This window comes from Saccoglossus kowalevskii, chromosome 22 (assembly GCF_978046115.1).
Source record: "Saccoglossus kowalevskii chromosome 22, keSacKowa6.1, whole genome shotgun sequence".
NCBI classification, from domain to species: Eukaryota; Metazoa; Hemichordata; class Enteropneusta; family Harrimaniidae; genus Saccoglossus; species Saccoglossus kowalevskii.
In genome coordinates, this window is record NC_140662.1 from 11,623,660 (window position 1) to 11,767,838 (window position 144,179).

At 35.3% G+C, this 144,179-nt stretch overlaps 5 protein-coding genes across 8 annotated transcripts; 3 read left to right on the plus strand and 2 right to left on the minus strand.

Annotated features, from left to right (window-relative positions):
* Window positions 1-7,182: 7,182 nt before the first annotated feature.
* Window positions 7,183-32,944, minus strand: LOC100374640 (transcription initiation factor TFIID subunit 5-like). Its single transcript, XM_085496080.1, has 18 exons — window positions 32,728-32,944; window positions 30,835-30,941; window positions 29,562-29,640; window positions 26,233-26,311; window positions 19,186-19,309; window positions 18,809-18,927; window positions 18,361-18,438; window positions 17,731-17,831; window positions 16,479-16,570; window positions 14,304-14,423; window positions 13,397-13,573; window positions 12,660-12,766; window positions 12,086-12,167; window positions 11,199-11,310; window positions 10,430-10,543; window positions 9,480-9,657; window positions 8,427-8,520; window positions 7,183-7,846 (listed from the first exon to the last, which is right to left on the minus strand). Exons 1-18 carry the CDS (start codon window positions 32,905-32,907, stop codon window positions 7,732-7,734), a joined length of 2,058 nt encoding a protein of 685 aa, XP_085352206.1. The 5' UTR covers window positions 32,908-32,944; the 3' UTR covers window positions 7,183-7,731.
* Window positions 32,945-37,664: 4,720 nt separating this feature from the next.
* Window positions 37,665-55,852, plus strand: LOC100374333 (protein phosphatase 2C-like domain-containing protein 1). 2 transcript variants are annotated; one of them, XM_085495515.1, is made up of 4 exons: window positions 37,665-37,911; window positions 38,746-38,888; window positions 46,681-47,883; window positions 51,180-55,852. In XM_085495515.1, the coding sequence occupies exons 3-4, from the start codon at window positions 46,701-46,703 to the stop codon at window positions 52,385-52,387; spliced, it is 2,391 nt and encodes a 796-aa protein (XP_085351641.1). In that variant the 5' UTR covers window positions 37,665-37,911; window positions 38,746-38,888; window positions 46,681-46,700; the 3' UTR covers window positions 52,388-55,852. The 2 variants fall into 2 exon arrangements, with proteins under 2 accessions (XP_085351641.1, XP_002738696.4); XM_002738650.4 differs by lacking the exon at window positions 38,746-38,888.
* A 6,279-nt stretch (window positions 55,853-62,131) lies between these two features.
* LOC100374940 (ras-related protein Rab-5B-like) lies at window positions 62,132-69,294 on the plus strand. 2 transcript variants are annotated; one of them, XM_078012584.2, is made up of 6 exons: window positions 62,132-62,227; window positions 63,288-63,473; window positions 64,304-64,455; window positions 65,305-65,427; window positions 66,129-66,222; window positions 66,775-69,294. In XM_078012584.2, the coding sequence occupies exons 2-6, from the start codon at window positions 63,317-63,319 to the stop codon at window positions 66,900-66,902; spliced, it is 654 nt and encodes a 217-aa protein (XP_077868710.1). In that variant the 5' UTR covers window positions 62,132-62,227; window positions 63,288-63,316; the 3' UTR covers window positions 66,903-69,294. The 2 variants fall into 2 exon arrangements, with proteins under 2 accessions (XP_077868710.1, XP_085352141.1); XM_085496015.1 differs by lacking the exon at window positions 62,132-62,227 and adding an exon at window positions 62,512-62,978.
* Window positions 69,295-72,493: 3,199 nt separating this feature from the next.
* LOC102808072 (peroxisomal membrane protein 11C-like) lies at window positions 72,494-76,697 on the minus strand. Its single transcript, XM_006821350.3, has 4 exons — window positions 76,352-76,697; window positions 74,620-74,801; window positions 74,130-74,204; window positions 72,494-73,729 (listed from the first exon to the last, which is right to left on the minus strand). The coding sequence occupies exons 1-4, from the start codon at window positions 76,580-76,582 to the stop codon at window positions 73,471-73,473; spliced, it is 747 nt and encodes a 248-aa protein (XP_006821413.1). The 5' UTR covers window positions 76,583-76,697; the 3' UTR covers window positions 72,494-73,470.
* A 7,510-nt stretch (window positions 76,698-84,207) lies between these two features.
* On the plus strand, window positions 84,208-95,846 carry LOC102808838 (ras-related protein Rab5-like). Of its 2 annotated transcripts, none has more exons than XM_085496016.1 (6): window positions 84,208-84,266; window positions 84,672-84,970; window positions 85,712-85,863; window positions 91,923-92,051; window positions 92,695-92,788; window positions 95,127-95,846. In XM_085496016.1, exons 2-6 carry the CDS (start codon window positions 84,850-84,852, stop codon window positions 95,138-95,140), a joined length of 510 nt encoding a protein of 169 aa, XP_085352142.1. In that variant the 5' UTR covers window positions 84,208-84,266; window positions 84,672-84,849; the 3' UTR covers window positions 95,141-95,846. The 2 variants fall into 2 exon arrangements, with proteins under 2 accessions (XP_085352142.1, XP_006821417.1); XM_006821354.3 differs by lacking the exon at window positions 95,127-95,846 and adding an exon at window positions 93,602-94,270.
* The last annotated feature ends 48,333 nt before the right edge of the window (window positions 95,847-144,179 follow it).

The following is a 144,179-nucleotide window of genomic DNA, read 5'->3' on the forward strand; positions in this document are numbered from 1 at the left end:
AGGTCAATAGAAGTTGTATTTTTCTATTAAATAGAATGTGATAGTAGTTGTATTAGTACATTCTACTAGATTTTACATTTCGGTTGAATGTTAAATATTCCTCCTGTTATTTCGAATAAATATTTCAAATTGATTGTCGACAATGACGCACATTAAAAAAATCACCTATTCTTATTTGCTGTTATCCAAATTTTTGAATTAGAAAATTTGTTTGCAACATTAAATATGGCTGATCCAGATTTCTGTCTCCCGATTTGATACATCTGGGTAAATAGGATAATTCTTCTACGAAGATGCTGGCTCAAAAACGTTATATTTTCAATATTCTCCGGCTGAGGATATAATTTTGCGATACAACATGTCTACATAAAAGGCTGCCTTAGAAAGACTGAAATCAATCTTTCGTAACTGTACGAGATTCTAGTCACATTAAACAGACAAGCACAAATACCAACTGCACATGAGATAATAATGTAAAATAATAAAAGTGAAACATGTACAAATATCACTTGTTGCATTCGCCCACATGCTTACGTATACAACAACATCTGGTATTTGAATCTCAATTTATTTATTACTAAATTAAGATTATCCTTTTACTTGTTCCTCACGGGTAATATTAACTGTGAAGACTTGATGTTCGAATTGTCATATGTTAACCGACTTCTGTACATATCACAATGGTTATTTTTTTGTTCACAATTCCCTGACCATATATTGACACATTTTGTTGATTTAATTAATTATTTAATTTATTTGATTTTAGCTAACAATTGCGGCAATTATTTCCTTGGTAGTCTGTAACATTAATTAACATTCGAATATTATAATGAGCTAATAAATAAAAATATGTGCAGTACGTCACCACCAATAATGATACGTCATCGGATGTTTGAATTTCCTGGTGTGTTTTACACTATAGTCGCTTGGGAGGTATAGTAATGCTATAGTAATATTATATTATGCAATGTTTTCCCGTGAGCGGGGCTGTTTTAAGTTAATAATGAATTTAGTGCAATTCAACTATACAAAAACAGTAATGTCGATTTCATTAGACCCCTTTTTATAAAAACGTAACAAAAACTGTAGAGCGTTATTTACTAAAATCCTCGAATTCACACCGTTGTTAATACGTCACATAAACGGTTATCGTACGTCTACTGTTTTTACCGGAATGTCTATGTTTTACTAGTGTTGCTAATATGTTAATTGTTTACGTTTTAGCTCATCGGAAATATTCAATTTGAAATGACATGTATTTTAGCGTAATTATAACAATTATAGCGTAATTATAATAATTATAGCGTAATTATAACAATTATAGCGTAATTATAATAATTATAGCGTAATTATAACAATTATAGCGTTATATAACAATTATAGCGTTATTATAACAATTATAGCGTAATTATAACAATTATAGCGTAACTATAACAATTATAGCGTAATTATAATAATTATAGCGTAATTATAACAATTATAGCGTTATTATAACAATTATAGCGTAATTATAATAATTATAGCGTAATTATAACAATTATAGCGTAATTATAATAATTATAGCGTAATTATAACAATTATAGCGTTATATAACAATTATAGCGTTATTATAACAATTATAGCGTAATTATAACAATTATAGCGTAACTATAACAATTATAGCGTAATTATAATAATTATAGCGTAATTATAACAATTATAGCGTTATTATAACAATTATAGCATAATTATAATAATTATAGCGTAATTATAACAATTATAGCATAATTATAATAATTATAGCGTAATTATAACAATTATAGCGTAATTATAACAATTATAGCGTAATTATAACAATTATAGCGTAATTATAACAATTATAGCGTTATTATAACAATTATAGCGTAATTATAACAATTATAGCGTTATTATAACAATTATAGCGTAATTATAACAATTATAGCGTAATTATAACAATTATAGTGTAATTATAACAATTATAGCGTTATTATAACAATTATAGCATAATTATAATAATTATAGCGTAATTATAACAATTATAGCATAATTATAATAATTATAGCGTAATTATAACAATTATAGCGTAATTATAACAATTATAGCGTAATTATAACAATTATAGCGTAATTATAACAATTATAGCGTTATTATAACAATTATAGCGTAATTATAACAATTATAGCGTTATTATAACAATTATAGCGTAATTATAACAATTATAGCGTAATTATAACAATTATAGTGTAATTATAACAATTATAGCGTAATTATAACAATTATAGCGTAATTATAACAATTATAGCGTAATTATAACAATTATAGCGTAATTATAACAATTATAGCGTAATTATAATAACTATAGCATAATTATAACAATTATAGCGTAATTATAACAATTATAGCGTAATTATAACAATTATAGCGTTATTATAACAATTATAGCGTAATTATAACAATTATAGCGTAATTATAACAATTATAGTGTAATTATAACAATTATAGCGTAATTATAACAATTATAGCGTAATTATAACAATTATAGCGTAATTATAATAACTATAGCGTAATTATAACAATTATAGCGTAATTATAACAATTATAGCGTAATTATAACAATTATAGCGTAATTATAACATAAAAACAATATACCATTACAAGGACAGGTCCATACTGCATAGGTTGTAATTAATATGCATCAGTTACATGTACAATAACAAACACATTGCGTCACGATTCAAGACGATTTATTGTTTATCAATTAAACGTCATTCACATAAAACATCTTAAATTAAAGGTATATTGTGCTGTTACAACATTAACGGATTTCACACGAAGTCATAATGTAGTTTCACTTTGATTATATGGCAATATTAATATGGTGATACACCGTAATGTTTGTATAAATACTGGAAAGTTGACATATTCTGAACACGTATAGATTTATTTCAGATTATTGTGTTTTGTTTTAACTTCTTAAATACTTTATTTCTATAAATACGTATGTCATTCGATGCATATTTCATATCAAATAAATTCTAATAATGGCATATTATAAGCTAAAGGTCAATCGTAAGTCTATAATGAGCCTCTTAAACCTGTAAATGTGTCAGCGTCAGGATAAGTATATTGTACAGTGTATGAATTGATGCTTGCAATATTCATCAATCAAATAAACGCAATCGCTCGAGTCTCTTTATCTGTCGAGTGTCAAGACTGTACTAATATATAATAGGTCATTGGCTACTAAAAATAAGCGAGTAGTGCGTATAATTGCAGTGATATCTCTCAGATTGACACTTGAGAATATGGGGCTACATACGTGCGTAGTAACTTTACTAGTTTCATCATGATCATCATAATAATAACTTCAATTGCGTTGTAATTTAAATTTACATATTAACTGTTATGGGGTATTGAACACAAACACAATGTCGGTCGGTTTCTGGATCAATCCGTCTTACATATAGATTTGAAACGTAAATCAAAATCACGGACAAAATCCGATTTGTATGTCTGTTTTGTGCTTATTCACGATATGTATGTTTTTTAATCAGTAGTTTAACAATTCGAATTATACATAAGCTTAAGGTAGCGAGACTATTATTTGTGTTGAAAATTACGATTTTCACATTTATTTATTAATTGATGAAATGCACTATAAACTTTCATGTGATAAAGTCAACATAACATAGAATGTCATGTAAGTTAGTTAAAATGTAGATTTTCTGAAGGGAAGCAAGGCAGCCTCAGTAGTGTTTTCCAAAATCAACAACACAGGTTTAATCTGTGTGCCTATAAGTTTCAAAGATAAACTCAAGACAAAGCAATGTTAGGATGTGTTATCAGTAGCTATCTGACACACAATGAGTGTTTCCAAACATTTGAGTGGTTTGTCTCCGCCCCTGTTTGTTTCACAGATTAGTCATTTGCATATGAATGTGTCAGACATAAGGTCATACAGCCACTGAAAAAAATCATTGATTTTGGTGTTTTCATATGCCGAATTTATCCAATTATAGCTATCCCATTCCTTTATTTTTTTTTTTGGTTTCCAATAGCCTTACACATTTGGATGTCCCTACACATGTTAAAACATACCTTGATGGGGAAACAAATTGATTGTGCCGATAAACAAGTTTGAAAATCTTTGCTGTTACTTCATGGACGTTTTCTAGGAGTTTATGTTTTTCAAAATACAAGGTCTTTAACAAAAAATAACGTATACTTATTGTCGTCGGATTAACACCAAATTTTCACAGCTTTAAGGTGACAGTGAGAGGAACTTGAATGTGTCCAGACAAACTATTTCATCGATTATTTACCAACGAGTTGTGGTTTGAGTTGGGGGCAATGCGACTAAAACAGTAATTGAAATTCAGCACACTATTTTTTAAAACGCGTTGCTTGAATAAAACTGACCAGACACATTCAATTTACCAGACTATTGAACAACTAGGAAAAGTGAAAAAAATACTTCTTATCGCCAACATAAATGCGTAATTATTTTTTTTACAGAAAAAGTAATTTTTCACCTTTGATTGAGTAATGCGTCGTAGAATGCAGATACCAGCATGCAAAATACACTTGTGAAAAGCTTGAAATCTGGCGATTCTAAAAATATATACTTTCCCGGGTCTATTTGTAGTCATTTAGTCACAATGAGAAGATGAAAACAAGTATGCAAACAATAGTCCCGCTACCTTAAGCTTCTTTTTTTAAATTCTCATAACTCAGCATTGCTTATTCACTAATTAATCACCAAAACGTTTTATTTGAAATCCAATCAAATAAGTATCTCATGTTATCGCTTTATTGCGGTGGCATCTACTTCCGTAGAATACTAAATCATTTTTACATCAATTTGTGTTACATTATATGTTTGCAATTTAAGTTTGAGTGAATAAATTTGAATGTGTGTAATTACAGGGAACGATATTATTTTGTCATAGTCTATGCCAATCAGTGTCATCAAAGGTAGATTTCAACAAACAGTGAATTGAAAGCAATTGGACATGCATGGCCGCCAAGATCTCGTTGAGATGAATATAGCCACGATAGTGTATTAGCTCTCAAATGTCGCATTGCTTGAACGAAAAAAAAATGACAGAGAGAACAAAAACAGCAGAAACTGCCATGTTGTTTAAAATGTATTTAAGTAATATGTACGAAACATACTATGCTTAATATTGTAATATGATACTACATGATGATATTGATATCAAATGATGATCAGATGTAGGATACAATGTCTTCAATAAATAAAATGTTGAATGCCCCCATCTGAAATAGTGATCCAGATATATTCATACATATTTAATGAGGTCACATGATATTATATATGGTCCCTAAATATGTTGGTCAGATCTAGTGTGCAGTCTTGAATAAAGCACTGACTGAATTGATCTATCTACATCTTCAAAACAAGTAGACCATCAGAGACGGTACATTTCCGGCATCCATTTTACTGGTTGTTCCGGATATTATATTTATGCATTTTTAATGAGTTCACATGAACATATATGGACATTGAATATGTTAATCAGATAATGTGTGCAATGTCTAACACTGTGTTACTGTAAAAGGGTTAATTATTCACTGGGTTTAAATTTTGCTTAATTCGCTGACTGGAAAATGCGCTAAATTAAAACCCAGTGAATATGTAACATTTAGCATAGAACACATTATCGGATAGTTATACTACCCTTCCTCGTAGATTTGGAGCCGCTATTTCCCGTTTATCTACGAGGAGGGGTAGTATAACGAAGTTATACTGCGAATTTGACGAGTTTTGCACGGCTTATTTTAAATCCTGTGGTCATGGCGGATGTTTACAGCGCTATTGTGTAAATCGCAATTCTAAACCAGGTGTAGTCAACCGCAATTATCAGCCGTGCTCATTGGCTATAACAGACGTGTTGAAAAGCTCTAGCCAATCGCCAATCTTCCCAAGTGTCCGTGAATTTTGTAAAAGGAAATATGAAACCTGAAATACGTTTTTAAAATGTATCGTATAATCGTCATTGCGTATTTAAATAATTAAATGAAAATTCCACTTTGTTTTCATTCAGTGGCCACCTGTTATGTTAATCAGCTTTCCACTCCTGTTGTGCTCATGAATATTTAAATTAACCCATTCATTATTCGCAGTCCCGGCTTGTTAATTCATTGATAAAACAGTACCGTTAACAGGAATGCATAATTAATTAGGTTGAAACTGTCCGCTAACGAAAGTAAGAAACATAGAACAATGGGGACCAGACAAAAAGTAGTATATCTAAATGATAAAACCGTGAATTTAAATCCCACTGAATATGCCTGAAATGGTTAATTAGCGAAATTTAAACTCAGTGAAAATCATTTTACAATATTGTCTCTCTGCAATACGACTTTATGTGGACATACGAAAGGATGCTAGTAACCACTATATCCCCCACCAGTACCATGCGCCAGGAGATAATAATTATTTCCATCTTTAATTTTAACCAATTTCCTTGAATTGGGTGTGGATGAGTATGTCTAAGCAAACCTGCTGAATGACAAGCCAGGCTACATGACTCGTGAAGGGCATATTTACAGACTTCTCAATAACTCCACTAACAGTTAGCATACAAACTACACAACTCTCCAGCTCATCATTGTAATTTAATAAGATTGATCTGAAAATTTTGCAAGATTATGACTGGTAAAATCAGTAGGTACATTTGAAACACCTGCAATATGTCAAACATCTATCATGTAATGTAGACAAAACGATGGTAACTCGAGAGCTATCCGAAAAATCACTTCATCTCAATTTCTCATAAGCCTGTACACAGAAGAGACTAAGTCAAAAGCAGTGATTTGTGTTTACATTGTATGATGTGAAAGACAAAACCTTACATCTACCCTTAAGCTTAAGGCTTCCATGGCAACCACACATTTCAATGTTTCTTCAATTTAGCATTACAGATAGATGCATTCAAGCGCATCTCATACTGTGCTTTAATTTTCCAATTTGACTTAATATTTATAATATCGGGACAAATTATGGTATCCCTGTCTGATATATGCACATTTTTAATGATATTTTGTGTAAATCTTACAAGTACAATTAAATATGGAAACCTATTTGTTATTATTAAGCTATGGAAATTATATAATATCCTATTTGTTTCATACATTTAAATCAAACAGAAATACACATTTGTAGGATAAAAATACTTTGTTTATTGCTTTGTATCGCAATCAAACATATATACATCAAAGGACCAGACAATTGCTTGTGTCTAGCATTTAGGTCAGTCATGTCAGTCAGTCAAAGTTATGGGAATACAAAACCGAAAACTTCAAAAATAGCTGAAGTTTAAATTTGGTGTTAAGATAGAATGCATCGTCCTATCAAAAAGTGGAGTTGAGGCATATATACAAGGCAGAATTTGATATGTCAAAAAAAAAGAACATTCAACAAAAAAGCTGCTCTCTGATTGGTCTGACTGACAGGGTTGGGTAGCCAATCAGGCACAATTTTTTTAAGTAGTTTTACGTCGAAACTAAAAAAATGACAAATTTGCTGGAAGTTTGATTCCAGCGAATACTGCACATAATACGTAACTATATAAGTTACATATAGAGAAGCCAGTGGTCTGTATGAGAAATATAAATATGCAAAGCTCATTCCTATATACATGAACATGGAATATCAGCAAGAGCAGTAACACTATCCCATCTGCTTACAGACATTACTTGTTACTATCAAATGACAAAAGGTCCAGTTGCCAGTAATAGATTCCTGCGTGTGAAATGCAGGTGGTGAATTGGTGTACTCTTACTAGGATAGGAGCCAAATAAATAGTTTGTGTTCTCAGATCTGAAATATAACAAGAATAGATTCATCAATAAACGCCTGATGTTCATCCACCAATGTGATTGAAGCCCTCTAACGAAATAGCTCTTTTATCATGTACATGTACTACAAATGTTCTCACAGACCTTGATACATGCAATGAGACAATTTCCTGATTAAAACAGCACCAGGATTTGTGGCAACACCATTAACAAACATGACAATTATATCGAAATTCACACAATCTTGCTAATTAAATAATGCATACTTCACCAAGTGTTTATTGCATATTGTGCACAATAATATAGTCATATAATACTGAGGCAGTCGAATCGTAACAATTTATTGTTTGTTTTTTTTAAAAATAAGCTATCATAGAAGATAAGCAATAATGTTTGCGATTGTTATGAGTGGATTATAAAATCCCAAGTGTGGAAGTTATAATTCCCAATGCAAATGTACAATGTCAACATGTTGAAAAAGTATAAATATGATAAATGAGCAAATTATGACAGATTACATGAAAGCTATACATGGAAGAACAAATGAGATATCATAATACAAGTCGTTCTAGCTATATAATGAAGAAAAAAATAAAACTTACAGTGTTATATGTGTAGTATTTGTGATTTCATCTGTATCAACTTCTCCAAATACCTTATTGACATCCCATAATTTCACACAGTTATCAATACCACCTATAGAGGGGGTAACATAATGGTTAATAATTTGCTAGACACAACAACTATAGTTGAAAGTAAAAAATAATATGTTAGATGATCTATTTTTAAAAAGAATAATGGCCATTTTGACACAAATTAGAAATACATGTATCGAGTCCTCTCTAAATTCAACACTATCAGTATTTGTATGTTTTAAATATGTGTTTTAGTAGTTTGTGTAACCATTTTATTTCCATCTGTATATATGATATTCAATAAGTACTATTTCAAGTTTACACGAATCTCTATTGAAAACTGTGCCTGTATGTGCACAGCTTTTTCTATGTACTAGTCTCAAAATTGTTATCATCCATCTAAAAATAGTATGTTATACAGGCTGTAAGTTGTACTCATTATGCTAAGGCAGATAACATTTAGGTACATATATACATAGACTGGCGCAGTCGGGGCGATTAATTTGTTTTTGTAGTTTAAATAAAATAAAAAATTTCGCAAAATGGAGGCACGAAATCACCCCAATTGGTTTATTCTGCAGGAAATTCATTGCTATTAAATATTCATGAATGCACATATTATAATGAGGTGGGCACGGAAATACGTGCATAATGAGGTCAACATGGTAAAGGTTACACTGTCGACGTCTTCTCGGTCAGAAGTCAGTTGAAGAGACATTGTGATTGGTTTAGATGATTGACAATTAGAACACTCATTAACATAATTACCCGCTGAAAAATTGACAGGTTCCTGCAGTGTCGATAGATGGCCATGCAGAATAAACCAGTCGGGGTGATTTCGCACTAACTCCTCCATTTCGCGAATTTTTTTATTTTATTTAAACTACAAAAACAAATTAATTGCCCCGACTGCGCCAGTCTAATATATACAGTAATCTAGCACAATTCAACACAAATTTTAAACTTACAATTCTAATAAACATCCACAGATTGGTCACTAGAAGATAAAATATAGCTTACCTGAAGCAAGTGTACTGCCATCTCTGCTGAAACAGAGAGAGTATATCGTGTCTGTGTGTCCTACTAAGCGACCAATTAGACTCCCATGCCCGATATCCCATAATAGTACTGTCTTATCAACACCAGCTGTTGCAAGATGTTTACCATCTGGTGAGAAAGCTATACTGTGGATGGGAGCCTGCAAATACATTTATTATTATGCGACGAAATGAAATAGCAAACAAATTCCCTCATATCCCAGACATATCTCGCATACATGGGAAGTCAATGCTAAGTACGGTAAAAACTTTAGAGTTACTTTGTCACTCTCTCATTCATGGTGCTTCCTACTCAAGTAGGTAACATTTTGTTGTATTTGTAGTCAGAGGTTCTTAAACAAGATTGTTAAATACTGTGGAATACTTTATTTTCGCTGGAATTAATTTTCGCTGAAAAGGCTTTTTGGGCGTTTTGTATGGAATTTATTTTCACTGATTTTTGATGAGTTTAATGTGAAATATAGGAAAAAAAGTATATTTGCTGGATTTTATTTTCACAGAAACATCCCTTCAGCGAAAATGGTGAAAATAAATTCCAAGCGAAAATAAAGTATTCCACAGTATTACAAATGCAGAGACACACTAAACCAAAACAAACATCAATGGGAAACAAAACCTATGAAAAATGACTCACTGGGATTGTATTATTGAACAAAAGAAGAATATAATATTTGCTCTATTGGCAGCACATCCACTTTAATATACTTAAATGACAGAAATCTGTTTAAAATCAAAATAAATAATATTTCAATGCTTCAATACACAATAAATTCGATTTTTATTGGAGGTGTACTTCTAACAGAGCAAATACACTATAGTGAGTACAAGGTGAGATTGTGACAATGGTATCTTGAAATTATTTACACAAAAATGCATAATATATTGTATTATTATTGGAAGGAATGTACCCACCTTATGGCCAGTAAGTATCCTTACACAGTTACCACTACTTACATCCCATAGTCTACATGTCCTATCACTAGAACCTGTAGCTATATAGTTGGAATTAGGATGGAATTTCACACACTGTAATAAAAAAAAATATCATAATCATTAAACTATGTATGATACAGTAAAACTGTGAATGCATTAATTACTCGCTGGTTTTTAATTTCGATATTTTTGTTCATAATTGAAATTTACTAAATTAAATACATATAAACTTGTAGAATAATAATAAAATTATTTTCTTGGCAAGTTTGTGAGCCTATAACCTAGTGAAATTGCTCAAAACATCATGAAATTAAGTGTCAGTGAAAATAAATGGGTTTTATAGTAGTGTGTATCCATGTACTTATAGGTACATGTCGGGAATGAACATTTTGCAAAATTCACAACCATATTATAATTATAGTACTAGTATATTTTTGTTGTTAAAGGGCAGTAGTCATCGCACCACACAAGCGCGAGATATATGGATCTCATATAAACAAAGATGGCGACTTCGACTGTTGTGCGGACCAACAAGTACAAACTGAGATGCTACCAAGCGTTAATTAGGTATTTTTAGGTGATTAGTGCAAGTCGCACCTGGTCAAACCTCATACTCGTAATTTCCATTAGAAGAGCGCATTGGATTGTGGGAAAATCAATGTTTATCAACACAAATGTCGCACATGCGCAGCGCGACGACCACTGCCCTTTAAGTTATATCAACTTTCAAAGTATGTTAAGCACTTACATCAACATCAGAGAGATGTCCTGAAAATACGCGCAATGGCTGGTGATTTTCGGTTGCCCATAACCGGGCTGTCCTGTCATGACCCACAGATACGAAATAATAACCATATGGACTGAAATTAAATAGAAATTTTGTTTTTTAAATGGGCTGTTGCTAACCCTTCGCAAGTCACCAATATTTATATAAACAGTAACTTGTGAGCTCGCTAGTTTTTTCACAAGTTTAATACACATAATTGCATGAGATATCTTACAAATGTATGTATGGATACACATATTTTATAATATATTTTGAAATTGCTTCAATGTGTGTGAACAGTTTCTACAGAAATTTTTAAATTTTCAAAGCTATTTTGTTGATGGCTACACTCAATACAGAATCAGGTACATGTAAAAAAAAATAAAACTGATACAGAAAATCTATAAACTTCAGCTGACCGAAAGTTAATCAATATTGATCAACCCAGAACTTCACGTTAGTCATCTAGCCTGAGGGTACTCAAAGTCAGGACTAGTAAAAATATTTGTTATTGTTGTCTGTCTAACTAGTACTATTATTCAATATGTACTTTAATGAACATCACCATAAAGACACAGGTTTGCGCAAAAAGTGAGCATTCCTTATTTAATAGCCGCATCAAGCTTCAGGCAAGGTAAATTGTGATATTCAAATCATTTCTTTATGAAGCCTTTGTTATTTTGTTCACCACTACATATACAAACTACCATATGGCCATTCTACCCACTTCCACACAAACAACAGCTAAGCAAACTGACAACCTCAGACTTCTCCGGCCATTATGATCAGAACCAAATTTGAGACACTAGCATGATTTGCCAGGACCGTTGATTTCATATAATTCCATTCCACATAGCAGCATGACTCACCTAAACTGTACATCCCACACAGGGTAGTTGTGCCCTCTATAACAAACTAAATTGACAAACATCTGTAAACTCCAAAGACGCACTGTAAAGAAACACAAAACTTACTGTAAATTTCTAGTAGTTAATTTCTTTTTTACATTGCTTTTTATAGTTGCATTCCTACTCTGTATTATATGCAGAACAACTTTAGGTAATTATTGCGACCACAAAGAGAAATCGTAAAATTGTTAGGCCTGAAACACTGAAGCACTGAGTTTACATGCAAAATGATGGTTGTGGTGCCTAATCACCAAAATCAAATTTACTTATTGTAATCATGCAAGGCAAATATTCTGTTGAATAAAATTTCCCATGAACTGTATAAAATCCAAAGGTTTTTCTCAGAATATATTTAGTGGAAATGCAACTTTAAAAACTGCATTTATCAATTTTCCAATTGTTGTCAATACAAATTCAGATAAAAGTAGTTTTGTTTATATTGGGTTTGGAAAAGTTTCCAGTTTAAACAGGATTTGGCTCTTTTATACTGTGGAAACAAGATAAATAGTTTGTCAGTTGACTTTACTTTATCTACCTGTGCAATCTTCAGAAGCAGAAAGTAACATTGTTCTATCTGGACTAAAACTAGTAGCATAAACAGGACCACTATGACCTAACAATACACGGTTATCAGTTGCAGTCCTGGAAAAAATACAATGAGAAGTTACGAGTTAATAAACAATAGAGTGCATACCACATATTTATTGTATACTGAATCATTGTATTATGACTCATTTTGACTTTAGACATGCCTCTATCAATTGAATAGAAGACATTTCGCTGTTGTGATTTTCTGTGACAAGGGGTTTTCAGTGGCATGTCTGTGGTTGTTTGGTCGGAGTTAGAAAACAAAAATAGGCAAAGAAAAACAGAGATGCGAACATCTAGCCTACAGCGTTATGAACATCAAGTGAAATTCACGGTCATTTGTGTGATTGAAAATGCTATAAAACAGTGTTTTCAATAGACAGAAAAGTCAGAAACACAGAATAGTGAAATTAGTTGTCAGGTGACCAAATAGACAAACATCGATATGGAAAATGTAGTGCCGTACAATAATATCCACCTATATCTGAGCTTTTAAATAGGTTTTTATCGTAGCATCCTTTGTAACTGTTATAGAATTCAAATTCACAGGTCAATTTCCTCTGTTGCTACCTTAAAATCATCTCTATTGTAACTTTACCTTCTGATTCAGGATATATCAGAGAATACAAAAATTACCTGACATTAAAATTATACAAAATACTAAATTAATCAGATTTTACACACCTTTCGTCCATAATTCTTTCCAAGACATCATCCGCTTCTTTGTCAATATTCATCAGTTCATGTATGGGTTTCACAGCTCTTAATTTCTTGGGAGTTAATGTCCACACTCGTATCAGTGAATCGGCAAAACCTGCTGCCATCATGCTGGAATCTTCAGATATCTCTGCCGAAGTTAAACTGTGAGATAAAGAGTTGAAAGTTATTCGTTTAGAACAAAATGAGGGGGGATTAGCACATTGGAATTACTGTAGAATACTTTATTTTCGCTTGGAATTTATTTTCGCTATGATTCTGTGAAAATAAAATCCAGCGAATATACTTTTTTTCCTATATTTCACATTCAACTCATCAAAAATTAGTGAAAATAAATTCTATAAAGAACGCCCAAAAAGCCTTTTCAGCGAAAATTAATTCCAGTGAAAATAAAGTTTTCCACAGTATGCAGAGCAGTACATTTTTAAGGCATGGTATACCAAATAAAAGTACCACACATCAATATTGTTAATTGTAAAATGAAGATTTAATCAAACTATGATACAAATCAGATCTGAGGTCACTTTACAAGTCAGATCATAAAATTTAAACTATGGTGAATATACCTGCAGCATCAAATCTACTAACATTTAAACCAGTGAATATTTTTTCCTTAACTTTTTCACCACCAGTTCCCGCTTCTTAACACAATTTGTATTCACAAAATAGTCGTTTATAATCTGCACTTTCTTTCAGAAGATTGGGTCGAAAATGATCAAAACGTTTTGAGTAAAAACTAAAAATTGACTCAAATTATGTCTGTTGGCTCCAAAACTAGGGTTCATTTCCAGAAATATTGAAGAATATAAGAAAAAAGTGCAGAAAAATGTTGGTCTGGTGGTGAAAAGATCAGGGCAAGGTTTATTGCACTTACTTCTGGTAAGCATTGAGGAATGTATAGAAGCAAATAGATGGTAGATTATCTGCCGATACTTTAATTCGTTTGAGTGTTTCTCTCATCGCAATCACTCTCTCCATCTTGTCTATGTCACGCCTCATGGAACAAAGACAAAACATCATTAGCAATCTTAATCAATTATAACACTTTTAATAAAAAAATACATTTCAGTTCAGCAGGAATATGCACTTTTAGGTATATGACTATACATGTACGTTTTCAGTTTTTACTATTGTTTTAGGGATGTAGTAGACTTAACAGGGATGTTATATTTAGGCTTGATATTTTCATATAAGAATTGTCCTGAACTATAGTAAACTATATGTTTCACACTTCCTGAAATTCTGGGTAATTTTTGATCTAATTCAATGATAGTCACGTGACTGCCAAGTAAACAAACAAAAAATATTATTTAAACCAGTCGCCTGAGATATTTGAAATTATTGCTGTTAGCAATGCATATTTCAATAAAAGAACAGAAGATATCATTAGAAAATGAACAATATGTATAGTATCAAAGCAATGGGACTTGCTGTTTTCAACAAGAATTCAAGAATATCAATTTTCACCAAAAATGACAAAAATAATCATCAAAATTAGATAATTGAAGATATCACCACAAAATTAACAAATCTGAAAGAGGTCCACATGTAGTACCCATATATGTAATATCAAAGCAATTGGACTTGTGGTTTTTAACAAGAAGTTGAAAATATCGCTTTTTACCAAAAATGACAAAAATATTCACCAAAATTAGAAAATTAAAGATATCATTACAAAATGAAGAAATTTGAGAGAGGTCCACATTTAGTACCTATATATGTAATATCAAAACAATTGGAGTTGCGCTTTTTAACAAGAAGTTGAAAATATCACTTTTCACCAAAAATGACAAAAATATTCACCAAAATTAGAGAATTGAAGATATCATTATGAAATGAACAAATCTGAGAGAGGTCTACCCAAGGTACATATACATTAAGTATCAAAGCATTCAGGCTTGTAGTTTTCAAGAAGAAGTCGAAAAAGTAAAACATTGACACGGACGACGAACAATCACTCATATGATAAGCGCCGCTCGACAAAGTCGACAGCGGAGCTAAATAAATGAGTACTGCGCGAAACTGAAACTAGTTAGATGAGTAACAAATGTCGTAATGTTAACCATAGGGTGTCCCATCCCATGACAAGATTTTTGCAAGTGCAAGTTAATTTCATGATACTAGCTTTAAGTGTTGGACCACAGTCACTGAATTATACCTAATTTACTTCGAGTTTAAAACGTGATTTTTCACCAACGACCATTGTTACGATAAAACGCTCTCACGTTTGTTTGACACTTCGGTAGAACAGCCCATGCAAAATTCAAGCGAATGCAATACCCAGGGAACACAGCGTACTCGATAATGTAGTTCACTAATTAGTTCGTTTTCATTTGGCAGAAACGGCAAGTAACCTTTCCATTGAACAAACTGTCCAATATTTTCAGTTTGGGACGTCGTTTGAGAACAATTTTACACTTGGGCAAAGGGTATACTTCTTTTTTATAGATTGTGTGTTGTGTTGTGTTGTTTATAGATTGTGTTACAAAGAGATCACGCGTATCGTCGATATTCAATGTAAAACAGGCTCCAAAGCACTGACGAGACTCGTTCACCTAGATAATGTTGTAACAGTTACAAAAGATAAATTATGTAATCCTTTGCGCATGCAAAGGTTGTTTATTGACTGGACATAAGTGAGAGATTATGGTTTAACTCCCTTAGCAACTGGGAACCACCTGACTGAGTTCATTGTGGCAGCTACTGCAATTTTTAATGTAGGCAAACTGTGATCAGTTTGAATCATATCGGCCATCCCCCTTAGAAAAAATATATATTTATATACATAAAATAAAATAAATTGTGCGTTGTAGATGCAGGCGTGCTAGCTGGAGACGAGAGATAGGAACAGCTCGGTCCGACAGAGCATGTGCTCCACCTGGATATTAAAATTTAGTTGTGATAAATAATTTGTCGTTTGGGACAATGTGTGAAAGAAAAGTATAATATAAATATCTGGGTGAGGACATGGCTTCCTGTTATGTACTGTCATGTTAAATCAGTTGTGTAACTGTGTTTCTACTTGAAATACACTGGTTACTATACTCACAAACTTGGTAGAGGTATTCTGCTCAGTGCTGGCGCATTAGGATCTGGTTTATTCTTTTTGCCCATGTGAGAATCTCTCTTCACTTTCTTTTTCTGCAAACAAATGATGGATGATATCGTAAAAAGATAAAGCCAACTAAAGTTACACTTTGACTGTACAGTGTGTGTCAATATAACTTTACAATAATTAACTATTTCAATACGACTTTAAAACAAGACCCTCAAAGGCCATACACCCTGGTATTTTTTGGGGTATTGTGATTTCCAATATTACAGCTCAGTTTCTGTTTGCATTTATCTTGAAAAAATATTGAAAAACTTTCACTGGCAAGTGAAAGTGCCAGGATGTGTGACCTTTAAGGGTCATAAAAATTCCAGGATGTGTGACCTTTAAGAGTCATACAAAGTGCCAGGATGTGTGACCTTCAAGGGTATTACAAAGTGCCAAGATGTGTGATCTTTAAGGGTCATACAAAGTACCAGGATGTGTGACTTTAAGGGTCATACAAGTGCCAGGATGTGTGACTTTAAGGGTCATACAAAGTACCAGGATGTGTGACTTTAAGGGTCATACAAAGTGCCAGGATGTGTAACTTTAAGGGTCATACAAGTGCCAGGATGTGTGACCTTTAAGGGTCAGACAAAGTACCAGGATGTGTGACTTTAAGGGTCATACAAAGTGCCAGGATGTGTGACCTTTAAGGGTCATACAAAGTGCCAGGATATGTGACTTTAAGGGTCATACAAAGTGCCAGGATGTGTGACTTTAAGGGTCATACAAAGTGCCAGGATGTGTGACTTTAAGGGTCATACAAAGTACCAGGATGTGTGACTTTAAGGGTCATACAAAGTGCCAGGATGTGTGACTTTAAGGGTCATATAAAGTGCCAGGATGTGTGACTTTAAGGGTCATACAAAGTGCCAGGATGTGTGACTTTAAGGGTCATACAAAGTGCCAAGATGTGTGACAGGGTGTTAGCCAGCCACCAGTCCACCCACCAAACAGACTGGCAACTTTGATTGTGGACTGGCAACTTTTTCCCATTTTTCTTTGATAATCTACCATCTACAATTTCATGAAGTTGAATTGTTTTGGACTGGCAGTTTCAAATTCCTGGCTAAGACTTCAAGGGTCATAACAAGTGCCAGGATGTGTGCCCTTTTAGGGTCATACAAAGTGCCAGGATGTGTGCCCTTTTCGAGTCATACAAAGTGCCAGGATGTGTGATCTAAGGACTTTTATTTTCTTATACCTTTGGTTTATCCTCTCCTTCAGCCCCTTCCTCTTCCTCCTCCAGAGGTAAATTGATTTCTGGTTCTTTCAATAATCCATAAAATACTTTAGTTTTATTGGCTGAAAATAAGGAAACATTTTAATACAAGTAGCCAAGATGTAAGACTAATGTACAATGTATAAACCTTTGGACTAATTGTCAAATTATTTCATGTTATTCACATTGTCGCTGAATACAAACATGTATACATCTGACAACAGATATGATCTGGATATGGATATGATCTCAATGAGTACTTTTTAAATTATTCCAGAGATTAACCAAAACAGAAACTAAAAAGTAGAGTTTTTTCATTTAGTGGGATAATGGTTACGTGTACAAAATGGGAAGAAAAACAATTGCGAGATATTGGTCATGTTTGGTTCAGCCATTACCTGGGGACAGTGATTCATGACCAAAAACAGAAAAACAGTTATTATTGCAACAGGGCTCTGCATTCAAAGAACGAATGATGTTCAGAATGGTCAGACACTTGCTTCACAATTACTAGAATTTAACCAATCATGGATGAAATCATGTAATAAGACTCAGTACTAATTTCAGTACTGGTGGTCAGAAGACTCATATTACTTCTTTTTCAGTGTTTACCTTCTCGCCGAGCTGCTCCTGTCATTGCACCGGCAGTAGCGTCTATCTGTTGTTTGTTTCTTGGTAAGCCATCAAACACTAAACAGATGCAGTAAAATACAAAATTAGACAATTATACTTCAAACATTACATGTAGCATGAGAACAGAAAATAATATAATGCACATTCATGTTGCCCTGGGAGACCTGATCACATGACAGGTGCCCTAATTCACCCGGTATGGCACATGCGACCATCAGGTAAATAGGAACCCAATCAGATGATTTCGTATGTGCATGCAACCTGCTCAATAAAATCAAGTTTCTTTGTGTTGGATCTTGATCGGGTTGCCTGGTTAGCATAAACATGTTCGGCTATATACATAAATACATACAATATGTTTAACCATAGCATGATGCTAGTAATATCCCATTATATTTAAACCTATAAGCAAGAATTTCCCTGTTACCGTCAATATACAGATGTTCCTGGAGAAGATCCAACAGCACACTTTGTTGTTTATCATTTAAATATCTTTTCAACAGCTGATATGAATCTCTCGACATCTTGATTGTAAATTTGCTAGATCTGTGGAGATACAAGTATTATGAATAAACTCACAACTTCTATTTTAACAACATAGCATATGATAAAGGAATAATTGTCATTAGGATACAGGTGAAAGTACCTGTATGAAGCAAATGTAATTTTCCAGATTAAATAAGGCAAAATAAACTTTCAGTGGAACACAGACAATAATCAATACAATACTGTTTTACTTTATAAAAGGTCATCCTACAAATTTTTATGAAAATAATCACAGATATATTATGCTGAATTTCCGACCTGAAATTGATCATAAGTTCATTGCTTTTCATGTGTTCTTTCTTTGTGACAGTTGATAACTTCACAAGGTCTTCTTGGTGGTACTCTTCTTGAATACCAAAGTGCTTGGCAAAAAATGAAACCGCTGCATGAGATGAGAAACAGTGTTGAGGTGACTAGCATGAATTCACAAAGATTCACTTCTGTCAGCTGGAGTATTTCTGAACATGAATAAATTTACCATACTCGACCGCGTTAGCGCCCAGGGGCCTCAACTCAGAAAATCACGATTTTGTAGGGGTGGGCGCTTACCCGAGCACCCCCCTCGAAAAAGAGTGCAAATGAAAATTTTGATTCATCAAGTGACAGATTAGGTCTTTAAGGGAAAATCAAATTACTAAATTAGTTGCGTCGTCATTGATTTTCACAATGAAGAAACAGAAATGATCACAAAAAATACGCACATTTTATTACAATATTAATTACGTACCACCTTAATTTACGGAATTAAAAACATTTGAGTCTGTTGGAACACAGTCGAAGTCAAAATTGTCATATTATTTCCACTGACGAAGTTGTTGGATCGTACGCAAACTCTCGATGAAAATCACTTTCCGCCATGATGCAATTGCAGATTTGACCTACAGCAGCGTCCTTTGACCTAATGGGTCAAGTTGGTTATTAACTAATCAGAATGCTGTGTTGTACTGACGCAATTCTTCGGAAATTCCTGAAGACTTTCCGGTAACGCAATGCGGAAGTGAATTATCGATGTCGAAGTACGATCTGTTGGAATTGATTTCAGCGAATAAACGACATGGTTTTTCCCAAAAAATAGTAACTAGCCATTTTTGAGAGGTAAACTGAATATGGCATGAAATATTTATCGCATTTTACTTGTATGAACAGGTCATTGTCGAAGCGTAGTTTATGCACGGTTACCGTGTTCTACGCATTCACAACATGTTCACAGCGGTCAATATCCACGCTGTATCATATAAAAACGATTACCAAGATTCGTTACGCAAGACCAAGTTTTAAATTAGTTGCATTTTGAAGGGGTGGGCGCTTTGCCGAATGTGACCCCAAATATAAAAAAATGTGCAAAAGTGGGAGGTGGGCACTTGGACGGGCATGGGCGCTAACGCGGTTGAGTACGATATATTACCAATAATTCTCAAAAGACCATAGACACAAATGAAAGCAGAGATCATGTTGAGAGCGAGAGCACCAAAATAGTTATTTTTTTGAATAGTGGATATGATGACGAGAGAGAATAAAACAATATTTCAGAAGTAAAACAAGTCTTAGCTCCCTTGCTTTCAATGAGACATCAATGGCTATTTGCAAATAAGGCCTGTTCAGACCATCAAATATTTCACATAATAGTCCCAAGACCCCAATACAGCTATAGGAATGATTTCAGAGTGCATATTCACACCATCAAATATTTCACATAATAGTCCCAAGACCCCAATACAGCTATAGGAATGATGTCAGAGTGCATATACAGACCATCAAATATTTCACATAATAGTCCCAAGACCCCAATACAGCTATAGCAATGATTTCAGAGTGTATATTCAGACCATCAAATATTTCACATAATAGTCCCAAGACCCCAATACAGCTATAGGAATGATCTCAGAGTGCATATACAGACCATCAAATATTTCACATAATAGTCCCAAGACCCCAATACAGCTATAGGAATGATGTCAGAGTGCATATACAGACCATCAAATATTTCACATAATAGTCCCAAGACCCCAATACAGCTATAGCAATGATTTCAGAGTGTATATTCAGACCATCAAATATTTCACATAATAGTCCCAAGACCCCAATACAGCTATAGGAATGATTTCAGAGTGCATATTCAGACCATCAAATATTTCACATAATAGTCCCCAGACCCCAATACAGCTATAGCAATGATTTCAGAGTGCATATTCAGACCATCAAATATTTCACATAATAGTCCCAAGACCCCAATACAGCTATAGGAATGATTTCAGAGTGCATATACAGACCATCAAATATTTCACATAATAGTCCCAAGACCCCAATACAGCTATAGCAATGATTTCAGAGTGCATATTCAGACCATCAAATATTTCACATAATAGTCCCAAGACCCCAATACAGCTATAGGAATGATTTCAGAGTGCATATACAGACCATCAAATATTTCACATAATAGTCCCAAGACCCCAATACAGCTATAGGAATGATTTCAGAGTGCATATTCAGACCATCAAATATTTCACATAATAGTCCCAAGACCCCAATACAGCTATAGGAATGATTTCAGAGTGCATATTCAGACCATCAAATATTTCACATAATAGTCCCAAGACCCCAATACAGCTATAAGAATAACCCTAGAGTACATATTCAGACAATCAAATATTTCACATAATAGTCCCAAGACCCCAATACAGCTATAGCAATGATTTCAGAGTACATATTCAGACCATCAAATATTTCACATAATAGTCCCAAGACCCCAATACAGCTATAGGAATGATTTCAGAGTGCATATTCAGACCATCAAATATTTCACATAATAGTCCCAAGACCCCAATACAGCTATAAGAATAACCCTAGAGTACATATTCAGACAATCAAATATTTCACATAATAGTCCCAAGACCCCAATACAGCTATAGCAATGATTTCAGAGTGCATATTCAGACCATCAAATATTTCACATAATAGTCCCAAGACCCCAATACAGCTATAAGAATAACCCTAGAGTACATATTCAGACAATCAAATATTTCACATAATAGTCCCAAGACCCCAATACAGCTATAGCAATGATTTCAGAGTGTATATTCAGACCATCAAATATTTCACATAATAGTCCCAAGACCCCAATACAGCTATAAGAATGATTTCAGAGTGCATATTCAGACCATCAAATATTTCACATAATAGTCCCAAGACCCCAATACAGCTATAGGAATGATTTCAGAGTGCATATTCAGACCATCAAATATTTCACATAATAGTCCCAAGACCCCAATACAGCTATAAGAATAACCCTAGAGTACATATTCAGACCATCAAATATTTCACATAATAGTCCCAAGACCCCAATACAGCTATAGCAATGATCTCAGAGTGCATATACAGACCATCAAATATTTCACATAATAGTCCCAAGACCCCAATACAGCTATAGGAATAATGTCAGAGTGCATATTCAGACAATCAAATATTTCACATAATAGTCCCAAGACCCCAATACAGCTATAGCAATGATCTCAGAGTGCATATACAGACCATCAAATATTTCACATAATAGTCCCAAGACCCCAATACAGCTATAAGAATAACCCTAGAGTACATATTCAGACCATCAAATATTTCACATAATAGTCCCAAGACCCCAATACAGCTATAAGAATAACCCTAGAGTACATATTCACACCATCAAATATTTCACATAATAGTCCCAAGACCCCAATACAGCTATAGCAATGATTTCAGAGTGCATATTCAGACCATCAAATATTTCACATAATAGTCCCAAGACCCCAATACAGCTATAGCAATGATTTCAGAGTGCATATTCAGACCATCAAATATTTCACATAATAGTCCCAAGACCCCAATACAGCAATAGGAATAATGTCAGAGTGCATATTCAGACAATCAAATATTTCACATAATAGTCCCAAGACCCCAATACAGCTAAAGCAATGATCTCAGAGTGCATATACAGACCATCAAATATTTCACATAATAGTCCCAAGACCCCAATACAGCTATAAGAATAACCCTAGAGTACATATTCAGACCATCAAATATTTCACATAATAGTCCCAAGACCCCAATACAGCTATAAGAATAACCCTAGAGTACATATTCAGACCATCAAATATTTCACATAATAGTCCCAAGACCCCAATACAGCTATAGCAATGATCTCAGAGTGCATATACAGACCATCAAATATTTCACATAATAGTCCCAAGACCCCAATACAGCTATAGGAATAATGTCAGAGTGCATATACAGACCATCAAATATTTCACATAATAGTCCCAAGACCCCAATACAGCTATAGCAATGATCTCAGAGTGCATATACAGACCATCAAATATTTCACATAATAGTCCCAAGACCCCAATACAGCTATAGCAATGATCTCAGAGTGCATATACAGACCATCAAATATTTCACATAATAGTCCCAAGACCCCAATACAGCTATAGGAATGATTTCAGAGTGCATATACAGACCATCAAATATTTCACATAATAGTCCCAAGACCCCAATACAGCTATAGGAATAATGTCAGAGTGCATATTCAGACAATCAAATATTTCACATAATAGTCCCAAGACCCCAATACAGCTATAGGAATAATGTCAGAGTACATATTCAGACCATCAAATATTTCACGTAATAGTCCCAAGACCCCAATACAGCTATAGGAATGATTTCAGAGTGCATATTCAGACCATCAAATATTTCACATAATAGTCCCAAGACCCCAATACAGCTATAGCAATGATTTCAGAGTGTATATTCAGACCATCAAATATTTCACATAATAGTCCCAAGACCCCAATACAGCTATAGCAATGATTTCAGAGTGCATATACAGACCATCAAATATTTCACATAATAGTCCCAAGACCCCAATACAGCTATAGGAATGATTTCAGAGTGTATATTCAGACCATCAAATATTTCACATAATAGTCCCAAGACCCCAATACAGCTATAGGAATAATGTCAGAGTGCATATTCAGACCATCAAATATTTCACATAATAGTCCCAAGACCCCAATACAGCTATAGGAATGATTTCAGAGTGCATATTCAGACCATCAAATATTTCACATAATAGTCCCAAGACCCCAATACAGCTATAGCAATGATTTCAGAGTGTATATTCAGACCATCAAATATTTCACATAATAGTCCCAAGACCCCAATACAGCTATAGCAATGATTTCAGAGTGCATATACAGACCATCAAATATTTCACATAATAGTCCCAAGACCCCAATACAGCTATAGGAATGATTTCAGAGTGTATATTCAGACCATCAAATATTTCACATAATAGTCCCAAGACCCCAATACAGCTATAGGAATAATGTCAGAGTGCATATTCAGACCATCAAATATTTCACATAATAGTCCCAAGACCCCAATACAGCTATAGGAATGATCTCAGAGTGCATATACAGACCATCAAATATTTCACATAATAGTTCCAAGACCCCAATACAGCTAGCTATAAGAATAACCCTAGAGTACATATTCAGACCATCAAATATTTCACATAATAGTCCCAAGACCCCAATACAGCTATAGGAATAATGTCAGAGTGCATATACAGACCATCAAATATTTCACATAATAGTCCCAAGACCCCAATACAGCTATAGGAATGATTTCAGAGTGTATATTCAGACCATCAAATATTTCACATAATAGTCCCAAGACCCCAATACAGCTATAGCAATGATTTCAGAGTGTATATACAGACCATCAAATATTTCACATAATAGTCCCAAGACCCCAATACAGCTATAGCAATGATTTCAGAGTGCATATACAGACCATCAAATATTTCACATAATAGTCCCAAGACCCCAATACAGCTATAGGAATGATTTCAGAGTGTATATTCAGACCATCAAATATTTCACATAATAGTCCCAAGACCCCAATACAGCTATAGCAATGATTTCAGAGTGCATATATAGACCATCAAATATTTCACATAATAGTCCCAAGACCCCAATACAGCTATAGGAATAATTGCAGAGTGCATATACAGACCATCAAATATTTCACATAATAGTTCCAAGACCCCAATACAGCTATAGGAATGATGTCAGAGTGCATATTCAGACAATCAAATATTTCACATAATAGTCCCAAGACCCCAATACAGCTATAGGAATAATGTCAGAGTGCATATACAGACCATCAAATATTTCACATAATAGTCCCAAGACCCCAATACAGCTATAGGAATGATTTCAGAGTGTATATTCAGACCATCAAATATTTCACATAATAGTCCCAAGACCCCAATACAGCTATAGCAATGATTTCAGAGTGTATATTCAGACCATCAAATATTTCACATAATAGTCCCAAGACCCCAATACAGCTATAGCAATGATTTCAGAGTGCATATACAGACCATCAAATATTTCACATAATAGTCCCAAGACCCCAATACAGCTATAGGAATGATTTCAGAGTGTATATACAGACCATCAAATATTTCACATAATAGTCCCAAGACCCACATACAGCTATATGAATGATTTCAGAGTACAACTTTGTTTAAAGGCCGACATGTACTACCCATGGGCTGGGCGGAGCTTAGTATTCTAATTAGACTGATTATTTAACGACAGTAACTGTCAATCGTTCATTAAATGTTTACGTGTATAGTTACTGATTTGAAAACAACTTCTAAAACTTAGCTCCCTCAAAAATAAAAAAAAATAGACAAAACAAATGTCGATTAAAAAATGTATATCGTTTAAAAGTACAGTTGTACGTTGAATGACACAGTGATATAAAAGTACGACCCAGGGGTATGGCTTCCTCTCATATTTTTGCATTTGGTGGCGCACTTTCGGCGAGAGTCGGAAATCCGGAAACAGTTGACCGTTTCAGGATAGGTGGGCGTGGCTACAGCACGAGAAATATCTCAAATTTACTTGGATACGAGTAATCATTTTCAGCAAAAAAGTCAATAATTGCCCATTTCAGTGGGGCACAGATCTAAAATGGGAAGCGTGTGGGTGGGCATTGCATAGGCACTTTAATGGTCTAGCTGTCGAATTCACTACTATTTTTATTTATGACTTCCCTGAACATTCATGGCACCACTGATGTTTGAAAATTAGAAAATATAATGCAATGAATCACTGTTTCTTGTGTTTTTGTGGAGCTTTTAGTCACCGTTGTTGATGTGGGTGAGGGCGACTTCATTTGAATAATAAACTCCACCCGCCCCTGTTTATATAGCATGTCGGTCTTTAAATAGAATATCAGTAGCAACAATACATGACATACCTTCTTCCTCATGTCCATTATACACCAATTCAAGATACATATGTACAAAAACAGGATACAAGATCTGAGCTAACTCACTCTATAAAATGAAAGAAGAACAAACACATTTGAAGTAAGATTATTATAATAAATACATACACTATGATATTACAATTGTAAAAAGAAAAGTGACATAAATGTGTGACCAATATTACAACCAACATGTAAGACAAATCAAAGAAAGCTTAGAAAGAACTCCCGTGTGAAGACACGTTAAAAATTAATTCAAAATTACTTGTACATGAGATATTGATAGAAAAGCTGAAAACTAACTATGTAAATCGGGTAACTAATATGAACAGAACAGAACAACAAAATTATGAATTATTATGCTAATTAGAAAATTAATATTAACAAATTTTAACCCAAAATTAATCAGGCCTGTCTATTGTCCTAGAGCATTTATGTACCAAATTTTATTCAAATGTGATGATCAGTAATTGAGATATCAGTGTTAATTAATTATGTTAATTAGGTGATTAATAACCATAAATATTTACCAAAAACTAATTGGGTCTCTGCATAGTTCTCTTTAAAAGTTTCATTAAAATCCAATTTGTGGTTCTTTATATATCAGTGGAACATTATGCAAATTAAGTAATTAATATCCAATTAAAACTAATCAGGTCTCTGCATAGTCCTAGAAGATCTATGTAGCAAGTCTCATTGAAATTTGATGATTAGTACTTGAAATATCAGGCAAAAAGCTGAAAATTAACTAATTATGCTAATAAGGTAATTAATATGCACAAATATTTACCCAAAAAATAATCAGAGGTCTGCACAGTCCTTAAGTAACTATGTACCAAGTGTCATTGAAATGTGATGATTACTACATGAAATATCAAAAGCTGAAAATTAATTAATTATGCAAATTAGGTAATTAATATGTACTGATATTACCCTAAAAACTATCAGGTCTGTGCAGTGTCCTATGACATCTATATACCAAGTGTCATTGAAATGTGATGATTACTACTTGAAATATCAAAAGCTGAAAATTAATTAATTATGCAAATTAGGTAATTAATATGTACTCATATTACCCTACAAACTATCAGGTCTGTGCAGTATACTATGACATCTATGTACCAAGTTTCATTGAAATGTGATGATTACTACTTGAGATATCAGTGGAAAAGCCGAAAATTGATTAATCATTATGCAAATTAATAATATTGCACAGATTTTTACCCAAAACTAATCAAATCTGCGCATTAATTTGGAGCATCTATGTGCCAAGTTTCATCAAAATCCAATGAGTGGTTCTTTAGATATCATTGGAACAGTCATGAAACAGCTAAAAATCAGCTAATTATCATGCAAATTAGGTAATTAATATGCATGGATTTTTACCAAAACCTAATCAAATCTGCGCATTGGCCCAGAGCATCTATGCACCAAGTTTCATCAAAAATCAATGTATGGTTCTTGAGATATCAGTGGAACAGACACACACACACGCACACGCACACAAACACAGACAGACAGACAGACAGACAGACAGACAGACAGACAGACAGACAGACAGACAGACACACTAACTGCAAAGACTCCCTTTTTGTGCTTCGCACACGGGAGTCAAAAATCAGGTTCATTGTTTAAAATAGCAACACATGTGACATAAAATACATTCATCATACATGTGTATTTGGCAAATTATTCTGCTGTCAGCCAAATCTACTTTCAACAAAGACAACCACCACATGCCAAGTAAATATCAGACATCAATGGTAAGAATTGTTACAAAAACACAAATGCATTGACCATTCCTTATATATTAGATACACAATACTGTCATCAGTTGTTCAACTACGACAACGATCTACAAATTAGCATTTGGCTGGATTTCAATTTTTTTTACAGTTAATTTTCTCACCCCAGTAAACACCACAATCTGTAATGATAACTGAATAAACACCAGTGGAAGTCATACTCTAAAAGAACCAGCACATCACATTGCCAGGCTCCTTTCTGACTGACTCAGAATTAAAAACCAATTCAAAATGCCACAGTTGCAATTATACATGTAAAGACACTAGTTCTCTGTGTGTGCATGATTTTTACACATTTTTTCTTCCTGGGTAGTAACTTTAACCTTTTCACCACCAGTTCCCTCTTTTTATCACAAATTCAACAAAATACCAGTAGTCTTGTTTATAGTCTGCAATTTACTTCAGAAGAATAGGGAAAAAAATGGCCAAATTTATTGAGTAAAAACTGAAAATTGACTCAAATCTTTTCTCATGTTTCCAAAATTGAGGTACATTTCCAGAAATATTCAAGAATATAAAAATAATAGGGCGAGAAAGTCTGGTTGTGAAAAGGTTAAGAAACCGCTCATTCCCCATTAGAGTATTCGCAAATATATGCAATATCTGTTGTCAATTTCACTCGTAAATGTTGTATTTTGAACTGAAAATCATTCATAACTGTCTTTTTGTCGTCTAATGCGATAAATAATTTACATACATGTACTGTAGAATACTTTACTTTCACTTGAAATAAATTTTCGCTATATTCGCTGAAGGAATGATTCAGTGAAAATATAATCCAACGAATATACCTTTTTTCCTATATTTTATATTAAACTTGTCAAAAATCAGTGAAAATAAATTCCATGCAAAACATCCAAAATGTCTTTTCAGCAAAAATTAATTGCAGCTAAAATAAAGTATTTTACAGTACATACCTGACCTTTTTTGAAGTACTAAACAATGGCAGAAATATTTGTTTTTTTAAAAAATAGCTGACAATTAGATGTGAAGAAGAAAGTACAGTTTATTTGGATGGAAACAAAGACTACAATGATTATATAAACTAGTATATTCCAGCATATATAGATTTAATGTAAACCATAGAAATTAAGCCAGAAGGAAAATGAGTGCCAGAAAAAGCAAAAAATCAACCAGCGGGAATGGTGATACAGCTCAGTCAAGATTTACCCTCCTTTCCTATATTCAGAATAAGGTAAAATCCCCCCCCCCCTTATATCATGAAATCTACCTCATTTTGGAGTGGTGGAATAAATTACCCCCTTTTATTTCAAATCCTGACAACAGCATACCGTAACTAACATTGGTGAGAGTATAAGTACATGTACAGGCATTAGAACTTAAATGTAATTCCACCTCACTCAATAGGCAAATATAAAGAAACAATTCAGTGTCAATACTGAGTACAACTTGAACATAATGCCAGGGCTGAAAGATGGTTATTAGTAAGTTTGGAGTTTTAACTCACGGTTACAAAATACACTGACAGCTACTGGTAGATAATGAATTACATACCTTGTACATATCTAAAGCTGATTCTATAAAAGCCAACACATTACTGTAGTTATCATCATACTGTGAGGGATCACCTTCACTGTAAAGCAAAGAGCAATGGATCAGTGATTTTTTTATGTCAGTATTTGGCAGCAAAAAGTCACTGAGCAAGCTGGAGAAGTGGCTGAGTAAATTGGTGAAGTCAATGAGCAAGTTTGAAAAGTCACTGAGAAAGTGGTTGAAGTCACAAGCGAGTTTGAGAAGTCGCTGAAAAAGTTGGAGAAGTCACTCAGAGAAAATGGGGGAAGTCACTGAGCAAGTTGGAATAGTGACCGAGCAATTTTTGAAGTCACTGAGAAAGTTTGAGAAGTCACTGAGAAAGTTTGAGAAGTCACTGAGCAAGTTTGAGAAATCACTGAGAAAAAGTTTGAAAAGTCACTGAGCAAGAGGGTGAAGTCACTGAGAAAGAGGGTGAAGTCACTGAGAGCAAGTTGGAAAATTGACTGAGCAATTTCGGGAGTCACTGAGCAAGTTTGAGAGGTCACTGAGAAAATGGGTGAAGTCACTGAGCAAGTTTGAGAGGTCACTGAGAAAGTGGGTGAAGTCACTGAGCAAGTTTGAGAGGTCACTGAGAAAGTGGGGGAAGTCACTGAGCAAGTTTGAGAGGTCACTGAGAAAATGGGGGAAGTGACTGAGCAAGTTTGAGAGTCACTGAGAAAATGGGGGAAGTGACTGAGCAAGTTTGAGAGTCACTGGTTGAAGAAGTTGAAGTCACTGAGCAATTTGGGGAAGTCACTGGGAAAGTTGGGGAAGTCACTGGGAAAGTTGGGGAAGTCACTGGGAAAGTTGGGGAAGTCACTGAGAAAGTTGGGGAAGTCACTGGGAAAGTTGGGGAAGTCACTGGGAAAGTTGGGGAAGTCACTGGGAAAGTTGGGGAAGTCACTGAGAAAGTTGGGGAAGTCACTGGGAAAGTTGGGGAAGTCACTGGGAAAGTTGGGGAAGTCACTGGGAAAGTTGGGGAAGTCACTGGGAAAGTTGGGGAAGTTACTGAGAAAGTTGGGGAAGTCACTGGGAAAGTTGGGGAAGTCACTGGGAAAGTTGGGGAAGTCACTGGGAAAGTTGGGGAAGTCACTGAGAAAGTTGGGGAAGTCACTGGGAAAGTTGGGGAAGTCACTGGGAAAGTTGGGGAAGTCACTGGGAAAGTTGGGGAAGTCACTGGGAAAGTTGGGGAAGTCACTGAAAGATGAGAGGAAATAAAAAACAGGTAACTTCTCAAGATAATATGAAGCATTACCTTGTATATGCTGACAACACTGATGACACATCTTGGTCTGTGGCAGTTGTTGGCTCTTCATCTGATACACTAAAATTGGTTTCTTTTTTCAGTATGTCTACAGTGTCCTTTGGATAGATATTAACATTTTGTTAAGTTATTGTGGTCACAATAAAAACAGTTTAGAAGAAGAGAAACCACAAAAGACGTTTGTGCCCATATAAAAATGTGTATATCCATGTTTTGGGGAAGGTAATGAAATCCACCAACAAAATATTTTTGTAATAAGGATCAAGCCAAAAAAACAGGTTCTTCTTTTGCAATTTTGTGTACCTGTAAAATATACCACATATGCTAGACATGTAAGGCATAATAAAAAATTATTGTTTCTGGTCTGCTTGTTAGAAACATGTTTGTTGTTTTGGAAGGGGTAATGTTCAAATGTTGAACATATATCTAATATCATGTTGATAATATGTTATTAAAAATGTTAATATAAATTACAAAATTGTTATTTTCAGTGAAATAAATATCCTGGTGTGTGTTTAATTAATTAGTAGTACCTAAGTGCAAGATATTTTTTTTTTTTTTTCAAATTTTAAATTTTTGACAGATTATTTCTTGAATGCGCAAAATTTAAAATGGAGGGTCTATGAATCAAAATATGGGAATTATGACAAAGTGACATGGCTGTGTGATCCTTTTTCTACCAGGTTGGTATAAATGGCAATTTAATGCATTATCATGGTGTTAAGCCCAGTTAATTACAAGTTCATACAGATTCTAACCAACCCCCTATCGGTAAATTGCATTTAAAAGTAAATGAATGTCTATCGGCTTTGGACTCGCTATTAAATCCACATGACTTTCTCACTCCACACTAAGTATTCAATTCCCCCAGATTACAGAATTTCAAAATCGAGACCTATCAACGATTGGCACAAAAAAACACTTGAGTACTGATGAACATGTGCACATTACTTGCAGCACAACACTACAGTGTACAAAATGTATGTGTGATGTAGCCTGGTTATCTTCCTATTACTGTAAAATACTTTATTTTAGCTGGAATTAATTTTCACTGAAAAGACTTTTTGGGTGTTTTGTATGGAATTTATTAGAACTAATTTTTGACAAGTTAAATGTAAAATATAGAAAAACAGGTACATTCACTGAATTTTATTTTCACTTATTACTTCAGCGAAAATAAAGTATTTTACAGTATTTCGGAGGTTTTCGGCCCACTCCATACTGGTCTGGATTTTGCTCATTACCCATGTAGTAAATTTATTCTGAAATCACAAAAAAAGTAGAAGTTGCACTTTTATCTCTGTCGCAACTATCAGTAAATACTGCATGTACCGAGAACATAACTGTCACATCCTTTGTTTGGGTATTGCAATATCTGAAATAGCAATGTGCTATATTTTATCACATCCTCCCACTAACCCTACAAGCATAATTGATGAAATATTTCCAGACTGGTATGTACATGTAGCAAGTAGAACAGTGTCATATTACTCTATACTGAAACTCACGTAAATGTTATAATTTATAAAAGTAGTACAACGATATGTAGATTTTGAGGGGATACAAAATATTATTCAAACATGGTACTCCCACTAGATTATACACTGTAACGAATCCATAGAAAACGATACCCCCGCGTTAAATCAATGGGCCGTCCCTGACTTGGATCTGAGCATAGAGCCCATCATGGTTTAGCTGTAAAGGGAGACAATACAATGTTGATTTTAAATTATATTATCTCCATGTGGGCTCCAATGAACGAGTTCTGTACTATGTACCCTGTACTAACTTCACACTTACAAGCACACCCACAAACCACAAGTGATCAGCGTTTCCAATCAATCGCCACTGCGCCAAGTTTGAAATCCCACTACTGCTACTTACTTTCAGGTTGTTCTTCTTAAGAAACTGTAAAACCGCCATAAGCGTCTGTTTGTCCATTTTCTTGACGTCTTTGCCCGTTTCCACAGTAACATGTGGGGGTGTTCTTTCTTCATGTGGACGCTGGACATGTTGTTGAACAGGATGTTGATCTTTCGATTGGTCTGCTAGGCTCTCCGCCATTTTGATTGTGTATTTATTGGAATCGGTTATGTTCGGCAACTTTCGTGCGTGAAATCGCAATATGTTTCAATTCACCGTTATTATCATACGTTTTTCGTCTTTTTCATTTAAAAAAACATGTCAATCGATAACAACGAAAAAAGTTTCAAGAGAAAATAATTCACACTGATGATCACAAAGTGTGTACTATTTCATTCATCCACTCGTGTTCGAGGCCGAGGTCATAGGTGAGCTTACATCCGGGAGTTCGATCCTTTCGTGTCGTCCATTTCGACTATGTAAGTTGTGTTTTCAATCTGCTCCTGAATTGAATCGAATCCAGTGCTTTGGGACACCATCCACTTATTCCACTAACATAAACGTCTTCTTTATTTCTTTTAGATCCTTACGATAAACATGAGGGCGAAGGTGAGTTTATATTTTTTTGAGAAAAATACTTTTCAAATTAGGGTGGTGCATGTTCGATATCGGAGTAGGGTTTGCCAAACACGTACACGAGGTGGACGAAACACTCATTGGTGTACATGCTTTTTTGCTACGTACCATTTCGTGTGGTAATAAGTAAACGCATTTTACAATTGTCGTTTGAAACTGTAGAATTTTATAATGGGGGGGGGGATATTGTTCCGTGGATAATATCCCGTACGCATGTGACCTTTCTGTCGCGCAGAAATCGTAAACACACCATGGCGACTTGTTAACAACTCGTTCACCGTAGCTGTAAACAAAATAAGAACGTGGACTTCATTTGGGTATATTTTTTAGGCATTTGGACATTTTGGACACAGTTATTAGACTTGTCATGAAATTTGCATACTGGCAATCTGTTAACAAGTTATCTGCAGAGAGAACCTCTGTAATAAGACATGTGTACTTTCTTATTCCTAGTAGTCTTTTTATCAGTTTTGGCACTGTAAATGCATTTCACAGTTCTCTGAAATTAAACACTGCAATGGTTTTACCTAAAATGTTCAGTGAATTTATATACCAATTATCATGAAGTGTGATTTGGATACTAAAATCTGGTCAGCCTCTTTGGTTTTATACCTAGCCATGGTTTAGAAAAAAGGTCGTGCATATACAGGTTTTCCTTAACTAATGTAGTTTTTTTTATCCTGATTGGGTGTGCGATGTTATTCTGGTCATTTGATTGTAGGCACATGGCAATAGAAATGCTCAAGTTATTCTTCTCCACGACGAGGAAAGCCTCTCTATTATATGTATACTTTGTACGCCGGGCCAGATTTCCAATGTGTTAGGCCTCGCATATATCTATCATGTGCATGGTCTATGTTCTATTTAAATATCAGTTGTAACCGTAATTTGTATTTTTTTTCTGTTTCTATTTCCAGTGGAGGAAGAAACGTATGCGAAGGTGAGTAATATTAAATGTTTGAAATTTATTATGGTCGAACAAGATAGTTTCATTTTGTTCTATGTAATATATACTACAGTGATGTGGAAATCGGCTCAAGATGAAGTGGTATTCCAGATTTGTTCTGACCACATACATTCTACTTTTTCCTTTTTCAATCCTGATGTTTAGTGTGGTAGGTGGCTGTTGGGGATGTCCTTCCTGCTATGTTCATTCTTTTAGGGTTATCATTTTTGTAGTAGTCTATTGCGGAATGTCTGTACAACCAGAATGCCACTGCTTACATCCATCATCATGACGCCATGAAAGCACTTGTGTTAGTTGCTTGGGGATGCAAGCTTTTTGAAAAACGAATTGAATAAGGCTTTCTTTTTCCTATTTTTAGACTGAAGCGCAAAAGGAGGAAGATGAGGGCAAGGTCGAAGTAGACTGTCGTCATCACTTTATCTTCTCATCAGTTGACAATCATCTTGGAACGTGCTGCTACAACACCAACCTGGAATCTACATAAACCTGACACTTGGAAGATCATGCAACTGCAAAGACGAATAAACCTGTAGATTGTTTCTTGAAGAAATGCCCATGGTGGTCTTGCCAATATTCAGCGCATGTTAATCGTGTAATAACTAATTGAAATTACAAGCTCAATTCCTTTTCACTTGTCATCATGACTAGTAAGTGGTATGCTTTGGGATTGTATTCAACATGTCTGCCTGATGTGAAAGACTATGTATTCAGTGCTGTGAACTTGTCCAGCAAACCAGACTGTAATTCCAGTGCACTGTTTTGAAGATTAAAATGTCTATTGACGATTAGATAAACACTTTCTTTAATTTTGTGTCATTTTTATCTTTGTTGAAGACAGTGTAAAAGATTATTAAACATATAAGCGAGAAATTGTCTCTTTGATGTGATTGGCTGGATGTGCGATTCATTTGCTATGTGGGTGAGGTAATCGTTTAAGTGTACTGCCCCACAAATAATCTGTAGCCCCTGAAATGCTGGCCTCGAGATGCCCTTCAAAATGTATCAATTTGAGTCGGTGATGCTTGCTTATTGGGGTCAAGCAAAAGGTTAGCAAAACCTTTTGCATTGAGTTTACTGGCCTGGCTTATTGGGCAAAAGTTGTTTAGGACAGGGAAAAGAAATTCTGTTTCTAGTTTCATGGTAATTTTTTTTTTGAATACTGAGCTAAAATGGGGGAAATTTGAGATAAGTGAGAGTACAAGTGCATTTTGGAATGCTTTAGAAAAGAAAAAAAATGTTGAAGGCGCATAGTTCAAAATGATGTGCACGTGAGAACGAGAAACATATTTTTTTTTTTTTTCCCTAGCTTTAGAGCCTTCTTGCCCATAACTCTAATTCTAACCCTGCCCCTCTGGTACCCTCCATTTCAATTGTATATGTAATGTACCTGATGTCACTTAAAAGTTATTAGGAGCATATTGAATTTACATTAGGAGTGTGAGGGGTGTCATTCCTATCATTGCAGTACTGATGCAGATTGTCATTCTAAATGTCCCTAAAGGATTCTACAAATATTTAATATTTTATTTTGTTGCCAATACCAGTATTTTCATAAAATTTGCATAATTGTGCTGGATGGTTGTGTTGAACTTGTAATTATTCATTATTGCCAGATTAGTAATCTCCGTAAAGCTAATTCCAGGTATTCCACGAGTCTTGGTGGGGGTACATTCTAGATTCACCTGGAATATGCTGCAAAAGCCTTTTAACATTTAGGCTATGGGTGAATGCAGTACGAGGCAGATGTTTGGAAGTATGGCAGGTGGATGAGAGCCGGAGTTGAATTGTAATCGCCTTGACTGTTGCCTGGAATCTAGCCTTTCTAAGTAATTGTGATGCAATTATGTAGTTTGGCTGTCTTCATCATTTCAGTGTATGAGGTAGTATGCATGTGCAGACTGACCTGTAGGTAAGACACTCAACACTTCAAAACCATTCACTGGTCTATTTGTTTCATACAATTCATTTATCATAGACTCTAGATATAGCCTGGAAGGCAATGACTGGCATGGAGTTCCTGATTGCTCAATGGTAGCATGTGGTTTCCATCACTTGCTGAGTTCAATCCCAGCCTTACATGGTAATAATTAACATGTTAAAATTGGGTGCCAACAATTTTTATCAATCCCCACATTCCAAAGCAGTTCTGTTGATTGCCTAATTAAAATGTTTTCTCATTGAGAACCACCACAACGCTGTTATCCAAAGATCCCTGATATTGAAATGTATGTACATTAATAAGCCAAGTTTTAAATGTCCCCAGGAAACTATGATTTAAAGTTTTCTGGCTTTTTTTTCATTGATTCTCTTTTATTTGCTCTGTTTGTTAAAGGCTGTGATTGCATGTAACGCATGCATAAGATATGGGTTTTACGTGAACACAGATAGTGACTGACTGTTGTGTAAACCAATGAGGATAAACCATAGACCCTAAAAATTGTTAGGGTCTATGGACAAACTGAGACGTTTTATGTTTTTGAAGAGCGCCACCAATCATGTGAAGTGTTTAAACTTTTGTTGTTAAACGGGTACATTCTACAGCTTTGTGTGTCCATGGATGACGTCTTGGTACTTATATGCATGTCAATTTCACAATTGGCCAACAAGTGTAGAATTCAGGAGACTCTGATCGTTGAAGGTAGACGATAATGATTTGCAATAACTGTTATTTCAAGAAATTCAATAATTGTAGGTAGGAACAAAATATGAATTATGAACGTTTTTCATCTAACGTAATACACGCAATTGCAATAAATTTAAAATTGGGCGCACCACAGTCTTTCGTTGTGTCTTCGTCAACTGCATATCCAAATCATCTGATTTTAAAAAGATTTAAGATATCAAAATAAGTAATAGTATGTATGAGAAATCTAATTGATTTACTAGTATGTCCGTAATTATTGACGTAATGAAACTATTCTATTATTAATCTACATATTGACATCGTGCGTGTGATTCTTTTTTATTATAAAGGGAACTCCAAGGTCTATTGGTTTAAATACCCGAAGCCCAGTCTGGTGGCGCATATTTCTTAACACCTATATCGCACACAGTTAAACAAGTCGCCATAAGTGATCTATTGAACTTTTGAACGGAGGTGTGCCGGGTAGCTGTTCCCTTTTCCGTCACCACCCTGTTATCCGTGAAGTAGTTTAAAAATAAATATAGATTGTTTATATTATGTAGACGGTTCTTTACTTTTCTTTGCTATTCTCTAAAATCATAAATGTGTACACTACATTTTTCCGTGGTCGTGTATGTTCAGTAATGCCGCGGGGACAGTATGCTATGGAAGTAATATGGAGGGGTGTTTTGTGTAAATGTAACAGCTTATTATGTTTCGTATTGAACGGCCCAGCAGGAGAACTGAATCGCCTCTGGAGCTTGGTTTACGTACGTGTTTTAAGCGTGGTGTCACAATTTCAGCCCCAATCTTGTCGCTGTCTTCAAACTAATAGTTTCACCGAGCCGCTGGAATAAAGTGTGTGAAAATCGAGAACAAGGCCCTGTCATGATATTACCGATAGGAGAGCCAAATTCCAGCTTACCGACGTGTTGAGTGGTTGGCAACGGTGTACACACTGTAGCAGAATCGATCGCTGGTAAGTTTTGAATGACGTTTGTTGATTCTAAGACTCGACAAAGCTTAGCGATCCTAGCTAAAAAATGATTAACAGTATGTGTGAATTAGATTACCAAAACCTTAGTACGGCACGGATTTACACATAATTGCCGATATTGTATGTTTGTGATGCGTTGTCGCCACTCGACACAGTCGACCGCCCAACTTGCACCGGTGTCTAAACACCAGTGTAGTTGATTCATGGCCGCCAAGTTTATTAGGTTTGTGACTTACTGTGAAACAGTTGTTTATTTTTTTACTGGTTCACATGCGAACGTCAGTAGTACAGCTTACAACCTCCACGGTAAACCGATCTTAGCTTATATTTACAAAATCGTTGTCTCTTAGAGGATAACAACCTGTTGACGTCTTCCGAGTCGAGGACCAGCCCCGTCGCGATTCTTTCAGTCTGTTTTGGCAGTTTGTTTTGTTAAATACCTGTGTTTACTTGATTATTGATACTTTGGTCGCTTCTTGTGTTGCCTTGATTTGAAATATTACTCTCACGCTTTGTAAGCTTCAATATATCATGTTGATGGCCTGTTGGCAAAATAAAACAGCCGTGAGAATCGACTCTCGAAACTTTAGTTTTGCGCAGTGTACACGACAACGTGTCGAGTTTCGAATTAAAACAATTAAACAATATTGTATTTCCAAAAACGTATTTTTTATATTATTTTTTTTTATTTCAATTTATTTTATTCATTTGTCCCAAAATTTCAGAATTTGTATATTGTGCGGACACACCATAATAAACAAAACATATACAATGTATATTAATGACTAATATTGTATTTTATATTTGACAATCCAGAAAGAATTGAAAGTACATTGTAACTGCGAAAACAGTCAGTCTGTCAATCCTTTGCACCTTCCACTTTGCCAGAAAACCAAGTTTGAAAGGAATTAAACTCAAAATCGAAAAGTCAAAATACTTTCTTCATCATGTATTTACAGGTATGTTTCATTTCACCATTGAAGTCTATCATTGCCAATGTCAACTACAGTATCATACAAAAGGAGACCTATTCAATATTACTGTTTGTTATTTTTTTATGAATTGTGTTGGACACACCCTTAAGCTTCAAGGAGGCTATCGAGATTCTAATACGGGCATTCCATTACTAATACTCAAATAGGTAAATACAATTCGTCGAGTATTAACACGAAAAAAGGCGATAAATATCAACATTACGTGGACGTTTTCAACCCCTTTATAATAAATTAAGACTATTTAGAAATGTGGAAACATTTTTACAATGGCGGTCACAGGGTCAAAGTTCAGGTTGGACAACACTGGTATGGCAAATATCATTGTTATTAATATTTGTTATGAAATTATCATAAAATAAAAATATGATTGACAATAAATTAATTCTTTATATATTTGATTTTTAACTTAACACTGCGTAATATTCAGAACTCAGAATGTTTTGATATAACATTCAGTGTTCATACCCGGCTTAATGTAATCATCAATAATAAATCAAGTTAAGTAAATGATTTACCGAGAGTTATTATGAGGATTTTTTAATATGGTGGAGAAAATGTTTCCGCAGTTGTGTTTTAAATCTGAGCATTATTTCATATAAAAATTAATGTAAAACTTGTTATATATCGGGGTAGTATTTAAAAATTCATTAATAAGTTACTAATTAGAACACTGCGGGACGATATTTTTTACATTCATTGATTTGGTTTTTGTTACCGATTGCCATAGTGATCATTTGAAGTATGTTTGTTGTGACAATAATCTTGTAGTAACCAGGAAACAGTAAATAAAACACAAAATTTTATTTATTAATCATTATAGGAAAGCTTAATTGAGACATGAATAACTTGTACTGTTGTAGCTGTAATTCCTATTACTCTGGTGTACGTAAATTCTTATTTAAAGCATGGTAATTGTCACCTGCGCATGCGTCATGTGGCCATATCATGTCCTTGTTTACAAACAAGTGTCTACCCATGAGCTTTTGCGCTTTTACCATGTGTTGTTATCGTCGCTTGGGACTCTATTTCCGTGCGTGTGCAGGTGACGACCCTCCCGCTTTAAAGCAGAAGCTAGTGTGTTTTGCTCCACATATTGAGTGAGATTGCAGATAATCGAAGTCAGATTCAGTGTGGTGCCATTGTTGCAGCACATCGTGTTCGATAATGTTCATTGCAACAAATACATTGTTTACACAGAATTTGAATGACTGTGTCGCATTAATGTGTTAGATTGTGGCTTGATAGCTGTCACACCTCTCATTTTTTCAATATTCAAAAAACACCCCCACCCCCGCCAATTATATATAATTGTTCAGTATTGGACATTTTTTTATCAGCTGATCGTTTGCCAATCTATACGCCATATTGCAGTTATTTAAATTCCAGATGTCACATCATTTGTAAAATTGTCTAGAATATTTCTTAACACTGTCTAATCACCATAACAACACTATCAAATTATAATGATGTTCTTTATATACCTTGCTAAAACCTCTCACTTTATAGAACTTAAAATTGCTGAATGATATTTATTTCTCCCCATAGCCAAAAAAAAATCAATTTAATTTCAATTTAACTGTGTGACAAATAAACTCTGAAAACTTCACCAATCAATAAAGTATACCAAGCACATAAAAAACTGGGAATCAATAGACCCTGTTTTCATAGTAACTGATATTACATCTGGCAGCCATTTTGATTCCTCCAAGAATGGTCAGAATGAAAATTTATTGGATTAATAGTTTGGGAGTGCCGTGAACTTTTTTCAAAATTTAAAAAAAATATTTGGAGAAATCCTTGGCTAACAGAAAACTCAAAGAAATTCCGTATAAAAATAATCAAGCTTGATTGTGTTATGGTATTGTATGTATGATATCATTTTGAAGGATTAATGCGTGGCTTAAATAGCATTTTACGATCTTTAAAGTATCCACCACAAAACGAATTGTTGATTATATATTACGCAGACTGTTATATTATATACACTAGTAACACGTATACGATACAATAATAGTGTCAGTAAGGCAACCCAACGTATTGTGCTAACGCTGACTGCTGACAAGGGCCATGACCCGTCGTTTAGAAATATCTTCCTACCCCAGGGTGCAGTTATTGTGTCTGGCATGATTTAATTACAGACTTTCAGTTTATTTTTTCTTATTGTTGTTTTTTTTGTGTAACAGAGATTCATACATGTTGGTATATGTGTGTCCACATTTCAGGATGCTGATTTATAATAAAATTGAATTCTGGGATTATTATGGTTGGTTTTGTTACAAATTGTTCGTAAACATTAAAATTTTTCGAAGATTTTTGGTGACCGCTTTATTCTTTGTCAAATTTTTATTTAAAGTTTATTTGCAATATATTGTAAGGTCAATCCATAAAAAAGCAGCTGTTAGTCTTCGATCAATATTCGGCGTCAACACTTCTGAGTAAAATTGAAAACTTGTTTCAGGGACATCTTTGCTACCCAAAGTATGACTATTCGACCATTATTTATTTCTTGGCAGATTTAATGTGTAATAAAGTGTCCTGCCATTTTGTTTTATTTTCGTTGCCATATGTGCACCAATCAGATTTATTTACTGAGTTCAAGTGCTTGGCCTCTTGGTAGAATCACGCACAGTATTGTGGAGAAGTAACATGAAGTCTGCGAAACCATGCGATTCGGATAATCATTCAAAGGTGTTTCTATGAATAATTCATATAAATCTCAAACATCCTTATACATTTCATTAAATCACGATGGATTAGTTGTTCAAAAACACCAATAAATCTTCAAGTATCCCAGAGTGCTTTTTTAAGATTCAAACACTTCTACTGAATAAAAAAAAAAATGTGTTGTTATGAGCACAGAGTTATTTGTAGAAGTCCAATCTACTCAAACAATGCCTACCCATGATCTCAAAGTCTGATAAGAATTCGTTGCACACCTGTGTGCTATTTTACATTGCACAGGCATACCTACTAACAGATCTTGAAAAAATGACACAGCATAACCAACAGTTAAAATATCTAGACACCAACAAATATGTATAAGATTAAAAGTAATTTTTAATATGATTAATAACTTAGATTTAAAACTATTCAGTACAGAATAAATATCAATATCAGAATTACTGGAAATATTATTTTAAAGACATACAATTAGAATTAGTGTGAATTTTCTCCTAATTTAAAATTCCCCTATGTCTAAGACGTCTGGCAGGACCATCATAATGAGCATTAGGCTGACAAAAAAAATATCTCTGTTTCTCGTTTCTGCGCGCATCATTTTGAACTATGCACCTCAGACGTTTTTTTTCTTCTAAAGCATTCCAAAATGCTCCTGTACTTGCACTTGTCTCAAATTTCCCCCATTTTAGCTCAGTATTCAAAAAAAAAAGTCGCTTCGAAAATTTCCATGAAACGAGAAACAGAGAATTTTTGTTTTCTGGCCTTACTAATTTTGTACAAAAGCACATGTCCAACATGGTCCTTCTGTCAGATAGTAGTGAAATTTTAAAAAAGAAATTGTAATTTATTCAGTAATTCAGTTCTCTGCCTCATGTTGGTATGCTTAAAACAGTTGATTGGAGAGGCAAAAACATTTAACAAAATGCATTTCATCTGTCAAAAAAAAAGTCATTTGTGAGAAACATGAAAATTACAGTGAAAATTGAATGTAGAGAACTGTTTCATTCCTCATCAATTTTTTCATTCAAATTTCTTTTCCGAGATACTGTAGGTGGTCCAATCTCATGTTCAACAATGAAAAAATGTTTTATGTCATTTCAAATTGGATTCAACTTCTACAGTCCTGACATATTTACATATAGAAATAATGTAACATACATCTAGATTGTAGACAAAATGTCTGCAGGTAACCAACAATATTTTGAAATAGAATACATAATCAGTTGTTCTAATCTTACAATATGCAGAGAAATCTCATGACAACATCTCTGTGATTCTCACTGACCAATAGGAATGGGTTATTTACCTCCCATCAAATTGCCTTTTAATGTACTAGCAAGTTTTAACAATCCTATATAAAGTCGGTTTGTCATTGTTTACCAATTTCATTACACAACGACTTTGCAATAGAACAACAACTAATACCATGTTTTTACAAATTAACGCAAACGACCTTCTGACGAATGTGTGCTAGAATTTGCGTGTATTGAAATGCAGACAATAACACAGTGGTACAATATGGGAGGTCACTATTTTATAGACGACATCCAATTGTTAGGGTGGCCCACAGTGACTAATTTGGGAGTACAAAATGAAGGCATTCTTTTCATGGTATAGCAATAGGTAGCTGCGAACAACTGCGATAGAGTGTTATGGTTACCGTCAAAGTGCATTCTCCAGATAGACCAGCGTTTGCAATTCCACAAAATGGTGATTAGAGATATGATGGTTTTGTGTCTATGAAAATGTTTATTTGACAAATATGCAATTTTTATCAAATTAATTAATAAACTTCCAGGTCAATACTGTAAAAAACAGTGAATCTACCTTCTATATTTTCCATTCACCTTAATAAAAAACAGTGAAAGTAAATAACATACAAAACACCCAAGAAGTCTTTTCAGTGAAAATTAATTAAAATAAAGTATACTGTACCCTATTCATGCATTCAGTGGTTTTGCATCACATTGGACGTATTAAGTTTGATTACCAAACAAATACTTTGCAGCATGCAAATTAACCATTCAATATATTTGATACAACATTTGCTAATAAAATGTAACTTACCAATTATGGAGACCCTAACCCCCCTCCCCCTCACCTAGGTATTTTTTTTTTAAATACATGTAATGCAAAAAAACTATGAAAAACAAATTTAATATAAAGCTATAATAATATAAATTTCAAAGTCATTACCTAAATGATAGTATTTCAGGATTCAAGTGCAATAAAGTCTCACAGTCAAGTTAAGTATTTATTCAAACATTAAGGCAGAAGCATGATTGGCTCACAGTATTCGTACTGTGAGGTTCAGTACAAATCTAAAAAACATAAAATGGTCAAATTTTTCCTTTTTTTCAAAAACCGTGCCCTCCAAAACCCTTGGTTTCATGTAAAACATCAAAATTGATCAAGAAACAAATCAAGCAAACTGGAAATTCCATACATTGATTACACCTTGAAGCAATAATTGGCATTATTATTCAATACAGTATTGATACCCTATTTGGCGCTTTTTCATATGAAAATAAAACTTACATTATAATCATTATTTTCTGATTAAATTAAGTTTAATTACTTGCATTTATAACCAGCCAGTTAAGTGAGCTAAACACTTTGCGACTTTGACATTGCCAAATCATCCCTATAACCGTCGCCTAGCGACCACAACTGTTTACGCTATGTACGTAGAATTTTTAAATGGATTTGACAGTAACCATATACTGTACAATTTTGTATTGTTGTAGTAGACAATAGCGAGACGTTTTTATTCCCTGGTGTAGTGGAATACAATAAAACGCCCACCACAACTTATTTTATACAATACCCGTTATCACTGAGTCAACAATGCCCAATGCGAAATACATTTGTTTCGCTTCGTTTGCTTTTAATTTTGGTCCCGGTTGGTGTTCTCCGATAATGAGGATCAATATGGTTTGTTAGTTTCAGCACATAGTGCGCTATTCTCGTCTGTTATTTGCACCAATATATCACTGTGTTGGCGGGTTTAGGAATTGGAGCAAAAATGGATTGGAGAGAAAGATACAACAGGTGGTTTTTTTGTTATTGGCTTCTCCTGTGATCATAATGATATTATTGTGGATACGATAAAACCAATATTACCCTCATGTTCGGATTAATGAATACAGTTAAGATGTTTCCTCGTTAACCATTTCACCACCAGTTCCCTCTTTTCATCACAACTTCAAAAAACAGTCCCGTTTATAATCTGCACTTTCCTTAAGAAGATTGGGACAGTAATAGCCAAATTTGTTCAGTAAAGACTGAAAATTGACTCGAATATTGTCTGTTGCCTCCAAAATTATAAGAGTCGAGAAAGTCTGGTGGTGAAAAGGCTAGATATTTGTATGAGTTCGCGCAATATTTTTTTCTAAGGTTGATTCTCGCTGACATCAGTGATTATCGCCAGTGTTTTGTAACAATCCAAGTTGTAAACAATGATTGTACTACTCTGACGGTAATTATGAGTGTATGCAGTCCAGTACAACAGCGCCCTCAATGGCTACTTTGTAAATTCCACCACATAAATGAGAACTAATGTTTTCATGTCGCCGTAGCCCTTGGACAACTGACCCTACTTGTCTAATCCCCCACAGCAACTGAGTTTGAACTGTGATCGCTGTTGAATGCATTCTGCAGTTTTTACTTGACTACACTCTAGTACGTGAAACTACGCTAGTTTCTAGTTGCCATGGTTTCTAGATATATTATGCCCTTAGCAGTACTTCACTCAAACTGTATCTGTTGTCAGAGTAATTGAGTCTATGTTTGAGTATGAAATTGACTACATGTATTTTGTTTCATTAGGGGTCAACCATTATAAATTATGGGGGGGGGGGGCTTTAGAAAATGTGTTTAAAAAAAAATAGTGTTTGTCAGCTGTTGCAGGAAAAATGTTTGCCCATTTGAAAAAAAAAAAAAATATTTACAGATGTGAAACCATGAAAAAAAAATTGCACTGCTCACACTCAACCAGCCAACCCCCCATGTTTACAAATGGTTTACCCCTTACAAGCAGACCATAGTGTGACATTAATGTGATGGCATCTTTATAGTTGTAGTGTTAATTAGTGTCAACATTCCAGTACTGTCAGGCAGACTGAATTGAGATTTTTATTTGTAAATAAAAAAAAACAAAAAAAAACACATATGTGACACCATTTATTTGGAAAAAATAATTGAAAAAACAACCTTTTAATATACCAGTTAATTGTCATTCACTTATTTCCTTCCCTGTGGTTACTTTTTTTTTTCGATGATAATCTATTCAATTTTTAATTTATACACATCGCTACAATCGCTATGTCTGAGGTAATTGGTATGTTTAGATAAAGCGTGTTCTTCTTCAAGTATGCCCAGACAAAATATACATGCTGTTTTTTTTTACTTTTTATTTTTTTATGTTATTTAACACAATCCAAAAATACTGATTTTTTTGTAAATAACATGTTTGCATGAAGCAACTTGGATAAATGACTGTACGCTTGAGGTCTTCTTTTGTCTGTTTTCGCCGCAAATTTACTTAACCTGCAGGGTACTGATCGAGATCTGAATTCTAAAAAGGCTTTTTATATTGAACAGGGTTTTTCTTCTTGTTATTAAGTGGCTTATACGTGATAACCTGCCCAGGGCTGTGATTACTGTTGCCATGGCAGTGGTGTGAAATATAATTACAGCAATGTTGAGTGCAACTTTAAATAACGATTAGAACCACAATAGTGTTGATAGTTTGGAAACGAGCCATGATGTTGTGTAAACGAGACGATGCTAGCAAACAGGTGGAAAGGAAACCAATCAATACGCGCATACATAATTAAAGAGCACCTTTGGGACGTACCATTATACCAAAATGTCGACTGTAAAATAGTTTTGAGTTGTGGAATTATAATAAACTGTAATTTGTTTGTGTTTCTTTAATGCTTGTTAGTAACTCTAAAATCTTAGTGTTTAATATATTTTGTGTTTATCACTTATAGACACTTAATTGTATCACACCCTCCAACTTCACCACCTTCCCTACCTATTATATTAATGGAGTGTTCCTTTTTACTTTCAGGTTGCTATACACATTAATTAATGATGAGTGACAGCGAGTCGTCAATCTCTGATCATGTGACTCGGCCACAAACCTATCAACAGGACCAAGATTATCAAGCTGAGGACAGCTTCACTGAAATGGCAGAGTTGACACGTGATTTGGCAATTACGATCCCGTGCCAGCATTGTCATGTGCCAGTTGATGTTAGATCACTGAAGGAGCATCGAACTTACCACCAGGCACTTAAGTTGTTCGATTATAAAGGTACAAATTCACCTACTAGTCTTGCAGATTTGTTGAAACGTCGAAGGTTCTTTATGAAGAAAATCAATAAAACTACCGATTCTGATAACCCTCTTCCAGTTAAGACATTGCAGAAATATAATGATGCATTTGACTTACTGAGATCCAACATGGAAGGGACCTACGAAGATTGCCGACAAATACGCGAGAACATCGTCATCGATTCTGAAGGTTTGAGTCTCAGCTGCAGCCCATACTGCATTCGTGCGGTTGGAATATGCTCTGATGCAAATGAACGTTGGAAATCTACAATGGAAGACACCAGGGTTTTCCAGGATTATTTTGGGAATGACATCAACAAGTGTTTTTTTGGAATTTACGATGGTCACCACGGACGTTTTGCCGCAGAGGTGGCAGCGAATGATTTGCACCACTACTTACTGCACGAGATGACTAAGTTTGACGTGGATACCTCATGTGTGTGTGCTGTCAATCTTGTCGAAAATAATGACCTATCGGATTATGATTTGAACCGTCCTCCTCGTGATACAAGATCTGAAAGCATTCGTCATGTTCTCCATGAAGAAAGTAAAAACATAATCCAACAAATCATGCACACGTGTGAGGTAAACCTTGAAAAACTTTCTGGACTACAGGGTTCATCAAAAGATTCGCCAAAAAAGACAAAAAAGAAACATTCAAAGGATCCATTTTCCGAACGAATGGGACATGCGTTTAGGAGAGCGTATCGAAAAACTGATGATATCCTCAAACTAGGGCAAGATGAGAGGTCGCGAGTAAGGTGGAGCGGTTGTTCGGCACTTACATGCGTTATACAAAATACAAAAATGAAATCAGATGAAGATGAGTCGGATGACGAAAAAGAAAATAATGATGAAGTAAATGAGAATGAGGAAAAGAAATCAAAACAAATCAAACCACCAGAAGAGAAAGGCGTCATACACTTAGCGAACACAGGTGCGTAATATCTTTTTTTAAATATATATGTGTAAAAAAAATTATGGATTAAATCAAGCAAACTTTTTATTGTGTAACCACATGGAATATTTATCTCTGATTTGTATATTTCAAAAAAATATCTGCTGCAGTTTCCAACTTCATGAAAACCAATGTTATGATTTTTTTTTTCATTTAGTTTTGTATTTTCGGAAAATAATTTTCTTTTTTGTAGTTTAATACAGTATTAACATTTTGCATATAAACTATTACTTTGGAACTACATGAGACCACCATCTCATGAAACTAACATTATTATTACATACTTTGTGATGTTAGTGTCAGACAGCCTTGGTAACCAAATCCCTCAATGTTATTATTCGTATTATATTTTGATATTGATATACTAGTAAACACATGTAGCTATTTGATGTTGTGACGTGATTTGATATATTTCATTTATTTATAGTGTCAAATTCAAACAAAATAAGTGAATACAATTGAAAGGCTTACTACATTTGACATCTTCTGACCAAATTGGGTTCAACCCTTCTCGACAATTCCATTGTTACCATAGTTACCATTACTTACTCAGTGATATAAACACCATGTGACAACAAATAACAACACGTGGTTGGTGATATACTACATGTCACCTTGTCCTTATTATTGCTGACTTTTGCCGTTTTTTATGTCTGTCAGGCCAGTTACAAATTAACCAAGACTTTAAATATTTTTAAAAATGTTATCATGTAATTTCCTAATCCTTTAGCATGTATAAGCTGTATTACTCTGAGGACACATAAATTTAATGGTTTTTAGCCGCATTTTATGTAAATTTAAAATTTCCCTTTGTTCCAAATAAGGTAATGCTAATATCTTAAGCATAATTTGTTGGAAAACTGTTTCACTTTAAAACTACATTTATGTATGTATTATGCGGCCATTTATGTGCGAATTAAAGTTGCAAATAGTAAACTGCTTTTATTTTACGAATAATTAGTGCAGGGTAGGTTGATATCAAATTTATATTTACAAAAAAATGTATACTGTAATGGGGGTAATTATTCACTGGGTTTTAATTTAGCTTATTTCGCTGACTGGAAAATGCGCTAAATTAAAACCCAGTGAATATGTAAAATTTAGCGTAGAACACATTATCTAAATGACGAAACCGTGAATTTAAAACCCACTGAATATGCCTGAAATGGTAAATCAGTGAAATTTAAACTCAGCGAAAATTAGTCATTTTACAGTATTTATAATTATATTTATTAGTCCCCGTTCGGACGCAGTCCGAAAACGGGGACTTATGTTTTGCCCTGTGTGCGTCCGTGCGTCCGTGCGTCCGTGCGTCCGTGATCACCTGTATCTCGAACATGCATGGACCGATTAAGTTCAAACTTCACTCATACATCACACATTATATGGGACATATGCACATGCATTTTTTTCATGATCCGATTAACGATAGCCGAATAGCGGCCATTTTAAGGCCGAAAATGCATCAAAATCGCACATTTTCACCATTCCGGACCCGGATCTCAGTTATGCATGGACGGATTTTGTTCAAATTTGGTACATACATTAAACATAATAGGACCTTGATGCACGTCTTTTTTTTTTTTGGATCGGGTTCGAAATGGCCGACTGGCGGCCATTTTGTTTTAAAGAATTCAGTTCTGGATCCGTATCTGAGACATGCTTGGATTGATCGAGTTCAAACTTCACACACACAAGGTACATCATGTCACAAATATGTATGTGCATTTGTTTCATGATCTCATTAACGATAGCCAAATGGCGGCCGCTTTAAGGCCGAAAATGCATTGAAATCGCACATTTTCACCATTCCGGACCCGGATCTCAGTTATGCATGGACGGATTTCATTCAAATTTGGTACATACATTAAACATAATAGGACCTTGATGCACGTCATTTTTTTTTTCGGATCAAGTTCGAAATAGCCGACTGGCGGCCATTTTGTTTTAAAGAATTCAGTTCTGGATCCGTATCTGAGACATGTCTGGATTGATCAAGTTCAAACTTCACACACACAAGGTACATCATGTCACAAATATGTATGTGCATTTGTTTCATGATCTCATTAACGATAGCCGAATAGCGGCCATTTTAAGGCCGAAAATGCATCAAAATCGCACATTTTCACCATTCCGGACCCGGATCTCAGTTATGCATGGACGGATTTTGTTCAAATTTGGTACATACATTAAACATAATAGGACCTTGATGCACATCATTTTTTTTTTTGGATCTGGTTCGAAATGGCCGACTGGTGGCCATTTTGTTTTAAAGAATTCAGTTCTGGATCCGTATCTGAGACATGCTTGGATTGATCGAGTTCAAACTTCACACACACAAGGTACATCATGTCACAAATATGTATGTGCATTTGTTTCATGATCTCATTAACGATAGCCAAATGGCGGCCGCTTTAAGGCCGAAAATGCATTGAAATCGCACATTTTCACCATTCCGGACCCGGATCTCAGTTATGCATGGACGGATTTCATTCAAATTTGGTACATACATTAAACATAATAGGACCTTGACGCACGTCATTTTTTTTTTCGGATCAAGTTCGAAATAGTCGACTGGCGGCCATTTTGTTTTAAAGAATTCAGTTCTGGATCCGTATCCGAGACATGTCTGGATTGATCAAGTTCAAACTTCACACACACAAGGTACATCATGTCACAAATATGTATGTGCATTTGTTTCATGAGCTCATTAACGATAGCCAAATGGGGGCCGCTTTAAGGCCGAAAATGCATTGAAATCGCACATTTTCACCATTCCGGACCCGTATCTCAGTTATGCATCGATGGATTTTGTTCAAATTTGGTACATACATTAAACATAATAGGACCTTGATGCACGTCTTTTTTTTTTTCGGATCAAGTTCGAAATGGCCGACTGGCGGCCATTTTGTTAAAGAATTTAGTTCTGGATTCGTATCCAAGACATGTCTGGATTGATCAAGTTCAAACTTCACACACACATGGTACATCATGTCACAAATAGATATGTGCATTTGTTTCATGATCTGCTTAACAATAGCGGAATGATGGCCATTTTAAGGCCGAAAATGCATCAAAATCACGTATTTTCACAATTCCAGAACCGGATCTCAGTCATGCATGGATGGATTTTGTTCAGATTTAGCACAATGTGTTGTACATATGCAGGTGCATTTCGGTCATGATCTGCTTTGAATGTATATGTCACTCAAATATGAACGGAACGGGGACGTGTCATTGACAATGACTTGTTTTATTTATTTTATTTTTTTCAGGTAATATCCATGCTGTACTGAGTCGCGATGGAAAAGCTTATCGGTTAACGAGAGATCATACGCCCAACAATCACAACGAACGTGTCAGGGTTAGCAAAGCAGGCGCTAATGTCGCTGTAAGCGAGAAAGGGTCAAGGGTTAATGGGGTTTTAGATACTACACGTGGCATTGGTAACCATGGTGATCCACCCCTCAAGAAGGCTGTCATCTGTGAACCGTATGCGACTAGCGTTGTGATTGATCAGTATGCAGAGTTTTTAATTTTAGCTAACAATGGTGTGTGGGAGGTATTTTCGGAGGATGAAGCCGTTGCGCTGTTGACGAAAATGCTATCCAAAGCAGAATCAGCAACAAAGAGCCAGAATGTTAAAGATTTAGAATTGCTGTATGCAAAGGAACACAGCCAAGTGGGAAGCACTCTCTCACCGTCTTTGTTTTCTTCAGAGTCTGATGCCCGACCTTTGAGTCAGAGGTCACAGAGGTCAGAAGGTAGAGGTCAAAGTGATGATAAGGTAGACAGTCTAGGAAGTAACACTCCTCCACTGCGAAAAACTTCCAGTGTTCTTCCACCTTCCAGAACGGGTATGTTAGAAGACATCAGCGAGTCGCCCGAACACAGGATGGCACCATTGGATAGAACGATTGGGTCGAATAATAATGATTCAAATCTTAAAAATGGAAATAATGATTTAGTGCAGAAGGCTAGGAAACAAAGCAGCAGTTCGTCAGTTTGCAACCGTGATGGTGGTACGGATGAAGCAAAACAGGATGAGGAGTCAAGGCAATATGCAAATGTGAGCAATAATCAAAATGAGACTGATGAGAAATTAAGCAATCCCCATGACAACAATAATGGTTTGGATAATACAGAGAGACCAATTGTTAGCGGTAAAAGTGATAGAAGTCGGCGTAGCCGAGTAACTATTGCAGACGACTTACAGACTGAAGTCGGTAGCCAGATATCTTTTGGCTCGAGCAACGATGATGAAGATGATGACGGCTGCGATGCCGATGTGGAAACATTAACCGAGCTGCATTCTTTTTATGGTCAATCACAAATGTCTGAACCACCTTATAAATATGATTTACACTGTCAGCTTGCGAAGAGCATGGGTGAGCGGTTGGTGCACGCTGCGTTGCTAGCCGGATCAAAAGATAACATTACGGCTATGGTTATCCTACTACCAGGATGTAAACTAAAAATCTAGCCCATCGATTGATTTTGGTATACTGTGGAATACTTTATCTTCGCTGGAAATTAATTTTTGCTGAAAAGGCTTTTCGGGCGTTCTTTATGGAATTTATTTTCACTGATTTTTGATGAGTTGAATGTGAAATATAGGAAAAAAAGTATATTCGCTGAATTTTATTTTCACGGAATCATCCCTTCAGCAAAAATAGCGAAAATAAATTCCAAGCGAAAATAAAGTATTCTACAATACTCTGTTTGACCTTGACCATGAATTTTTACACTTTCTGGTGCTTTTTTTATATCAGAGTTATCAGAACAAATCTCAATTGACCTCATTTCTTGTATGTCTGTATAATTACTAGATGAAGTCACTTTACTGTAGTGTAGTGTGAAATTTCGCATTTCTATGGTGATGAATTTCTTCACAACCTGAACACAGAAGTATAACGTTGTCACTATTCACAAAATAAAATATGCATCATTTTTTCATAATTTGTTTTCAACATTTTGATTAAGACCTGTTGCCAGTGGGAAATTATGTCAATTTAGTTCAAAATTATCAAGAAAAATGGAGAAAAATACATTGCACCAACATTTTGGAGAGAAAAAATTACTTTGTCCAAAATGTTAAAAATTGGCCTTGTGTGATTACATGTATAGACGTGAGGCAGAAACAAAAAAATGTCATCTCTGATTCGCTTTGTTTTTTCACTTATTTTGTTTGTAAAATGTGAATTCATTTTACCAAATTATAAATTCTGTAATTATAGTAAGATATTTTTAAATATGTATGATTTTTTGTTGCGTCAATGATACGCCAGTGAATTGACACAAATATATGCATCACAGCATCAGCGGCGCTTTATATCAGCTTAGAGTGCACACTGCCGTAGTAGCACACATCACTACACTAAATCCTTCCATACAATAAGGCAAAAAAAAAAAAAACTTATGTTGCCCTCAAGTCGGAAAATTGAAAAATTGGGTCGGTCGGATATTTTTTTTTTAAACTTGTGAAAATTAAAAGTATCGTAAATAACCGAGGTATATGGGAATCAATCAAACGCATGCTAGATATTTAACCGGGGACCCTGGGGATCAAACAACTTTTTTACTGCTTAAAATAGTGAGTTTTTAAATATTTGAGCCTAAAAAAAACAAAACGCGATCCTATATTTTTCGATCGGTGGGTGAGGGCAACAAAACAATTTTTTTTTTTGCCTAAACAGCTTGCTGCCTGTTTCCCGTTTTCATCACTGCACTTTTAACTATTTTTTTAAAATAAACTGCTTGATAGAATACTGATAACAATTCTAATTTTTTTAAAAAAAATGTATCATGGTCTTTTTGGTTGAAAATTATATTTTGAAAAATAATAAATCTTTCAAACAAACAAAAAACTTTATCTGTCTTGGATCAATTGTTATCCTGACTCACATATACCGAAAGTGTTATGTATATTTTTTAATATTCATTGGAATCACCTTGATAATGAATAGCATTTTTGAGGGACGAAAACAAAATATTCAATACTTTTTTTTAAATTGAAAAATGTGCCAATTTTTTCTGTACTGGTTACTCAACCGATGAATGTTCCGCAGAGTAGATTAATTGAGAAATTGGTATATCAGTGTTCTATACTGCTATTGAATTGTAGTTGTAAACCATATGTCTAACTCTCAAGTGACTGTAATGTTGATGAGTGAAATGCTGCAGCTTATGGTGATATGTAGACATCCACCATTATTAAAAAGTCGAACAAAAGAATACACATTACAGCATTCCTGCATCATTTAAACACCAAATTAGTGCATCGTCATAGCAACTATCAGCATGACTCAATGAAAAAGTATAATACTGTAAAATACTGAAGGAATGATTCAGTGAAAATAAAATCCAGTGAAATACCTTTTTTTCTATATTTAACATTCAACTCATGAGAAATCAGTGAAAATAAATTTCTTACAAAACACCCAAAAATTCTTTTCAGTGAAAAATAAGTCCAGCTTAAATAAAGAATTTTACAATAAACATATTTTTGTGTGAAATGTATTGTTTATTGAAAAAAATTCCAGTGATTACAATTACAATTCATTAGGGCATTTTGAAAACTTAAATTTTGTATTCACTTTTTAAAGATTTATGTACATAAAAATATTATTGTTTACAAAATAATTAACAAATCAGACCTTACAAGGTGGTTGGTTGCTACATCAATTGATTAAAAAAAAATTCAGTAGTATTGCTTGAGTAGCATAAAAAGGACTTGTCACTGTATTTGACTGTAATGACCAATATTTTTGTTGCAAAATATTCTTTTTACTGAAAATTAATTGTTGTTTTTTCTATATACTTGCTGTGTGTTACTGTAAACTCATAAATATTGACGATTTAATATTTGGAAGAAAATGTGAAACAAAATTTCATTGTGATTAAGATCTGTAAAACCTCTGATCGCTTTTACTATACCAGTGTACGTGCGTCTACAGGCTGACCAATCAACTGTTTATGCAAATCTCATCATCCACTAATCAAAACTAGTGTTACAGGCCACTTTCTAGAACATAAACATAAACTGTTTTAGTAAGGCACACTCTGATTGGTTGAACAAATCTTGTCAGATGAGAGCTGCCTGATTGTGATTTGCACATGTGGTTGAACAGATGTAGTTTGAATCATGTGAGCTTTACTTATATAAATACCTGACTTGTGAACACAAACATTTGTATTCATTATCTGACTGTTTTATGATTTCCACATTTCATTTTTAAAGCATGGTGGTCGTTGCGCAGCACGTGTTTGAATTTCATGTAAATAAACAATGTGCTTTATACGTGTGGTATACGTCGCTATGAGTCCCATATCGAACAGGATGCGGCACAACGACTGCCGCCCTTTAATAGTATCCAGTGATCTACCAATAATGAATTTATTGATCTGAGAACTATACTAATTACAATTGTTTTGGTTTATCCATGATGTACAAATAAACAGCCTCAATTAATCCTTTGCGACTTCATTGGATTTAAGAAGATTATAAAACACTTACTTTTTTTACAGCAATTAAGTAAAGTATTTCAAACCAATTTAAATAATAGATTGAAAGTGTAGAATATTTCAAGATTTATTTTTTACAAAAATCAAAATCTTGCTATCTAGTATTTCATGGAAATATTAAATTTATCATTATGGCCATAGAGGGCGCTATTCACAAAATATTCTTAAACTTTTCACGTCATCAATAATTTTTTCAGACTTCTGGAGTGTAGAGCACAAAACTAACTTCCAAATCAAAATTATATTTACATTGTAATTTTTCAAGTGAACGAAATAGGTTGAATTTTTGTAAAAATTTTTTTTTAAAGTTGGGTTGTGTATCTTATGCAAAAGTATGTTATTTCCGTGTATGTTGCTGTATTTGTTATCACATGCCAGTATATGCAATAATTATTGATGCTTAATAAACTTTTTTCAAAGAAAATATGAGTAATTTATCTGAATTCATATATTATTCAAACAAAAGTGAAATCCCCCCCCCCACAGAACGGTATTGGATGAGGAGAATGGTCTATGGCAAGATAGTGTGCGAATGAATCGGCCTTCTTTGAATCCAATATGATGCTGAGGGGGTATAATTTAGGATTTCCATTAAAATCACTGTTGCCATGGCAACAGGTAAAACACTGATTTTTGAATAGTTTTGTGCTAAATGTATCTCCTACAAATTCCAGACTAAAAATCTCGGACATAGTTCATTCTACTTAGCTTAAGTGTGGGTACAACGCTGCTATTTGTTTTTTTGATATCCTTTTTCATTAGCGAGAAATTTGACCGCAAACTTGGTAGACAGATAACACCTTCACTCTAGTTGGGTGGTAAAATCTGAAAAAATTTCTGGCCCGCTGTTGCCATGGCAACAGCCAAAAAAAATTAAATTTGAATAGCTTTGCTCCAAATGTATATCCTCCTACAAATAAAAGAGTGAAAATCTCGAATACAGCTCATTCTATAGGCACAAAGTTACTATTTGTTTTTGTTTTTTTCATTACCAAGAAATTTGACCTCATAAGTGGAGTAACTATTTCTGAGCACAGGGAGCCCAGGAACTATGATCAACTCACAGTCCCTCCACAACCGGTTATGAAACGCTATTGTCAAAAGGTGTGAACGAGCTTAGATCCAGAAACAATGCGTGTTCCAGCCTTCCAGCTGAAGTGATGACGTCATAGTGATGACGTCATTGTGGAGGGACTGTGATCAACTGTACACAGTCTCTATGAGCGGGGGGGGGGGGCGGTTGGTATCTAGTGTACCAGCCACTAACTAAATAGTTTTATGCCACATTAAAGATGGCGGCCTTATATAGTAAATATCGCATTTATTTTATTATCACGTGTGCGCCAGCTGACTGTGGTACCAGCCGATGCCCCCACCCCCACCCCACCTCCGCCCATATAGACTGTGTACATTTGATCATAGTTCCTGGGCTCCCTGTATTCTGAGAATGTTTTGGCTGAGCTGATTTTGTTCATATATCCTCCTACAAATATAGGACTTCTGAAGACTGAATGCTCTTTGCGGACTTCGTATACGGGGCCCCGGTTTTAGTTATAAAGCAACATTCACGTTCATGTCGTACCATGGCAACAGCCGAAAGCATCATGTTGTTTGTTTTTTGAGCGGAGCGGACCACCAACCAGTCTACCACCTTGTTTTTGTTATTAATCACCACAGGCGCTCGGAACGTTTCCTGGATAATAAAAAATGACCTAAAGTGGGATCGGCATAGTTAGTCAGTCGCCGGTAAATTCCCCTACTACTCATATAATAACACAAGGTAGGAAAGCGTTTACACCATGACATCGAAACTTCCCGAAAATAACTCGATTTTCCAAATTATATTTCGATCCGCTTCACACAACTCAAGTATGATATCGGTAGAAACTATCGATCGACTTATATTACCTTTATTCGAACTAAAACGGCTTAAATCCTGTGAAAATCGAAACACCAGAGCAATATGAATCAACCCATCTACGCGGATATTTTGAAGCAGAGGCTCGTGCATGCGCAGCTCCAAACATGCGCAGTTCCAAACATTTACGCATGCTCGGGCCTCTAGTCTGCTTCAAAATATCCGCGTAGACTCGTAGATTCATATTGCTCTGGTGTTTCGATTTTCACAGGATTTAACCCGTTTTAGTTCGAATAAAGGTAATATAAGTCGATCGATAGTTTCTACCGATATCATACTTGAGTTGTGTGAAGCGGATCGAAATATAATTTGGAAAATCGTGTTATTTTCGGGAAGTTTCGATGTCATGGTGTCAACGCTTTCCTACCTTGTGTTATTATATGAGTAGTAGGGGAATTTACCGGCGACTGACTAACTATGCCGATCCCACTTTAGGTCATTTTTTATTAGCCAAGAAACGTTACGAGCGCCTGTGTTAATCACCACCATTTAAGCGGGAGGGTCGTCACCTGCGCACGCGCGGGAAACACAAAAACCTCAAATCTGATAATTGTGATTTATAACTGTAAATGGACCCCCACCCTGCTTTGTTTACTATGTATACATTAGCAATCATAACTTAAAGCGGGGGACTCGTCACATACGCATGCGTCATAATACCATAGCGTGTCATTGTTTACAAACAAGCCATGAACCTTTACGTTCTTAGCGTGTTGTTATCATCGCTTGGGACTCAATTTCCGCGCGTGCACAGGTGACGCCCCCAAGGCTCTGTTCTCGGTTAGTGATTAAATAATGTATAGCAAGCAAAGGGCAAAGTTTACAATGTATATAAGCGATTTAATGCCATAGGAATTATAACTCGAAGTTTGTCACATTTATACTCACGACAAGCAACTTTTTGGAATACACAGCATGAGAATATAAGCTAATGTATTCGACGAAGACTCGCGGAATCCCCATCTTCGGAAGCCCTCCCTTTCAAAAAAAACAAAAAAAAACACGAAAATTGAAACCACTGTCTTAACATTTTATGAACAATATATACCCCTTTATGCAGATATTGCTTTTTTGCCACTTGTTTTGTATGATACGAGCTGTTTCCCACCAAATTGAAAATTTTTGTCATATTTCATATTGTTTGATTTTTAAAGTTTACTTTTTACTAACACACGCACACTGAGAATTAGAACTGACTCATAAAAAAAAAACTATGTCGTTACATTTATAAATATCTGCCAATTGCTCTCAACTACAGTTTGTGTACGCACAAGTTGCCAATACAATTTGAATGATTGAACTGGTTGTTAGGCCTGAAAACCTATTGTATTAAACATACAATATTACACAACAACAATATTTCATAATAGATTGTACATTATTGTTTTCGATGACAGAGTCTTAAAATATAATCCTGTACATGACCCCCCCCCACACACACACACATCCATAAGGGGCATACATCCTCATATTTCTGAGTTCCAAATTCTCTATCAAGAGTAGTCATCGAACAAAAATCGTTAAAATGATAACAAATAAGGGGAATATTTGGAATTGTTGTCATGAAATGGCAATACACCTGCACTTCAGTCTAAATGCTAGTGTGAAGTAAAAACCCATCAGTAAAAATAATAAATATGTACATTTTAAAAGTTTTGAGATGAAAACCAGCGAACCATTCTTATTTGATTTAAGGCAAGGTTATAAATAAAGAATTGGTTAAAACCTATTCACGGAATTGTAGTCGATGTCCCAGTGAGGACCAGCGTCGATACCTCCCCACATCAAGCCAACCAATATCCCTTCTCGTAACGCGTCCCTGAAAACAACTAACACTGAAGTACATTTTGAAACTGTAAACATAATACATACTTAAAGCGCGGTAGTCGTCGCGCTGCGAATGTGCCACATTTGTACTGTGTTGATAAACATTGATTTTCCCACAATCCAATGCGCTCTTCAAATGGAAATCACAAGTATGAGGTCTGACCTGGGCGCCACTTGCACTGATTACCGCAGGTGACTCCTTCGATGCCTTCCAATAATATGAAAATTACTTAATTAAAGCTTGGAAACGTTCCAGTTCGTACTCGTTGATTTGCGCAACAATCAAAGTCGCCATCTTTGTTTATATGAGACCCATATATCTCGCACATGCGCAGCGCGACGACTACCGCGCTTTAACCATATACATATCAATGTGTAAATAAATTAGTACATGTGCATAAAACTGCTGGTACTACGATCCTGGTAGTATTCTTATGACACGAACGTATTGCCATATTTTACATTGAAGATTATGAGTTGAAGCGGTACACGCTTCGCTTTTTACCACAGGGAGCTCAGGAACTATTATCAACTATATGCAGTCCCGGGGGGGGGGTTCGGCTGGTATCTTGTGTAAGAAATAGACAAGGGGTGAAGGTTCCAGCGAGCTCATATTTTTTAAACTGGAAAAAACAGACAAACAGAAAAAAAAATCTACAAAATCTACCAGGTTGAAGATTATTAGTTGCTATTTCAAATTTCGCCAAAGCTTTACCTATATTTTACCGATATCTGCAGAATGAATCAAGAAAACTACACAAATTGACTCTATTTATGAATAATTAACGGTTGGCCCGAACGCGTGGCACAGTTGGAGGCGTGACCTGTTCAGACCCCCCCCCCCCCCGCGCGCTCATAGGGACTGCGTACAGTTGATTATAGTTTCTGGGATCCCTGTGTTTTTACGCTAATTTTGTTTTCGCCTTTTTATTAGATTTCGACTCTCCTGTCAACTTTGATTCAAAGTGAACTATCGAGCGAGGTGTTCTTACGACTTGCCAAAGTCATTGAACCAACCAGTGCGAACGAACTCCAGCAACTTTGTCATATTGCGAGATCCGGCAGCAGTTATACGAGCTATATATACCAATTCTCAAATTACCCTATTTTATTTCAGTTTGTATACTCAAATTTTATCTGAATATGTGGTATGTAATTTAATTTTTTTTTTCAAGTCATTACAACTTTTTTTTCTGACCAGTGGCGGGGGCACGGGGAAGGGAAAGACAGGGCAGTCCCCACCCCAGCCAAATTGAAACCCTTTATGTCAGCGAGATTTGCCCCTCAAAATGCAGAATATGTGTAAAATAGTTCTTTTTTTCATGTTTTTACATTGTCATCGAGGGGTATGCGATCTATATTCATGTCGTAGGGTGGAAAATACTTACTCACCAGATCAAACATGAGAATGTCCATCAAGTAAGTAAAGCATGCCAACAGACTAGCGCTATAAACTATATGCGGGTTACAAAGTGAATAAATATTTAGGAGGGAAAACGTACTTACAGATTCGCAGTTCTGACGTCATAGCGTAGTAGAATTCGAAATGTGTAACAAGTGTACTACATACTATTAATTAATAGAGGTAAGTACAATATTCATACATTTTTGTAGACAAATTTCCTACTCCAACAAGTTTAATTTAACATGGGACCTACAGGCTTAAGACGCATGTGTTAAAGTTTAACACGAATGTTATTTCATTTTGCTATTGATTATGGTGAAGGAGTTAGGGATACAAGTCACGGCCTCATGCGCGTTTAAAGTAAAGCACTATTCATCACCGTGTCAAAGTAGTTTTGGCATGTGAGCTTTCAACACAGCTTTTAAAAGGTGCACTTTGCAAAATTAAAAAAATCAGTTCTAATCGAATGTATGAACCTTTTAATTTAATTTAATTTAATATTTTTTTTTATTTTCATAAAGATATATAGTACACACAAATTAACACTAATTTCCATGATATGTACAATAGGTATGTATTGCTTGCTTGCATCGTACGCTTGATATTTTGGGTTTGAAGAAAATGACAATGCAGAGGAAGTTCATGTGTGGAGCAGATAAGCAGGCTAAACTCAAGATGGAAAGAAACGTGCCACATCCAAGAAGAGGCAGACCATATGACCAAGAAAGCTGGTACATGGCGTCATTAGTAGGCGTCATGTATGTCATGGACACCAGTTGTATCATGTAACTAACTTTCGTCGTTGTTGTCAGCCTGAGAAGTAAAGCAAAGAAAATCACGCCACTTTTTCTTTTGAGTAGCCTGTAAAAGGTATTACTGTTACCTCCACGGTTGGACCATTAATTTTTACTGGCATTTAATTCCACAATTTTGATATTTTTAGCTAATTCACTGGGTTTTAATTTAAAAAACAATGAACTTGGCGATTTCTACTTATTATCAAAAATAGCAAAATTAAAACCCAGTGAATAATTAATGCATTTACAGTACTAGTATACGGTTTGTGGGTCCGGGGTGTCACGTGATTTCCTGTGAATCACCTTGAGGTCATGAGCAGTCGGCTTGTCGACGATAGTGCAAACACCGTTGTTGATACAACCACAGATCGATATCTGATTCTGAGAACTAACTGAATCAGGTTTCCGAAAAATAACCATTATACCCGTGATTATATATTCACTTCGTGAAGTGAATGCTGTTAACTAGTTTCGGCGACAGTCAGGGACGGCGCAATAGCAGTAAAAAATATGACAGGTGATGTCAGATACATAACAATGGGAAATCGGGGGTGCGCGCCAGGAGGTTGTCGCCCAAGCTCTGTCACCTGGATGTGACTAAAAAGGAGCTGAACTCAGAAAACACAACAGCACCCGAGTTCTATCAATTTCAATAAACTGTTTTGTTATTATTAGTATTGTTTTATTTTTGTTTTATTCACGACTAAATATGTGAACGTTCCCTCCCCTGTTTTTATTTGCACATCCCTCGTTGACTTCCTGGTTGACTAATTGTTTGTGACTCTGCCCATACATGTGACGATGTATTGAGCAGGCCATAATAGCCTGACGACCACCGTAGCGGTTTCAGTGGTGAGTACACCCGTCATCATTGGATATATATGAATCTTTACGCCTGCTAAACCTTCAAATTGTCACATAAGCCCGAATTATTACATCGTACGGTAGTCACTGACGTTAACCTGTTGCCCGGACCTGTTGTGTCTAAAACATCGCAGTCTTCGCAACGTCCGGACCGCGTTGCTGTTACTACATGTTCGGGACTCCCATATTGCCCAGAAATGACGTCATATCCGAAGGGTTTGAAAACTACCGGCCTGTGAGCACCAACAACAAAACTCGGCCTTGAATCGACCACGGTGGAAACCGCGTTGACCCTTTCATAGCAATTTGCATAACGGGTTCATATTGGCATTGTTTTTATATTATTGGTGTTGGGTTGGGTCACTGGGAGCCCAGGAACTATGATCAACTGTACGCAGTCCCTATGAGCGGGGGCTGGTATCTAGTCACAGAAAAGCTCCGTGGGGTCACCGGGGCGATATGGGTGGCCTGAATGGACATTATTACCGCTGTTCAGTTTAGGGCGGTATCGGTACAAAATTTTGCGACGTGCATGCCGTGAATCATTCAGTTATAAACACGGGTTGTCATGGGATTCGGTATATCTACAATGGAATTGTTTGCAGTTTTTGTTTTTCAATAATGGGCGATCATAATGGTGGACGGGTAATATGACCATGAGCGCGACGACCTAAGAGTACTGACACGTCACTGGCATTGCCACTACCATATTGGAGTGAAATGCCTTAGTCACCTGGGGGTGAATATATTTTGTATATTACAGTAAATACAAGATAAGGGAATCAAACGTTTGTATACAAGAATACAAACACTCAAATTTCACATTTTACGCAGAGAAATCGAAAAAACAAACAAAACATGGCATTTTCAGCAAATGTCGCTATTTAGTTACACATCCTGATATTTTATATGATACCAGATTTGGATGTACCTTATTTCCTTATCAGAAGTTAAAATTCAGATAAAATTTATTGACCATTATTGATCGGTGTTTCAATGACTCACATGTCTAATTATATAGTATGGTGTCATGTTCTTTTTTTTCAAGTACTCACTACAAACAAGAAAAACAAACAAATGTCAAGGAATGGTTCCACGCAGCGCTATGACAAGCGACCTCAACGGTTCCAGTATAAGCTAGTACTGGTGGGTGAAGCAGGTGTCGGCAAGTCAAGTCTGGCTATGCAGTATGTCAGAGGAGAATTCGATAAAGATATGCAGACAACCATTGGAGGTGAGCCCCCGTTCCTGTTGAAATCAACAGCTTAAAGTTAATGCGAAACTACTTGTGCCCATGTGCCACCGCCACTGATTTGGGGTCACCACAAAGAAAATATCATTTATAAAAAAAACAGTCCTGGTGATCATATGTCCAGTTTTAGAAATAGTTAAAAAATCAAATCAATGTTATCAAAGAAAAAGATCCTATAAATAAAATGTGTCATCAAAATACATTTGTCCCACGTAACAGAAGCCTACTGGTAAATGCAAATACAAATTTATAATTCATTCTGCAATAAATTGTACTCCTGGGCAATATAAAGATATTGATCTTCCAAAGTTGGGGGTCACCAGGTAATTTTCTCGAAAATGCTGGTTGTTTTTTTAGTGGATAGCGGTCATTTTATATATATCATAAGCGTTGTTATCATAGATTCATTTGTCAGAGATGTTATGCCATATCTCAAATTGTAAGCTGGTGTCGTAGGATAAAAAATCATATATTAAAAAAACCGGGGTCAAAAAAAAAAAAAAAAAAAAAAACTTTTTGTCTTTAACATTGTGTTATGGATTTTTAAAAAAAACAAATACGTCACAGTAACACACAAAAGAATGTTATTTCATGGATACATTATTTGATATAATAAACCAATGAACATTGTCTTGCGATTTATGACGAATTTTCTAAAAAAAAATCATGATTATTGTTGACGATTATTATTTTTTTTTAATATTGTTAATTCATTTTCACCGATTGATTTCAATTCATTGCAGTCTGTGTGTCTTAAACTTCACTGAGTTACGTCCAATAATTTATAATATTTCATATTATTCCAACCCTAGCTGCGTTCACGTCCAAAACACTTCATGTAGAAAATGCACTTATAGAATTACAAATATGGGACACTGCGGGAACTGAAAAGTATCACAGTTTAGCGTCAATGTACTACAGAGGGGCGCATGCCGCCATCGTCGTTTATGACATCACACAGCAGGTAGGAATGACGTCGCACTGTCCATGTTACGTTCTGTGCCGATATATCGGTATACTTTACCATATTTGGACTAGATAGAATTTTCTTGAATTAAAATATTTTCTACGAGAATCGCTTCTCTGATGTCAAAATCGCGTAATGGCGAAGGACATTTCGTTCTAAGCGACAACTATAATATTCGTAATTTTTAATGTGGTGAATTTCTCAAAAATATTGTTATTTGATGAAAAAGTGAAAATAAAACGAATATCGAGGTCAACAGCCTTCATTCTTTCACGTAAACGCTTCCCCCACTAGAGGGCGTTATAGACAAGATAGTTATGTAGCAGTGGGCATTTGCACTAGAGGGAGATGTTCTACCCAGAGTTTCAACGTTAGGCTTCTGTATTAGCCGTCGTTCAATCGACAACTTTATTTTGCCTGTTTTATTGCAGCATTTCTTGTTAATGGTCAATGAAACTTAGAAACACAACCTACATATATACATACACAACTCACGTAATTACGAACCTCGTTGCTAATTAGGTAACTTGTCGCTGGGAAAACACATTGAGAACATTTTGTAGAATAGTACTAGAGTGAAATAAAACGAAAGTGTCTCACATTATCAACGAATATCGTAACTTGCTATAATCACTAAAGATGAATCCTGTGCTTGACTTAAAAAAAAGAATATTATTTTATTATTTTTCCAGATTTTGACGATAGTCAATCAATATAGACAACGTAGACAATTTTATTTTTTTCTATAGCATATTTACGAATTATAGTCGAGGTATATATGAATTGTTTAACACCCTGGAGTACTGGAATTTTATTTTTATATGATATTTCTGATTTACTTTTTAGACTACATTTTTGCGAGTCAACTCATGGGTGAGGGAACTACACAGACAAGCCACTCCCAATATTGCAATAATTTTGGCTGGTAATAAAGCCGATCTGGAAGACACGAGAAAAGTGTCCTGTGAAGTAAGTGTGGTAGCGTAGTGCCCCACCACAGGGTGACTAACATAGACGACCTTCCCGGAAGTCGCAGATACGGCGTTTCGCATGCGCGCGTTTTGGTGTGTAACTCAAACTTGCATGCGTGATATTGTGCTTCTGGGTGTACTAACCAACATTACAAAAATAAAATTCCTTTCTACCGACTATCAGCAAAGTAACATGTTTATATTTTCTGCCATGACAAAGCAGAAATATTTTTGCACCCAAGTTTTGCTACTTTCGGGAAAGTGTTTTATTGTGTAAATTTCCATCAGTGGACGCGTAGTTCCATGACGTCATCGATTTCACCGACAACTGTGTACAGCTATGTACTATTTGCACATTTAGATCTGTCCAACTGCCATTTGGCTGATAACGAGATGTTTGCTACAACACAATTACACACAATTATATATCGTAGGCCTTTCTGCTGATCCAGAGAAATTGTGTGTGTTGCGTCTCCGGGCGGCCGCTGTAGGTGAGGGCGCAACTCATCCCCCAGTCACGATTTAGGCACTGTCCCTCCTAACGCGAGGGACTGAGATTTAACACTGAAAATAAATTGGCACACAATATCAAAAGTAAAAATCGTTCCTGAAATTTGATTGACGGTGTATGCATTCCACTTATCTTTATTTTTCGCATTAGTGTTATTGCATGTGTTAAATATCGTCTTTGTTTTACAGGATGCCCAAGCATACGCCAATGACAACAGTATCACTTTTATAGAAACCTCTGCAAAAACCGCTTTGAATGTCGATGACCTCTTTTCTACATTAGGTAAGTGTATTCACCAACTGTAGAAATGCCCGATTTTAACCATGAGAATCCCACAAACTATGGCTCTAACTTTCAAATCTTCGTCGATTTTGTTTAATCAACGTCTACAGATGGTCATGCTCAGATGGTCAAGAACAATTTGACGAGAAATCGAGTTTCAGTCAAAATCTTGTGTTCGTTTGTTTTTGAGGCATGCTATATTTTGTGCGGGCTCACCGCTAGCAATATAAGCAAATGCCACAGTACAGACACTAGGTGGCGTCATACTCCCAGTTTACTGCCACCATCGGTAAAAGTAGAAATAACACAGTCACGTTATGAGAGTTTGCTGTACACCGGACGGTGATGTGACGTCAAGAGTTGGACTACTTTTCAATATAGTCCTGGGCCCAATGTTAGAGATTTTCTATAAATTCATGAAAATATAAACTCATTTGGCAGCACACTCAAAACAAATATGTTCGAATAAAGTGAGCTCTACGGGGACAACCCTTTCCTTGGATATAAAATAAACAGATACTAGTTATACTAAACTTTACTTTCATATTCCAGCAATAAAACTTCACGAAGAAAACATGAAACTTCTAGAGAATGAAAAAGGAGATCCTGATACACTTAAAATTGGTAGCAAGTTACCTGCCGACCAGTCAACACATAAACGTCGTTGCTGTAAAACGTGACTTTGACAATTCCTCAAGTCGTGAGAAGTCACCCATAGCTGGACTTAGCAAAAGATTCTATGATGTCACACTTTACCCATAATCCTTTGCTGAAGAATCAACATGTAGGTCTACATAAATTGATGAAAAATTGAATATCAAGAGAATGAGAAGTGATATAAAAAAATGTAAATTGCATGTTCTTACATTTGCCGAGCTCTTTCATGGGGGAGTATTATGTTGTTAGCCTTGACTTTCCCTTTAATGCGCGTGGATTACATGTATTAGTAATTTTAACACAGATTGAATGACAAACAATTTTTTATTCACATCATTTAGAGTTTGAGTATATATATAGAAGTCTACTCATAGATGGAAATATACAGGTACTTTCATTTTGTAATAAATTGTACTCCCACTACATTATATATAAGTATATTAGAGCATTGTCAATACCAGCGAATTTTATGACGTCATTGCCACAGATTATTCGCGAAAATGTATTGCATTATTGAGCATCAAGGCCTCGTACATGTATAGGAATAGAATGTTGAGTTCATTGCGAGCCACCGGGGAGTACATTATAGTTTAAGTATATTGAATTTAAAAAAGGCTAGAACTAATAATATCGCGTTGAATAAAATGGATAATATAATGACATGTTTTAGGTTGCAGCACCAAGTTCAATCATGGCGTGGAGACACGATAAAAACACGATGCATTTGTTGATGTTAATGTGGAATATACAATACTGGATTTTCCGTTCAACTGCGAGATCTCGCGAGTTGCGTGAAAGACGCGCGCCGAATGCATGCCCTCAAAATTGAACGATTTCAAGTTGATTTTGAACTCGAATTTCCTTATTTCGTAGCTCACATCGAAATGCCGATTTTTGAAAGGGGAATATTGCGTTTGAATACCCTTATTTCATCCAAATTGCCTATCATCAAATGTGTACAGCACATTATTAAGCATGGAAATATCCCCCAAATACTTTCCCGTTTGTCAAATCCCACGCTATGTTTGTCGCCACTACGACGCTATGCGATTTCACGCATAACGCGGAATCTCAAAATGAACGAAAAACGATCAATTCTAAAAGTCTTATGAGATTATTTTCACGTAACCGAACTATATTAGGTAGGAAAATACGGACGTACAATGTGTTGGTTGTTCTTTAAAGGGCGGTGGTCGTTGCGCAGCGCGTGTTCGAATTTCATGTAAACAAACGATGTATTTTAGACGTGGTGTATGGTCGGGCGGAGTTACGTCACCAGACGTTCCACGTTGCTAAGACGCGCACCACTGTACCCAATCTCCCATTCTCTACCATCGGAGGATGGCGCGTGACCCTTGTTACGCAGGATGCCAATCTCCCAGGCAGAGTTCTATTTCTCCGAATACTTTCGGTAATCTAACCGCAAGAAACTCTGGGAAGGAGAATGCACTGTACCATGTCTACGAGTTTTGTACGCACTGCTGTGGAACGCCGGTCGAGCCGGTGAAAATTCGAGAAAACAACACAAACTCAACTTTGAAGTAATCCTGATCAACCGAATTTAGATATGTTACACACGCAGGGCTAATCTTGTTACACTGTTCAGGAGAGTCTCAACAACCATCCCAAAGTACCGTTTTCTGAGAGTTTTCGGCCTTTGTGCTCGGATGTCCGCCCGCAAGGATACGTCGCTATGAGTCCCACCGGGGAGTTCCATCATATCGAACAGGACCTGCCGCGACTACCACCGCTCTACAAGAACCGCAAAACACGTCAACGAAATGAAATCATTGTTTTAGACGTTTTACAAAACCTGCTGGTGATAGTCCACCTTCTATTCATTTGTAATAATGTCTGTATGGTGAATACACGCAATCCATCATATTATACGACCTACTTTTTGATGCATATGTACTTTATACGCGGATTATTCATGGCAATCTGGACCAGTAAATATTTATTGTTAATATGCGTGTTGGCACATGTTTATTGTGACTCCTCAAGCGGAATATATGTAAATTACAGGTTATCAGATTTATTCAAGTACAGTACCAGAGAATATTGTGTTGAATACACCTTTCCTGTAATCGCGCCCCCAAGCGACGAAAAGCTTCTATGGCGTAAAAAGGGTGAGACGAAGGACCCTCTATATCGTTTTGATCTGTAGATGTCCATCAATGAAAATTATGATTTTGAGAGATTTTACGTCATTACAGACGACGAACGACTCCACAACCAGACATAGCTGTCGATTTGAATTACATTTAAGTCATTTTGACACTACATAAGCGTTCTGTCACTAGAGGGCGCTGCTTATGAGAATTGTGCCTTATTCTCGGGGCCACGGAAAGGAACATGTGACACATACAATTGAAAATCAGTAGATGTGTACGATACTACAGCGATCACCTTCAAGTTGAGAATAAAACAAAAAGAAAGCACACTTTGTCTCCGGATTCTGAAATATTCTAGTGCATAAATTGTCCTTTCGCACCGCCCTTACTTGTCTCCACAAGTGTACTAGTTATAATAATTGTCTTCAAATATTTTGCAAATGTACCTTCCAAGGATCCTTCAAGGTGGTCGAAATATCTGAATGAAGGCAAAGTATCAAAAATCGCTCATTCTTTTGAATGCAGAGAAATGAAAATCTTCATATAGCTCAGAAGATAGTGTGTCAGTATGCAAAAAAATTTTACAACTTGTTTACTTTGGGACATCCTATATGTGCTATGCTAAACATTACTACCGAACACACTGTAGCAGTGACGGAGCTGGAAGAGGCGCACGCTATCCTAAAACCATCGTTACGTAATATACATAAATAAAAGATGCACAAATCATGTGATCTCTCCGAGTAGTATGCTAAATCCACGCCGCAATACAGAAATGTTAACCCTGGTTCTGAACCCTTTTATTTTATGACTGCGAACATTATCAAGGTCACAACTGTCGCACAGCTAACTACAGAGAGAACCCCCGATTGAAGATTGTAAACTAACAATTTAAAGCGGGAGGGTCGTCACCTGCGCACGCGCGGGAATCAAGCCCCAAGCGATGATAAAAACACACACTGAAAACGCAAAGGCTCATGGGTAGACTCTTGTTTGTAAACACTGACACGCTATGGCTATCGGACGCATGCGCAGGTGACGACTCCCCGCTTTGAAAGATAAAAAGGTCAAATGAGCATAGTACAGTTCCTCTAGTGATTACTACAGTTGGTGACGATGCTTCAAGTTCGAGACTGGGTACGTATTACAAATTCAAAGTTCAAGTGCAATAAATATGTGAAGGTATGCCGCTCCGTGTATTAAATACTCGGTGGCAACCAACAATTAAAAGATGCACATGTAAAGCACTAATTAAAAAAAAAAAAACTGACACAAATATTTTATTATAATTTTTCCATTTGTATTATTTAATTTTGTAAAAAATACACAAAGTATAAACAACCACTATTTTGCATATATAATGTTAGTAATTTTGCATATAATCATTGTAAATGTCCAACATTCTTCTGAATTTCTGATCATGGTGACTTATCATAAGTTTAATTAATATATCCCTTTAGTTACATGAATATTCACCCTATACCATAGCATGCTGAATGTTAGTTAATCGGTTCCTCCAAATAAACCGGTACATTGTTCATTTTTAGGAAAAAAAGTCTAGTTATACATTTGGGTCCACACAGAATTAGTACTGGGCCAGTCTAATACATTTGCCACATGAATTTACATAGGGTAAAATACAATGATGTTCCAGTTATGTAGTTTAAAATAGCTCCTAGACAGTTAGAAGAATGATTTATGTTAGAACACATATTTACTTTTAGCTTCATTTTAATTTCGTACAAGTATTCCACCTAGCATAATATGTTGCTGCAAGAATAGTTTTTACGCAAAATATATAGATTAAAAAGCAAGAACATGTTATGCTAACAACATAGTTCTGTCTTGTTTAACGGTATAAAGTCAATGACATATTGACTTTATTGTTTACTATACAGATTGAGATTAAAAAGCTATACATTTAGTTCAGGTTCATTTGAAACATTTGATGACAATATGCATAAAGAACACTCTGACATATGTATGTCATGTAAATTAGCTAATTAGTATGCACAAAAACTTATTGGTCGTGTGTTGGTGCTATATAATGTGAAATATTAACTGTATTGTTTACTATACAGATTGAGATTAAATAGCTATACATTTAGTTCAGGTTCATTTGAAACATTTGATGACAATATGCATAAAGAACATTCTGACATATGTATCTGTCATGTAAATTAGCTAATTAGTATGCACAAAAACTAATTGGTCGTGTGTTAGTGCTATATAATATTTAAACTAATTACATAGAAATACAGACAGCCTTTCAGCTGATCCGACAGCACTGTACGTTAAAAATATTTGCATAAATTAGAAGTAAATTCAGTAAAAATAGAAAATGAGTCTTACACAAGTACTATCTCCGCATACCAAAGACGAAGATGTGATCAATATATCATATACGAACAGTATGATCAATATCTTACTTACTTCTCTGCCAAAATTTCCACAACGACGGAATCACTGATTTCACATCGATAATTACATGAGAAAAGTTGCCATACTGTTTATCAGAACAATGAACAATTGAGCACTTTTTTTTTTAAAGATGGCGCGTCATACTGATAAAAACGCTGTCGCCACTCACTAAATACAGACATATACTCAGACATCGTTGCCAACATTTCCACCGCCGTCCATTTCCCCCGCATAGAGACAGTGGCCTTTGAAAATAGTTTGAGTTTTTTTTTTCTAGCTGGTTTCCGGTAGCTTGTCTTAGCATAGCAGATTTCAGTCACCACGTAAACATTAATTTTTTTACTTGCATATTTTGTTTTCTTGTATTTGAAAGTAGTGTTTACGACTACAAAGAATGATAAAATGAAAAATATTTTGATTTTGAAACGAGAGCTTCCACCGTCTATTTCGTTTGGCATTTGGAAATTGTTCGTTGCTGTGTTCTTGCATTTGTAATCTGTTGAATCTTTGCTGTGAGCTGTGTTCACAATTTTCAGAGTATTACAATTTCACAACCTAGTATTGCTACAATTTCGCCACTGCTTCTGTCTCGTTGAAATTTGAAGCGATTTAAAAAGTTTGTTGTCTAGATCAATGTCTCAAAATAATATTATTGTTAACTATTGAGCGTGTTTCGTTAGTAAATGTGTAAATCATATACTTCGGGCACGCAGTTTTAAATTGCAGAGAAGTATAAAACTAGCTAGCGAACTATCAATATCAGTAGTTGTTTACCCTAGTGTCTGACAGTGGCGTCAGTAACGTGTTTTTATCAGTTTAAATGCAACAATAACGTCAGTGGTGGCGCCGCAAAGAAAAAAATGTTCAGCTTAACGTAGTATGGCAACATTGTCAATTTGATCACTAGCCATCGGATTCTGTCTAAAAACAAAGTAATATGACTGTATTGCTTTAAAATGCTGAGAGACTAACTCAGATTAAACAGCACTACGTAATCATCTGTTTTAAAATAACAATTAAGAAGTTGAACGAAATCTCTGGTAGATGATAAAAAAATGTGCTAATTATAATTAGTTGACTTTAATTTTTGAGCTAGATTAATTTTCAGGATTATGTTGATGTATTTGTTTTGTCTTTCTCTGTTAAATGTGTGGTGCATGTGTTTTCTATTATTAAATTATCCTTTTTTGTAAATATTTTTATTATTTTTTTTTTCAAATTGTCAATTTGTTTTAAAAATCAACTCGAAAATTGTTCCATCCTGCGTATTTCGTTAAGATTTAAACATTTTTTTAAAATTAAAAAAACAAATGCAAACTACAACAACCATTCACCATCTTGAAGCATGTATTACACGCTAACAGAATGAGTTAGGGTATGGAATATGATATACACACTGCCCAAACCAGGGGTAGACAGAATTTCAATGTTTGAACTCTTAATCCCGAAGGTTTCATTAAAACGCCGGTATGTCATGCAGTGCTGTGAAAGCACACAAGTTGTGAAGGAATCTCTCCTAATCTGAGAAATTTGCATATCCAATTTCCACGTCAATTAGCCAATCGTAACGCATGTTACAGTATGTTTTTTAGTAAGACATGCTCTAATTGGTTGACAAATCACAATGTACATATCCAAATGCATTCATCTCCATAATGATCCTGTTTCATCAGGAGAAAAAATGAAAATTAGGTATGAAAGATGTAAAATCATCCCCACAATGTACAATCCAATCAACTTTGTAAATGCATATAAATCCGGTAAAAAATTGTCATCATTAGTTTTTTTTCTATAAGTTTAGTTATTCAATAGAATAAAGAAAGAGTGGTGCAGGCTATTAAAAATTAACTTTATAAACCTGTCAGGGTCTAATCTTGTTTTACATTCAAATCATGATTTGTAAGACCAAAAATATTCCTGTATTGTTTGTGGCATGTTATGACATTATCTCTAGCAAATAAACACACATAGCTTTAAAAAACCCTTATACAAAGAATTGCCACGCCCATTTTAACAAAATTAAATTCATGTTGCATAGAGTAACCCGGAATAATCACTATGCATATTTTAATCGCAGCTTTTCCTTGGTCTGTACGTATACCCTGTGCAGCCCCACAACAGACGACACACTAGCCAAGAAACCAACCATAGACATACTGAATTTACCAGCCCAAAGTATACCAGGTGGAAACCAATTCACCGCACATAGAAGGTTGGTCACGCTGCCAAGTAAATCAAGTTTATTGAACTTTTCTTCAAGCAGTACTTTCTTTACTGATTCTTGAATTTCTTTTAATACTTCTGAATTGTCATTCCTGCCCGACAAATAAACAAAAACATGATAATTTAATTTTAACCAAATACCCAAGACAATATATTGTAATATGAATGAAAACATGTAAACCTTTTATCAGTTGATGTTTGATATTTTACATTGATGAGAGCATTGAGTATTTGTTTGATCAAAAATTAATAATATATATATATTATTTCATCAAACAAATAGTACACAGCATTTTCGATTTTCGATGAACATAATATAATTTGATCTTTAACACGCAGTATCAAACAACAATATAAAAAACATGCCTTTGCCGTTTTGCATCTTTAAAACACAGTGGCAATAAAGTAGGCTATAAAAATAATAATTTGTCAATTGAATGTTGCTGCTAAATACTGAACTTCCCCCCTGAGCATTTTCTTTCAAGCACTCACCTTAGTTTACTAGCGCTGAGTTCATCGAGTAAAGTTTTCTTTTTCATTTTGAGAGTGTGCATCTTTTTAATTGATCTGTCAATGAAAACAATCATTCAAACCAATGGTAAATTACTAGTATGTCGCTTTGTCAACAAAGAATTTAAAAAACTATATATTTTGATTGTATATAAAACAAAATGTACAGTGCTAGCCTATATGAAGGCTTTACAAAAAGTCCACACTAATATATACATGTAATATAATAATAACTTCCACAAATAAAATGTTGAAAAGCTTAAAAAGTAACTAGTTCGACATACACAAATTAATGGACAATTTATTTATTGAAGCTAGTGAAGAGCCAATGTGAAGAATCCAAAACCTGTGTATCGAATATCAAATATAACAATATATCTGATTGGGGAATACACATACATTATACAGCCAAAGACCAATATGTATTGTCGAAAGCAAGATATCAATATATCTCATTGGCCAATTTACTTACATAATACAACCAAGCACCAATGAACTTGCCCATATCATAACACTGGCTACTGACCACGGGGTTGGTGACTTGACATCAATGATCTTTGCTTCTCCTGCCCAAGCAATGTGTTCAACAGGAAAGAAGCATTGGTCACATATATTCTTGGCAACATTCAACCATCTTATGGTGGCATCCTTTTCCTACAAATATTATATTCGATGATAACTTTAAAGTTAACTTATTAAAGTTGTATTGTTGGGAACACTTTTGAACACAGTTGAACACAGTTGGCCAAAAATCAAATCTGAAAGGTGCGGCGTTCGCGAGTTATATTAATCAAAATATGACGAAATTTATAGTTATTTATTGTCTTCACTATAAAAAATCCCGTCATGCATTGTTGTTCGTATTCTCCTTCGGGAGTGCACTAAACATAACATGCAAATAGCTGGAAAACTTTTGACCAACATTTTTTCAGATGTCTAGGTTCCATTTACATATACATTGCCACGAACATCCAAGCATTTTACCTTTATTCATTTGGAACCAGAAAAGTCATTTTTAATCAGTATTGCAAGGATGCTGTTAGTTACGCGATAATGCTTAGTGCTGACGAGGGTGTAGGGTGAGATTTTGGTTGGATACATTTCCGGTCACCAGTGTAAAACTGACCAAATCCATTTTCTAGAATCAGAACTCGTTCAATACCAAGGTGCACCCTAATTAGCTGAGGATACTCATCAGAGAAGAACTACCTAAACATGATTTGCATAGTTAATTGGCCAGGTATAGTTAGAGTTGTTTCCGGGTTACTGGCTTGAGTGTACTGAAAGATAAGTAAACAATGGCTACAATGTTTAGCAGTCTGTAATTTATCTATTTGTGCTGATAACTGAAATCCCACATACAATTATGATAAAATTCATTCTTTCACTGGAAAGTCAGTGAATACAGAAGATGCGCTTATTATCGAGTCAATATAGTGAAATTTGATACCAATGAAAATTAATTATTCTACAGTTCTCACTAAAATGCAGTATCCAATGTAGCAAATAGTAATTTACAATTATATTACTAACGATCTATTTTCACCCCCAATTGATTCAATTGTACATGTCCCTTCATCCGTAGAATGGACATATACCATTAAATTAAGGAGCGTTGGGGTGGGGGTAGGGGTAGGGTTAGAGTTAGGGTTAGGGGTTGAGTGTAAAAAGAAACTCTTTTCAAACTGTGAACTAATTAGTTTAAAATATTGGCAGAATATCTTCCAAACAGAAGACTTTTACTCATTTTTTCCTCTTTGAAAATAAAAAAAAAATCACTTCATCAATTGTGCATCTTTAGATTTTCATCATAATTGTCTAATCGAGTGATTGTCTTTTGACTGGGATGTGTATATTTGTTTCTATGATCTGGTGAATTCTCCTGATTTGGAAAAATTCCCCGTTATAGCTTTATAATAAATATTTGAATAGGATAATCAATTCTACTGAACAAATCCCATCCCTAACAGCCATTGCTACCTAGTTCTGTACAAAACACAATTCAAATCAAGCGAGCTCAAGCTACAATCATGCCTGTTTACTCAAGGTTCCATAATGGCGGAAGTAGGCGTTACCCAACCCTACCCAGAGCACCCGGAACAAGAGACATGTGTACAGATGGTGCTGCCCCGGTATATTGCGTGGGAGGGGGGGGGGGGGGTCAACAGGCGTACTGTAGCACATACGCCGGCAAACGTACATACCTGTTTGCCGAGTCCATAGTGCAATGTCCATGCTAACATCGGTATATCATCGAACAACCGGAGAACAGTCCGTGCCGCTGCAAGCCTGCCGACGACGACTTGCAGCCTGGTCGACATACCCTTGTTTCGCCTTTCAACCAAACCCGCGGCCAACATGGCACCGAAACATGCTGTACGCATGACTTTATCACGGCCCCGGTAACTATCCAAAATGTTGACTGTTAGCTCCATTGCAGTACTTCGCTCAAATCAACGCGTGCTTAGATTAAAATCATCACCCTGCGTACTCCCGTATCTCTGGTCATTCTACATGTTGACCCTTGTGCATCACGTGACATGATCACCTGATCCACGAGGGTCATGTAGGTCATTATGGGGTCACGGCGTCTCGCTCTCAAATAAATTGTTAGAAACGTAAACAGTATGCGCCGAATATGAATATAGCAGCGCCCAGATGATGTGAGGTAATGTGTGACCTGTAATAACATATGCCTAATTTACATACATGTATTGCATTCAACGAAAACTTTTGGATTGTAAAATACTCCCATTTTATTTTATTATTTTTTTATTAATATAAAGCTTAAAGACAAAGATATTATAATAAGGTACAACCTTACAACTCGATATATACATTACAAAAATAACTCCGAAAAGTATTATATGTTTTTCAATAAAAAAAAATAAAGATTAAATTGGATCGGCGATACCCGCATCATAAATACAATCAATGCGATGTTTTAGACAAAAATGTGCACAGAATGCAAAAAAAAACCCGGTAAAATATGCTGTATTTGTAATTATAAAAAGTATTTGAGTTAATGCATTAACCACATTGAAAACACTTGTGTCTGTTTCTAGTATTTCAGAATTAGAGAAATGATGAAGCTGGCATATAAAGCATAATACTTTTTTAATTTCATATTTTTAATTTACATATTGTCACTGTTGAGATAAAATAAAGGGTATGTTTTCAAATATTTTCCCCATAAAACATTAATTCACGAGAAAAGATGATTTTTTTCAGCTTATTTTTGACGCAAGGTAGGGAGCTTATGTAATCAAATTGGTGCTAACCCCGCGAACGTTAAATTGCGTCCTCTATCGATGTATAACGACTATTGCATCACATATTTTGTTTTCGCCTTAGGGGAACAGGTGCACGGGAACACAACTTTGGAAAAACGGGTTTTTACTTTCACCTGTAGGGAGGTTATGTTTAATGTACTGAAAATACAGTAATTTATACGTTAAACATGGGCGGTACAAATTTTACCTCCACGTGCACAGGTAGCGTTTACTAGACTCTAAAAGAGTCTCATATGACGTAATTTTACAGGGTAGAGGTCGTTGAGCCGTAGCATGATCGATATACATATATTAGTTTACATTAAATCGGAATGCTCAACGCGCCGATCATCACCTTTATAGGTGGAATCTAGGTTTAAAATTGGATCCATTTTTGTTTACAGATAACTTTCCGCGCGCATCAATTGATAACTGAATGCCCCCCTGAATTGCGTGACGTATCTAGAGTTAAATAATCACCCCTAATTACGCGAACACAAATTTAAAGCGTCTGCAGATGTGAGCATTGTTTCATTTCATCGGAAGTGCGTGGCTATTAAACGCTAATATTTCGGCATCATTATACATATTACAATCAAGACTATGTATCACTGTAAGAATATGTAAAGCCGGGTATGCACTAGATATCCATGGACTAAAAAAATCAGATTGTGTACGACATTGTGAGTTCAAACTTAGTCCCTGATCAAAAACCGTCAAGAGTTTGTTCTGACTCAATTATTGTAATCTTCGATATCTGGATTGTCTCTATTCTTGTCATGTTTATTGCTTGATACTGACAATGGTTTCAAATATGAATTATTTTATATTCATTACATAATTGAATCATGCAGTGAAATATTGTGGTGGAGAGCAGCACCGACTAGGCGTGCAGGCTGACATATGTCTGCAATATATTATCGATGTACCATTGTCCTGTCACAATCTGTTCTATATTTTAATACCCGGATAATCATAATAAAATTGATATATTGTAGCATTTGTTAGAACATAAACAATTACATCATTTTTAAGACATAATTTTATGATTTGTTATAACAAAATTTGTACAATGAACAAACATTACCCTGTATATTACAATTACAATATTTAAAATCCCTTTGAGCCACATCCATGTCTATCAGTGGTTTATTATCAATCAGCAAAAACAAAATAATAAATAAATCAGGAAATACATTGTGACATTCTGTAATAACAAAAACATACATGTGACATTATCAATGTGGCGCTGTCCTTGTGTGAGCTGACACGGATATGTAACTGTTGTAACACACATAAACCAGCTAATGTGTTACTGAATCAAATCTTTCTCAATGACGTCGGGCGCGTCGACTTTATCAGTGCAATGCGACACCAAAGCAGACTTGATTGTCAGGCTCGCGGTTTACGCTTGAGGGTGACAGAATATGTTCCATCGGTTCGGGAAAACACAGTACTACAAACAAAGGGGTTATTTTTGATTACGAATAGTGCTTTTATAAAATGAATATTGTTTTTAAAGTCTACATTAGCAAATGCAAATTTGAATGCTTATTGTACGACTTGCTAGTTGTGATAATCAATATTAATCTATAATAGGAGTAATAAATACGTTTTGATATCTTCATGTCAAATACTACACGACTGTGTACTATAAAGTTATTGTTATTGTGCAGTGATTGTTTTTACGTTGCTGTAATTCAACTTGTTGTTCAGTTCGATCTTGTTTCTTGTCTGTGTCTGCTTCCGGGGTCTGCTTCCATACATCTTATTCAACGCTGTTACGTATGTGTATGTAATTACACAACACGTTACGTGTTTGTATCTTGTTTTTAATTTGCCTTAGAATTTGGCAGGGGGGGGGCGTTACCTCTTGCAGTAAGAACCAGTGTGGCTGGCCTGCCTACGGGTTATAAGGGTTGTTTTTCTAAGTTAAATATTCAATAAATGTTATTTATTGTACCCGAGAATCAAAAATCACTATAAAGTATATATTCGTGCGTTGTTGGGTCGTATTAGCGTGAGATACCGTATCTAAAAAAGCGTCTTCAGAATCTTTAATTTACATCATCATCATATTCCCTACGAAAGTCCCCTCGAAAATGTGACTCACTTATTTCCGCCATCAAATGACCTAATGTCATGGAGACTTTCCTTGGCACTACTTGACTTGATTAATTATTTTCTATCGTGCGTACCTGTTTTCACACTGCAACATTGTTGTAAAGATACAAAAGCATGATTGTGTAAATTATCCATACGAATCTTATTTGTGGTCACTTCAACGAGTTGATCGGAGTTATTGGAATATTGATAAGGACGTTTCCACGGAAGTCACAAGTTACTCTTACGAATTTTGTTTACACTCGCTGTAAGTTCGTTGTCCATACATTGAATTTACTCTAACATTATTGTTAATGTTTTCAATGTACATGAATGGCGATAATGTATACAAGCAAAACACTGCTGGGGACATTGTTGGATGTCTTGAATACGCGTTAAAAAATTACGATTTCCGTGTTCAAGTTTATGTTAAAGCGGGGGAGTTGTCACCTGTACGTGCGGCAAACGGCCGCAGCGTGTCGTTGTTTACAAACAAGCATCTACCCATTATCGCTATCGTCGCCTGGGACTCAATTCCTACGCATGCGCAGGTAACAAACCCTTCGCTTTAAACTATGTTAAACGGATATATGGATAAACAAAATATAAAATTAGTGCCCATCGCTATCTCTCATATTGTTTATGAAGGTCAGTTACAGTAGAGGCATGTTCGTTTAAAAGAATAATACTACCCAGCAGGATATTCGCTTTTAAAATAATATATCATATTTTGTTTAGCAAATCACAACATTAATTTCACACGTTTTATGTTTTTAGCTTAGTCTGGGGTGTGATTGGTAAAATGTGAATGTGAATTTAATTAACATGAAATTAATATTCCTAATTTATATACACATTTATTATACACGAACACCGTTCGATATAAAAAAAATGCAATGATAGTTGAAACATTAGCAAATGCCCAGCATAAATTTGTCCAGTCCCACATTATTTATAGCTATGTGTAAATTGTATATAATAAGCTGTATTGTTCACATCATGCTGTGTATGCAGGTGAATGGGCCTTAATAATGATGCTTCCACAGCTGAGCAGTGTATTGGGGTCTTTCGTGGGCATTCGACCTATTTTGTTAGGTTAAACAATTATTGATACAGACACGAATCACCGACTGTTACGATTGCATTGCTTCCTAATATGAAATATATATTGAGGGGACCCGGATGAATACAAGCAAAAACAAGGGCTTTTGACAAAGCATTATTCATAAAAATAGCATGAATTTCCTAATAATTTGGGGAAAACATTAGTACATATATATATTTGCATCATATGCAAGGTACTAATTATTGAGTTATGCCGAAAATTTTATTTCATGAAAAGCAATGGCAAATGGCTCAAAAATCCGACATTGGTGTTATTGTGAAAAAGTTCCAACAACCCCAACGTTGTTTGACGGCTGGTGTGTTTTACAGTAATTCACCATTTTAACCGTTATTCAGAAATAATTTACACGATTACAAGCTAGATGACTCTTCGCCTAAACTAGGGGATTAGTTGAGACACATTCGTTAAAAATGCATGGGGGATTTTCAAGTAATTCCCTGGATGCTCATTCGCCGATCAACATGACCAGTACGCATAGCTGTGGGTCGATAGCGGTTCTCGTGTCGGTCTAGATCTTTAGTCTTTGTGGTGATATTTTAGTCACTTCTGATACATTTTGTGTCATAAAATTTGTTATTTTCAAATATTAGGATTTGTATTCAGAGACGGTGGCACGACATTTTGCATGGGGGACGGGATCTGCTAACCAACCCCGCGACCTTACTAAGGGGTCCGGAGGCATGCTCCCCCCGAAACGCTATTTTTCTGCATATTGAGGGGCAAATTTGGCTGACACAAAGAGGTTCAGCTTGATTTTGAAGGGGGGACGCCCCCAACATTTTTTTCGAAGGGGGCGACCCCCTCTGCCCCCTTGTGCCGCCGCCACTGTTATTGACAGAAAAGAGCTATGGTTCCTCCCATAGACTTACGTAACACGTTTCACGCCAAATTGCATCGCCATCGCATGGAAAGACATTTATTTGTCCATTTATTGCATAACAAAAACATGTACTGGCAACTGACTGTCTGACTAAGTATACCGAACCTACTTTAGGTACTTTTTATTATCTAAGAAATGTACCGAGCGCTTGGACAGCATGTTCTCCAGTGACGTCACATTGTTATCGTTCGACCTGAAGAAAATGGCTGTCACCGGAGTTACGTGTGGTCCGGAGCACTAAATCCCGGGAAAAATAACATCAAACTAATGGTTTTTGACACGATCTTGGCTTTGGTGAGAGTTTAATAAACGTATTTTCGATTGGCGTTAGCTTCGATCGTGTGATGCTAGAAAATATTCTGCTTTTGTCGACTTTTATTTGTGATTCCATTTCGGCGTCGCACGATTGTGTTACGCAGGACCATGAGAGGAACCATAGCTCTTCTGTGTCGATAAAAATCCTAATAACTGAGAATAACAAATTTAATGACACAAAATATATCAAAAATGAACAAAATACCATCACACAGACAAAAGACCGAACTAAGAAGAGCTATGGACCACAGCTAGAATTGGCACCGTTCTATAACAACTCAACACGACACTTACACTCGAGTTTATGAAACTGCAGTATTCTTTGAAAAATGCGTTAAGCTTGGACAAACGATGCTGTTTAACCATGGAGGTGAAAGACAGAATTGTTTACCTCCATGGTTTATCAAATAACGTACCAGTGCTTTTTGTGTGCGGGAAACTATTTGGAAGCGCATGCGCACTAGCGTTTTCATCGGAAGTATACATTGCAAGCTGCAAAACCAATGTTTTATTTTGTAACAAATTATACGAGATGATTTTTCAAAACGCAATAAATGAATACGCACAAAAAGCTAACAATTGCACCCGCAGTATTTCTTTCTAGTCAGTATTAGGCGAGTGATGGCAGTTTACTGTGGTTTGAATTAGAATGACATTGCAATAATATTCAGATATGGACCTGTTTGCTAATTTCAAGCTTATAGCTTATATAATTCTTCATAGTCAGAAATATTATGTGTTGTTACTCCTGCAGTCCGTGACCTGAATTTCATGAAAAACGTTGCTTTTTATATGACGAAGTGATAATCCGGTATCATCATAAGCCGTGTGGGCTGGGCTGCGTTAGGTATTTATAGAGAGCGCGGCGAACAATATGTTTTATTGGTTCATACTGAGCTATGAATCCCGTATATGTACACTCGGGTAGTTTACAATTACATTGATATGTGTGGCCAGCGTACACCAACAGTGAAGGCGAATTATTGTAACCGATGAATTCATAGCATCACCCCGTGACGGTAAAAATAAACAATGATTATACTAGTATCTCCACTCCATGTAAACTAGTACTGTATACGCGGTTTAGAATAGTAATAACATTCGGCTATTTTATAACACTGTGAAGCTGGTATGAACTGTTGCCTTCAAGCTGATTGGAAGAACCGTTGCTAGGCAGAAAACTGTTCTTCAGGTGGCAAGAATCGCCGACATTTGACTGAATTTTGTTGACCTTTAAGAGTTTTTTTACTCGGACTGTATTATATAATACGTATCGAACGTATATACCTATGTTTATGGACCCACGTCGAGTGGCATTCGGTGTTACAGTTTGCCAAGCGCACCAGAATTGCACCGCCGAAGTTTTACTCCTCGAGTATGCAATTGCAAGAAAAATCGTTACTTTAGAATCTCATATTAAGATGTAGTTCTTTATACGTAATTTTTCATTTATATACAATATATAAATATATATGAATTTGCCTTATTCCATTATACATCATCATATAATAATGCAATGGTCTCGTATTGTGGACTTCCCACATAACACAACTGTACACGTACAGTACGATGAGACAATGCGTGAAGGCTGCTAGAACCGATAAATATAACATTTAGATGTTGATACCAGATACTCGTAATCCTAGTTAATTGTTTAATTTGAGCAATGGTTCCAAGCAATGGCCTGATGAACGGTTATTGCTCAACACATCTGGTTATATTAAATAATTACCAAGGGCACCGGTTGCCAGCTACGACCGGATTACATTTGATGATTCCCGGTATATTCGGTAATGCACACGCTGTTATATCTATCTACTAGTATGTTGTCATACTGCCCACACCAAATGAAAGTGTTGAGCTCTGCGTTTTGTTTTTTTGCAAATGCACGGAGAACAATGAGGTTCAAACTCCCAGATCACGGCCGTTATTAAAGTGCCAATATTTGCCTCGCTGAAGTAAAATCGACGACATTTGTTGTTCAGCGTGCAAGATAATCTATAAAGTTTGTTTTTTCTGACAAATTGATCGATTCACCCGTATGATACACACCATAGCCTTATTATGCAGTAGACACGGTGTTTATGAATTCTTATATTCGTCATAAATCGGGGGGCTATAGTTTATATAATCATCCATCTCCATTATTATAAAACGACCGACAGTTGAATATATTCATATTTTGCATTCTAATAATAGCATTCTTCGAACTCAAACAGATGGTGTAAGCTTTGCTGCATCACATGACTTTCTCATACGCACAACACGCCATTACTGTGCAGTTGGTTTGCTCAATATTTAAAAAAAATATTTTTACCGACTTTTGTTTATTTATATTTATTAATTAACGCACATACTCGTATGGATAACATTTCTACCATCTCGTTTCGAGGTTGCCTAGCAATACGTTGCCATGTTTATAGGTAATTTGAATAATCTGTGCAGGCAGTGGGAACGCGGCCACCGACATCCACGTGTTTGTTATGCAACACTGGATTAGCAAAACTCACCGTAACTTTTCTAATCACTGTATATTGAGAGCAAGATGTACATGCGCTTGTATCTCAAATTACAAGCCTAATTCAAATTTAGGCACCTGCATTTTGTTGGTGGCTTGTGTTTTAATCGTGATATGCCGTCAAGCCTTCATTCCATGGATTGCATAAACCCATCTGGGTGCAATTACCGAACTTCTGTTTGCCTATTATTTAAAGTCGTGAATTCGGAACATTTTCGCGCCCATTTCTGCTTACACAAGGAAATAAATTGCTTTTTTTCATCATCTTTTTACAATGTTGCACATCCCGTTAAACATTTATTTATTTCAGAATGGCGTAATCATAATGCATTTCCATATGTGCATCACCTGCAGTTAAAAGTGAACGTTTTGCAGGAACACTACAACGCATACGTTGTTTACATTCATCACTGCTAAACAAACTCACTCGCTCTTCTTCAAATCAACATTTTCAAGGTTAAGGGACAGTTTGATGACTACGGGAGACAATGAACGAGAGAATGGAAATGTTCAAAATGGTGGTGGTGGGTGAGTCGTCGGTTGGTAAAACATGCTTATCTGTGCGATTTACGTGCCGCGAGTACCACGACCAACCACCAACCATAGGGGGTGAGTAAATACCATATTTAAAAAAACGAACATAGTCGTTCATCATAGTTACCGTAGAACTGCGTATACAGTTAGTGGGAATACTGCTGACCCGTGGTCTGGACAACCGATATTGTTTTGATCAATAGCTCATCCTACCTACCGATTTTTTTTTACGATACTATAGTATTGAACTTAGGTCAAAACTCCAACCATCGGTCAACCACATTCAGCGTAAATGATGCGAATATGAACAATATGATTCATACACAAAGGTGAAGGCGGGAATGGCGCAGTTGTATTTGTGTTTCATTGCGGAAAATCCGATCTCGTGACATTGAATGGGCGTGCTAGATTTAGTAAATCGGTAACTGTTTATTCTGCATCGCATTGTACTTGTCGATTGCCAGTTGGCGAATTTGACAAAGGCCAAAGATTAATAATAACAGCATAAACGGCATAATAACAGCATAATAACGAATGCAATAATGTCCCGATAACGGGTTGCGTATTAATTTTAAGGTTTGCTTTTGTCGCCGCGGCTGCTGCCGTGTTTCGCAGAATGAACCTAATATTGACAATGTCACCCTGTCGTGAATTAACGCTCACCCACACCCGGCACGCACACGGTAATTTAAAACACTGGCACTCCACAGTAGTGCAAATGTAACGCAAACTGCGTCACCGTACAGTTCGCGTTTTTTCACTCTACACACACTTTGCATCGACACATAGCAAGATAGTTCTCGTTTTCATTCGCAGCGGAATTCACAGTCAACAGAATACATGTTGGGGACAGACTAGTGAAATTCCAAATTTGGGACACTGCTGGAGCTGAGAAATACCATTGTATAGCGCCAATGTATTATCGTAACGTACAGGCTGGCCTCGTCGTCTATGACATCACTAGTAAGGTAAGGCACATGACTATTAACGAATGTCGTTCTATTGATATACCAATGCGTGTTGATAATAAGCGTATTAATTGCAGCACACGTTTCATTCCGTGCCTTGTTTAGCACTCTTATACGTAGGTTGAATGTTGTTTAACGGCGTCCATACTTCGACCGACATTGTAGTGGCAAGGAAAACACACGTTTTTAATTTTTATATTGGCTATAACTTTCTGAAGAAGTAACTAGCGATATATACATTGCACGAAAGTCAAATGAGAAAATATGCACATTTAATGAAGTTGCGAGAGAACAACCAGCAAATAGAAGTGTTTTTTTTTCGCATGAAGTGAGACCGTTTTCTGCCACCCCTTCCCACATTTCCGCAAGGAGCCGAATTATCGAATATCTCGGATTGTTTTCATTGTCACAATAAATCGTTTTTATTCCACGATGTATTCACCAAAGTCAAATAAGAAAACACACATGTCACAATTTCAGTAATATAGTAAAATTGAAGAAAGGATAGTATTTTATAACCGGTCCAATAATGGCCAAAACCTATCAAGCCCAAGTTTTTTGAATAAATAATGCCTGAAATTGTTGAAACACCATTTTTTTTGTAGAGGGCTGACCCATAGAATTGATAGGTGAGCCGTAGTAACATAAACCAAAAAAAATAATAACACATCCACGGTTATCATTTATTTATTTATTTATTTATTTATTTATTTATTTATTTATCTATTTACCTGTTTATTATTAAAAGGCACAGATGTAAAGAATGTATTCTGAGTGAGAGTATCTGGACTTTCTAATTATTGTTTCAACTTTATCTGAAATAGTAGCTGTTTTTTTCAAAATGTGCTGTCAATGAGACATTAACGCTCAACATGAGGCCTCAACATGGTCTTTCTGATCGCGTTTTAGAAAACACGTGGTTACCGTCGTATAAAATATAAATACACTTTTGTAGGGAATATTTTCAAAACCCCGATAAACCAAACGGCGAGCCGCTATATGAATTTTAGCAAACCTGAAAACATAAGTCAGATAATTGTCTTTTTCGACAAAATGCCATGCTTTCTAAACACACATAGATTCTGATTGATGTTGGCCACTATTGGCTCAGTTTTAGCCATCGACATTCTTATAGCATTTACCAGCAAATATACTTTCATGTTATCTTTATACTTTGACACGAAATGTGTACAATCATCATATTCTTCTTCACCGAACTGAAAAGTTACCTGATTTCCAGAAGTTGATATGCTGGCTCAAGAGCGTTAGCCCGAGATCAGGAGATATTTGAAAATTGTATGAGGTTAGATTTATGTTTCAATATTCCAATATCACGGGGCCTTCTTTTATAATATATAATATATAAGTGGGATTTATAGAAATGCACCTCTATTAAGAACATTTAACAGGGTGAAACAAAAGGCTGCGATCACCAATGTAGGGAAGCTTGAAAAATGACAAGAAAACCATTGATAGTATTTTTTTGTGGAAGAATTTAATTGCCCTTAAAAAAATGATCAATTCAACTAGCACCCCAATTAAAGTTGTCTACTCATTGCCAATAATTGTAGATGTTTAAAAACAAACAAACACTGCACCTGTAGAGTCATTTCTCCATGATATAAACACAAACACGATTGTCGCCTAGAGGGAGCAACATTTCTATAACTTTCTACACACATTTATATCTATTTATTCAGTATGTATATAACGATGGAAATACTTCACTGAGACGATCTCACTTATCCAGAAACAACTACCAACCCACCATGACATGTTTTACATTCAAAGGGGCAAAAGCAACGTTTTTTTGTCATTTTTTAACATGTTTTCAAATTGGACAGGATACTCATGCTACGCACATGCTAACAGCACCCATGTAAACCCATCGCTCATTCATTCATTCCGGGGATGTGAATGCTTTCATGCAAATATCCAATGATTTGGCGTCACAGAGATAATTATGCCTTAGTATTACACTGGCAATATGAACAAATTAAAAAACAGCTTTTGCCAGATATTATATTGATCCACAGAGTAAAACTGATCGATACCGTTAACTAGACTATAGTGTCTTCACGTGCAAATATATAGTGGCCGTGTGAAAGTTACTAGTAACTGTCACCGTGTATAAGGACAACTACAATCAAACAGATTAATTCAATAAAACTGAAACAGGGCCGTTGTTCACGCCATGAAATTGAATCCCGTGGTACTTGGTGTAATTGACTGTAAATTCACCCTTTGTCATGCCGTCATTGCATTCCTAGGGCAACCCACGCCAGATTTAGATTCATTGCAAGTAATCCCCAATGTCTATGTTGAAAAACGAAAAAAAAAACAAAAACAAAAAAAAAACATTAATAAAACAATTTCACACCGAGTGGTTCAGAAATAATAATTGGATTAAACGACGATGTTCAACCTGCCAAGCCAACAGTCATATGAAAAATTACCCTGGATGAAGCAGTATTAGTTGTATGTATCGTACGTACTTGTTTTATTGAATATCAACATCGGATTGCTCGGCGTACGCTAAATGACTACACCCGAGAAATAAATGGAATCTTTGAATAATTGGATAAATAGTTCCATTCGGCACCACGATAGCGACGGTGTTCAAAACCACGGTGCGCCCAAAATACCAGACGTGTATCTATGACAACCGTGGTGCAACCATGGCGATTTATCCACAGTCACTATTCCGTTATTATGGTAAGAATGCACTTATCAACTAATTTGGGTTGTCGGCAAACTATTTTTCCAAATAATACCCACTCGAAATAACACATAGAAAAGACAATGGGATACTCGCCAGCACGTCTAATTAGGGGTGGTATTTTGGCTTGGCTCGTTACGCGATTTGAACATTTTAGAGTCAAAATGTTCAATAAATAAACATTAGTTGACCATCAAATACTCTGTGATATAAATCACAGAACTACTGCGACATTACTTGATTTGCTCTTAGTTGGTGTTACTGTATTTATTTGCCATACTCTGGTGTGTGTGATTTATAATAAAATTTTTCATTAAATTCTGTAGATATTTTTGCCAGGCACGTTGCGCGACTTGCACATTTTACTGTCTTTGTTTTTGATTTTCTTTATCAAGTCTCTGTAGGTGTATTTTTTCAGTAAATCCCCAAGTAGATATTTGTTTCTAAAATATTTGACTGTGCATATTTCTTTCAAAATCGTGTAACGTAAATGTCAAAAACATATGTCATACGTTAAAAAGGTTTAAATACCCAACATATTTGAATAATTGACGAAACGCTGTCCTAGTCATGAAAAAAATGTGGTTTGTAGGTCCATGCTTATAACGAACACTTCTGGCTGGCGATTTTACTATTGAACTGTGTCTCACCTCTCAGGTATTGACGTGGATTACGTAATATGGGTATGGAATGAGATAATCACCTGCATTGAGTCCACCATTTTAAAGTTGTATTGCCGCCGAAACTTCGTTTGTTTGAAAACCATTCAATTAGTTAATTAATTCATTTGTTATTTTGTTTTTTAGTTGTTCGTTCATTCTTGTCAATACTATAACCAGTTCAGAATTTCAATGATTTATTGAGCAGTTGTATTTTATTTCAATAGTCGTAAATGTACATAATTCATTCATTCGTTCACCCACCCACCCACTCACCCACTCACTCACTCACTCACTCACTGACTCACTCACCCACTCACTTGATACCCATCTGCATGATACTTGCTAATGTGCCCCATGTGAAAATGAATACAACACTGCTCGATTCTTGCGAACTGTTCAACATTGTGGAATTTGTATTTTATTAATTAGTGTAGTATTATTAAGTTAGGACGACCAAAGTCTAGTGTAGCGGTTTATATGGCAGCGCGGGGGGGGGGGGTACATCGAACCAAATCACTGAAAGACAATGTATGTGTATTTATTTGTGTTTATATTTTTTTAAACTCTGTCTCGTCGCTGGACAGTTTTTCGTCGATGTTCTAACATACCCTGTATCTGAGTTACTTTATTGTAGATCTAACTAACCATATAATTGTTAGTGTTTGTGGATTCGGTGATATAAACAACACGCACTAAAAAAGGCTCATGGGTAGACACTTGTTTGTAAACAATGACACGCTATGGGCATCTGACGCATGCGCAGGTGAAAACTCGCGCGCTTTAAACCAAAGTAGCTATAATTCTTGACTTTAGGGTAAATCAGAATTAGTAGACTTGAAAACACCCATGGCAACTGAAATACATAACTCTAGTTGGTGATATAAAGACATGCACTGTTTATACATAAATATTAGTTTACTTGACAAAGTGACAACCGAGTGTGACAAACGTACATATATTATGCAAGACATTCTAAAATAAACGTTCAAATCTAAAACAGTTTACTTCAATGTTACTACATCGGATAGTATAGAAAACTATTGTACACGAAATAACAATGTTACATGTCATTTGGTATAGCATTTGATACTTGAACTAGCATAGAGCCATAACGAGGCTATGACCCACGGTCATCCTTTGCACTTGTTTTTGTAAATCTAAGATGTCCGCCCAATGTGATTAAATCATTACTGCTAAATCAAAGACGAATCTCGCTTTGATTATATGAAAACAGAATACAAAATAAGCAACAGCAGATGTGTGTAGTCGTGTATTTTTTAAAATACCCCTACGTCAGATCAGTCACGGATTCAACGTACTTATTCTGCTTCAACTGATCGGAATATCGGAAGCAGACAACAGAGGTATCATTTATAAAGCCACGTAAACAATATTTACAAAACACGGGGTAGTAGCGTTTTAACGAAATTCCGAAGGCATTTTTCAAGCGAGGGTCTTAAGGCTTCAAGCCTTACGGCCCGGGAGACTGTTATAGCATGTAACGCCCTCATGTGGCATTACTTGAAAATTGCCCGGTGACGTTCCTGCTGAGACCATTCAACCAATCATGAGCGAAACGGGTCACCAATAAACAGGAAGTAGTTGTAGTTTGAGTGACAAGTCTCAACAGAAACGTCACCGGGCAATTTCTACGTAATACCGCATGAGGGCGTTGAATGCTATAACAGTCTCTCGGACCTTATGGCACCTTATGGCTTTAAATGCCTTCGGCATTTTGTTAACACGCCTACGGCGTTTGAAAAAAAGTGTCTTTATTAGGCCCGAGAACTGTCGACAGTCTACGAATAGAAAAAGACACAATGTTGTTAAATCGAGGAGGCGTTGTATTTCAATGGTTCAAATATTATTTGTTCCATCCCCACAATAGAGAGTATTATGGGATATGGATCAGATTATCTGATCAAGGTACAATCGATGGTTTAGGCCCAGAATTTCGTACAGTGGCGATTTTTTGCAGTCCCATCTTTGTATATTTTCAAGGATTTATATGCAGGTAGTCCTAACCGGTATGATAATTTAATGCTTTACTCGAGTGCATAGTAACGTTGTTGACATGCAAAAACAATGTGTATAATGTTAATAATTACCAACCATTTGTCGAGCCGTTAATATATGCACCATGTACGAACTCTCATTCTACGATTACCTACAATCACCACTGAGAGATCGAAATTATTGATTGATAGGTTTAAACTGTAGCACTTTAGTCAGGTTATAACAATTGATCCAATGCAATGAATATACACTTACTCTCTGGGCGTAAGACCGGAGTAAACGACAACGTACATATTCAAGCCAAGTACGGGAATTGTGTGTCAGGTATTCAAGCACAATTTCACAAACTGTCTGACTTGATTGGAAATAGTTCGAGATAATATTCTAATGGGTCGTAACCAATAAATTAAATAAATTACAATATTGAGTTTTAACAGCAGTACCGAATTACCCGGCCATCGACAGGTGACGCGATGCCATTGATTTCCTTGTTAAGTTTGTTCATCACAAATATCTTTACTATTTATTACATCTGACTTTCTAAGTTCGAAATAAAATGAATTCAGTGTAGAGATAATTTTGTAATTCATGTGGCAATATTACCCGAATATTACTCTCATGTTTAATCGCTAAATCCGAGTATCTCTGTCCATTGAATGCAGAACTCATATGAGCGAGCCAAGTCTTGGGTGAAAGAGCTTAAAGAAAGTACTGAGAGAGGTGTTCTCATTATAATTGCACTGGCTGGCAATAAGGCTGACCTTGAAGATGAACGAATGGTTGACTCTGAGGTAAGAATGGAACGGTGACGATTATTTAGGTTTAATATCACAAGAAAAGAATCAGTTCAACTGTGTACTGCATTACCTTTATTATTACATCCAATAAACACTCTTGCACTAACCCGCCCGCAGAAAGACAGACAAAACGTCCATGACTTGATGGCAACGTGGCCAAGATTTCTTCCAAAGTGTAATCGATTAGTCTTTCTCGCATTGGTAAACTTCCATAACAATCTTATACAAATTTGCCCATAACTTCTAAGATATAAAAATATTTCCTATAAATAATTTTTTTCTTGCAATTGGATTTGGTGTTCTTGTAAAAGAGCAACCGTTGAATAATGTCATTGTAATTGCTCTGGATGTTTTAAAAAACTGGTTATCTAATTTGTTTCAAAATATTGTCAATTACCGGTAAACTTTGTCTACAGTACCTATATATTTACACGTAGAAGTAAGGTAAATACTGTAGACAAAAGTCTGCAGGTAATCAACAATATTTTGAAAAAAAGTAGGTAATTATGTTATTCTGATCTTATCCAGAGCAATTTTAATGACAACATCCTGTTGGTTTCGTCTGTAAGTCCACAAAAACAGTACACAAACGATTATCATTTGCATATAAACAAAAACTATTGATTTTTATTCACAGGAAGCACAGTCGTACGCCAAAGCTAATGGCCTTATGTTTATGGAAACGTCGGCGAAGACTGGACTGAATGTCAATGATGTATTTATGGAACTTGGTAGGTTTCTGCAATTCTTATAGGGTGGAAATCGTCGTGCCACGCATGCGCGAGGCATACGAGTCTCATATAAACAAGGATGGGGACTTTGACTGTTGCGCAGATCAACGAGTACAAAATGAGACGTGACCAAGCTTTAATCAGGAAATAATTGTAGGTGATTGGAAGGTTTCGAAGGAGTCTCCGGCGGCAATCTGTGCAAGTCGCGCCCAGGTCAAACCTCATATTTGTGATTTTCATTAGAAAAGCGCATTGTATTGTGGGAAAATCAATATTTATCAACACACACGTCGCACGTGCGCAGCGCGTCGACCACCGCCCTTTAATGTTTTGTAACTCTTGCACTAGCCTAATTGTATTGTATGTATAGTATTCGATCGTATTCAATTGCGTTCTATTGTATTTGTTATATGTATTTTTTATTTTCACTTTTTGTATTTGTTGTTGTTGTTTTTGTAGTTCGTCATATTCTCATACAATGCTTTGGTAAATAATTTTCTTGTTTTGATTTGTATCACGGCATGTCCTACTTTTGAAAACTGTGTCACGCTGTTGTATTTGTTTTCTATTCATCCATGAAAATCTCATTACCAAATGTAATACTCCATGTAATCACATTAAGCAGGTTATTCACAAACAAAACGTTATATTTCTTTATTGTGCGATTTTAAAATAATATGCATTAAAAAAGTGATAACTATTACTGTTGGGCAGGCTGGTCTACAATAATATTAATTTAGAATTATATAATTTATTCTCAATATCGGATATATCATTTAATATTACCGTTTTTGTTTCTGTCTCATATTACAGTAAAAAAACTTCCCAAATCAGAACCAACAGTTGAACCGACGACAACGGTGGTTTACGGGCTGGAACGAACGATCCAACACCCACGCACTAACAGATGCTGTTAGCAGTATTGTGTTACTCTGGTTAACCGTATGAGGGAGGTGGGGGGAGAAGCAATGATATAACAACAACTATAACCATTGAAAACTGTTCGAATCAATTAGACTCGTCGTGAATTCCTCGTGATTATTTTAATACAGTGTATTTACCGGCGCCCGAAAAGTGGTGTATGAGCGATTTCCACATGGGTCCTGCAAAATTGCTATAACGACTGAATTTTGAATTTACACTCTGAAGTACAGAGCTTCTATTTTTTGACACATTTTTAAGCATAGAAAACTCAAATTATCGGGAAGTAGAATTAAATTTCGCCTTTTTTTTATATCCGTAATACTATAATTGTTTTCAAAATCTGATGTACAATTTTACCCAGGACTATGTATATATCGAATATTCTGACAACAAAACTATTACCAGAAAATATCGTGTAATGGATTAAAAAATAGAAGGAACAATGAGAATATATTATGGAGAATATATTCATATTATTGATAGATTATTATTATTATTTTTTTCTTATTTTCATGTTGTTTTCGAATCTTTTAAATAAACAAATACCTGAAGCGTCAATCTTTGTTTGTTTGTTTGTTTGTTTGTTTGTTTGTTTATTTATATGGATTCCTCAACACGCCTTTTCAAAGACACATTTATGTAATAATGTAACTAGATGACAACGCGTTGCATGTCCTCATATAAAAATAATTAATACAAAATTCTAAACACAATTTTATAGTAAATTGGCAGATAGAAAAATCACTCACTTAAGGGTTGACAATCCAATTCGATCTGTTTAGTTTTTAATATTTTCCTGATTGTTCATGAATACTCGACTAAAAAATACAGTCAATCCAAGTATAGATTACAAATGAGAAAAATATTATAATAAAAAAAATGATATCGTATTGATAATGTGAATCACATTAACATATATAATACAAAGACACGTTTCGCCTCTGTATTCTCCAAACCAAAATATAAGATTCAAGATTTCAGATTTCATACTCTGAAACAAAAATGCAAAAACTGAACACTGTTGAAATCCTGTGATTCACTGAAATGGTTGATACATGGAAAGTATCATATTTTAATTCAACCTTTTTAGCTCGATACTAAGGAATTCCCCACTAAAAATGGTAGAGTATATCTTTTCAACAGTCAATTTTGTTAAGTGTTAATATTAACATGTATAAACATCGTATTGCCAAGCAAACCGAGATACCTACCCGACAAAATGGTGGATCTCAGTTTTTAATAACAATTGTGGCACAATTACTTACTGTTAAATCGTAAATATTACTTATTTGATGAATGGATATATATATATTACATATCTGATAGGTTGTCACAGTATGATAACACTTGGTCACAAGTTGGTGTTAAATCTCTCTATAATATTATTGACATAGCTTTTTATTATATTCTCCAGTTATTGGGAGATAGACTTGATACTCGGACTTGATACTCGGTAAGCCATCTTTCAACCTCTAATCACACATAATAACAATCACCAACGGGACTAAATGCGATGTACAGACACCAAATAAGGGTATGTTGCAGTCATCGGCAAATAATCCACTTCTCATTTCGACATAGATGACATGACGCCTCTTACTGATTTTACAATGGTATATTAATTTCAAAGCAGACGAATCGTCACCTGCGCATGCGAGGGATTGAAACCCAAGCGACGATAACAACGCATGCTGAAAGACTCACGAATAGATGCTTGTTTGTAAACAACGACTCGATATGTCTGTCTGCCGCATGCACGAGAGGCGACCGCACCTTAAAACAAAATCAATCCCCTTGAACGTGAAATCCTAGCTGCCGTGTATACTCACTTGGAGTTAATGGAATAATTATTTTGATGTACAAGACAAGGTCAGTCATAGGGAGAGTCGAGCCGACAACGCATATTGCTGATCGTAAGGGGAATCTATCGGGTTTGTTCTGAACCTACTACAATACTTCATCGGTATATACAATCGGAATTTATTGTTGATATGCGTCTTTTTTTTATAGGTATCTTGAATATACCTAAAGTGTTCAAACACAGCAGCCTGTAGTTCAACTAAAAGTTGACCATATTCGTCCAATTACTCGTGTCCAAAAATAAAACAAGTAGTATTGGTCTATTCAAAACAGATTTATTGCTCATATGTGTCATTTAATTGATTTATATTCTTGTGGTGACATCATAAGCTAATAATTATGTCAAAGGTTATTTATTGTATGTAGACCGTGTATGTCCCAAGTCATACTCTTCTCGTGGTGATGATGTCTACCATGTTATTAGAGAAAAATCCAATGTACCATTTTGACACAATACTATCAGTCACAGTGTCGCAGTAATTGCTTATCACAATTGAGAGGGCCACCCACGGAACTCACACTGGACACGGGGTTCTTTCACTGCTAGTAATCGTTTGACAAGACAATAGTACTGGAAATGAAATGCACATACGCCAAAATATCGAGTTAAAGCTCCTGGCTTTAATACCTCTCAAAATAATTACAAGAAATAAAGCACAGAAAAATACAATGAATAAAGTCACTAAAATAGGGAATTGCTTAGGGATAACTCTCATTGGTGATAACTCACAGTTCCAGGATGTATTACTGAACGACAGTCAATGGCTTCTGCAACACAACAACGAAAAAATACTGGAGTCTTGCTTGCAGAGAAACGCTGGTATTCTGGAGGGCACCGCTGGAAGCAGGAGATTGAAGAGCAGTTCATACAAGTCTCACAGAATGATGGTTGTAGCCTGTAATATCGTATCGTAGCAGAACACACAGGTAAGCAAGTTGAAGTGACGGACACCAAGTTGAAATGATCGACGAGCTCCAAACTGTCCTGAGTCTGTCCAATTTATAGGTAGTGGCACCACCTGGGTTTCCCCATGATCCAATCAGAATGTAATCTTGCTAGCAGCTGTGTCGCGTAGGCAACTCAGTAGATCATAAAAATCCTTTGTTATTCAAACTTCTCAAGTTGTAAACACCCGTTGTTATGTAAATTACAAGCACACCTGGTAGAACCCACTGTCCTCCCAGAGTTGAAAACAAGTATGACCTGTCAATCACCTTTATGACAGATTGCACAATGCACACCGTTTCTTCCCATGATTCCATGCACACTTCCATTTGCAGGGTTTGAGGTAATATCACAAAACATGAAATAAAGGAAGCTGACATTAAGTATGCGTTTAGTATTTAAGCAATAACCCCCACCGAAGGCGGGTATACCACGAGATAATGCACTATTCACGACATATATGCACGAGCCGCAGGCGAGTGCATATATGGAGTGAATTGTGCAATATCAAATGGTATACCCAACTTCGGCGGGGGAGGGGGGTTATTGCTCTTATATTATACCAGTATATTGACAATTCGATAAAACTAGTAAAGAAAGAGTTTACTTTCATCTACTGATTATGGCCCTTGAACATTGAATATTTATAAGAATAGTATGCAGTTGTACGCTGAATGCATACAAAAATTACATGCGCAACACAGTTCAAATTGAATACAAACTAATTTTTCTTCCGCATGAAAAAGAAACGTATCCATGGTGAATAGAGTAGCGTAAACACACAAATTACCATAACAAAAGATAACCTTTCTGACCTTTTACTGAGCGTTAACGTGATTTGAAATACAGGGTTGTGTACAGTTTGGGACATTAAAACAACGGATTTTCCTCGTTTTCATTCCGGTTTTTGTACAATTTGGATTGTAATTTGCCCATTAAATGTACAGTTGTGAAATAAACCGGTTTTGTGACTCATTATACTACTTGTAAATGTGGATATTTGACGTTCAGTGGTACTTGGTTCGACCGAAATTTGAGACGCGGCGGGACGCGGTGTGTCATGTACGGCGACCTCAGTTCCAACATCTGACCTGGATACCTTTGGTATAACCAAAGTTTTGTGACAGTATGACTGACAAGTTTTGTCGTTGTTCTGGCGTAAGTGTGATGGTGTAAGATCAGATTGTCGCATCGTTTTTGTGACACGTACATGATATGCCTTGTCTCAACTCCGTCCGAAAGAAAGACTTTGCACGCCGTCGCTCTAATACAGTGGTTGGTGTGCACTCGGCACAAATCTGTAGCTTTCGAAATTACCTTCATCATCTCATGTAATGTATTTACCCATAGTGGAGAATTACAATACCATATATCGTCGTCGAATCCTGGGTTGTCCCGTGTTCTATGAAACAGATGGCAATTACCCGGGTGCAATTTCACTGCAATTTTGTCAGCTTGAATTCGAGCACCGCTACGGGACAGTCAATATACCATGGATTGCATATGCAAATTTTGTGTTTGAACCAATCAAATCAATGGATTAACACCATCAATATAATACTTATTATACCCAATCAATATTGCCATTTCTTTGAATTTTTAATATATTATATCAATGCATAATTAAAAAATTGTCATAGGATGATTGTTAAAAGAAGTCGTTGAATTATTGGTGAATTTGTACGATGCTTTGTGATATGGCAAATATTTCAAAACACTCACATTGCACTAGTGATTAAAAACTAATAAAATGGCAAAACGAGATATTTCCAAATTTAATGTTTCTGTAAGTCGCACACTTCGGTGACATAGTTGGATGCAAGGGACGTTGTTTACAATGATTTGGTATAGTTTAAATGACAAACAAATCCGCTAACAGAGGCATTTCATCACTAGCGGGCGCTACTTACGTACATAGAACGCAATCAAGGTTTAACATAATCATGTGAAAAAATACATCTAAGTTGGTTTTCAAAATATTCTCATCAGTACAACTAAGTGTTTGATTTTTACCTATCAGAAAGTACGTGAAATAAAAAACTATAATGCAATTGACCATACCTAATTTAGTTTTAAATAAATAATTTTAAGTACATTAACAAATATATTATTTTTTCCCCCCCAAAAATGGGTATATGGAGTTACCGGAAACAGATATTTTTTTATTTCATAAGGCCAAGGGAGATTGAAGGTTGTGACTCTAGTTGTAGGCTGCCCACTCAGCAGCATTTGTACAACTAAGTGCTTGAATTTCACATATCAGGAAGTACATGAAATAACATGCAATTGACCATATCTAATTTAAATAGACATTAAGTTTAAGTTACATTTGCATACATATTTACGATTTAACAGTAAGTAATTGCGCCACAATTGTTTGTTATTAGATGCCGAGATCCACCATTTTGTCAGGTGGATATCTCGGTTTGCTTGGCAATACGATGTTTATACATGCCAATATTAACACTTAACAAAATTTACTGTTGAAAAGATATATTCTGCCATTTTTATGTATTAAATAGTATAGTACTTGTCTATTTTCCTTGCAAACTGCTGGTAAATTTTTTGCCAGTAAAAAAAAATCATGGCCGCAGCTTTTCGCCCAGGCCTCTAGGGGGTGCAATCTATTGACATCATTCACTCGTTCCCGGCGTTCCTTGCGAATAGCTTGATGCCAAAGTTCACTTGACGCAGCAACCAGCCAATTGACAATTTTCTTGCAGGTCGGAGTGCAAAATGTAAAAAAAACAATTGCCATCTTGAAGGGCTAAACCTCTCTCTGACGTCTCTTACTGAGTTTGTTTTCAAAAATACACTTTGATCGTTTGCTATCTTGTCGTTACATCCGTTTTCCACCGCTCATAAGAAATATAGTTATCTACATTATCCATATTAGTAATTCTGTGAAGGTGAAGATATTAACTATCTCCTTCTCAAACCAACTCATGGTGTGTTTCCAATCAGCTGACTGAACCATATGCCATTTAAACAATGCATTCATTATTAGAATTGTAATTTATAATGGTATATTAATTTCAAAGCAGACGAATCGTCACCTGCGCATGCGAGGGATTGAAACCCAAACGACGATAACAACGCATGCTGAAAACGAGAAGACTCACGAATAGATGCTTGTTTGTAAACAACGACTCGATATGTCTGTCTGCCGCATGCACAAGAGGCGACCGCACCCTAAAACAAAATCAATCCCCTTGAACGTGAAATCCTAGCTGCCGTGTATACTCACTTGGAGTTAATGGAATAATTATTTTGATGTACAAAGACAAGGTCAGTCATAGGGCGAGTCGAGTCGACAACGCATATTGCTGATCGTAACGGGAATCTCCGTGTATGAACAACAGATGTCCTGTATGAAAATAAAATGCAAAAATTTAAAATATCTGATAAAATATTTTGACTGTTTCTACTTGACTGATCACTGGTGATACACATTCAAAGGTCCGACTGATCTCAGTGGAAATATGCATTTTGTATGTGTTCAATGAAGCAAATTATTTATCTTGTAACAATATCATTGGTAATCATCTCCCAAATCCCATTGTAATACTATTATCAGGGGGGAAATTCTTCTCCTTTGGGGTTTCCACACGTGCCAGGGGGAAACTCGTCTCGTCTCTATGTCGCGTCCCCTTGAGGTGCGGGATCGGGAACGTCACTTAAACCTTACAGTCAAATAGACGCACACAACGAAATACGTTTCAACTCTCATCTTAGTCGATCAAGACACAGCGCTCTGGGGAAAAGTTCCCAAGACTATCGCAAGGCTGACTCAAGACTAGCCCAAGACTGTCCAAGACTCGCCCCAAGACTCTCCAGGACTGGACTGCCTCTGTCCTTGTGTGCTCGCCAAAACCAACTAAAAACAACTTTATTCATTTTCAATACATTAACCAATTACAAAGCAGTAAAAAGACTCTAGGGCGTAACCTTCAAACATACAGCCAATCACACTAAGTACTGAATACGTCATATCTTTTGATTAATCGTTCACTACATTAATAACTATGAATACCAAGTGTCAGAAATAGTAGCCCAAATAGCGACGGTTATCTCGTAATTAGTTCCAAATCACTGAACCAAGTTCCCTCCAGAACCTCAAATGGCCTAAACGGTGCCAGACATAACACAACCATTCACTCGTAATCAACTAATTAAGTCGATCAACAGATACGCAAAACAATTTCGTCATACATCCCTTCACTCAAACTGAGCCATGCCTCCCGGCATAACACGTTCATAAATCAAAGATACCGTCCTCTACTCATCGTCATACGGGTTAAATACAATACTAATAAAAAAAGGTATAAATCAAAAATAGTAAAACACACTGATTAATAAACTGATTATAAGTCTAAATACAATGGTTATAAAGTCACAAATATCAACGGTTATAAATCAAAAACAAAGGAAAAGTTACCAATAGGCCAGCTTTTCTCAAAACGGTCGGCTGAGGTAACCCTTCGCTGCACTGTCTCTCGTTACTAAGGTTACAAACTCTATATCAAAAGGTCCAAAACACTAAGGCGTGGCGGTGTAACCAAGCGATCAGCCAATCACTGCAGTCGACAGCATGATCACGTGATAACCAGGGATGCGTCTCTCTGTTAAAGCATTGCAAAGCGGTAACTAATAAACAATGAATAAACAAGCTATTAATCAAACTCCTGTCATATACGCTTATAAACTTCAACTGAACTCACAAGTTGTTAATCTAAACAAAAGTCATACGGCGTGGAACGGAATGCAAGACAAAGTCGCTTTCATAACACATTTCTCCTCTGGCAATAAAAGACGGGAAAAGACTAAAACGATAGGCACTACTAAGTTACATATAATCCTGTTATCATGAACAAAAGCTTGCGTTATCAAACAATACGTATATAAGCGCACCACCTCTCGTCCCAAAAAGACATTAAAAAACGTTACAAAGGTGCTCTCAACTCAAAAAGCGTCAGAAGTATTCCGGAAACAACACATAAACAAAAACAACTCTTAAAACGTCGATATCTCTGTACATCGACAAATCTCAAAACTCTTAAAAACACGTGGGGCATCCTTCCTCCCATCATATTCCGTACTCATAAACTCATTAAAACACCATAAAACTTCACAAAACTCAAAACACTGTGTTGCAAATACTTGTCCACTGAAACGCGCTTAAATCGTTATATGCCCGCTTCCGCATCACCTTTTTCTCGTGAAATTCACGATTTTTTTTTACATTTGTTGGCAACTTCCGCGCTAAAAAAGATTGAAAATGTGTGTGTGGTTATTTTGCAAAATCCTGTTGATAATACGGACAAATATGGTTCTGTGACCCAGTTCGTGCTCCGATCAGGTAGCGTCGATGATTTTCAGCCCTGAAGGACTTCCGTGTGAATCCTGAGTTTTGAATTGTTCATCGACTGGCCACCAAATAGTTATGGCTATAACTAAATTTGACACGTTTTTCATTTAAGCCCAATAAATTATTCATACATGTCAAGCTCTGTTCGATTTTTTTAGGGCATGTGGCCGTTTTTAGTCGAAAATATTTTTTGTGGGAACACTTTTGCGGTACGGTATAGACCGAGCTCATTCAATGATCGTGACTTAATTTTAAAAATTGAATGTCAAATTTTACCAGACGTGGACCGATGTGGATTCGGTATCGTTATTTTTGGAATTAATCACTAACATTTCCTCGTTTCTCTGCTCTGTCAAAAGGAGTTACCTAGGCTTTTTTCACGTAACTGTCTCATTAAAATAAAAAAAAATATTACATCTAGAACAAGCGCCCAAAACACGTAACAAGAGGTCCCAGTTCAGTTGCTTTCACGATACAAGTGTAATACAACTATTTGATTTGAAGTGTCGTTCAGAATGTAATAATAGTTAATACTAGTTGTATGTTCACACTTTACTATCAAAACCACCATTTCGACCACCCATGTGCCAGTTTTCAGTGTTTGGGCGAGCGGTCAATGTTTTCAATGAGCGAGCGAGCGAAAAAAAAACGCGATTAAAATGCGGTCGGTTTCCGGTCGGACAAGACCGCGTGGTCGGAAATTAAGCGATAAGCGGTCGATGTAAAAGCGGAAGGTTGGGCGAAATAGGTACTGTATGACCATGTTTCTCCGACGAAGTCTCGACTGGCAATAATGCTGACAATGGACGTTAGATAAACACGCATTGTTTGCAACTGGAAGCTTATCACCCGTTATATCAGAATCGTCAACAACAGAGTATACAGATAAGATGTTATCATTTAAACCCTTTCAAAGATAAACACTATGCAAATATCCACGAAACGGCAGTTGTAGTCTTTTCTGCTAGTGTTTTAAAACACTAATTTGAGCAACGTTATTTCGCAATTTCGATCTTTTGTAAACCTGGGGTGATGTATCAAGGTCTAAAGTAACCGTTTTATCAATTTTTGAAAAATCAAGAAAAAAGTGAAAATTTCCCTTCTCGCTACCTTAAGTCTTATGGAAAGTATATATTATAATATATTGGTGTTAGATATTTCATTTTTTTCTTACAATATGAAACATATTTTCCAGAACATTACAATTCTGAGTAAGGTGAAACGTGGTGACAGTAAACAAATGAATGATGAAACAAATACATTTATTGTTGTTTGTTCAATGTTCATTGCTTAGTTTAAAATAAAGATTCATACAGATTTTTTTAGATATTTTCAATTTTGAAAACTGGCCAGTAACCAAACATGCTTTGACTGTTTTATCCATTATTGATTATGCAAACTATGTCAAATTCAACATTACAGAAGTTATATTTATGACAATAACTGATTTATATTAAGAGCTTTACACATTGAAAATGAAACATAATGACACTAGTTTGATACAAAGAAAGTCAAATAATAAGTAGAATTACAAAATACGAATAGTATAATGAAAACATGGTAATGAAAACACGGAAACACACTTTAACTAAATATAAACGTGAATTAACACAATTTGAAAGGTAATATTAGGACAGTTAACATTAATGATAAACAAAATTATGGTTAGGCAGTATTAGTCGAATTGAAATTTGCCAAATACTGAGATTGAATACAATGCTCACTGAAATTAAAGAGCATCAACTCATACTTTATATTCGTGCTTGTAAATCATAAACCAATTCACAATTTTTAGATGATTAAATATTATCACTATAAGTCGTAAGTGATGATTTTTATTGATTATTTTAGGAACAGTACCATGTAAGATACATATACATGCAAATACATTACAATTTATTTTAACTAAGAAACGATATATTCCAGTAGCAATAAGTCTTACATACGAAGTTGGCTCAACCAGATGCAACTTTGTTGTTAGCTTCATTACTTCGTTTCTTGCATAAATGTTGACATATAGCTATTATGAAGGTTGTTATTTCAATCACTGTAATAAGAGATGTGCCTATATACAGGCCCAATGTACCTCCGATGTCACTTAGTAGGTCTTCCCACTGAAACAAAACAAAACAAAAAGAAATCGCAAAAAGACAATAACATGAATGAATGAATGAATGAATGAATGAATGAATGAATGAATGAATGAATGAATGAATGAATGAATGTATCACCACGTACCGTATATGCTTTATACTGGGAAGTCATACTGTACGATAATTTATCGAAATATATCTCCAGTCTTGCAAGATTGTTACTAATGCATTGAAGAAAGCAAGGAAAAAACATAACATAAGATGCGACGACGAATGGCGACCATTGTCTCAGTAATATCACCTAGAGTAATATCATTTCATCTTCTTAGTTCATTGTTAGTGGTTTATTGTTCCACTACGCTTATCTGCACACCATGAATACAAATCGAAGAATTGACATTTGTTATGTAAATACTCGCTAGAAAAAATATATAGATACTACTTCTCACAATACCACGTGTTATCGCCTACAAATTTAACTGCATCAGCACAAAAATCGTGAAACTGGTAACGAGATAAAGGACGAGTGACAAATATAAAGAGTAGTATTTCGATGCGCGCATCGGTATTTCCCATGTATTACGCACAGTTGATATGTTATATAATTTGGGTTGCCTAATATTTAAAAAATGTAGATCCCGCAAAAAAAACATTAAAAAAATTGCAAAGAAAATGATCTAATAGAACAAGTAACATTGTACATTCCCCCTTAGTATCCAGTGCATCAATCCCGCAATCCGCGTAAAGTAATATTAATAAGGTTTTAATAAGAAATATATAAGCAAAAAGACTCTCACGAAGCTGTATTAGTCAACTTTAAGTATGATTGTAATCAAATGCAAAATAGATATAAAATACCTTGCAGCAATGTTGTCGTTGATATTTCTTGTCTTACTGTTCTTGACATGAAGGGTTTTTAACAGATTGTTCTGAAAAAAGTATATAAGTATATAATTTTCTAATTTTATATAATAAATTTCCTAGATAGCTAAGTAAGTTCGTCATTTGTGCATCTGAATAACAAAAGTTTTCTAATTATACATGTGAACAACAGCAGCTATGCACGTAAATAACAGTTTGGTATTTATAAGTTATACACGTCAATATCAGTGTCATATTTGCAAGATATGCACGTGAATAACAGCGTTTTATTTATTTTTACATGTGAATAACAGCGTGTTAGTTATTTGTGCACGTGAATATCTGCGGTTTTCCAATTATACAAGTTATACACGTGAATAACAGTTTGGTATTTGCAAGTTATACACGTGAATAACAGTGTGGTATTGGCAAGTTATACACATGTATAACAGCGTGGAGTTTACCAATTATGTGAATAACACGGAAATGTGTGTTTGTTTGTTTGTTATTCTTTGTATGTTTTATTGTATAATTCTTACCAGATACACATCTGAAGGCCACTTCGAAAGAGAAATCTTCATAATCTACCTCACTGAAATATAGATTTTAACATGTATTACTTATAAATACATGCTCTTATTTTAAGTTAATAAATCAAAATCGATACTGCCAAAAAAATCTTACTAGCAAGACTGTGGACATTTGCATGCTAATACGTTCCAGTTGAACATGAAAAGCATCAACTGCCGACAACGATCTGAAAAATAAAAAAACAATATGACATTGTGATGAATCAATATACAAGGAAATTGGAATATAGTCTAATGGGCCTTCAGATCGAAGTAGAGTAAACCGATATTCTACTCGTTTACATTATGGTACATCAATATACATTATAGTAAATGAACCTATTAAGTGATCGCATTATAGTAAATCAATCCTGTTATAGTAAACCAACAGACTTCTATATCTTATTAGAGAAAAACATTAGACTACTAAGGGCCAATTTCACTGGAGACATGATATACGAAACTGCTCATCATTGATATTATACTCTTTGTAAGTTTCCTGCAGCACAACACATTTTTGTTTGTTTTTGTAATACACTACATAATCCAGAAAGATGTCACTAACCTTGCTCTTTGTTCAGTAGTTTACATTGAAGTGATTTTTCGAATGAACTGTCTGTACAATTACAATACTTCTTCATAGTTTTAGCCAAACACTCTTTTTCACACGACTGTTTGTAGATGTAAATTGATTGATTTATAAATTTCATTCAAATTTTCCAATATTTTATCATACAGTTATGAACAAATTTTGAACATTATGAAAATGACTCTTTTAAATATCATAAACCTATTAATATGTAAAAAATAATCCCAGAAATGTCGATGCAGACCATAATAATAACTAACAGATCAAATTATTGGCGCAATATATATTGAAGTCTCACTCACCAAGTCAGAGTAAGAAAAGTTTCCTTTGTAAAAGTGATCTTTACCATCACCATAAATACAGTTGCCATAAGGCTTTGGTAATCTTTGTGTTCGATCCTGAAAATCAAGGCGTAATTACAATGTTGCGTCATCTATATGCAACCGTACGCAAAATATTCCCACATGATTGGTGACCTATCATATTATGATAAGAAGCAAGATGTATTTAGTTTACCTCAGTGATTGCGATTGACGTAGCACTTCCTGGTTTCACCGTTAGTCCTTGGCTCACTGGGAAGGGTGCGTTGTCTTGCGGCGCAATGACAACACGTACACCGGATTCTTTACCATAAAGTCCGATATACTCGTCTTGCTCAGTGTATAAAGTTAGTTGGAGCCCTGAAGTTAAACAAATGATGTCACGGCGTATGCAACGTAATTTGAATGACTAAAATCATAAACTCTAACACGATATTGCAGTCAAAGTTCATAAAGTCTATTTACCATAGTCAGGTCCCGTTTTTCTGGTGTAACGTGGTTTTTCAATATCATGGTTAAATCGGAAACAGTTACCATAATGCTTATCATGAAATACGCTAAAATCCCTGCAAATAACATAACATTGAGTTAACTCTGATAAAATTGTCATAAGTATAAAATTGTTTACATTCTACCGTAACCACCAAAACATGGTATTTGATTGGGATGAATTACGTTCCCATCAGATGGGGACGATATATACTGTCGATTACGCATGCTATTCCGGTTCTCAGTTCACTTAAGCGCTCACATTATTATTGTCGTAATGATTAGCGGATTGTCCTCGAAATAACTGGTGTAAACAAACAAATAAATGAATACATTGAACCTTGCGCTACATTGAATGCCTCCATAACTGCACTGCATAATGAAGTCGTCTCCGCGATGTCCGTACTTAATGAGATCTTCTGGAGATATTGCTAGGGAATCTTTCACGTTGCTGTAATCGTGACTTCTACTGAATGTTTTAAATCTGGACCAATCAGGTGGGTTATCACCCTTCACCCTTTGAAACCCATGGTTCTTATATCCATGGATTGCAAAGTGGTCGAAAACTCGGAATTCATAGGTCAAATCTAAATAAGGTGTAAACCATCCAATGGGAAATTCGTCTTCATCTAACGAATAACATAAAGAAACATTTCAAACGGTGGCGTATTTGTATTGTATAAACACAACGTATGCGAAGTAGAGTGACATTTAACATACTGTATGCGTTATTTACCTGCTATGTTTGTGTTTGTGCAGTTGATTTCGTCTTCCCCATTTGGACAGTGTATATTGGTATCACACACTTTGTATTCATGTACACATTCACCCGTTTTGCAGGAAAAATAATTGTCAGGACATATGTCATCATATGTTGTGATAACTGTATAAAGAGAAGATCAACTTAAAGCGGGCGGGTCATCGCCTGCGCATGCTCGGGAATTGAGTCCTAAGCGACGATAATGGTCCATGCAAAAAAAACCCCGCAAAACCTCGTGGATAGACTCTTGTTTGTGAACAACGACAAGCAGTTGACCCCCGCTTTATGTGTAATTATCCACATGGAAATGAGTATATGAATTCAGTGCTCGGTAAATTATGTAATATTGTCAGTGTCTAACAATCTTTCTTCTCCAAGGTTAATACATATGTAGCAATTATATTTGAGTGAGAGAAATTATAAACAAAATAGCATCTTACCACCAATCGACAGTCGAATATAGAAATGAGAGAATGCTTTGAAGGTGAACTCTAAGTTCTCATTAGCTTCAAGGCTTTGCTGTTCAAACAGAAAACAACTATTATCGACTTCATTGTATTGTATGCCGCCACATACGAGACCTAGACGACTGCTACATTTCTGCATACATTCCTCTATAGACACACGATTGAGGTAGTCCATTGTTGATACGCCTACCACAATCACAGACGACTGCTTGTGAAACTGAAAACGAGTTCTTCGATCGATGCCATTCTTTGATTTACGGATCTCTGAAACAGATATTATAAATAATTGATGTATAGAACTCCCAGATGTCGGAAATATGTCGATGAATGAATGCAATAATGACTTGCCTTCAGCAAAAACCATAATCTCACACACATGGAGAATCATAGTTGAGGATAAATCTTCGTGCTGGAGACTCACGTATCGGCCAATGACTGGAGTAACACACACACGTGTAACACTTTCTGCGACCACTTCAATACTGTTGAATGGCTCACCACATTGGAAGTTCTTTGTGTGGTCTTCATAAAAACCAACTCTTAGAACGCCACCCTCTAATCGATCCGCTGTGAAAATAAGAGTAATGTGGCATGCATAGTTTATGCTAGACTGGCCCAGCTGTTGTGATTTTTAAAAACAAAATGGAAAAAATAATTTTGCAAAAGGTGTGATGAACGCAATGAACCACCACAGACTGGTCTTATTTATAGCTAATCTATTGCTATTATTATTCATGATATGCAATGACATCACTGAAAAGATACAGAAAAGGAGTGGGGGCGTGCGCGCTGCATAATTAGATAAACATTGTATTCTTTGGAGAGTAACAGTTTTCTGTGAGCTAGAATGGTTTCCGGACTGCTGAATAGCCAGTTGAAGTTATCTTGCTGACCGTCGTCTGGTATAGTGTTCGTTTTTGAATGAAAATAACACGCCTTCAGTCCAAGTTATGCAGCTTTGATACATGCTCTTGCATCAACGCAACCAAAGGGTAGATGACAATTACTATGGTTTGTACATGAACGTGCTTTTTTGAGGTGCTAGATTAGAAAGAAAATCTGGTTGGTGATGAAGACTTACAGCGATCATCCATTCTGTTCGCAATCATTATTTTATAAACTCTGTAGGTTCCTTGTAAAACCGTTTTCCACCACGCGTTGTGTTCGTTCATGGTATGAAAACAGCTATTCCCTTCATACATATTAGAATTGGAATTGCCATCGACAGCACGGTTCGGTCCAAGGCCATAATAAGCCGTACTCTGATATGCTGGTTTATGCAATGCGACGTTTCGAAGGTGGTCGATGACCGCTGTGAAATGGCGACAGAGAAATACGTATTAACACGATTAATTAAGTCGCAATAAATGCAATGCAACAAAATGCAATGCGAAACGAACAAACAAGGAAGCAATGTTACCTAATCCAAATACTTGCACTTCACACAAGGTAAGTTCGTCTGTTTTTCCAGCCAAGGATACACTTACAAATTGTCCTACAACTGGCGGATCGCACACAATCGTGATAGAGTGGTTTGTTAAAACCTGTTCTTGAGTTATGGTACCACAAAGCATATTAGCATTCAGTATTTGCTTTATTCCTACTCGTATTTCGGCGTCTTCTAAAATTTTCACTGCAAATAATATTATAGTATTCATCATAAATTGAATATACTATATTTAACCATTAACGTTATTGTATTGTCATACCTTTTAGTTGATCATACCAAATACATAACAGGAATTTCACCGATGATTTTTTGAGTCAATTGAGTCACTATTCAACACTCAATTTTGTTTTTTCCTTTAACAAATAACTGGAATAGTGACTAAAATATTGTACTAGGGAATCAGTATTATTTGCTTTGTTGATGACGAAACTTTAAATTACTTAATTTGAGAATGTCCTACTAGTTTAGCTGATTCTGATTTTCAATTTGAAGTACTGAATTTGCTCTCATACTATTCGATACCTGATATACGCCTTTAACATCTTTAGTAACCATTTGCAGTATTAACCATAGTTTTTAAATATAGTACTATGTAGAAATGTGACGCGAAGACGAAATTTTCAATGGCGAAATTGTCTACAAGATTTATACCGGTAGTAAGTAAGTATATTTTTATGTAATGGATCAAATAGATAATAACGTGTCTTGGTTTGGTAGTATGCCTCATTATGCGTGGTAAACCTCGTGCGAAAACGCGCCAGCGAATATTACATTTTGGCTTGTCGGTTCATATGATTCCCATGCTGACAGGAACCACTGAAGTATACTTTCAAAATGGGTACTTACAACAGCAGTCGGTTCTTTGTGTTATCACAATTCGGTGAACTTCATTTTTTTCCCGTAAGTTTAATTTCCACCAGGGTTCAAATTGACGTTGTGTGCGGGAACAACTACGCCCCCAGATATAGTGGGAGTTAGCATAACCATCAACGGCTCTATATGCGTCATCATATCTATGGGTACTACTCTGTGTTGCTGGTTTGCCTACCGAGAGCTCTTGGAGCCAATCACCTTCAGTAAGAATCACAACTAGTACTGGATTTACGTGATACATTGCCTACACCAACGTGTTGTGAGTTATATTAACTAACACAGAAGAAAGGAAACTGTTGTTTGAATACTATTTGCGTACAATAGTTGTATATGGATAGGAATTATTGTGGCGACAGGTTTATTTCTCATTCACTACGAGGTATCGCGTAATGCGTGAAAGATGCAGACCGAACGTCTGCTGCAAAAATTGAATGATTTGGCTTTCAACTTGCTTTTCTTTGTTTTTCATAGGTAACTGTCGAAATGCCGATTTTTTAGTAGAGGATATGACGCTGAGTCAACTGTACTTCATCATCATTGACGTTATAAAATGTATATCGCGTGCAATATTAATGGAGAAAATACACCAAAAATAAATTCGCGTTTGTCAAATCTCACGAGATGTTATAACACTACGAAAGACGCTATGACCTTTATTTGTCATCTTTGATTTCACGCATAACGCGGGATCTCACAGTGAACGGAAATAGTATTGAAAAATCCAATTCCTGCACGATACCAAAGCATAGTATACAAAGTATATTTGTACATACCCTATGTGTCAGCAGGTTTTGATATTATTACAATTACAATTTCATCTTACCTATTCCGTTGACTTCCACCTCGCACAATGCTAGCTGCATAATATTATCACCGGTGTCACTTTGTATGCTAACATACCGCCCAACCAATGGCTTTTCACAATCTATGGTAATGTTGATATCGGCGGTCTTCGAATAACCGTCAAGTTTCGCGCATAAGCTGTTCTTGGAGTTATTGGCATCCGGTCCAATCCTCACTTCAACGTTGTACATTGAAAATTCTGGAACGCAATAAAGTAATAAAGAATGGAAATGATTTTTTTTAACTTTCTTAAACTCCCGCTCTAACTTATTCTATATTCTTCAGCATTTCGCGGATGCGTTCACTTTTCACAAATTGTTTTTTAGGGGGTGGTCTTCGCGTCTCGGCGCGTCTTGTTTCATATGGTCTTCATGGAGACGTATGCAACGAAATGTTAACATGTTCTGCGAGACGACTATCGTCCTCTAGGACAAGTTAATAGTACCTAGACCATTAGCTGTCCACAAGCCAGTAAGCCAATAATTTTTGGGGCAAAATCAGATGTTTTATCTTTATCTACTTTTGCACTGACGTAATGTTAAACATGAGAACACTTATTACCGGAACAAACATATTAATTATCGACCAAAATATAACTATTGCCATGCGCTCTCTCTTTAAGAGATGGTGCTAAAATAACCAAGAATGAATTTTGCTTTTGCTGTCCCAGCTCCAAACAACCATTAATAATGAACTACATCTAAATTATGAGAAGGCAAGTAAGAAATGGTCAGCATCACTAATTGATACGGTTGAACCCGTATAAAGTGTTCTTCCTCAGTGTATAAAAATATTATTATTTAAGTAATGTATTAAACTGATATGACGATAATAATAAAAATATATGATAACAATTATACTCCGTGCAAGATTGTAATTACGCTGGCGCTGAGCGTTGGTTTGTCAAATAGAAGAAATAATATCTTTACAACTATAATAACAGTTTTTCATGCGTTCATTAAAACAATTATCGCGAAAAGTTATCTATTGTCACTGCGTACGTTGATTGGTGCTTTGTACGACAAACAACTGATATATAATATAATTTCTCTCAAGATCAATACTCCACCACGGATTTCTTTCTTCTGCTGTCCAGGCGCACACGCCATGGTCATCGTTGCCATAGGTACCATCATTGGCTTTATCAGCAGATCTCAGTTCAAATGTACTACTTTGCAAAGCTGGTTTGTTCAGAGCTAAATTACTCAAATGAAAACTTCCTGGAAGAAACAAACAAACAAACAATTGTTATCAAGTTTCGTCTAATAATAATGCTTTATGACAATTTATAGCTACGGTTTTCAGTTGCCATATCACAAGAAGCACACTTGAGTTAATTTTGGACAAACTTCAACAAATTTATTTTCGTTATATTACCCCTTTTTATATGGTGCTTATAACGCATTCTAGAAAATCTTTGGTGTTCCCTGTACTATAGATATATAGTGCTGCAGTGAAAAACACACAGTGTGTTATTTTGTAATCCAGAAAAAAACTAATGAAAATAACCCATGCTACCTCCCGTTCATTGCTTACAGTACTGTATAGTGGGATAGAAAAACTGACATCGTTCGGGTACACAAAATGCACTTTCCACCGTCTTAAATTCAAATGATAGATCCATGTCATCTTGACATTTTCACCAATATCCCAATTTCTTCTGTTTATGGGCTGCACATTGCAAAGCTCATTTGCTTTGCTAGGGTTGTTGAAGAGTCGTTGCCCTCTTTCGTCGAAATTATTTAACCAGGGTTCCGTGAAGTTTTTCACGCAGCAATCATTTGATTATGACATGTGGTTGATGCCACATGTGAATCAACATATGCTAATATATTTCAAAAAAATACACCATCACTCCATGTTATTCGTGAGACTCATGCATCGTTCTCGTACTGCATTTCATGCAGTCAAAAACATTGCGCTCTAATTTAGTGACGTAATAAAAATTCTCTAGTGTATGCATGCTTTCCGAAAGGTAATACTGATAGTTCAAATATTTTGATTATATTATGCTCACCACATAAGTCAGTGTTCTCGTCGCTGCCATCCTCACATTCGAAAATCTCATTACACGTTTTGTACATGGGTACACACTCTTTGGAGATGATGCATTGGAAATCACTGTCGGAACATTCTGAAAATTTACAAATCGCAATATAATATATTGCCGTATGATGTACGTAAGCATTATGAATACTTTTAATAGATGCAGGGAGGATAGATTTCAACAATATTTGATCCCACTAACCATGCTGATCTAAACTATAAAATGATCATTTATCAAATTTACACTATAGATTGCGATTTAATTCCAACATCTGCAGAGTACATCTGGCTAACTTTGGTTGATCATCAAAATGATTTTGTATAATTCATGGAAAATTGTATTCAACAAGAACCGAGCATTGCATAGAAGGATTATATTAACAGCAATATCACAGTAGTGGAAATCATCAGGTCGATCGACCCCTGTTTATTTTAAAACAAAAGACCAACTGATGATAATCATTGACATTTGGCAATTAACTTTACTTAATGAGATCTTGAGTCTAGATTTTGTATTTAAACCTTGAAATGTCAACACAAGTAGAAAGATTATGGTATTTACTATATTTCTGGAAAGTTGCAAATCCCTAGAAATCGATATAGCAATCAGCTGTTGTTGCGTACATGTAACCTGACACATGTTTGAAGTGCCTGTGCAATGCCCACCCTCACGTTTCCCATTTTAGATCTGTATCCCACTGAAATGGGCAGTTATTGATTTTTTTGCTGAAAATGATTACTCGTATCCAAGTAAATTTGGAATATTTCTCGTGTTGTAGCCACGCCCACCTATCCTGAAACGGTCGACTGTTTCCGGATTTCCGACTCTCGCCGAAAGTGCGCCACCAAAATGCCAAAATACTAATATTAGAGGAAGTTATACCCCTGAGCCGTAATAACACTGGTCATTCAGTATACTTTTAAACGATATACATTTTTCAGTCGGCGTTTTTTTCTTTTTTTTTTCTATTTTTTTTTTTTTTGAGAGAGAGAGTTTTTAGATGTTGTGTTGTGGGCAATTGCAGTGTAACGTATAGTCATAGTGTAAGTATTCACACGTTTCTAAGCGATCCGAAGGTGCGACATCAGTGGACGAAAGCCACTTAACCTCAGATTAATTTTTTCAAAAAAACTGTCCTCGTCCATGAAAAAAACAATTAGGTTTAAAGAGAAACGCCGACAACATAAACCTGGCGCAACACTTTTGAAAGAAATAGATTCCGGACCATGATCATCGAAGCGGATTTCAGAAGAGAGAGACGTCCAGCAAGTGTTTCAAATGAGTTGACTTTTTTGCGATTCTGATTATCGTTTTGTAGAGACTATTTAGTCCCTGTTAGCAAGGTAGGTAAAGGTAAAGGTAGGTAAAGGTAGGTAAAGGTAGCAATAATTTTGACAGTGATACGAAAACGAAGCGTCGGACAAACAGGAAATTACACAGCCCTTACACACTGCTAATTGTTTTCATTTTCGAAGGCTAAAAGTTTCTGAGTTGTTTGGTGATTGGTGTTGAATGTCGAATTCACACCTCTGTTCTTGTTTTACCTCCATGCTTGCAACTTGATCTGCGTAATATTTTCTGAAATAAGAATCCGGGTTTGGTCAATGTGTTTCCACCAAATAAAGTTTTAATATGATGTTATAATTATGACAATCACGCCATGGATCATGGTAACTCGAATCCACTCTGAATTTATCTGTATGTGTGTCGATCTCGATTATTTTTGTTATCCAATTAAACGCCGCTTTTAACGCACTTGCCCTCGTCGTGACCCGACGCGTTCACCTATTTCAACAAAATTTCAATTTATTTCCACGCGGCTGTTATTTATTTAGTAACTGTGATTTGTCGTTTTTTAAATTATTTTATAGTGGTCATTATGGTCTAATGTTTAGAATGTCAAAATATGTTTTCTTTTATTTTAATTTTGAAAGTTTTACTCAGACGATCGATGAAATAAAACAGTGTAGTGACGTGCCTAGTAACTGCTAAATAACGAGATAATTCTGACGTCAAATTCTATTTTGTCCAGCGACAGTGTACAAACGTGCGCCGCTGACGATCCCGGTGACCAGCTACACCAGAACGAACATATTTCGCATCTAACTCAACTCCATGCAACGAAAATTGATACTATGTGTTCATTATGGTCCATTTCTCCTCGACGAACAAGTACATAAGTGAAAATTTAGTCAAAGACGAGAAAACTGCAGAAGAAATTTGCCTAATTTACACGTATCGGCAATGCAAGCTGCCATGCGACTTCCCTTTCTGACTTCACAAGGGGAATTTCTGTATGCAAATAAGAAGCTAATGAGGAGCCTCGTTTTAAAATACACAAAAATAAAGTTGCCGTAGATTGAGTTTAAAACACATTTTTACACTTAAAAAAATAATTCATGCTTAGAAACATTAAAAAATAATAATATTTATGTATCAATGGATAATTTTAGGCGTGAAAATAGCAGCCATTTCACAGGCACAGTACATGTGAGTACAACTAAATGCCAGAACATTATTCTATAGATTCCAAATTATAAGTTCTTTGTCAAGTGACCTATTTGATGGCACTTACCTTTGCTAGCAATTGCATTCTATTATTAGATTTTAGTTTTTTTTATTTCTCAACTTACACCTAACATGTTTATTTTATATCCCATCTCGTCGCAATTGATAGAAAGCAAGATTCCCGTTTCGTCACGTCCTAATATGTGCAAATTGATATAGTCATTGCATTCAAGCCACGCCACGCCTTACCACAGTTAATTTCATCTTCTCCGTCGTAGCAATCAGATATTGTGTTGCATCTCATGCTTGGGTCAATGCAAAACCCAAATTCGCTACCAGAATTGCATTGGAACAGTATATTACCACAATTACCTGGTATGTATAAAGGTAAAAACAATTATAAACTTTGGAACCTAAAACGTTTAAATATATTAGCAGTACTAAACAGGTTGAAGTGGCGTAAATGTATGGCATTCATCGCTCATATTTAAAACTCACCGTATGTACAATAACGTTCACATCTCACATTACTGCACTGCTTTTAAGACTCACCGTATGTACAATTGCGTTCGTCGCTCATATCTCTGCAGTGGTTTATACCGTCGCACACCAGATAGTTCTTGATACAAAACTCGCCATTGCCACACACGAAATCGCCATTAATACATGGTGCTTTGAGAACGTAATATAAATATATAAATATATTACTATGATTGGTTAGAGTAGTCTGAATACTCAAAAACAACTTTTACTTTCGTTCAGCGCGAAAAGCTCATTTTGAGCTAAAGTCGATAATCTTATCATATATAGTTTCAAATTAATCTAGAGGAATAGATATGTATTAGCGAATAAGCTTACTGTGGTTACTACACTTAATCCTCAGTTAATGGGACTGCGAAACTAAATGTTGTGGTGAATACAGCACGTAATTCTGGGTTGATGCCATTAGGAAACTTAATACATAGTCGCGGCAGCTTAATAAAAGTGGGATATATTCTATTGCAGTATCGGTAAAATGATTAGAATTTCCGTGTTTTCTGTAAGTCGTGGAAGCATGGTAAATGGTTTTCACGGCATTTTACACGGCTGCATCGGAGACACCAATTTTGTTACTGTGACCGAGGGTTTATTAGGTTTTAAAATGAATTTTATTTAAAATGATGGTGGTGTTTTTATTGACATGTCAGGGAAAACATACATAATGTAACGCATTTTCGATGTTTTTAAACGTTGCAGATGCATCAGAGTGCAAGTTGTCGAGTTTTTACCACCTACAGATTGGTACATGATTTAGTTTCGTGGAATATTACAGCTTTCCATATTTTGCGAGCATTCACAATGAAATATCTGCGATATACTTTAACCTCTTCTGCCAAGCCCGATATAGTGAAGTGTCATGTCAGTTTTTTTGTATAGGAATGTTACTGACATGTCACTGTAATGTAGTACGTACCATAATATGGTAAGACTAGATCAGAATCCATAACCAGTAATTCACGGTGTACAGATTGTAGTATTGCCGATCTGCGAAGTTTATTGGTATTGCAAACAGTCACACTGGGGAAATCAAGTTCATTCACAGACACAATTTCCATCTATAAACATATGAATTTGTAAATAGCAATTTGTAAATAACAGTGTTTACATGGATCATTTAATCAGAATCTATTTTAACCCCATGCAAAAACTACAATTAATATCTAAATTCAATTGTTATCTAATCCATTTGTCAATTTTACGGTTGCCAATAATTTCAAGACAAAAACAAAAACAAACCTACCTTGAAATTAACATTGAACTCGAAATACTGCATCAAAAGAAGACTCCCTTGCACAGTGAATACCAGCGTTGACGCTAATACAATTGCCAGCCAACAGATTCGTGAACGAACAGTTGTTGCATCGACAATTTTAGAAATTCCGTGAGCCGATGTGGAATTGCCAAAGTCTTTGGTTATATCATTTAAGGTTTTCACTTCAGATCTTTCAACGTAACTATTCGGTTCCGACATTGCACCGTAGCGTGTAATGCCGCGGCAAGCAAAGAAGTGTCAATTGTTAATACTATAAAAACTATCGATGTTAGTGTGTCCATTCTTTTCAGATAATAAATAATAACATTATAATAGATCATAAATCGAATGACTTCTAAAGCCTACAGCGCGTAAATGCTTTTCCAAATGAAATATTTAACGATGTGAAACATTCTTTTTTTCTTACAAATATAAAATAAAACAAGTTTACAGCCACATATATAAATCATTAATTTCTGTGTTTAACGATATATGTTTTATTTAGCTTGTCGAGCGTAGCTTCACAAACAGAAACGTTTATAAATATACGAACAATAGCATTCTTCAACAAAGGCACACTTCTTAAATGATGACTCTGCGGAGTAGTTTACTACATATAAAAACTACAGTATATGTTTACTGGAAATTAACATGGATGCGCCAATTAAAAAGTTATACATAGTTCTAAAGGGGCAGTGGAAGTGACGATATCGCTGGTCAATGTCGCATAAAGTTGAACTTGAGATATGATAACACTTAGAACATTAATGATTAGCTGTTAAGTGGCGATTAATAATTCAACAACTATAATGAGAACTATTAACAATGTGAATGCTATCTATATATAGTTTCCGGGTGATAACAATGCTTCAGCATTGGCTTGTTGTCTCGTTATGTACAAATATTGAACATCTCGTTAATTTAAAACGCACCAATAAACCATGGAAGGTACTAACGGAAGGAGCCACGACGCCAATCAAATGACCACTTAAGCCTCTTAACTGGCTTATTTCCTTTTGTTTCAACCCAAATTAATCCTGATAAGGCCATTGTCTAGCTCATCTTTGATGTCCATGATAGTTTGCGATTGTTTACACAAGTAACGAGTTAGCGGAGTATGATACAACCCCGCCATTTTTTTAATGTGACTATAAAATATATGCGCATTATGAAACTACGGTCATCACACATGCGCACTGGGTTTGTTTAGGTGTAAAAGGTGAAAATACGTATTTCACAACCGGGAATTCAACTGATGAACTTTTGACTTCACAAATTTCCCATGTTTTAAATATTAGCAACTGTAACTAGAACAAGATTTCGAGTGCATACAACAACAATTCCTAAGGACTCCTAAGAAATATTATCACAGAGAATGTGTCGAGACATGCTCTTCTTTCGATACTATCTTTTCTGTTGGTGTTCGCCGATGTCCGGTGGTCAAAAATTTCGACAGTTTCGGGCGCCAAACACACGCACTGACAATGGTACCATTGAATAATGCAATCGTCACAAGCAATCATTGATTAACTCTCATTACCATTACAAATACAAAATTCACGATATTTCATCAGAGTTTCTTCAATCAATGTTATATCTGACAATTTTCCATTAAGTTCGTCATTTTCAATATTGTACATGCGAGGTACGACTATCGCTTCCGAACATGCTCCGAATATTACCGAATGCTCGAGATTAGCATAACCCATTGTACGAAGGTGTTAAAAGCTAACAAGAACAATGTTTGTGAACAAACATTGACAAACGATCATGGGGTAAAGCTAAAACAATAGCGTCGCGGCTCCTTCCGTTAGTACCTTCCATGAATAAACTAAGCCAGCGGTATTCTGAGCTAGGAATATCTCACTAACGCATAGTGTGTTTCTAGTGGGAGAAGAGGGAGAAGGGGTGAGAACGGGAGGAAAATGCCACTATTTTATTCGAGTGTCAATATTTTTAAAAACTTACCTTTTGTTTACTAAGATCGGGTAAAACAAGTTCAGAGATTGTCAATATAGTTAGGCCAGACTTTTTTATTCCTTGTTTCACGGGTTTTTACAAGGCATTTTTTTTAGGAGAGCGGAACAAATTAAATTAATTCTTTTTTCGCATTAAATTTGTGTGATTCTCAAAAAATTGTAAGTGAGATCATTGGTCGGAGAGAAGAAATTAAATAAAATGTTATTCCATGTATAACCTTGTTTCTCATCTGCGCAAGACTTCGGTACTTTGATCATGATACTCCCACAAAAATGCAACTTAGATTAAAGATAAAAATAATATTTTTTTAGCATTTTTTCGCTTACAAGTCGGCGAGCGCGAGAAATTACGCTGAAATATTTTTTTTTTATTTTCGGCTTCTGTTCTTTCGGCGGGTTCGCGAAACAAGTAATAATACAAGTCTGGCCTTAACACGAATGAGTATGAGTTCGAAGTGTACGCGCTTAAGTTCTTACGTGACATCTATATTATCATGTAACGTGGCTTTATTGATCCGACGAATTTATTAATTTATTAATTGATAATTATCAAAGTAAAAGTTTTTTATATCCATTTTTTGTGGGTGAAAATAAAAAAAAATACATAGTTATAATTTGAATGGCATATAAGCCATAAAGCGCGTAAAAGCTTTTCCACATAAAATATTTAACGATGGATAACTATTGTTTCTATCCATATATATGTATGTTAAACAAGTATACGACTACATATAAATCGTTAATGTATGATTTACAACGTTTATGTTTAATACATATCATACTATTTATTCAATAGATGCTCAACGCACTTTACGGATAGATGAATTACATTATATTAGATTTATTGGAATCAAATATGCTTTGATATCAGTATCATCATGTAATATCGTAATATTAAACATAGTATGTGTTTCCTTCTAGTTGCTTAAACGAATTTTCTATTAAACAACTGTACAAATAGTAAAAAAAAATACTTTAGTTCTAGACGTTATGAATTTTGTCAACATTTTCCAATATCACTCTACCACTATGTATGCACAATTAATCTCTATATGTTGAGCACACGTAATGTGAATACATTAAAAGACACACAAAAGAGTAGGTGGTATCAATGTGCAATAACACTGTTTTCGTTCACATTTTGACTTTGACGTCATGGTAACATCTATATGAAGTATGAATATTCAAACTTATTTGCATAATTATTTTTTTTCTCCATATGCGAACAATACTCATTCCTGTAAAGTTTAATTCGAGATTTATCGATGTTATAATAAAATATATTGGTTTCAAATTGTCAATAAATTTGAACATATAAAGATACCTAAACATATCCTCTGACCGAGTACAACTTTCATGGCTGACTCACAATATATAAATAAGTGTTACGATAGATTATTACATAGACCAGTTCACACACAGATGCAAGGGACACGCCCATATAAATTATATAAACATTCATTTTAAGCATACGTATAATAAAACATTGATCATATTCATATTTTATTGAATTATTACATCATGTGAGTATATGGGTATTATTATTATACATATTTATTTATACTTTTATTTTATTATCACAATATCGTTTTATCATTATTTAGTAGTTCTTGTCCTCTTTCATCAATATTATGTTATTAATTGACCATGTTATGTAGTCCACTGTGATATGTACATAAATCAGGTGCGATTCCAACAGTTCGGTTGTCCATTGTCCTTACATTACATAACAATATAGACCATGACAACACACAATCGGCGATATGACTGCAAAACACTTAAGTCGCACGAAATTGGCATTCTTCATTCCAGTTTATTTACTAGAAGAGAGAAAATTGAGCACTAATTGAGAGCTAATACGGTGTCGTGTCTGCATTTGTCTCAACGAGATATGGGCGGCCATGTGTGTCCAAGGCGGCCATATTGCTCTCAATTCACGGTTTGTTAAAATCCACCTTGGAAGACACTGATTGGCTGACTATGACAAAATAATTCCCTGTAATTAAATACATTCAAATTTGTTCACACAGACTTAAATTGTAAACATATAATGTAGCACACATTTTTGTAAAAAAAGATTTAGTATTCTACGGAAGTGCTTTAGATGCCACCGCAATAAACCGATAACGTGAGATACTTATTTGATTTGATTTCAAATACAATGTTTTGAGGATTAATAAGTGAATTATTGCACAGCGTACGCGGATTCTATGACGTCACGTGTGATGTACATAAGCAATGCTGAGTTATGAGAATTTAAAAAAGAAGCTTAAGCTTATGTATAATTCGAATTGTTAAACTACTGATTAAAAAACATATATATCGCGAATAAGCACATAACAGATATACACATCGGATTAGTACGTGATTTTGATTTACGTTTCAAATCGATACGTAAGACGGATTGATTCAAAAACCGACTGACAGTGTGGTTGTGTTCAATAACACATATCAGTTAATATGTAAATTTAAATTACAACGCCATATAAGTCATTATTGTACATCTGTAACCGTTACGTCATGACTTACAGCATGCCGTAATTTCGCAGTATTGTACTAGTATTTTCATCCTATCATATTAGGAAATGCGAATTCAAAGTATGGAACGATTACGCACATTAGCGTCCTCTAAAACAAAAACAAACATAAATAATAATAAAATAAAAACAAACATGGCTGCCACCAGAGATTGACCGCACTCCAAATAAAGAAATACGCTGACTCTGTTCTAAACAGTCTGGATTTAGACATTCCCATGGTGTATCCTTGGAAGGAAAAGATGTATCATAATAAGCTAATAAAGGGATACCTCAAAGCATGCACTCAGAAAGTACGCCGCGCATCGACCTCGATGTACTGTCCTCGTGCATACTTTGATGATTCCTCATATTCGTATGCAGTCTCATATTCTCATGTGTCAATCTGAGAGATATCACTACAATAAAAAAATGATACGCCCTGCTCTCCTTCTTTTCATCAGCCAATAACCTATGATATATTAGTACAGCCTCGACACTCGACTGATAACGAGACTCGAGCGATTGACTTTATTTGATTGATGAATATTGCAAGCATCAATTCATACACTGTACAATATACTTATCCTGACGCTGACGCATCTACATTATAGACTTACGATTGACCTTTAGCTTATAATATGCCATTATTAGAATTTATTTGATATGAAATACGCATCGAATGACATACGTATTTATAGAAATAAAGTATTTAAGAAATTAAAACAGAACACAATAACCTGAAATAAATCTATACGTGTTCAGAATATGTCAACTTTCCAGTATTTGTACAAACATTACGGTGTATCAGCATAGTAATATTGCCATATAATCAAGTGAAATTACATTATAACTTCGTGTGAAATCCGTTAATGCTGTTACAGTTTAATATGCATTTAATTAAACATTATAATACATGTCATTACAAATTGAATATTTCTGATGAGCTAAAACGTGAACAAATAACGACACTAGAAAAACGTAGACACTCCGTCAAAACAGTGAACGGACAATAACCGTTTAATGTGACATATTAAGAACGGCGTGAATTCAAGGATTATAGTTAATAGCGTTCTACATTTTTTGTTACGTTTCTATAAAAAGGAATCTAATGATATTGCTGTTATTGTATAGTTGAGTTACACTTTTAATTCATTATTAACTTAAAACACCCCGACTCACGGGAAAATATTGCATCATATAATATTACTATACCATTACTATACCTCTCAAGTGACTACAGCGTAAAACACACCAGGAAATGCAAACATCCGATTACGTGTTTTTATTAGTGGTGACGTACGTATATTATTTTGTATTTATTAGCTCACTCGAATATTTGATTTATCAATATTAAGTTACAGACTGCCTAAGAAATAATTGATAAGCAAGTCAGATGGCCGCAATTGTTAGCTAAACACATAGGAATTGAATAATTGATGAAATCAACGAAATGGAACAATATATATGGCCAGGAAATTGTAAACAAACAGTGAATCATTGTGACATGTACAGAAGTGGGCTAACATATGATAATTCGAACATCAAGTCTTCACAGTTAATATTACCCGTGAGGAACAAGTAAAAGGATAATCTTAATTTAGCAATCAATAAATTGAGATTCAAATAGCAGATGTTGACTCCTTGTTCGTCGTATTGTATACGTAAGCATGGTGAATGCAACAAGTGATATTTGTACATGGTTCAATTTTATTATTTTACATTATTATCTCATGTGCAGTGAGTATTTGTGCTTGTATCTATGTTATGTCTATGTAATGTGACTATCTTGTCTATGTAATGTGACTATCTTGTCTATGTAATGTGACTATCTTGTCTATGTAATGTGACTATCTTGTCTATGTAATGTGACTATCTTGTCTATGTAATGTGACTATCTTGTCTATGTAATGTGACTATCTTGTCTATGTAATGTGACTATCTTGTCTATGTAATGTGACTATCTTGTCTATGTAATGTGACTATCTTGTCTATGTAATGTGACTATCTTGTCTATGTAATGTGACTATCTTGTCTATGTAATGTGACTATCTTGTCTATGTAATGTGACTATCTTGTCTATGTAATGTGACTATCTTGTCTATGTAATGTGACTATCTTGTCTATGTAATGTGACTATCTTGTCTATGTAATGTGACTATCTTGTCTATGTAATGTGACTATCTTGTCTATGTAATGTGACTATCTTGTCTATGTAATGTGACTATCTTGTCTATGTAATGTGACTATCTTGTCTATGTAATGTGACTATCTTGTCTATGTAATGTGACTATCTTGTCTATGTAATGTGACTATCTTGTCTATGTAATGTGACTATCTTGTCTATGTAATGTGACTATCTTGTCTATGTAATGTGACTATCTTGTCTATGTAATGTGACTATCTTGTCTATGTAATGTGACTATCTTGTCTATGTAATGTGACTATCTTGTCTATGTAATGTGACTATCTTGTCTATGTAATGTGACTATCTTGTCTATGTAATGTGACTATCTTGTCTATGTAATGTGACTATCTTGTCTATGTAATGTGACTATCTTGTCTATGTAATGTGACTATCTTGTCTATGTAATGTGACTATCTTGTCTATGTAATGTGACTATCTTGTCTATGTAATGTGACTATCTTGTCTATGTAATGTGACTATCTTGTCTATGTAATGTGACTATCTTGTCTATGTAATGTGACTATCTTGTCTATGTAATGTGACTATCTTGTCTATGTAATGTGACTATCTTGTCTATGTAATGTGACTATCTTGTCTATGTAATGTGACTATCTTGTCTATGTAATGTGACTATCTTGTCTATGTAATGTGACTATCTTGTCTATGTAATGTGACTATCTTGTCTATGTAATGTGACTATCTTGTCTATGTAATGTGACTATCTTGTCTATGTAATGTGACTATCTTGTCTATGTAATGTGACTATCTTGTCTATGTAATGTGACTATCTTGTCTATGTAATGTGACTATCTTGTCTATGTAATGTGACTATCTTGTCTATGTAATGTGACTATCTTGTCTATGTAATGTGACTATCTTGTCTATGTAATGTGACTATCTTGTCTATGTAATGTGACTATCTTGTCTATGTAATGTGACTATCTTGTCTATGTAATGTGACTATCTTGTCTATGTAATGTGACTATCTTGTCTATGTAATGTGACTATCTTGTCTATGTAATGTGACTATCTTGTCTATGTAATGTGACTATCTTGTCTATGTAATGTGACTATCTTGTCTATGTAATGTGACTATCTTGTCTATGTAATGTGACTAGAATCTCGTACAGTTATCGAAGATTGATTTCAGTCTTTTCTAAACAGGCTTTTGTGTAGACACGTTGTTCCGCGAAATTATATCCTCAGCCGAAGATTGTTGATTGAAAATATAGTGTTATTGGAGCCAGCATCTTTGTAGAAGACTTGTTCTATTTACCGATCAGCCATGTTTAATGTTGCAAAATCTTTTTCTAAGTTAAGAAATTGGATAACAGCAAATCAAAATTGGTGATTTTTTAAATTTGTGTCACTGTCGACAATCAATTCGAAATATTTAACAGAAATAACAGGGGAATAATCAAGATTCAACCGAAATGTTGAATCTAGGAGAAGGTACTAATACAACTACTACCTCTTTGACATTATATTTAATACAAACTTCAAAAATACAACTTCTATTGACCTGTGCATTGAGTTACTGTACACATTTCATATAATTCACTATTCACAGATTATATTGCTTCGGTACACTGTGAATGAAAACAGAGAATTCTTGCAAAACGTCGATGTCTTTGACATTTCAAAATTACAGGAAATAAGCGAACAATGCGACGAACGTAATGTAATAGGGTTATGTGTATACTGATGTTGCTTCTCGAAAGAGTATTGAGAATATCTTGAAATGTAAATTCTATTTTCAGGTAGTCGGCAATTTTTCATAATTTCAATTATCAAAGCTAAATATATGATTACAAATGTACCTTATAATTCAATGATGTATGCCATGCATGTCACAACGAATACTGTTCCATGATTTCACAACGAACGTATCATTTCTGAATTTATATACAGCGGTTTTACACATACTAACAAAATATGTGCCTTGCTACAGTGATTATCATACCAAGGTCACACTTAACGACCTGCAACAAATCGTATTACATGCGATTCAGACGTCAATACTAGAATGAGTAAAATAAGTTTACATTTCAGTGACATATCGTACATACAGCAAGACGGTAACACGTTAATAATTATATTTACTGTATAATTACGTACGATTCAAACAACACTTTCCATTAGAGAATGAACTGACCTAAATCAACGTCGTAAGCATCTGCTCGTTCCCAGCCGTCAGTTGCTTTAAAACCTGAAACTATATGTATTATATATAAAGAACACTTGAATCGTGGAGTTGAACGCATTCGAAGTGTGTTTGCGGTTCGGCTACGTTGGGCACTTAGTGTATATAATTCTTGACGTTTTGATATACTGCATGGACCCTCCGGTACAATCGCCTTCATCAGTTGTACAGTGTTCCTTTTTAAATATGTGTGTGGATATTCGACCGCATACATAATAATCTCTAAGAGCTATGAAAACATAGATAAACGTGCTACATAATTGATTGAGGAGCCATTGAAAATATTTTGCTTCATTGTTTTTCAGGGGGAGATATATGTTTATTTTTACATAAATAACTTAAAAATGACACTTTGTACTGCAAAATGTATTTGTAATTACGTTTGTATTTGTAATTTCCGTTCTTTTATTGGACACAGGTCCAGTGTAATTCCAATCGAAAACCGATAGTGTTATAGTCACAGACTGCAATTTAGGTGCCTGTTATGATATAATTGGCGGACAAATTGCTGACCATTTTCGTATGCTCTGTAAAGATAGTAAGACGGCATTACATCGCGTAGTTATCAAGGTCGTACATCCCAGGTGACCCGGTGTTCGTAAAAATTAACGCTCATATTGTCAACATGTTTTATCCGGAGTGTCTACACATGTATCTGTGATTGCTACCAGAGAACGAACATCATAACAATTCGATATAATGTAGTATATCACATCCCATTGTCAAAATAGCCTAGACCAAAATAGAATCAATAACAAGATAAATTAAACAAATGACTCTAATAAATGCAACAAACTTACAAATATATATGGGAACAGGATACATTCTTACCATAAGATACGAAATTTAACAAACGTCCGTTACATTAATGGGCGCCTCTGTGAGAAATGTCTGTTCTGTTGAGCCGAATTAGGTGTAGCTTGAAAACCAATCAGGTTAGGCGTACCTGATATCATTGTGTACCAGCACATAAAGTTTAAGGCTTGTAACCATATTCATAAATGCATTGACGAAAAAAGTCGTGGAAAAAGAAAGAAAAAAGGTAGTAAGAAAGAACTAGCTGAATAATAACAAGAGACCCTAGCCACTTTTCGCTCTATATTTTTTTCACTAAAGTACACAAATTAACAAACTCACTCAATATGATACACGAATTGATTTTGTTGTCTGTTTGAATGCAAATAACAAATTAATGTAAGGTTACTTAAATTACGGATACATCACACAGGGAACTGAACATCACTTTCTATTATGACAGAATCATCAATGTCTTCTATGGTGAAGTAGACATCGTGTGAACTGTCCGATGTTATTCTTAGCATGAAAGGAGCTGGAATATTACCCAAGCCCCAAGCTTTGTCGAAATAGTTACTCCACTGTAACCTTGGGAGGTTAATACAATCTTTTGCAAGATACACACACACTGCCGCAATTGGGTATCGATGATATTTTATCAATATGCTCCAGGCGTCGCTTGTACTTCCTATAGAAAACTATAATATAAAAAAAATATGTTTGTATATATTATTAATTATCGATAGCCGACAAAATAATTACACGAAAACAATGCTGTTATGTTCAAATTTAGTGAATTTTGGCAATTTAGTTTTAATTGAAAGTCACAGAATAATTAATAATAAACTCGATGGACTTCGTTCATGTGTTTTTGTGATGGCTTTGTAAAAACGTACGAGAGTGCGTAAACCGTTCTTCGGAAAATTTATTCATGAATCATCTAACCATCTAACAATACAATGCTGATAACCGGTAGATAGAAAATGGCCGATGAGATTCCATTGAAAGCGCGAGAGCCTTGCGTTTTGATTTTTTCTTCTCAACTGGCGGTCTCTTTCTCTCCGATCGGATCATCTGTGTTTCACATATCTATTCAATGTTGGTTAGGCTCTCTTGCTCCAACCGGTATCTCAGCAACTATTTGCGTCTAAGGAGCATTCTAGTACGATGTGATTACCTTATCTCACGTTTATGTATTACCGACTAATTTTGGTAGGCATGGTCGAAATGATGTTTCAGACGAACCAGCATGAACGAAATAGTCAGATTGAAGTGCCACAGTTCGAGTTCTGTGAGAACAAACGTAATCTTCCAGAGGTACATTTAGATGGTTAAAATGTTGCAATGAGTGCACGAAATACAATACCTGAAACATCATGTAGCCTGTGACTACACACGGTACAGGGCGCCAGAATACATCAATATAACCATTAATATCAAGCACAGTCCCGAGTAGAGCGTTGTAAGCTGTTTCACTCAAAAGCAGATCAGTGGAACCACAATTACCACAGCTGTCAGCTACCATAACATTCAGACAAACTCCATTGGTTCCAGTGACTTCCAAACATGCTCCACACATCTGGAAATCGTATATAATTTTTTAAATAGCGGTTATTATTTACCCAAATGCAACTCGATTATAAACATTTTCTCTGAAATGCTACAGTCTAAAACACAGAAACAATCATTTCATTGATAATATAAATGACCCATGAGCAGATTTTCAGTATAACACTAGTAGTTAAGGTAGCGAGACTATTATTTGTGTTGAAAATTACGTTTTTCACATTTATTTATTAATTGATGAAATGCACTATAAACTTTCATATGATAAAGTCAACATAACATAGAATGTCATGTAAGTTGGTTAAAATGTAGATTTTCTGACGGGAAGCAAGGCAGCCTCAGTAGTGTTTTTTTCAAAATCAACAACACAGGTTTAATCTGTGTGCCTATAAGTTTCAAAGATAAACTCAAGACAAAGCAATGTTAGGATGTGTTATCAGTAGCTATCTGACACACAATGAGCGTTTCCAAACATTTGAGTGGTTTGTTTCCGCCCCTGTTTGTCTCACAGATTAGTCATTTGCATATGAATGTGTCAGACACAAGGTCACACAGCCACTGAAAAAAATCATTGATTTTGGTGTTTTCATATGCCGAATTTATCCAATTGTAGCTATCCCATTCCTATATTTTTTGGTTTCCAATAGCCTTACACATTTGGATGTCCCTACACATGTTAAAACAGACCTTGATGGGAAAACAAATTGATTGTGCCGATAAACAAGCTTGAATATCTTTGCTGTTACTTGATGGACGTTTTCTAGGAGTTTATGTTTTTCAAAATACAAGGTCTTTAACAAAAAATAACGTATACTTATTGTCGTCGGATTAACACCAAATTTTCACAGCTTTAAGGTGACAGTGAGAGGAACTTGAATGTGTCCAGACAAACTATTTCATCGATTATTTACCAACGAGTTGTGGTTTGAGTTGGGGCCAATGCGACTAAAACAGTAATTGAAATTCAGCACACTATTTTTTAAAAACGCGTTGCATGAATAAAACTGACCAGACACATTCAATTTACCAGACTATTGAACAACTAGGAAAAGTGAAAAAAATACTTCTTATCGCCAGCATAAATGCGTAATTATTTTTTTTACAGAAAAAGTAATTTTTCACCTTTGATTGAGTAACGCGTCGTAGAATGCGGATACGGGCATGCAAAATACACTTGTGAAAAGCTTGAAGTCTGTCGATTCTAAAAATATATACTTTCCCGGGTCTATTTGTAGTCATTTAGTCACAATTAGAAGATGAAAACAAGTATGCAAATAATAGTCCCGCTACCTTAAATCACGAAAACTATTAGGTTAATAAGTTCATGTTCAACATAATCAACTGCTTATATTTGAATGTAGACAGCTATCCATACATTTGATGATTTATACAAATAAGAGATATTGTAATTACGTATACTACTACAAGTCGCATGCGCGTATTGTGCAATGTGCGAAGAAAAATATCGTAGAAACTTACGTCTGCTGTGTAATCCCCAATTCCTGTCACGTTGGCAAGCGAGTCGAATGGCCCCAAGGAGCAGGCATCGAACGCCAGTGCCCTGGAAGCTGTTCCTGAGATTGTCGCTTCTGTTTTCATGCATTGTATTAACACATCGTTAGCTACAAAGTTAAAAATTACGCTAAAGTGTCGTATAACTGAGAGGCGAAAACCAATAATCGAATCTTCTACCAATCAACAATTTTGAAATTGATAAACCTATCAAAGCATTATCAAATTTATGTATAATGCACGAATTTGTATTTTTGGAATATCATTGCGTAAAACTAAAAATACATGAATACAATATGTTTGTATTGCCTGTATATCACGGAGGAACTCACCGCAATTACGTGTTAGTATTAAGTATATCTATTACCCAAACTTGTTAAAATAAAACCTATTAATAATATATGTATACATACTAGTAGTCGGCGTATGCTCTATTACTGTAGCCGTCATAACGCCGATGGTTACATACCCACTAAACGTTATAAATGTTGCGTCTGAAGTTGGGTTACCTTCTATTGTCTCGCTGTATGTTGTCAATTCCAATGACCCGTCTGTAAGAACAGAATGGAATTTCGATCAGCAGCTCGACTAAATCCCGAATGCTCATTATTGTTTATGTCTTATAGTAAACAGAAACCGGAAAATAGTTTTTTATTCCAATGTTTGTAAACACGGGAATCAAACTACACTGTATTTGGAGTTTTGAAAAGTATCTGCATGGCACCAACACACTATTTGCTGTTGGGCTTAGAAAAGAAAAGTTTATTGACTTAAAGTAGTAATTAGATCGTGTTAAAAATAACCCAAATCCTCCTTGCAAGAGTTGTAAGCAAATATGTTCTTACATTTGTTTCATCTACAAATTTTCGAACAGCAGAAATTGTGAGCATTGTCCACATGACAAAATCCACGCAAGGCCAAATGCTACTGAAAAAGTGTTATCCGCTTGTTTTTATTCTGTTTTAAGTCACATTATGTATGTAAATACTAGTGTATACAATAGTATGTAAATAATACCCTAAAGTTAACTTGCCTACTCACAATTTGATCTATCAAACATTGATGAGCCTAAGTTTATAACAAGGAATCAAAATTCTCCTCATTATATTACATAAAAATGCAATAATTTAGCATTGTCGTTTTGGCAATGCATTCGAATCTGTCAATTATATGTACAAACGTAGTCACCTGTAGTAACGTCAAATGTCGAATATTCATTTAACGTTGATGCGTCTGCAGTTGGGTTTTCCGTTGATGTCGGCTCTGTTGTCATACCCGGTGACTGCTCTGGAAAAACAAAATTGAATTCATCTCATTAACGCAACCTTTTCATAACTGATCATTGATGTTAACGTATAATTGTATGTTTTAATTTAGTACTTTCAAATTCGACCGGCTTTGTGAGAAAAACATTTACAAAGAACAGCAACAATATGTGTATTGTAAACAAAAGAATGAATGCGTCTATTGTTATTGTTGTATGATTATATGCAACGAAATCGCTTCGGTTCGATTTGAGAGAAGATGGAAAACTAGGATACTGACTGTAATCCATTATGTGTGTGTACAATCATATCCTTGAAGTCAATAATATGTCACTACAGGGCACACAGTTCACACAGAACTTTTATATTTGCCACAAAATACCCTCGCTTGGCGTTTATTTTAAATACATTGACAAAAAGTACTATTACTACTATATTAGTAATTGAATTAAACTCAGACATGAAATTTCAAGAGTTTCTGTTTTGCATTCATTAGCATTCGTCCTTTGCATCTTTAAAGTTTGTTTTTGTGAACGTCAGCGTTTGTAACATTGAGGGGGAAGCTCAGTCATATAACCTCGACCCAACTGGACATCCAACACTTGCTCCATTTTTAGGAAACTATTAACTTAACGCATTTACAATTCACTCCTTGACAGCTTATTGAATTTTGGGATTAATGTTGAACCAGTTAGTAAAACGAAATCTGTCCATGCATATACACACCTGCAGTTGTCACAAGCTCTGATTCAGTAACACTTTTACCCGTCGTAGTAGTTATCAATCACAACAAGGTGAAGTTCATGTCTAAATATAAGAATGTAATAACGCAGCAGCCTTATCGTGTCACTACTGTACATAAATAGATGTTTCGAATACTTTCATAATCGATTGGTTTCATTTCCAAAGAACCTCAATATTTTATTATAGCACTACGAATGTTGAACTGATGAGAATAATGATATTTATGGCTGCGAGGAACATTATTCGCAATACAAAGGTTGTAGTAGTTCATCCCTAGCTAATGGAAATGTTAACATTGGTGCATACTTGGAATAGACAAGACCTTGCAGTGAATATTTAAACCGTATTACACGCGACATTTTATACACTGCATAATAAACATCATCTATAATAACTGAAAAAAATAATACAGAAACAAAATTGCCGATAAACTAACAATAATATATTGATGTCCAATTCAACATAGTTTGACCTACTAACTAAACAAGAGATTATAACCTAAATAATCACAAATCATGCCTCTAACAATTAAATCTTATAATTTGTGTGATTACCTCCGAGCAAAACCCAATCACCACCGCTGCCATTGAGGGCGCAACTATCTGATTACTATGCTGACAGTTATTTTATTTTATCTGTATTTAATATATATATACATTGTAAACAAATTAGTTGGTATTTCCATTACTAAATTATAATACAATATTACGTGCATTGTGTCTTACCTATTTCCTCTTGTATATCGCATACATATTCTAGTTTATCACATAAGTTGTCCAACATAAGTATCTAAAAGAGGTAACAAAATAATCTGTTATATACCTTAGAATTTTACCCGATGTTTTATTTAACTTAATAAACGAGTTGTAAAATATGAGTACCTTGTGGTAGTTTTTGAGTATCATCGAGCGGGAAAAAATCAAACGATGTTATCAGGCACTCAATCCTATATGTCAGTCAATTGAATGATTATTTTTAACAACCTAAAGGGCGGTAGTCCTCGTGTTGCGCATGCGCGAGATGTGGGTCTCATATCAACAAAGATGGCGATTTTAACCGTTGTGCACACCAATTTGTACAAGTGAAGCCCAGGGCAAAACTCGTACTCGTGATTTCATTAGAAACGCGCACTGGATTGTGGAAAATCAATGTTTATCAACACAAATGTCGCACATGCGCTGCACGATGACTACCGCCCTTTAAATAACTTTATGTCTGTCACGAGCTTATATATGTGAAACCAAGTCACCGCAAGAAAATTCGTCTTACGCAAAATGGAGGACATAGGTAACCGAATTTGAGCTCTGGCGCAAATCTTCCGTCCAGAAAAATCTTATTCAAATTTCGGACCAGCTAATTTTGTGTGGTGAGGAGCATACAGGCATTTATACCACGGGGGGGGGGGGGCTTGTCAAATAGAGAAAAAACAAACACTAATTAAAATACACAAAAGATATTCAAAGACAAGATATTAGTATAAATAATTAAAAGGATTTATATTAGCTGATATATAGTCGAATATGTGGCATTAAATGCATAGAAAACGAGAATGATACCTCATGCGAAACACAGACCATGTGAGCTTTGGTGTTATTGATATACTTGATATAATATATCGTCATTGTGTATTTCGGTGTATTGCGTCACATGATGCGGTTTTGCAAGGAAACAAACTACCAAATTATAGTAAAACTAGAGCTCATGATTTATATTTCCATGTATTTATGTGAGTCCGCTTTTGGCAATTATAACGACATTCACTGATTACCCCCTGGATAATTGGTACCGGATGGAAGATCTGGACGATATAGTCTGTCATGATCAGGTTCATACCGCGTATTGGAGGTTGGTGGGATCGGTGAGTGGAACAAATAGCGGATATAAATGTCAACTATGGAATGTTGTTTTATTCCATGTGGCGCCCTTGAGTATAAATTTAAGGTTTCAATGTAGAAGTTATTTCCCAATATAGGGGGCAATTAATCAAATATATTATGACGTGTTAAATACATTGTGTGATTGGCTATATAGAATGTGTGAGTAGAATGTGTGGAGGACACGCCTCGAACTCTTGAACTTCCATGTGAGGTGCGATGGTTTGAGAAAGGAAATAAAGGAATGTCAGGCAGTTCCAAAAGAGAGCGCCGAGACAAGGGGTTGACACAATACTGGATCTGTGTGTGTCTTTGTTCGGTAAAAGGTTGCGAACGTTACGATCCCTGGTACCTAAGAATTGGTTCAATAACACGATAATTAATCTATCATATCACAATAAAATATCACAATATTAACGTGCTACGAATGACTGAATATGTGACGCGTATGTATTACACACGGTAATGCCAGAGCGAATTTATGAGAAACTGCGGTCGCACTCATACTTATTGTATCTAAATATTCTTATTAAGCAAATCCATGTGATTGAATTCAGGATATTTAGCTTGAACAACCTCATATTGAAAGAAAATAATTTCTCATTCAGATTTGATAAAGAACACAACGTATTGTGACGCAGACACGGCATCGAATGCTGCTAATGAGAAGCTTACTGTTTTGAACAATTAATTTGCATTGTTTTTCACTAACAAAATCACTATATGCTGGGTCTTATTGGAGCCACGTTCTGTATGCAAATGAGATTAAACTCGGAGGAAGCTCACGCTCACACAAATAACATTTCTGACGTTTGTTTAAATCCATGATATCCAATTTATTGACCTTGTGTTTCAGATCGTTGAAACACATGCTACATGTAGGCGTGTCTTATAAAAGCACAGCATGGATATTATGATTACCGTCTATACACGCTATAAATACGTCAACTGCATCAACGAATATGACACATACAGGAAGCTATACATCAAGTATATCTTTGTTTCACAGATTACTGTCCCGCAATATTCTGCTATCCAGAAAAAGATTAGAGCAGAAGCCGGATTGATTGCATGAACGTGAAATTTTATTATTGTAAATTTGATCAGTGATAGTGGTAACACACATTTGTTTTCAGTATAGTTTGCACATAATACGCATTGACCTGTTCAGCTTGAATCAACAATTAATATCCAAATTTAGGTAGTTACCGTCTTTAAACTCAATCAAAGTGTATGAAATATTGCTATGAATAATTCGGGAATGTTGTAGCCATTTCAGAAAATGAATCTTCGAACATTAAAACAGATCGAGTAAATAAACGAATGTGTCGGTTTTAAATCTTAGATATTAAAATATTTTATTATTTACTATTGATAAACAATACATTTACTGTGAAAAAAACAGTAAATACGCAACCAGAACATTTCATATAAATTTATCATAATACACAAAATGAAATGAACTTATACAGTAGTGTTATACATAAGTACATAATAAAGTGAACCAATTATATTAAATTAAACGAAACTGAGCAAGCCGCTGGATTCTTATCCTTCAATAAAGACACTAGTAACGACGAGTTAACGACAGCTTCACAAATATCCCCTCTCCTAATCAATTTACAGGGCTGTAATTGGAAGTTATATGCCACAGTTACATGTAGTAAGGATTCTAAAGATTATATTACCATATTATGTATATTATAGGATATACTGTTCTTCCTAGGGCAACAATTTGTAGTATATAATTTCTCTCTAAATATACAGTCATCGCATATTTCATGATACATAATTCTCTCTAATTGAAGGTTTGCACATGACCCAAACCTTTCTTTAGAATGCAGAGGTCTATATTTATAGCATTAATGTAACCGCATTAAAAGCATAGAAAACATTTGCAATGATTGAGACTGAATGTTTAAACTCTCACGCGTCTTGTTATAGTGCTATGCACAAAATTATCAATTCGCACTTTCAGTTTCAGTTTGAATAAATAATGCTATTATATTAAAATAATAAAACACATGGAGCTTGAAAGGATTATATTGGGCGTGGAAAGTATATCATAAAACCTTCTCGGGCTGGATACAGCTTTTGCTTTTCTTTCGATGTCGACCTTGGCCGGAAAATGTGTATCCAGTACCTAACGATCAATACACTCGTTGTGAAATTTGATATGTGTCATATCTTTATAAATGGTTAGCTCATGTCAAATGATAGACAAAAGTAAAGATGTTGAAAAAATAAATGAATTCAGAGAACACAACAAAGATACAACTGATAACTAATACTAAGATTGATGTCAGTGAGAAAACATTATGTATATCCCTTAAATCATACAAGCGTCTAAAACCAAATATTTTGCCAGAATTTAGTCACTACCATTTTCCATCAACATATTACTTAGCTTAGTTAGTTATCAATCAATAATGATAACTGCAAAACAAAACTCATTATACTTACCGACATCAATGAGTTTGAACTGTTCGCACAGAGCACAAAATAGCTAATATCAGGATTATATATCAATTGGTTGATAGTGGATGCCGCTTTAGAATTCAGTTCACATCGACTTGTCCTTCTCTGGAAATTGTACGATGTACATCTAGACGATTCTTGACACATGCTACTGCACTCAAAGATACTGAACACTTTTACCACATTGAATGTGTGTCCGATGAAATGGTGATTAGCGACGTGGATATATACTGCGTTGTTTAACTGCTCGCTCACTGTGTTGTGACATGTTTGTCCGTGTGACGTCGATGTTATAATTACAATCCGTAGCATCACAAACGCAACAAAGAATTGATCGATTTTCAACATTGCTCAGATTTCATCTTAGGGAATCACAATGACAAGGTTCAGAAAACAATGCGACAAACACGTTAGGTAAAATTAACTGCACTTAAATGTATGTGCGCATACTCAATATAGCGTACACGAGATTTGTGATTGTAATGCTCACATCAGTTGACGAGCGACATTTTTATATGTAATCTAATAAGAACATTATTCCGCTTTTTTGAAACCTAGTATTGACTTGACACCACACAGTAAATATCACAGTTAACATACACATGCAATGCTCCAATATAAAGATCAATACACATTTTCAGATTTACTTGGATTCACATTTCCTAATATGACTAGAAACATCAATTTATAATGTTGTGTTTTTCAAATTATGATGCTGTTTATAACAAAATTCAATTCATCGTTTAGTCAATATTGATTATTTATCATAAAGCTGGGAAATATAGTAATTCCAATAATTCTCGTAGATAAAAGATTTTTTCCTATTTCTGACGCAATGTGCTGATTGGATGCACTCCAAAATTAGTAGTCGTGTTGGCAAAGCGTTCCCGGAACCGTGCATACATTATTGACTCCACGAATACACTATCAAAACATAGGGATTCGTTGTTCTTTATGCAATGTCATAACGCTTTGCTGGCCTCTTATCCGCACTTACAAATTAAGATTCCGATGTTAGTTCAGACAATATAAAGCCGAGTCGAGAAACGAATGAAATAACAGTTGTATTCATTTGTTGATGAAACGAATGCCGATTACGATTATATAATACACATTTCGGTTGTAACAACATTATTGTCGCTTCAAAGACAATAGCAATATGTTTTTTTCTATAGTGCTACTTGTTCGTCCACCCACTAGAGTGTGTTATAAATGTGCCACCGTTTCTACGAAATGACAATATTACTCGTGCTCTAGTTCTATGTGAACGAGAAATGGCCGGTATTATATCTTGGTTTCAAAAGACGTACGTTAAAACATATGCAATCTTTTCGTAGGCAGGTCCATGTAAATCTAAAAAACACAAACATCAACAGCTTATCGCCAATTGTGTATGGCAACCAAACCTACAATATCTATGTTTCAACAGATAATTTTGCATGTTTTCCAAAATAAGGATAAGCATAAAAACAACAGTGACAAAATATACTTAAATATAAAGCGTTAAAAATTAAGCACTGTACTAGCAAAGGCGGCAAAAGACTGGTCAGTATGCCGAGAGTATGAGCGTGCAAAAACACCTAAAATTCAAACTGGTATTATTCAATTTTGAGGTAGTGTAGTGTAGTGTAGTGTAGTGTAGTGTAGTGTAGTGTAGGGTAGGGTAGTGTAGTGTAGTGTAGTGTGATACCGTGAATACCTATTTATAACTGGTATCACCGCAATATAATGTTTCAGAAAATTCATTTCAATCTATAATATTTATTTAAACACTAGATCTGATTTACTAGCTGCATAATTGTATTTCAAGAAGATTTTGTTTGGGCTAGTCTCGTGTGTCTACTTTATATTCACTGCTTGTGATTTTATATATGTTTATTTTCTTTATAGATAGTAATGGCGCCCTCACGGAACAATAAATTAAATCAGTGGTTGGTCAAAAATTTGCTGAGTCGCGTGCATCGATTGGCTAAGCTTGTTTTACATACATTCAAATGAGTATAGGACCCACTGATGCTAAAGGTTATATTGAGACGGGTGTTGCAAGTCATGTTTGTAATGCTTGGTTGTAAGACGCTGTTTTATTACCCTCAGGATGCAGCCTGGTGTTTGTTGCTTTCTTGGTTGTTCAATTATGTATACCATTTTTGTGGTGAATAGTAGATGTGTTGATTGGATGTTGGATCAATATTTTAGACAGTCTGCAGCTTGAAATAGTATCGTCTAAATAAAAAAAAATTATATGGCGGCGTCTTCTGAAAATATGACATCAAAATTATTTCTGTGTATTTATTACTTTTGCAGATTGTGAGAACTATAACCATTGAATAATGTATGATGAATAATATGTATTTATTATTTCTGTCAATATTTCAATTATATTTTGTGGTCATTTGTTCATTTTCAATTTTTAGAAGCAGAGCGTATTGTTACAACGGCTTAAGTGAATTTCCCTTCTCCTTCTCTCTTTTTCACAACTAATATTGTTACTGGTCCACATTTGTGAATTTTATAAACTAATTACATCTGTAATTGATTGTTACTATGTTACACTTCTATGAGTTTCAGTATGCACGTGAGAGTGAAAGTAAAAACAAAAAGCAATGAAATCAGGTGAAATACAGTACAAATTATATATTAAAAATTATTATGCAATAAAATAATTTACATAGAGATAGTAAGTGTATATTTGTATGTGGAAGCTGAGATATTAACAAAATATAATGATGCGAAATCTAAAGTTTCTCTTTTTTCATTTTTGCATAGAAAAAATACCCAGTCTGAGAGTGCAAAGCTAGTTCTTCAACATGTTTCACGTGTCTCTTTTCTTGCTTGAGTATGAAATGATTTTAAATAAACACGTTTAAAATGTATGTCACCGTGTGGAATGCACAAATCATTTTGAACGGGTTGAGTGTATAAATATTCTTTATAGAATAAAACGTTTCTGTGAATAACGAATATAAATTGCAAAAGGAATTGTTAAATTTCCGCTTTATTACAAATTATCGTTTAATTTAAAAGTTTATAGACAATACAATTGCTAAACAAACCGGGTGTACAGTTTAAGTACAGCCAAACCAAAAACTGTTTATGTTTTACAAGATTAGTACTGTTTACTAGTTTCATTACACTGGATGCTGGCATAAACTGATACATTGCTATCAATGTTCATTATCATTGCATCATCTCTTTCAACATTCTTAACGGGGATTCACAGCATTTTCTGTTCCAGCAAGCTGAGATGCTCCTGGATACAAACAGTTGTATGAGAGTAGCAACATGGTAAAACCAACATAAAAAATAGTATTAAGTGTTGATAACAGAAATTCAATTATCGGTATTTTATTTTGTCTGATCTATAGACCCATGGAACCACTTCATCCGGACTTTTCAAGTTTACAACTGTACCTAATTTGTGTAACTTGCTCAGTAAAAAACACTCTGCTCAAAACACAGTGAGTGATAAAAACATTTCAAATGAGTATTTTACCGTTTGAAGCATAATTCGAAACAATGTTCCATGTAGCCTTTCTTGCAAGTTATTTGCAGTAACACGCGGACGAAGTCCCATTATTTCCGCGCCACACAAGTCGTCTGGTACATTACCTGACAGTCCCGTCACGTGATGCTTTGTGTACAAACGCTTGACATTTACATAGGGTCGTAGGTCAAATTTAGTTAGATAAAAATACTTATTTGTCATTTGTATTAGTCCAATTAATTTGGTTTTGTTTGGATTGTAAATACAAAAACATAAAGTTGATTAGAACAGATATTTTTTCAATGATTTAATTTTTTTCAACATTTCTTCTGTTTTTTTAGAATTCAGAATCCACTGCTAAAAGTGCATTTTTTGATTAGTGTATAGTTATAAATTATGTTCATAATACATTTATTGGGAACTGATAATTATACAATTATATGTGTTAAAAGAGGTGTTACAAACGAGAATACCGTAACCGGTTTTTAGAACGCCAATCTCTATTAAAAACATAGATATTACATTCAATACCACTATACACGATACACAATATTTGTGGATATTGTTATCTTGCACAATGGCAACCAGATATCAGTACCAATGTACTATCTTGCATACATGTGTCCTGAGTCACATGCAAAGACCCGGATTCACCGGTTTGGCTATTACTGTTCTAAAAATCATATGTTTACAATCTTAAGCATACAGTTTACCTGTACATTACCGACGGGTAGTTAAAAATGTATTGAGCAAACTTCAACATCGTAGCATTAGTGATTTTGTGATATTTTCCTAAAGACTTCTCGAGCTAATTCACTGTTCAGTTTTTGAAATATTGTTCTCCTAGACTCACTGGGGGTGTAACACCGCTGGTCTTCCACCTCTTTTTACCCCACCATGTTGATCACACAAAACGCGTTAGACTTTTTAAACAATGTATGTTTACATGTGTTGTCTGCCCCGCACAGGTACGATATCAAACACCTCGCCGCTTTTATATAATTATCGTATCTGTTATTATTGTCATGCATCCTGACCGGAATATAGCTACTAAAACACATTCTGTACATGAAGTGATCGTTTTCTCAACTTCTACAAGTCCGAAAATGACTGGAACTTAGCTGACTGCAAAGGTAGATATATCTGGCGCCTTCTACGACATCAACGTACAGGACTGTGTTATTGTTAGCAGAAATATTGTGCTGAATACTGTTTTATTCGATATTCTGCGTTGTATGTCGGGATATTTTGGGTTTAAACCACGTTTGTGAAAATATCAATTAGGCATGAGATACATGATTGTACAGTATAAAGTAGGTTTTACTATCCATGTAAGTTTCATTTGCTAGTGACGCTATAATTGTTTTATGTCGCTAACGCAAAATTAAGATCATGAATATCAAAATGCTAAAATAAGTACTAGTTAACTTTCCATTCACACGATCATCGTCGGTTATTCTCAATTTAACAACGTCCTAAACAGCAAACCAAAACATAGAAACAAGAGCCATGAGCCAAATGTATAAATGCAATCGAAAAAAAATAATACAAATTGCTATAGTTATATACAAGTTTCTAGTTCTCTGGTCGTTACACTACTGAGCATGCAAGATCAGGATTCTGCGATAGACAGTTTTTTTCATAACTAGTTCACGAGTAAAATATATTTCTTCAACTGTGTATTCTACACAGAGAATATAACTTGGTCATAATACTACTTATGTCAGCAATTCTTTGTTGTGAATTGCATTTTGAACCCTTGTTTCTGCTGTACTCTGTCAATCATTCCCGATCAAAAAATGCCTGAAACTGACAGAACACGTTCTAGATATTGATAAATATTCAGTATTGTTCTGTTAACACATATAGTGTTTTATTAAGGCATTAATAAACCTTAGATACAAATGGCTGCCGAAATCTCGCTTAGAGCGAGACAGTGAGACAGAGCGAGACATCAACAAAACCTGTTTTTTACCATAACAGTTTCATTTTCTCCCGTCATTGCGTCCACCGTTTCACTGATAAATGAACCATTGGTATTTTGTACATCCGAAGCGACTATGAGAAAAATTGGATCTGTATTTAAGCGGGCAATGCAGTATTGTGTCTGTATTCTTCTCAACAAAATCTGAAGGGTCTCATGATTATGAACAAATAATATAATTCTCTAAAATTAACCACATTCAAGTTGGTTCACACAGACTGAAATTGCAACCATATAATCTAGCAAATATTTATGGAAGAAAGATTTAGTATTCTAGCTTTAGTGTTTTAGATGCCATCGCGATAAACAGATAACGTGATACTTTTTTGATTGGATTTCAAATACATTAATTAGTTAATTATTGCACAGCGTACGCGGATTCTATGTCGTCACGTATGATGTAGAAAAGTAATGCTGAGTTACGCTGTTGTTGATTATTTAAAAGAGTTTCAATAAAGCTTATGTATAATTCTAATTGTGGAACTACTGGTTAAAAACATACATATCGCGAATAAGCACATAACATCGGATTTTGTCCGTGATTTTGATTTACGTTTCAAATCTATATATAACACCGATTAATACAGAAACTGACAGACATTGTGGTTGTGTACATTAACACATAACATTTAATTTGTAAATTTAAATCACAACGCCATAGACGTTATTATTATGATGTTGATGGGAATAGGTGAAATTACAAATTCCGCAAGAAACTAGTACTACGCACGTATGAGGCCTCATATTCTCAAGTGTCAATCTGAGAGATGTCACTGCAGTTATACGCACTGCTCTCATCTTTTCAGTAACCAAGGACCTATAAATAAATATGGTATATTAGTAGAACATCGACACTCGACAGGTAAAAAACTCGAGCGATTGCGTCTATTTGATTGATGGATATTGCAATCATCTAGTCATATACTGTTCAATTTCCTTAGCCTGCAACGATGCTAACCCGTGTTCATTGTACACTCACGATTTGCCTTTAGCTTATAATATGCCATTGTCCAAATTTCTTTGATCCTGAACCTGTATAATGTTACCTCGTTTAAAATAACTAACATACGTATTTATAGATGATACATTATTTAGGGAGTTAAAACAAAACAGAATAACCTAAAATAAATTTCTTCCTGCTCAGAATTTGTCAACTTTCCAGTATTTATACAAACATCTTGGTGTAATAGCATATTATTATTGCCATATTATCAACCGAAAATGCATTATTACTTCGTGGAAAATTCGATAATGTTGTTATAGTACGGCAAAATACGGATTTAGTTTAAGATATTTTATGTGAATGACGTTGGTTTAGAATTGCGAAACAGTGTGTGCATTATTGTACATTTCGGGCGATGTATAAGAGTTACAACTTGTGCAGGAGCGACTTGTCTTATTATTGGTATTTTATGTTTATATATATTTTTTATAATTACGCTAAAATACTTGTCATTCAGAATTGAATATTTATATCAGCTAAAATAAAAAAAAATAACATACCAGCGACGCTAGTAAAACATAGATATTTCATCAAAACAGTGGACGTACGATAACCGTTTAATGTGACGTATTGAGAAAGGCACGAGTTTGAACATTGCTGTATAATAATGCTTTAGTACATTTTTATAAAAGGCCTCTAATTAAACCGACATACGACGTGAAACGTTTGAATTGCACTTACCTTAAAACACTCCCACTGAGGGAACATTGGATTTCGATATTACTATAACATTACTATATTCTCCCAAGTGACTATATCACAAAACAGGGAATGCAAACATGATGTGACATGTTATTATTGTTGACGATGTACTGCACATAATTTCAATTCTCCACTCACACGATTATATTACAGACACCACCAATGATAATGAAATAAACAAATCAGATGGCCGTAATTGTTAGCTAAACTCAAAGGACAAAACTCAAAAGGTTAATCAAAATAAATGGAAAATATTCGGCCAGGAAATTGCAAAAAAAAGTGTGACAATGTACAATGAACGTCGGGTTAACATATTATAATTCGAACATCAAGTCTACA

Excerpts from the sequence above, each read along its gene's own strand:
- LOC100374940 (XM_078012584.2), top strand. The coding sequence starts at position 63,317 with ATGTCAAGGAATGGTTCCACGCAGCGCTATGACAAGCGACCTCAACGG. Across the intron at positions 65,428-66,128 it reads CGAGAAAAGTGTCCTGTGAA|GATGCCCAAGCATACGCCAA; the intron begins GTAAGTGTGGTA and ends TTTGTTTTACAG. Across the intron at positions 66,223-66,774 it reads TGACCTCTTTTCTACATTAG|CAATAAAACTTCACGAAGAA; the intron begins GTAAGTGTATTC and ends TTCATATTCCAG.
- LOC102808838 (XM_006821354.3), top strand. The coding sequence starts at position 84,850 with ATGAACGAGAGAATGGAAATGTTCAAAATGGTGGTGGTGGGTGAGTCG. Across the intron at positions 92,052-92,694 it reads AACGAATGGTTGACTCTGAG|GAAGCACAGTCGTACGCCAA; the intron begins GTAAGAATGGAA and ends TTTTATTCACAG. Across the intron at positions 92,789-93,601 it reads TGATGTATTTATGGAACTTG|TAAAAAAACTTCCCAAATCA; the intron begins GTAGGTTTCTGC and ends CTCATATTACAG.
- LOC100374333 (XM_085495515.1), top strand. The coding sequence starts at position 46,701 with ATGATGAGTGACAGCGAGTCGTCAATCTCTGATCATGTGACTCGGCCA. Across the intron at positions 47,884-51,179 it reads CATACACTTAGCGAACACAG|GTAATATCCATGCTGTACTG; the intron begins GTGCGTAATATC and ends TATTTTTTTCAG.
- LOC100374640 (XM_085496080.1), bottom strand. The coding sequence starts at position 32,907 with ATGGCGGAGAGCCTAGCAGACCAATCGAAAGATCAACATCCTGTTCAA. Across the intron at positions 18,928-19,185 it reads GAACTTATGATCAATTTCAG|ATCTAGCAAATTTACAATCA; the intron begins GTCGGAAATTCA and ends GTATCTCCACAG. Across the intron at positions 8,521-9,479 it reads TGGCAGTACACTTGCTTCAG|GTGGTATTGATAACTGTGTG; the intron begins GTAAGCTATATT and ends CCCCCTCTATAG.
- LOC102808072 (XM_006821350.3), bottom strand. The coding sequence starts at position 76,582 with ATGGAGCTAACAGTCAACATTTTGGATAGTTACCGGGGCCGTGATAAA. Across the intron at positions 74,205-74,619 it reads TTGGTGCTTGGTTGTATTAT|ATCAATTAAAAAGATGCACA; the intron begins GTAAGTAAATTG and ends TTTCATTGACAG. Across the intron at positions 73,730-74,129 it reads CTCAGCGCTAGTAAACTAAG|GAATGACAATTCAGAAGTAT; the intron begins GTGAGTGCTTGA and ends TTTGTCGGGCAG.